The following is a 139718-nucleotide window of genomic DNA, read 5'->3' as shown; positions in this document are numbered from 1 at the left end:
TATATATATAGTCTTTTACTTTATTGATTTTATTTAGTAAGAGAAAAGAACATTTCAAGGATATTCTATCTCACTAAGATGCAGCGTTGGAAAATGTTTTACAAAACGAGCTCAACTAACCACATCCTGCCTGGTGTAAGGAGGAGTTAGGAGAATCGTCAGTGGTTTCTGAAATATTGAACAATCGTAGCAGCATAAGAAAGGAGGCACCAAACAATAAAGCAATAAAAATCCACATTAGATAGGTATTCCCTTTGAGAAATTACAATACATTTACAATTTTCTATCAAAACCGGTGAAATCTGCGTCACAATTTCACCCGATTCTGAGCACGGAGAGGAACAAAGCGGAGTGAAAACTCCAGCAACACTTGAAATAATGACTAATCAACTTTGCTGCTAATGGAGATTGTTACTAGGCATCCAAAGTGTTCAGTGGAGTCTTAACCTCACAAGACTTTAAGCTGTCATTTCAAGCTCCAAACGTGACCGGATTAAAACAATTCTGCAAAGAAGAGTGGGCCAAAACTCTCACACGGCGTCGATGACAAAGACTCACCGTCAGTTATCACAAACACTGGAACGGAAGCAGACGGCAGGTTTGTGATTACTTTCATTAGGTCCTGTTGGCTCACATTGCGTTATTCCCCTTAGCAATCAAAACATCCTTTGAGAACGACAATCTGTATTCAGTCACGTTATCTTTATTTATTTATTTTTTCTCCACAGTGAAATTAGGTTTGTCTGACATATTCAAGCGAGGGAAAATACGTTTTCACAGCGCTCTGTGACAGGACTTTCTCACAAACTAACACTTAAAACACGTGAAACTCATTGCTTCGTACAGAGCAGTGAGTCACACACGGTCGGGAAGGGAAGTCAACTATTTGATTCAATCTTAAATGTGTACAAGGCTAAATCTTTGACTTCTACTGAGATTTTTTTATTTTTATTTTCTTTCATACTTTCAGCTCAGTGTGGAAATACGGTTTAATTTGCCCAAGTTGCTGATAAAAGAACAACTCCTAATGAAAAAAAAAACAAAAAAACCTTTATATTATGCTCTTTGTGGATGTCGGCTTGCGCTGGTCTTTTAAGCGAGGTAAACTTGGAGCGCTAAAGGAACAGAATTTAATTATTTGATCTCCTGATGGGAAGGAAATACATAGGGAGACTGAAAACAAGGCAAGGTGAGGTTTATTGATGTATTCAGGACAGTTTCTTTGCGTCAGTGTAGCCCTCATGTTGACAGTTTAAGCACAGTGATACAAGCACTAGTTAGCAGTCGAGATGCTGACCCCAACAGTGAGACTCTTAGGCTGAAACTTCACACACAGGGTTCCAATGAAGTCTGAAAAAGTATGAAATGTATTTTCATAAGCCCATCCATCCACTGTGCACTTTTCCATTTGTTTTGCCGTCCTTCCTTCTGGTCAATCTTCCATAATTTTGACCTCTCGCTTTTCCGATTGTCCATTAATCTGTTTATCTTACCATCCATTCATTTACCTTACTGCCCATCCATCCATCCTGTTTTTTTTATGTCCATATTAAAACCGGGGATTCTGACACGAAATGCACAGGAACCCTGCATATAGAGAATTGTGTAGCAAAATAAAAAAAATAAAAAAGATTGTGTAATGATGATAAAAAGACCCGACATTGTTTTTTTTTTTAATCGCATACTCAAGTTTTTGAGACCAATATTTGGTATTTCTTCAAGTTACTGTTAAAAACAACATCTAGGGAGAAAAAAAAAAAGAAGAAGCGAGACAGATTCGGTGAAAAAGCCCATAAAATATGTAAAACACTGTGCATTTTGAATGAGTTCGTTCATGTATCTCCAGGAAATAAAGCACATCTTTGGTTCAATGGTCTTACATCAAGATGCACGGATATTGCAGTAGTACAAACTACAGACAAAGGCTTAGTTTCCTCTCTACTGCATGCATCCATTAAAAGTTGTTGGTTTAAAAAAAACCAAAAAAAAAACCGAGCCATTTGATATGTTTTGCTGGGTAAATCCATGCAGCTCATTTTTTCAATAACAACTCAATCAAAAAACAAAACGCTCGTTTTCGCCGGGAACTTACAGCCTTATTTACACGACGGCTGAAGACACTTTATGCGAATTAGCCGACATCACTCGCATGTAAAGACGTGCGTATGATTGATAAACAAACGTATTGCACTGGCTGCCATTACCATACATCTTCTGGGACTCAAGTAACAGAATAAAAACTTTACACTCCAAACCAGCACAAATGTGTCACTCGTCTCCCACGGCAGGACGGCTGATGAACACCCTCTTGTTTCACGATAGAAGCCACCCTAATTTAATTGTAAAGAGTTCCCCCCCCACACACACACACCTTTTAAAAGACGAGGACAAGTTTTTACTTGAATAAAAAGTGATGACGGTGATTCAGACCTGGAGGTGACAGAAAACAAAATCAAAGAGGGAGCCAGGGACAGAGCTTTAAAAGCATATAAACCGTCTGTCCATACAGTCAACCACTTCACTGCAGTGTGTGTGTGTGTGTGTGTCTAGATGCAGTATATAAAACCCAAGACTCATTATCGTTGAGAGGGCAGCTCAAGTGCCCTCAGGCTCATTTTAGCTCCTTTCTTATTTCTCTGCTAAACTAAACTCTCCAGTTTTGGACATTGTGCTCCGACAACAACGTATCTAATTGACGTCTTGAGCACAGTAAAGTGCCTTTCAAAAGTATTCGTGCCCAGCAAACATTTCTGTACTCTGTCATGTTAACTTACGACTACAATTTATTCAATTTATCACACAGATTTTAGATAACAGACCAACGCAGCGCCGAGGGTGATTTGGAAATGATTGTTAAAATCGCTTATATTATAAAAAATATGGAAAATGTGCTACGTACTTGATAAACTACAGATAGTTAATTATGTGATTCCGAAGGGAATTGGCTGTACCGCAATTTATTCAGGGGTATCAGAGTAAACAAAGTCTACACCGCAAAGACACAAAATCTGGCAAAGTATTTTTGGTCTAATTTTTAATGCAAGTATCTCAGAATCCTTGAAATGAGGTAAAACTATCTTACAACTTTTTTTTTTTTTGCGAGATATAAAAGCTTATTCTAAGTCAATAATTCCTTCCAGTGGCATATTATTTCACTTATGACGTTAGAAAAACGTCTTATCATAAGTGAAATAATCTTCCAGTGTAATTAATACAATTTTGTCAATATTGGGGAATTATTGATTTAAAACAAGCTTCAGTATCTTGCTGGAAAGTTGCTTGTAAGTTAATTGTGTCTCATATCAAGTGTACTAATACATTTGCACTAGAAACTAGAAGAGACTACAATACTAGTAAGATTTTGAGTTTTTGCAGACACACTTTTTTTCTGTCAAATGGCACCTTTGACTTTCTGCAAGAGGGTCTCCAGTCTGGAGGGGTTTTGCTCTCTCTGCATGGTTTGCATTTTCTCTTTTGTGCATAGGTGGATTCAATCCAGGTTCTCCAGCTTCCTCTCAGTCCAAAAACATGACTGTTAGGTCAAATGTCAACTGTCTGTCCTGAGAGTGACACACTCTCTCCCATCAGAGTTGGATGGATGAATGCTTCAATTTCCTTCTGATTCACAATTATATGCAAATTGCATTGATATGTCAAATTAAACCATGAAAAAACACATCGCAGTCGTCGCTGAGACAATGTGAAACAGTTCCGACAGCTACGGATACTTCTGAGAAACTAAAGCGGTGCTGCCTCGCAGAGCTTTTTTCTTTCGTTTTTTTTTTTGTTTTGTTTTTTTAAGTGCAGCAGCGTGTACATTCAGATCCCGTCTCCACCTCGATTTGTTTAGTCTGTGCCTCCCGGGGAGCGCGAGCTCTGCCTCGGAGTCTGAAGGCGGTGCTAAAACAGAGACGACCGGCGCGGCCGGCGTCTTACAGGAAGCCGAGGAGGCAGGTGACCTCACATCCTGCCCGAGATCTAGAAGAGACGTTTCTCGAGAAGAAACGGCACTCTGAGCGATCTCTAGCGATGCTGCACTCTAGTTCTGCTGAAGAGTGACGCCGACCTTCGCGGCGAGAGAACGAACGCGATAAGAACGACCCACGAGGAGACGTTACATTCATTAAAAACTTCAAGTGATTAAAATGTAATAAAGCGAAGCTTTCATTGGAGACGAACGTGTAAAAGAACAACAAAACGCTCCCCCCGATCAGACACTGGTAATGGCTGTAAATTGACCTCGTAAGGTCTGAAAAAAATGACGTCTCAACAGGCAGTTTCTGTGGAGTTACTCCGTCAGGCAGTAAAATACATCCAGGCAGCGCGATCAAGGAAATTCCCCCATGAATAGAGCCAAAACATCCGGCCACTGCAGGACGGCGTGGCCGTTGGTTCTACCTCCAAACGGGCCGTGAATCAGATGAGAGAAACATTGGCTTTTCTGCGCTATGGAAACCCTGAAACCATCCTCCCACCAATCGTTTTATCTGCTCATCAAACACAACCGAGATGTTTCCCCATGCAGTCTGCCTGTCTCAAGACTTCAAACATTTACAAAACGCCGCCACACTTCATCACAGAAGTAAAGTGGAGCTCGTCGGCTTTCCACTGAGCAGTCTTCACTTGACAGTTTGTGGATCTGAGTCGCTGCATCTGGCCAAACGCAGCCAATGCCTCCTCCAGCCCCCCCTCCCCTTGCAGCCTCCCTCCATCCCCACCTACTCCCTCCTGTTGCCATCAGGGCTTCTTGGCTGCGGTTTTGGCTTTCCCGTTGGGTCCTGTTTTGATCTGGGTCATCTCCACATCTGTCAGGGCGTCGGGGGGAAGGCTGGAGCGCATGCGTTCAACCGTCCTCTGGTAGGCTGCCCTCTCTTGCTCCAGGGAGCGAATCATGTGCTTCATTTTGCTCTCCCGAGAGAGGAAGCTCTCCACGCTCGTCTCCAGAGTCTGAATCTTCTGCCTTGCAGCCTGCAGGACAGAGAGAACGCATCTCAGTCAGGCGCTGTTGCAAAACGGACACTCAAATTTGAAAATCTTGAGGACTGTAAAACAAGACGTGCAATTTCGCACCGCAGCCCGGGAGGATAACGTCAGTAATCGGCGTAATGCATCTGAATGTGCATTTCATCCACGATCTTGAAATAACTTGTTGAGCTTTATAGGAGTCGAAAACCAAGTCCAAGTCCAAAACATTGACCCTCTAGTGATTTTCTCTCGCTACAATCAGACATGAGAGCGCCTGAAGAACTTTCAAACCTCTGTTAATATGAAGCTCATCAGGTGCGACTTTATCAGTCCTCCTCCACAGATTCACACTTCACTGAAATGATTGAAGTACGTGGAGAACATAACAGCTCTCAGGCCTTTTGTTTCTTCAACAGTCTCTCATTGCTGCTGTGTTTTCCACTGATGTATTAGTGCCATCTACAGGTAATCTGAGGCAATGACATTTTTGCAATTACACACAGCTTCTTTGAGATTGCACAAATTGGCATTATTTTTTTAACAAATTGTGACTCTTTGCAGAAGAATATATCCTCTCAACAGTATTCTGGTTTACCACTTAAACATGCGATGTTGCACTTTATTTTCCTTACTTGAAGTTTTTCCAGCAGATCCATGTTCTGTTTCTTCAGCTGCACGTTCGTCTTCTCTAATTTGTCGAGGCGCTCCGAGTCGTCGGGCGGCGGCCCGGCGTCCAACATCTCATCCTGCAGGACGTGGTACTCGACCTCATATGCGTGCAGCTGCTTGGAGATGTCCATCTCCATCACCTAGTGATCCAGAATGAGCTGCAGTGAGGTTGTTTGCACCAAAGCTTCAGACATATAAAGCCTGGAAATAAATTGTGTATTGCAATAGCCTTGCTTTGTTTGTAAAACATTTGATTTTTGCAGGGGGCTCTTTTCTATCAGTAGTCAGTCAAACTACTGATGGGTATCATGCTAGAAGGAAAGTATGCGGTTTCTATGTAGGCCAAAAATAAAAACATCTGCAATTGTTGAGCTATGTTGGGCTTTTGTTCTTTATACAGTCAAGACTTTTCAAGATTCTCTTGGAAAGCAATGACAGGTCCAACTGAAAATTTAAAAACGATCCATTTGGAGACGCAGCAGATGTGCTCTAGTCAAACGAAACCAAACCTGAACTTTCTGGCCTGGACCCAAAGTAAAGTGTTGGGGTGGCAGAATCACGCTGTGGGAATCATTTCAATTTAGTAAGACAAAAAATATTCCCCGTCTTGATCCACCAAAAAAAAAAAAAAAAATCTCAATAAAATTACACTGAAACTTGTGCAAGGGGTGTGAAAACCTTTACAAGGTTCTGCATAAAACACATGTAATTGCATGTATACTTTATTTTTTTTTAATATTCGTGTTCTGTGTTCAATTTTCACAAGTTGGCAAAACCAAATTAGATGCGAGAAAATTGTAGCATTACTTTTGCATCGATGCGCTGCATTGAATCCCTTTCGGTACCTTGGTAATGGTTTGCTCCATCTGTGCCTGTGTGAGCGTGGGGAGTGTCGTTTTCAGGTAGTCCACGATGCTCTCAAAGCTGTCGCACTCCACTATCTCCCTCTCATGGTTGCTCAGCAGACAGAGGGCCACTTTAAAGATCACCTCAGTACCCTGTACAAACACTAGATCTAACCACAAAAACAACACCAACAAAAAAAAAAAACAAAGAAGAAGCAGCATCAGAAACGTGTTAATGTAATCTCCAACACAAATGCCTCAGCAGATATAATTCTGCCGAGGCAATTTGGCTGCCATCAGAGACCCCAATGTTCTGGGCTTTACCAAAGATGCGGGACACGAAGCCGAGGGGGAACTGCGAGGCGAAGAGGGTGAGGAACCAAGGCGCAGCGTAGAGGCTTGGCCCGATCTCGTACTCCTCCAGGTGATTGTAAAGGTCCCGGTGGTAGTCGTGCAGCAGCCTGGAGAGCTGGTACATCTGAATCTGGAGCACCAGGGAGACAAAAAAAAAAAAAAGGCAACATCAGGTCAGAACAAACTGGTAGAACTGGATCTGGAAGAGACAAGGTTTCCAAAAGAAATCCAAGAATCAATGAAGGATTTTTTTCTTTTTTTTTTCTTCCTTTTTCCTCCCCCATTGAACCACAGCGCTGGTAAAGTGAAAGCAGTGTTGCTTAAAGGACTTGCTCAGACAAGGCCGTGCGTCTCATGAGCTGCAACAACTCTTTTTACAGTATGAGACAGCAAAAAGCAAAGACAGGAGAAGCAGAAGTTAGCTCGGGCTAAAATTAGACTCCAAGCTTTTACAATTTCCTCAAAGTAACAAAGAAGACAAGCGATACCTGAGCCTCCTCCCGAAGCGCAAAGGAAACAGCACAAATATGTGAGGAAACGTCTTTAAAGACCAAAACCGCTGCAGGGAGGGAAACGGCAGGCTTCTGCTCGGCTGAACGGTTACCTGGAGGAGATTAAACATTACCCCCCGCCCCCCTGTCGATGCTTCAACTATGGTGAGGTCAGCTGATGTTTAACTGGAGCTAACAGAGCAGGTGTGGTCTGACGGAGAGGTGGAGACACGCTGCTGCCAGCAAATCAAACCAATAAAAGGTGACAGGCAGATGACCGCTATAAAACGAACGGAGGAGCACACTGTGCATGGTTTTAAACAGGAAGTAGATGTGTTTGTTTTTTTTTTGTGTGTGTTTCTGTGCTTTCAAAACACATTCGCAAAAATGGACTCTGCACTTGTCACTCCCGTCAAAAGCAATTTAAATAAAAAAAAAAGGCAATAAAGACAAAAAGCATAAAACTGTAAGAAAATATTTAAAAATGGTATTTTCTTACACAAAGTCGACACGCATTTGGTTAAAATAAAACATCGACTCAGAAAGAATTCCTGCACATTCTCGACCTCGTGATGGCATTACATAAGAAAACGGAATGGTGCGTTTCATCATCTTGTCTTCAGGATCAGGCGCTGTAGTTCTTACAGTAAAACGTTTCAGTGTTTTATCCGTGGCATAATGCCTGAAATATTTAAACTATGGAGCAGGTCTGGACTGCTGGTGTGCAAACTCGGGTTCTGGGCTGTTCTGTTACGCCGCGATGCTGCTGGATGAGAGGATACGATGCTCTAAATGCGCATTATTCTTAGGAAATAAATTGAAGCCATGTGCATTTATTGGATAACAGTACTGGTTATAATGCAAACCACATTGTGCCTTTCCTCTTCTGCTTGGAGAATGCAGGACCAAGTGAAGAAGTAGTTAAATGTTTATTTGTTTACACAAAGAGTAATTTTCTCTCAGTCTCATAAAGACTGAAATGGTTCTGTCCCATTATTTTCTCAGCGTTTAATTTGTTTGTGAACAATGTTATGGAGAACTCAGCAGAGATTTTTTTTTTTTTAATGAACAATTTTCAATGCATAAAAATCTTAATGATTCTCTATTAATTATTGCAAACAGAGCTATTAGTTACTGGGGGAAAATTCTTTTGTTCAATGATACTATGAAACAGGGTTTTTTTTTTATTATTGTAATCAGTATCAGCAGCAGCCTTTATCGAGTATTTGTGACAAAATGCCCAAAGTGGCCAAAGAGCAAGCAGGAAGGTCAGCACAGGTTAGAACCTGAACCCTTTGGCGATGTTCACATCTTGGTTGTTCATCCATCATGACTCATCAGGCGCTCAGCCGTCTGACAAAACTGTCCCTGCAGTGGTTTGTAAAAGTATTCATACCATTAGAGCATTTCTTTTTACTTATTTTGCTTAGGGCCAGAACTTTAATGCGTTAATTTTGATTAATTAATTACATAGATTTTAACGTGTTAAAATTTTTTACTCATTTTTAAAAAATTTTTTTTTTAGTTTTAGTTTTACATATAAAAGTTCCAGCTGGAACCTTTATACTTGCGTTTCTGGTATGCCCTAAATGCGACGCACACGCGACATCCACAAACAAACCAAAAGACAGCGAAGTCGCGTGCCTTGGACCCCTCAGGGTTCATTTTTGCCTCAATAAATAGCCTGATGGGACTCTGGAAGAGGCTGTTGTTGTGTACGTTGTGCATAAAGGAGTCGGCCGGTAACCGGAGCTACTCAAGCCTGAAATGCCATCTAAATGCAAAACGTGTTGCTGCAGCACAGACGTACCCGGTGCTAATGTGAGTGTCCACAGGGCACATTTCTAAATAAGTTTTTTTTTTTTTTTTTTTTTCCAAAGAAGATCCCTGAATGCTGGATGGATATAATGGCGCTTTTGCCCAAATCTGATGGTTAAATAATACAAATAACAGATGAAAAGCAACAAATCTCTTTGATGTTCAGCTCCTACGTCTATTTATTCAATAACGTAGCCGCAAAAAAGGGTTTTTGAATTAAAGATGTTGCTTAATTTGTCAACATATGATCTTCAATCAAATTGTGATCAAGTAATTACAGACCTTGAAATTAACTCCATTAAAAATTATGACTAATTTTGTTGCAGTACAAACACAAGCTTTGATCAATTGTATTTATTATGTGAAAGACTAAAGCAAAATAGTGCATGGTTGAGAATAGTTGATGGTTTTCAAGACATTTGTTTTAATAGTAAAATAAAAATCCTAAACATGCAGACAATGCATATATATATATATATATATATATAAAACAAAACAAAAAACAAAAGAAAAACGCTGAAGTGCAAAAGTCTTCACCAGTTTTGATGTGAAAAATATTTCTGTGCACTCATGAGTTTGCTTTTGTTCGAGCGGCATGTCAAAGCAGCCGATCAGTGTGTGCGCGCTGACCTGCAGTGAAACCATGTCGGGTCGGTACTGCCGCCTGATGCCCAGGTCGTACATCAGGAACTTCAGCATGTCGAAAGCTTGCTCTTCCCTCATGTGGAGCAGCAACACTCCGGCCACAAAGCTGATGCCCTGGCAGTAGCCAACCTGCGGAGAAACAAATAGGAAAAGGACGCTTCGTAATGACTTTGAGGAGATTCTTTACTTTGAATGTTTCTGTGAGCGGAGCAAAAAGGATTACAGCGTGTACCTCTGTGTCCATCAGAGAGTACGCCTTCAGCAAATTGTAGAGGGAAAGTTGGCCCGCTCCAAGCTGGGCTGAGAAGTACTGGTGTGTGGGGAAGGTCCGGCCTGAGGAGGGAGTTGGATTTACAGCTATAAGCTTCTGTTATAAAAACAATGCTCCGTGTGAGAACTTCATTAACTATTCGCTGTTTGTAATTTTATGCACCACTCAGTAGTGGGACCACAGTTTCAGCTTTCCCATTAAATTTATTCTACATCGAAGCCCATTTTACCATGCACAGCTTGCAGACCTAATGTAGGAAGCGACTATTGTGTTTTTAATCTAACCAATCGAGGTAGTCACTAACAATATAAGTGGCTTTTACCCTTTGTTATAGATAATCCAAGGGACTGTATTGGCTGCTGCACCTTCCTGCAGGCGGCTGCTGGTTTTAGTGACGAGTGGCACAAAGAGCAGCTGAAACACTAGTCTTTAAATCTCACGGCGGCGAAGTTCAAGTACGAAGTTCATAAACTTTTAAATAAGCTGTATTATCAACAAATTAAAACAGAAAGTAGACGTGTACATTTTAGACAAGCACTTCAGAAAATTTGAGACAAATCCTGGAACCATCCGGACTGTGAGTCAAGTTGGAAAGAATTTAGTTTTTAATTTAAACCATGTGTTGGTGTATTCTATGGACTTTGAGAAAATAGTCATTTCTGCAACTGCAACTTTAAGTGTTCAGCTTAAGAAATGTAAGGGGCATTCAAATTCAGTTCAAATGTATTTAATTTAATTACTTAATTAAATTAAATACTCAAGAATTTAGCTCTGGAGCAGATTTGTATTTGTGTTTTAAATTCAACATATTAACTAAATCTCCACCCCGTGTGTAGAATAAAACATGTCTTTCTTCCTATAATTGTAGCAAAAAGAGAAGCATCAACTTCCACGTCCCTCCTTTGTTTTTAGGTGCTTTTGAAAGCTACACTACAACCGTCATCCGACTTCCTCACGTCTATTTCCTTTCTTCCTCACGCAAAGAAATGTTTGCGCAACTCATCGCAAGGAAAATCAGTCACAGTAAATTTCTAAACAAGACACACAGAAAGCTTTACTTCTGTTTCTTGTAGATTTTGAACTTAAAGGTGTCGCTTCTGCCTGCAGTGAGGGCACCGATGAGAATATTTCCGCTTTTTTGTCGTGTTCAATCCTAGTGGGGCCGTGCGGTTAAGCGGAGGTCACGTAACGGTGAGCATGCCCACCTAAGTCCACCAGAATGGCGTGCTGCTGTGCGGTGAGCTGCTTCAGCAGGTCGTAGTAGGGGGTGTCTGGAGCTTGCTGGCGCTGGGGCAGCCTGTGCTGCAGCCGATGCTGATGGGAAAGGAGCAACCAAACCTCCCCGCGTCTGCTCTTTGGAACTCCTGCAGAAAAACAAACAAATAAGTCAAGTATAAGGTAAGGTAACATTTAATAACGTCAGGCTTTTAAAGTGCACCCATGCACTTCCCTCTCACCCTGGCAGATGGCTCTGTATATGTCCTCCTTGTCCTGTGGGTTTGTGGTTCTGCCTGGAGCCGTTAGCTTTCTCTCCCAGAGCGCCTGAGCTTCCTTGGAGCAGGTACACACTTCCTGGTAGTTGAGCTTCATTTTGCGGATGTGCAGCTCATCTCGACTCGCTTCGGTTGAATTAGGAGGTACGAAAAACAGATAAGGGAACAAACTGAACATCGCTTCGCTGAAGAGGGCATAAAAAGGGACAGGCAAAAACCACCAGGAGATGATGCAGACCATCAGTCCTTTAGCTGAGATGGAAACACGGGACACAAAAGCCACAATAACACCAAATAGAAACCAGATTATTCTAAAGGTTTGATCGTAGTGATGAAGAGAACGGAAGGATAATTAAAAAAAAAAAAGTTGGTCACCCCCACCGCCAACCCCATGACATGCAGAAAAAAAGAAAAAAAAAAAGGAAAGATGAGTTGAATGACTCTTGCAGCTAGCCACTAGTATCATGCAAAACCTCTTCCCTGATCCCAGAGGCTTCTGTTATAATGCTTACCTTCTACAGAAAACAGTTTTGCACTGTAAGGTCCTCAGACCAGCAATGACGTCAAAATATCAGACAAACAAAAAGAGATGGGTTGGTGTTGGATTAAAGTGATTCGCTCTTTTCTTTGTGTGTGTATTTTGAGATGTGCATGCATCAAAATATTATGTTCAGACACTCATTGCTGCTGAGACCTAATTCTGCATACGTCTATTGAGAAGTGCAATCTAAGATGCCATTTATTTTTGATGAATGGCATCTTAGAGAGCTGGACTGCATCCTAAAAATAAAAAATTAAATTTTTTTTTTTATTGATCCTTTCGAATAATGTAGATTAACCGTCTTGTTCTTGGTGCTACATCAGCAGCAACTGCTTCCTTGAATTCAGAAATATTTTTCCACTGCGTCTCTGTTAAACCCTTATGAGTACAACAGGAACTGATCAATTGTAAAAACAAGGCGAGACTTTCAGCTGCTTCCAGTCACTGCCAAAAAATAAATTTAAAAAATACACAAACTAACCTGAATTTAGTCTTTTGCCTCAAGAGGCCATTCACTGCTGTGGCTGACTGAGATTTCCACAGAGTGTTTTGAAATAACTGCGTACATCTGTTAGATTTCTACACTATTTCACCATTTCTTAGACGTTTTACCTCGAGAGTGACATTTTCATGACCTACACGCTGCAAATCATCACAACTGTGATAAAGGTCTGAAACATCAGTCTGTGTACATAATGTGATTCACTCAGTAGACTGAGTTTGAATAAGTTAAGTTTTCAACAATATCTAAATTTATTGAATATTGTACATCTACTGTAAATCACGTTCAAGCTGGAGAGTTTGTTGACCCTTTTCCTCTTAGGATGCTGTTGTGCAAAGCAGGTCTGGATTTCAAGCACAACATCATGGCTCCTTGCTCACTATTGGCTAATTTCTCAGCTGCCTTGTGCTTGCTCTTTTTATATATATATACTTTAATCATGAAAAGTAATACAAGTATCAACTATGTTTTCAACTAAACATAGTTGAAAAGTTATTAAAGAATGATGATTTATGCTCTTTAAGCTATTCTGGTGAAATGAAACTTTTTATAAACCACGTTGCAGTTTTTACAAATTGAACTAGTGAGGAAAATAAAACACACACACACACACACAAGAGTGTAATTCCTGTTTCGGCAAGTATGAGGTCATCATAAGCACCGTGTGTCCTTCATGTGACCGGCAAAGAATGCGCTCCAGGCTTAAAATGCCACTCTTCGGTGCGGTGGAGAAGGGATTTATGCTCACCTTCCAGCCTCTGATTCTCCTTTTCCATGCGCAGCAGCAGGATCTGCTGGTGGATGGCAGTTTTCCAGAGAGCTCTGTAATCGGCTCCCGTCTTCTTGGGCTTCTTGTCGGCCGGCTGATCGGATGCCGGGGACAGAAGGCGCCTCAGAGGGTCCAGACCAGGGTCCGAGGCACGAGGAGACAGAGGCAGCAGCTCCGTGGCGTCAGAGCCGTCTGCAAAAAGTGTGTTAACACATGAACACGTGCTTAAAATTCACTTTGCTTTGCCATGTAACAATAAGTTTGATTTACTAGCAGTGTCGAGTCCACAGAGGGTTTTAGAGGATAGTGAGAGCAGTTCCACACAGCTGCTTTTAATTTAGGATTTGTTGTCTCGAGTGGTTCTCAGCTATTAAAAGCACCTGCTTTCACACACACACACAAAAAAATACTGACAAAAGTTTTTAACTTATTCCAAAACTGACAGAAAAAAATGGAGCATTTTGAAGTAAACGGGAATGTTTTCTGAACCGAGGGGATATTCAGAGTCAGAAACACGTAGACCAGATAGCAAATTAAAACCAGAAGGAGATGGATTTAATTGTTGCCTTGTCTCACTGATAAACAATAATGGATCTGCCTCTGACTGTGGTTCATTAGTCCAAAAAATGGCTGTGTAACCCTTTCAGTGACTTTGTTTCTTATCAGTGTTTCAAGTTCTTTAGTTTAGGGAAAGGTATGTTTCTTTTTGGGACGTTACAGTCTTCTTCGTGTTGCCAAACGGAGTCTATTTGGTTACAGGTCAGGTCTGCATGTGGCTAGAGAAACTGAAGGGGGGGAAAAAATTAACTCCTTGTAAGTATTTACTGCGTTAATGTGTAATCTTTTGCAAAGACGTCTGCTGTGGTTTATTTAACTGGAATTACTATTGCAGTCTTTAGAAGTTGTAGCATTTATTTATATTTCATTTCATATTGATTTACAAAAGGAAAATCTCACCGAGACACAAAACAAAATATTCTCAAAGTATTTTCTGTGCGCTACTCAGAGAACCGATATGCAACTGAGTGAAATGACAAAAACATATTTCAATAACTCTAGTAATAGTGCTGTATTTTTGGGCTATCAGCCAAACTGTACGCATATTATCAAAGTACCTTAGCTTAATAACTCTGTCATTACACTGACAACATTTGCACACGATATTCATGATACAACATTTTCCTGTCGGTACATTGGTATCTTTCATTAAAGCAAAGGACGCCGATTACATGTTGCACATAATGATTCCTTGCAGAACAGCTTAAAGGATCATGTTACCACACCTGTGTCCTGCATAGATGCAGATGGCTTGTTCATGGGTGACGCGACCCGCAGGAAGATCTTCTGTCTCCAGGAGACCCTGCGTGGGGTCAGAGGGAGACCTCCACTCAGAGAGTCATTGCTGCAGCTTGACAGCGTCCTTTTCCTGCCTTCTTCATTGCTACAAGAAAGAAAGAAAGGACAGATGTGTCAGAGACACCCGATAAAGGAGTCAGGTGTCACATTACACCAACTCTCTTCAACCCCTCTAATGATGGCAGACACAAACCAAACACAAGCACGATAGGAGAACTCGTCCAGCTTTTCCGGACAGTTCAGTTCATAAGCGGCGAAGGTGAACCTTCCCGAACAAAACAGCAGCCGCACACCGATTCCCCAGTGTCCGTGTTAATGAAGCAGCGGTAAACAGAAGAGACGTCGGCCACGGCCGAGGCGCATGCATTTCTGTTCTTTCTGAAAAAGAAGTTGATTGTCAGCGAAGGGGAAGAGGCCGGTGGTGAGAGTTTCTGAAAAACTTTACGTTCGCAACCTGTTCGCAGACATCCCAGCTGTAGAAATACAGTCCAGACAGTCTGACAGAAGTGGGTGATGGTAAACCTTCACGATGCTGGTTGCTAGAATATGTAAAAACTTTTATGAATCCATTTCTGTAAGACCATGGGCGGGGAGGGGAGAGGTCTGCGGCACAGCAAAGAGCGAAGGGGAAGGTCCTGCAAAGTGTGCGCTTGGTCAGCTGTTCGGACTAAGCCCACAGCTTTCCCAGAATGACGATTTTTGGAGAATGAATTCAAGGAGTGACAAAACATTCAAGATGACTAAAGCCTTTAATGGAACAGGTTAGATCTTAAACAGCAAAATGATTTCCAAAAATGTGAAAAAAAAAAGAATCAACAAAGAGAAATAATTATTTCCACCTCTTGCTGTTCGTCACAAAACGCTTGAGCAATCAGTAAGCATTGTCAGGACACAAAAACCTGCCTGAACATGTGAGCAATGGGAAACAGGAAGTGACCTTGGTTCAAGACTAATGTCACTGAACACAAACAATCCGGCTACTCCATGCATGCCCCAGTCACTCCTTAAAATTCCTCCCTTGACACATTTACTCTAATGCTTCTCTGTTGTTAACCCAAGCAGGGCGTCGTCAGAAAAAGCTTTGGCTGCTAAAAGGGTCAATCAAGAAAGAAAACCTCAGAGCGGATGAGTCATATTCAGCACATTCAAAACCCAAGGCTGAAACATCTGACCCCTAATCTGGGAGCGACGCAGTTCGAGAATTTAAAAAAGCTTGTCTTGATTCTTCGGATGCCACCTTGGAGTCCGGCTGCTCGGAGAACAAACAACACCTCACAGCGGCCCGCTGCGCTGCATCTCATTTATAATGGAAATGTTGACCTTTACTTTCTGTCACCCAGACATCTGAGGAGACAGAACCCACTTCTCAGACACACCGAGGTTTATCTGCTTTCACTGACGAACCAAACACGGTCACTGACTGGCCGAAGGTTACCGATGACAACCTTCCAAAATGAGGAAAAAAAAAAGAAGAAGAAAATTGCAAAGCTTTGTTAGGTTTTAAACTGTGCAGCATCTTGCAAAAAAAAAAAAAATAACTTCACATCTTGTTTTGTTAAAACCAAAAACTTCAATGTGTTTCATGGTACCGATGAACAACAAAGCGCTACACTGTTGTGAAGTGGAAGGAAGGTGGTGTGGTCGGTTTGAAATAGATTTTACAAATAAAAACCAGAAAAGTGTGATTTACTCTGCTACCTCTAAATAAAATCTAGCTGAAACTCTGCTTTAAAAATTCACCTGATTTATAAATGGAGTTCACCTGTATGCGATTTAAAGTTAGCATAAATACAAAAGCTCCTAGAGAACATCAAGGAACATTCAGCATCATTCAGCCTACAGTTCAGGGAGAAAGTGCTGGAAGAGTTAGATGCAGGTTTGGGTTTTAAAACAATACCCCGAGCTTTGAACACATCAGAGAGCAACCTTTTAAAGAGTTTACAGCACAACCGCAAACCTAAAATGGACGTGATGGACGTCCGCTTCCACTCACAGGCCCATCTGGTGATAGGACAAGTAGCAGTCATGTAATCCTCTAATCTGAGCTTTCTGGAAGAAAGTCACTGTTGAATGAAGCCTATGCAAAGACCAAAGGCAAACGGATAGAAGAAGGTGAGCTAGATGGATAAGAACAAAACTGAACTTTTGAACTAAGAAGTAAAACGCAATCACCATCGCCGTGGTGATACACTGGGAAGGTGTTACGTTGTGGGGATGCAGTGGCAGCGGGTCCATAGGGGGCGCTGCCCTCCCTGATGCAGAGGAGGGGCAGAATCTTAAAATGATCTATAAACATGATTAAAAAATTGTATTTTCCTTAATTTAAAGATTTATAGAACCTCATCACCAGCCGACTCTCGTTCATCAGTGAATTTTCCTGACGGATTCCTATCAGGTAAAGCTGGTGGAGACAATCCAAAATAACTTGCGGCCATATTTGCAGAGAAAGTATTAGACACAGGGAATGAACACAAATTAACTCCGTATCTCAGTTTCAACCCTTTTTACTAATGAAAGAGGGTTGAAAACAATTTATTGATTTCCTTCCATTTCTACAATAATGTGATGCTTTGTGTTAGTCTATCACAAAACTAAAACAAAAATCACAATAAAATACACTTTGTTTTAGCCTGGAAAAAAAAAAAAAAAGCTTTATTGGTACCGATATTTTTGCAAAGTACTGTCACGTCAGAAGAACGAAATGCAGTTAATGACGTTTGTTCGTCTCGGTGAAACACGCAGGAGTTTGCAGTGCAAAAAAGCTTTAGACGCACATGCAAATGAAACAGAAGGAGGATGTATCAATATCCCGCTCTAAACGGGAAGAAGGCCGGACTATCTGCAGAGCCGAGAGGAGGGTTAAAATAAAAAAAGAAAAAGGAAAAGAAAAGTCACAAAATCCGGGAAACGAGAACAATAAGTTTGTGTTTATGTTGAGGAGAAGTTGAAAAGAGACTGGATAGTAGAGCTGCGAGTTACAAAGATTCAGCCAAACACGGATTATGGCTACTGCCATCCCAGCAACAGGTCAGCTGTTCCCATCCCACAGAAGTCATGTCCTTCATCATCAGCTGTCTGTCTGTGCAAGGGAGGGGGGCGGGTGGTCGGAACCCCCTCCGCTCACCTCTTGAGGCTCCCACTGTCCGTCAGGGAGCCCAGCGAACCCTGGTAAAAGCTTTTCAGGAAAGTGGGAGTGGAGAAGGTGGAGGGGAGGCTGAAGGAGGACTCCCCCTCTGAAATGCTGCGAGTTCTGGACACGGCCACGTGACTGGGGAGGGCCCAGCGTGAAACGCCCACAAATAAAATCATAAAAAAAAAGAGAACAAACATTACATAAAGGAAAGGAAAACAGTGAGAAATGCATGTGGGTCCAAAACACTGACAGGAAACCTGTGGTGCTATTGTTTCAGAGGACAGCGGGGGGATGAGGGGAGCAGATTTTAGACTGATCAAAGTGCTGCAAATAGATTACATTGTGTGTGCAGGAATCAAAAGGTCAGCGGAATATTTTGTTAGTTTTAAAGTGATTAGGGAGATTAACTGTTAAAAAAAAAAATAAAAATCAACCAAATATCAAAGCTAATCACAGCAGCTCAAAAAAACTGCAAAATGTGCAAAAGATTAATTCCTAAATGTGCAAAAGAAATGCACAAAATGACCAACTGTTTCAGGTACTTTACCTGGCCTGCAGCAGCTCAGGGTTGACGGAGTGCTGCCTGCGGAGCGGCGCCTGTTTGGTCTGGTTGGCCGGCTGGCTCTCGAAGGAGATGCGCTTCCTCACCGGCGGGTGGCTGAAGGTGTGAGCACGCCGACGGAACTGCGGCCCGGATTCCAGCTCGTCGTCCGGGAAGGCGGGAGGCGAGCCTGGCGGGGAGTGACCGGGAGACTCCTCATCCTGCTGGGTGGGACAAAACGCAAGATGTTTGTATGCGTGTTTGCCGCGCTCAGGCTGCAGATGTACCAAAAGATATTCTGCATAGCACGACACAAACCCACAAAAAAAAAAGAAAAAAAAAAGTTGTTGGAAATGAAATCTGCACTCACCTATTTCCTCACGGTTAAACTGACTCCACGCTTAACTTCTCCACTCGCCACTATTGAACTCTGTGCCTCATGCCTGCTGCTACAACTCCCACATCTATTGTATTCTAATGGATGATGTCCTATGACTCGGAGCATCGCACGCGATTGGCGGGGAGGACCTCACTGGCAGCAAGTCAGCACCAAAACCCTCCAATCTGCTCCTGTCCTGCTGTCACAGACCTCCCCTCTTGACTCCTGTCACCGCGCTGGACACGCAGTGACATTTGTGCTGCCAGTTCCTATCTTTGAACACAAACCACTTCCATTTCGGTGCAGAGCAGAGCTGCACAATGAACTCGCCTTTAATGAGGCTGTAAACAGAGGCTCACTTCCGCGTCTCTCCATGTCATGATGAGGCTGAGCGGACAATGCGACAGACGGGTCTCGGCTGAAGTACAACTGGACATCCTGAGCGTCGTTTCCTGCTCGCTTTTACATCCCATCCTCGTGATGAGGCCCTCCGCAAAGCGCCTCGACGCAAACAGGTTTATCTGACCCCAGACAACGTTACTTGGGAAAGCATCTGTTTTGTCTTCTACTGGGTAATGTAGGACTTTTCTGAGGAACTGTGAATCTGACTGAAGTGTGCAAGGCAAAAAACAAAACAAAAAAAAAACAAAGAAATAAATAAATCTGCGGCGGCTCACAGATTCTGAGAAGGTAGAAGATATGCAGCAACGATAAAAGAGTGAATGGAGTCTGAATTTCCTCAAATCTTTACTGAATCTGACACGAAGAGTTTGAAGCAGGAGGCAATCTGGGTCATATCGGCAGATCTGAAGCGGAGGCTCTGCTGAGCTTCTGGAGATGTTGCCGAGAATTTTTCCGCAGATTTCTGAGAAACGTTCTCCCGCTGATGAACAAACTCCACCGGGGGGGAGTTTGTTCATCAGTCCGTCTGGCTGAGTTCAGCTGTTCATCCTGAACTCAGCCAGACGGACCAAATCCCCAAAACCACAAAGGCAGAATAAAGGTTTGCAGAGTAGTGCGGGTCTCTGCAGATTCATCTCAATTCATTAATTTATTCACTAATTCAATTCATAGAGGAAAACTTCTACATTACACAGATTCATTGCATATGTTCAGATATTTTACTGAACATATGCATTCAGTAAAATAACATATGAACATATGAACATATGCATTCAGTAAAATAACATATGAACATATGCATTCAGGTTTCCCCCCCTGAACGCAGCGACGGCTGTTTTGATTCCAATTAACCCGTTCTCGAATGGGTCACCTAAAAGTCGCTCCAAGGGCTGCAAATGGACACTCTTGTATGCAGACCCTTCAGGTTTTTCCCATGTTAACAAAAAAAAAAAGATCTGGAGTAGTGTGACCAAAGGCCTGCACCTATAAATAAAATCAGATTTGAACTACTTCAACACTTTAACATTATGTGCAACTAAAACGCATTTCAAATTTATGTCATGAATTCAAGAAAAAACAGTGACTCACTCACCTATGTTCTCTCCTTATATGTATCTGACCATCTAAATAACCTTAAATGATAATATAAATGATCAAAGCTTATATTATATTTATTCATCTATATATTATACTCATATTTTCTAATTTTAAGATGAACTTAATTAGGTCAGCAGTAATGATCCTGTATCTGTGTCTTGATCGAATCATGCTGAATGCTTTTTTCACAACCTCGACGCGAGTCGTAAAAGCTGCGGCGGGTGTGTGCTCAACGGTCAAAATCCTCTTAACTTCACGCTGACGGGCAAACGGGACTTCGTTTCATACTCGCTTCACATTCCGCACAACGGCAACAAAATGCGACCGCTTGTTACCAGCAGCTCGCCGACACCTCCGTAAACACATTCCGGCTCGGCCTCTCGGCCAGCTGCCCTTTAATCTTTAAAGCTCCTGGAAACAATGCGGAGCAAAATCACGTCTTCGAGTTTTGAGGAGCCAAGGAGAGAAAGCAAATCCATCACCCTGCTCTGATGCTCAAGGCAAAGCTGGAGTGTAAAAGGGTTTAATAAGTCAGAGGGTTAAAAAAAAAAAAAAGAAGTGGGAATTCCCAGAATCCCCTGATAGACGCTCTGGGAATTCTCATGTTTCTCTCTCAAGGACACTTACTCTTTCGAAACTGCTCATGCTTCCCATGCTTCCCAAGCGGCCCCGCATTCTGCTGGCACCCTGGTGACAGATATCAAGAGACAACGTGAAACACGGTGCGAAAAGATACAAGTGTTTGATAAAATAAACAATTAGGGTTTATGTGACATAACTGTTTTCTTTTTAACTCTTTAGGATACAACCGCTAAAAGAAAAAAAAGAAAAAATTGAAGAAATGCACAGTCGTAAGGAAAATCTGAAATGGGAAAATGCAAAGAGGGAGGATGTTTTCAGAGGTGATAGCATTCAGTGTGGTGGTTGAGCTAAGGTCTAAGAGATAATAACAGATGGCAGCAGAGACTCTCTGAATGCCTGGATCCCTTCACTTAAGGAATTATTGTGTTGTCTCACTGGCAGATATGGGTCAATCCAAATCCCTTTGGATGAGCGCGACATTCTGTGTCGCGCTCATCCAGCAACTGCCACAAAGACTGAGGCAGGTGGGGGACCAAAAAAAACAAAACAAAAAAAGAAACAAAAAAGGTGGCTACATCCAATCAGGTGGAGAGAAAATAAAGAAACAGAAGCAGAGCAAAAACTTGGAGAGAAAATATCTAACTAGGGGAAGGACTGAACTAAAATAAAAATAAAAAAATAATAAAAATTCTACTTATTCCTACCCTTGCAAATATGTTTTCCAGAGAGCTGGTGAGGGAGGTGCGGGCTTTATTCTTGAGAATATCGAGTTTGAATCGACTGCCGGTGGCTGAGCCGTCTCCTGCAGCCGTGCTGTTTGTTGCATTCTGCAGAACAGCAAGAAAATCATCATTAATTGACATGGGAACGGTGGCCATTTTAGGTTAGGAAAGCATCAGACGTGTAAAACTAAGAAGAAAATGTCAGTTGCCAAATTTAACATCCACTCTGTTTTTTTTTTCTCTAGTGTTTTACGCCAGCATTTCTAAAGATTAAGAACTTTACCGACTGAATTCAATTGAATTTTAGATTTTGAAACAGCAACTTTCCCCAAACATAAGGGAATGTCTGCAAATTTAAAAACTTACTGCTATTTTTACTTTAGCCACTCACATACTCACCCGACGATGAGCATTTAATGATGGCGGAGGGTTAGGATACTTGTCAACAGCGACATTAAAAGGTGTATGACTCGATGGTTGGTAAGAGGTTTCTGGGTTTCAAAGCCACACTAATGTTTCTCTTAATAACACCTGACAGACAGACAGAGCAGGCGTTCAGTTCTCTCCTCCCTCATCTGTTCCTGGAAGCTGTCAGTCACCTGTGTGGAACAGCTAAGAGTGGATTTACCCTGAACGTTTCCCTTTTGTTAAAAAAAAAAAAAACACCTAAAAATCAGCTGTGATAGCCACGAGTTAGATTTCCTGGAAAGTTTCCACTGCAGGGCCCTTTTTCTAGGAACCAGGAGTAGTTTTGCGGAGTCCGTATTATTCCTATCTGTTTCCGCTGCAGATAGGAATAACATCTGCAGATAAAACTAATTTTACCAGATAAAACTAAAATAATACCAGGAAGTAAACTTAGAAAAAGATGCCATGTAGGGAGACAGTGTTTTTCTCTCTCTTTTTTTCCATTTAGCAGGAAGATTTGTCCAGATGAAAGACAGTGCTAAACATTTAAAATTGGTAGATTATTTACAGCATTCTAATTTAGTCTTAACTCGTCAAAAGCTCATATTTTCGGTTAACTTTAGAAGTAATGTTAAAATTATCTGCATCTTTTTTCAGGAGTCAGTTGAGGAAAAGGGAACAATTTCTTTATTTTAAAAGTACAGAAATGTGGCAAAAAGAAAAACAATCCCAACGGATCGCTGACGGAAGCAACGTGCTAATGGTTAATGATTCTTTGGGACACATTTCTCAGGTTTACTTGTTAAGCTTCTGTGAATACTCAAAGCTTCCTCTGGCTCTGAAATGCTTTTAATACACTTTTAAAGTGTCAGTCCTGTGAAATCACTCTGTCTCTCAAATCTGATGAAACACAAAAGCTTGAATCTAAAAAAAAGAAGAAAAAAACCATTAAAAATAGATCACAGTTAGACCTTTTCAGTGGATTTTACAGTGATTCCCTAAATGAATTATAATGTGTCGTTGCTGCATTAGGATAATCAGTGAGAGATTTCTTTAAACATCCCAGTCTATATTTTCAAATCCTTGATCTCAGAGATAAACAACGCGCTTAAAGGTTTTTGTGTGCCAGTCATTGTACATCTGTGGATTTCATATTTTTGAACCCAAGAAAAAGTAAAGCAGAAAAATGATGCGTCTCCCATGGGACATTTTACAACCCCGTTTCACAACTCGTGATTTAAAGTCATTTTCTACAATGCACTTCAGGTCTACTGAAAAGTAAATATCATTATGTGACTCCAAGAAGTAATAATTTATCACACAAAATATTTTGTTTTTTTTAATGCAATAAAAAAAAATCAAGATTTAATTTTCCTGATTATCTCAATAATTTATCAAAAAACAAACTATACTTTATGAAGCTTTACGTCTGACTTTAGGTCTGACACACAAACCTTTGTTGTTGATAATGCTTCATAAGGTATCAAGAAGAGAGCTTGATTTGGAGTGTGTGCATCTAGTTTTGATATTTCTGGTTTTAATCCAGCATGCAGTTCAGCAAAAAAAAAAATTTAGGGCGATTTAAGATATTTTTTTTGTAAAAAATAAATTCAAAATACTTAAAAATACCATTTTTTTGTAAAAAATAAATTCAAAATACTTAAAAATACCACAAAGTGGATTACTCTGATAGACACTGATGCAAAAAGCACTTAAGGATGAAATGGGTTGTTAGCCACCGGGAACTTTTGGCAACTTGGGGGGGAAAAAAAACAAAAAACAAAAAAAAAAAAACGGATAATAATATTTAGTTGGGATTGTGGCTTTAGCACTCGTAACAGACTATGGTGGAGAAATATGACATAGACATGTTGTTAAAGTAGCAATTATACATAAAAACATACAATGCTATATAATAAACCACAACTTGTTAGACTGAAATTGACTGAAATGTTTGGTTTAGGGATAAAAGTTCTTTGATTAAATATATGTCATTTTTTTCCTGTGTTTTAATTTAGAAAAAAAACAGAAACGTGTATGATATAAATGCTAAATAATAAAGTTGTTCTCAAATATCACAGCTTACTGGACTCATTGAAAACCATTCAAGCACTCAGTCCACCTAAGTGAAGACCGGGCCTTCTTCGAATCATCAGTAACCTTGAACACAAAATGTTAGAAATTGCTAACAAGCATAAATGAGGGTAAAGTTCACTGGCTTAAATAAAACTCCCATAACAGTTTTCAGATCCTCTTCAGCGTGAAGCGCATACCTGAGGGGTTTCTCCGATGTGAAGATGCGATTTCTGTTTGCTTTCACAGAGCTGCCTTAGATACATAATCGCCAACTCATTCTCCTCTTGGTCAGACCCAGGCTTCAGTCTCTGGAGAAACACACACACACACCTTAAAAGACGACAACTAGGAGAAGGTGTGCTTTGAAGCTAGCAAAAGGAAGCTGTGAAACCCTGAACAGCTCTCAACCCAAAACCATTAATGTGTCACTTATGGCAACAGGAGAGAGAGAGAGAGTGCGCTTACTTGAACTCGCTCGAAAATCTCTGCCTGCTCATTATCGGTCAACAGGGAGAGATATTTTTGGATTGCTAGCTTCGCTCGGGGTGGATAAAGACCTGCGGAGAGAGAAAAAGGCGCTCTGAGGAACAGACTCATTGACGTACGGATCATCAGTACGAGTCGGGGACGCGTCGGGGTGACGGGGCGCGTGCTGCTCGGATCACGGGGGGTTTTGGGAGGGGGGGCTTACCCTCAATCCTCTCGCAGAGTTTGTGCAGGTCGTGCATGGGGCACGCTTCGCAGAGCTGCACCGGGGTCTTGTTGCTCTGCAGGGCTGCGGCGGTGGAGAAGGCCTGCTTCAGGGTCAGCATCACCTCGTCAACCTGATACATAAACAGAAACACAAGCTCTTCACCTCTTGCGCTCCGGTGTAATTTTCACTGACATCACCCCCCCGTGCAACTCACCAACGACTCGTTGGCGCACTGGAAGACGTAGCACACGTACTGACTGGGACCAGACTCCGACTGGTCCCGGCAGATGAATCCAAAATGATCGGTCTGCTTGACGCCCTGTTTGAAGACAGAGGCGAATAAGAAAAATCATTTTAGAAAAAAACAACAACTTCGAAATGTATGTTCTGAATAAGCTAAAAATCACTCAACTGCAGTACAGAGTGAAGCATAATGGTCCCATTTTATCAGTAAATTACCAAAACCACAAGGCAGTCCATTAGCTCGTAATAGCAGCCTCTTTCGACGTATTCAAACAGCTTTGCATATGAAAAAAGGGGCCACATTTCCACAGTATTTCACAGATAAAAAGTTAATTCATTGTCAGTTTAAATGACATACAAAAATTCATATTGTTCTGTGGCCTGGATCATCGTACTGCATTAAGTTACTCTGTTCAAAACCTGGAGGTGCAGCAAAAAAAAAAAAAAAAAAAAAATTGGCTTTCCAGTGTAAATAATGAGAGACAAAAAAAAAAATGAACCAACCTGACAGCAGGATGAGATATCTTTGAAGTTCTTTTCCAGCACCACTGTTTTACTGTCTGGACTAATAAGGTTCACTTCAAAACGCCCAACCTGTGCAAAACATGTAAATACAGATTCGTTTAAAGCACTTAAAGGTATTCACGCCCCCCGAACGCTGTTGATTCAAGCCCTAACTTCACTGTGTTCTATTGTGGTTTTGATTGCCCAACAGAAAAGCGTGGCGTGGAAGTTAACTGGACGGAAAACATTGCAACAACTGTTTTTGCCTTATGGCCCAGTGAGCTCATACTTTCTCTCCAAGTCTCTTGGGGTTATATCTGCCAGCTTGGCACATCCAGAATCATTTGTCTTTTGTAAAACAGCTCAAGCTCAATCAGGCTGAATGAAAAGTTTCCCTATTAATCCTATCACATGAATATACTTTGATGTGAATCACTCCATCGCAGCCCTGGCTGCATGTTTACAGTTGTGATCTCACTAGAGGGTGAACCTCTCCCCCAGTTTTTCTAATCTATTGCAGCCTCCAAATGGTTTTCTTCCAGGGTTGTTCTGTATTTAGCAACCTGCTAAAGAATCCACACATCATAATGCTGTCATCCCCATATTTCAAGAAGGGGCTGGCACCTCCAGAGTGACATGCAACGTTATTTTTGCCACCACACACACACACACACACATACACACACGTCATTCTGCATGCAATCTGAAGTACAAGTTTGCTTTAATCTGCCAATAGCCAGTCCCTCCAGAATGTTGCGATATTTTCCGTGATTACTGAGACCTAACATTAGTTGACTTTTACAAAACGTTGCAGTCAAAGTCGCTGATTTTTTTTTAAATCATAACATTGTCTTACACACAAAAAAAGTTGAAATTGCTGCTCATGGCCTTCCAAAAAAGAAATTATATTAATTAATGACACTGCACACCACTGTTTTGTGACTTATGTTTCTAAAAATGTTAAAACCCATGTAGCATTTTTCCTTCCACTTCACTTCTATGCAAACCTTTGTGCCGGTCTGTCGCATAAAAACTTATGTAAAACAACCTTCCAGGGGTATGAGTTCATTTTTCTGTTGGCTGATTATGGTTTTAAGGACATGAAAAAAGATCTCCAAATCAAAACATCACATGATGCTAAGTTGCTTGTTGATGGGCAGAAACACGCTCGTGCCGACTACAAATCAAGGCCAACGATGCAGCCGGCCAATGGGTTTTTCCAATAATTGACCGCTGTGTGGAGTATCATATTGAGCGCCGTGCTCTAGTTTTTAAAATTAGCCTCATGAGGAAATGGGCATGGCGTTTGAGGAACGGCAGCTGGCTTGCGCTGCAGCCCCACATGTTTTCAATAAAGAAAACATTCCTTTGAGTTTACACAGGAGCAGCGATTTCAGACGGGAGTTACGGCCTCCGACTCCAGCAGGAGCAGAAATGTTGCTGAGAACAGTGGCAAGTCTGTACGCTACACCTGCCTGGCGCGTGAGCGTGGAAATGATTTGGCGGTAGAGTGAGGCCGAGCAGCCTGAATGCAGAGAGATTCGATGACGAGACGCAGGCGGGCTCTAAGACAAATTCCAAGACACGCATCCGCAAAGAACGGACACTGCAAGCAACATACTTCTCTTTTTCTGTTTGTTTGTTTGTTTGTTTTGCAAAGATGCATTATTTTTTTACAGATCATTCAAATCAAAGCAACTTCTGTTCGATTTTTGTGTCCTTTACCTGGAACAGCATGGTGCGGTTCTTGTCGGAATCGGACGGCTGGACGTTGTTCGGCGCGCTGGCGTGTCTGCGACGCGTGGGACCCATGATGACTCCCTCCCCTGGCTTCCTCTGCAGGCTTCCAGCCAGGCTGCTGCAGCGCGTGCGAAACTCCTGAGGTTCCTCAAAGTCAGAGTCCTCCAAGATGCACTCGGGGAAGGATCCTCGCAGACTGCTCTGACTGGCACTGCTGGGCAGACATTTACCTGGACAAGATAAAGAAAAAACTTCCACTTGACATATTACTTAGATTAAGAAGAGGTTTTTCTTTAGCTTTTAGATATTACTCTTGGGCATTTTTTTTCTTTCTTGTTACAAAGAACGGCTTGATGTGCAACCAATCAGACAGGTTTCACTGTGTTTGAACACGTTTCTTTTCCGCTAGAGTATTTGTTTTAGCATGGGAACTTCTGGCCTTGATTTGACGATAAGTGCTCAGCAACTTTTTTTTTATTTTTTTTATGCGAACATCACTCAGACTGTGTAAGTACTGCGTTTTTAACTTGAGTACTTTATTAGATTCTCTTTATCAGTCCCATCTTCTGTTTCTTTAAAAGTGAAAATGAGTGGAGTGTTTTCGAACTCCACTGGTTAATTAACCAATTACTTCTGCGGCACAAAATGAGAGTAAGATCATCTAAACATACTGGCAGCAAACACTGTGGATCCTGAAAACATGAGATTACTCCACATCCTACACCATAAGGTAATTCTTGCCGATTGTTTATACATGTTCAGAATAAAACAAACTGACCAAACTGATGGTCTTAAAATCTCTTCCTGTGTTTATTTTTGTCCCAATTCGCTGCAGTTCTCCTCCCAAACAGCAAAAGCCACAACTGAAAAAGATAATGCCACTCCATATCAAAAACAGTCCCCACAGGAGTTCATCCTCAAATGTGAGCTTCATCTGCACAGATTGAATTTTACTGACACAAACATTTATTTGTTTACGTAACGAGATTTCAGCTCAAAACTAAAAACTGAAAAGCACCGGCATCACGTCGGCCTGCGGCTGTTAATTATAATGACTCACATGACGAGATACAAGTGGTAAACTAGATGGAAAATGTTCAGCATGATTAATCAGAGAAATTGTTTGAGATAAATGTATTTCCTAGCAGAAGTATAAAATGAATGTGTGCACATGAGCGCTAGAGCTTTTGGCGTCTTTGATTGAAAACACAGTGACTCTAATCTGAGTCTGAGTCTGACTGACTTCATGCTGCAGTGAAGTTACTGCCATCTCACAACTACCCTACAGAATCCCACTTCAAACCAATTTTGTGTTCTCTCTTAAACATGTGATTTGAAGGTTGTCAGTACTGAACTTTTAATTGTTTGTATTTTTTTCCCTTCACCTGTGATCAGGTCTTCTAGTCCTGGAGCTTCCGGTTCCTCCGTGGTTCTGCTAAGGGCAGTGGAAAGCGGGTCTCCATCTCCAGCGATGAGTAAATCCACGGGGATGGTTTCTATCGACCCTCGCTGACCGTTGAGAAGTCGCAGACGCTTACGTTCAGTCTCGTGTTGGCGAAATTTTTCCACGCAGTCATCAATGAGGGTCGACGAAGCTTTCTTGTGGCCCACAGTAACCTGGATTTTTAAATTGAAAAGATGAACAACTTTCACCCGAAGTACATGAAACATGAAAATGTACGTCTGTTTTGTTTTTTTGTTTGTTTGGGGGGTTTTTTTTCAGGGAACTACCTTGCCACAGTAAAGCACTTCAAACTTCTGGGAGTTGTAGAACGCCTCGTCGGCTTCCTGTTTGGGTTTGGCATCTTCCTTCAGAGCCGATTTGGAAACTTGACGAATGCTGCTGATTACCTCTGGGACCTGTGAGTAAATACAGTGGAATGAGAGCAGATAATAACTGAGGAGACCTTCAAAAATAAAATTAAAGTTCATAAAATCACAAGGAAATGGGAATAAAAATTGTGGTTGAAACATAAAAAATTCGAGAGACACAAATGTCTTTCCAACGCACTGCAAAAAGGTTTGAAAATGCAGTTAAACAAAGCCTAAAAAAATTGCTTTCGTTGGATGATCACTTGCATGAAAAATAGGGAAATTATATTCATATATTTTCTCTACTGAATAAAACACAAACCAAAGTCAATGTGAATCACTAAAACTATGTTTAGAAGACATTTCCTGACTTTATACATTATTCTGCATAACAAACACGACCCAACTTCATGTTTCACAATAAAAAAAAAATAAATAAAAATGCCAAGGCCTTGGTGGAAAGCAAGGCTCAAACAAACAGACTGAACTCCAAAAGAAATGTGCAAGGAGTCATGGAAAAATCAATACGTTACTGGACTGAAGACATAGGGCTGGAAGAAACCAGAGATCTGAAGGTGAGCCTGTTTGTGCAGCAGTGTGTTGGAGGAAGAGCCTGTGCTATCAATACACTCGGTGCAGCCTGGTAACATTCATACAGGAGAAAAAAACACCCAAAAACAATAGCCATACATTTTGCAAGAGAAATTCATAAGGAATGTCTGGAAATGTAAGAGACATTTGTTTTGCTTCATATGTATACAAGATCAAGAGAAAACTGACCAAATACAAAACGAATATACAATGTTGAGAGTTAAGACAGTGGATTCGTGTACTCTGTAAATGTATTACAACACATTAGTGGCGAGGCTAGTGGAAGAAGACGCATCACAGTGAAATGGAAAGAAAACAGGAAGAGGATGGTTGGGATTGAAACAAAAACATCCTGCAAAACATTTGACCGACTTCCTGTTAGGGCATCAAGAAATCCTGACAAGATTTCTTGTAATGTTCCTGCAAGGAAGGGAAAGGGAGTTTGTGCCTTACATCCGGCTGCAACTGTTAAAAAATTCGAAAGCTGATCCGTGCCAAGCTGGTGACAAGATATTGAAAGTGGGAAGAAAATTAAGGATGGAGGGACATGCTTGCTGAGTGATCTTCTCAAAAGAAATCTGTAATTATCTTTCTAGCGGACTGCAAAGCCGCGTTGTAATAATTCCTTGATGTCTTGTGAGGCCGAAGCCAATTTCCTGACATGGGTCATCAATGGTGGAAAAGAAAAAAAAAGCAGATACAAAATGAAAATGGCAACCTTTGGTCTGGCAGACCGGACAGCAGACACCTCTGTATCCGATCGATTCAAAGACCTCGCTTCAATCAAAGCAGCGCTGTCTCCGCAAACCCCGAGGGGAACATGACTGGACCATTTTAAGATTTTAAGAAAGTGATTCACTATGCATGAGTAAGATGACGCCAAAGCACCATTTGGGCTTATCAATTATTTATAACCTACCCAAAATAGAGTCTGTAAAGCAGCTTGTTCCAGGTAGAAGGAAAGCGACCAAGATAGAATTGGCTTTTCCCCTCCCCATTTAAAATCGGTTGAAGCGTAAGCCCTACAATAACTCATTGTCAAGCTGATTTAACTTTCACCCATTTCTGCCTGGATCTGTGGAACCATAACAGCAGTGTTGGGTGTGAGCAAGGACTGTCAACATAAATGCCAGCAGTGAAGCTCGGCTTTTATAGTCCAGGAGAAAAGCAAACATTACGTGAGCTGATGGATTGCGGGGTGAAATACTATGACCTCCCCACAGTCAGTCGTAATAATATGAGATCATTTACGCACTGATCCATGGTTTCTGCAGGCAAGCCAAGTTGGATTTCTTATAAAAATATGGGTTACCACTGGGCTGATACACAATATGCATGAAAAAAAAAATAGACACTTGGACTTTCTGTCTCCTAAACGTTTAAAAAAAATAAGTCCTTGTTAAAACTGGGAATAAAACAGTATCTATTTTCAAATGTATTTAAGATCCAGGATAATTAAGGAACTTGTATTTTTTTTTTAAGTTTTGTGTATATTTAAAGGGAGCCAAGGCTGCAACCTTCATGTCACAAAGAAAGACTAAACTGTTTCCTGTTCTGCAGATGTACTTCTCTATCTCAAGAATAGACATTCAATCAGCAGTTCAAAATGAGCAATAAAAGCTAACCAAACTAAAAAAAAATAAGAAGAAAAAAATAAAACATGGTTCTTTGCATATTTTACAACCGAGCTGCAAACATAAAACACTACATCATGCCATGCTTTATTCAATAAACACCAGGTCTAATTGCAGAACCAATGCATTCAATAGCTTGAAGGAGATCCTTTATTAACCATGACCTGAAATAATCCAATTTTCCAAGACTTTGTTTGTTCTCCATATTTCTCACTGTTGTTTCAGCTGGCGAAGGAGCATCAACATTTTCTCCAAACAAAGGCCATTTTTTTGTTTTTTTTTTTTCAGCTGGCGAAGGAGCATCAACATTTTCTCCAAACAAAGGCCATTTTTTTGTTTTTTTTTACAGAATTTTGTCAGACAGCGCTCATCTTTACTGCTGAAAATATGTTATGTTTTGAGTCCATGGACCCTGTCATGTTTACCAAGGTAATAGTCAAGGTTGGTTAACTCATTTCATTAACCCCAGCAAGCTTTCAAACACCACAGTTAGACATCAGTGGACATCTTTATGCGAAGGTCAATTCACCTCTCACTTTCAGCCACAGTTTCACATTTTTACAAGCAGAAGGCAACATAGAGCTCTCCATGTCTGCTCAATGAAAAAGTGCTGAATGGGGCTAAATATGTTTTCTGTTGCAGACTTGCTGCTGTGCTTGAGGCCATTGTTCTGTTTCAGTGAAACTTCAGCAGTTGCCTCACGTCTGACTCCCAAATAATTCAATCGACAGAGGAGTTTGTGGTTGATTCGATCACCAGAGGCAAAGACCTCTGGCTCTCTGGCTGCAAAACAAACCCAAATCCTCTGGTCTTCAGCTCCTTGTTTGACAGTTGGTAAAGGTGTCTGTGTTCACATAGTTTGTCTTGTTTTCAATACGTAGTGCTGATAGTGATGATCAAATGTCTTCAAGGGAAATTCTTCCAGAAATGTTTTGGTTTATCCAGAAAAGCAGCAGTGATTAAATTTCTAAGATGATTTGCACTTTCCAAATTATCTGGTGACAACATAATTCAGCCAAATTACTGTTTTTTTTGTTTGTTTTGTTTTGTTTTGTTTTGCTTTTTTATTGTAACATCTAAAACAGTATTCTAAACACTCCCGGTTTGAATTTGGTATTTTTAATGGATAATTCAACTAGGTGAAGTGTTTATGTTGGATAAGAGCTGGTCAGATTACTTTTTAACTCCTCTTTCCTGAATCCACAAAACTGAAGACTTTGTGTGAAATGTCAAAGGTTACCCAAGAAGACAAACTGGGCAGCCGAATTTAACAACATTCATGTCCCAACATAAAACAGAAAGGCCCTTATGTCACCTTAGCAGGAGGTGGAAGATTACAACATAATCCACAAAGATGGGTGTAAAACAAAGCCGTTTTTTTGTCATCAACTAATGTAGCTGTATAAATATTAGGAGTTAAATATTGCGACAGACAGCTATCGCCTTCATTTTCTAACCCTATGGAAACATTTATAGGAACAAAATGCACAACTAAATTCAGTTAAGAAAATTAGACAAAGAAACTACTTGTTCTGATCGATAGTGATTTAAAAATGGATAAAAGACTACTGTATTGGAATAATTTAAGTGACTAATGTCCAAATGAATCATCGTGTGTGCGTCAGTTATTGTCTCAATAAAAAACCGAACAGTAATTGTGAGAGTTGGCCCTTTTTAGCTATTTTGGTCTATTAATAAAAGTTTAACTGTTGTGAAAATCTGGGTTTTTAGCATGTCACAAAAACTGCTACAATGCCAAGCACTTTTTGATTCCGCTTCAGCATTCAGTATTGCCTCTGTTACAGTTAATCTGATTTACCTAAAATAAAGTTCAGTGATGACCCCACGACGACCTGCGTGGAGCGCTTCAGTCGGGCTTCAGAGTTCATCACAGCACTGAAGCAGCATTAGTGAAATCTACTAATAATATTTTCATGGTTTCAGATAATGGACTTGAGCTCTTTATGCCGATGATATTCCGATATTTTTATCCATAAATCCTAATGAATCCAAGTTTTTAGCATGTCACAAAAACTTGTGACATGCTAAAATGTCACAAGTTTTTGTGACATTTTATTTCACCTCCTGGAGAAATAAAAATCTGGATGAATTGTCATTCTTAAATATCAGCGGACAAAAAGCAGAAAACGGAGAGAGTTCAACAAAATTAATAAGGAGACATTATATTTCTCCATTTGTCGGTTCTCTGCTGAACTGTAATTATGTTTAGTGTTTGTGATTGAAGTCCCAGTTTTGACATTACAAAAACTTGCCACTTTAAGAGGGGTTTGCACACTTTTGACAGGCTCTGTATAAATTATTCTGATCTGACTTCACAACAGAATCGTTGCCATGCCCGTTAATGACTACAACACCTGAAAAGCGACACAAGCCGACGTAGGGTGATGCCCTTCTGAATCTTCACCTCTCAAACGGAGGCAGCATGCCCGGTTATAACAATCTGCTGCTCTCCACCTCTTAGTTTAAAGCAAAGGAGGTGGCGGAGTTCAACCTGTAATCAACAGTGAAATACGACTCGCCAATGCAGTGGCAAAACACATGAGTGTTTCTTATGCGCAACGGCACGTGGTACGGTTCAGATCCACCTGCGTTTTGTCTGGATATCACAGGAGAATACAGTTTCCTGTGGTCCCAGTCCACTTCAGATCGCAACGTAAAAAGCAGAGGAGCTTGTGGTTTATGGGATGGGCAGGCTCAAGTTCTCTATTGTTGGCTTAATAACAGGACCATGCTATTACAGGGTCAAAGTTAGATTTGTAACTGTGGCTTCGAGCTCCACACTACATCTCAGAGATTCTGAGGAGGTGAAAGGTTAAACTCAGTGGAATGTCCTACTCTGACTATGATGTTAATCTGAGAAAACTCTTAAAGAAACACACCTCAAATGTAATATTTTATGGTTGGACATAAACTCTTACTTTATACACGAGGGCTAAAGTTGAAATTCAAGTCAAACCTGATTTGACACGTGACCAGCCAAGTGTAGAGACAGAACGTGCTTTCACGCCATATCCGAATGTTTAACTTTTTCTTTACGCATGCAAAATCAGATTTGCAGTTTGCCACAGGCCGTGCAGGAGGCCTGGCCTCTCCCTATTTTATTTAACCTTTCCCTTCAATTTAATGCATGCAAGGACTCCCGACTCTGGCTTTACACAATGAGTTCCCATCATGTCCTCAGCTAAGAATAGATTTGGAAGCAGCTACCACTCTGTCAGCTAAAAGTCTGCAGCAATATTTCATTGTTTCTTTGAACTTTTCCGAGACAAACGGGAGCTTTCCGAAAGCACAAGAAGCTGGTTCTGAATAAACAGAGGATACACCTGGCAGATAATCGAATCAGTAACAATACAGTCACAGCAGGGCGTTGTGCGTGACGGTGGCATATGGGCAGAAAAACCCGACCATCACACGTAGTCCACCTTTCATATGTTGCACGCGGCCAGACCAGTTTTTGTTGCATAATAATAGTGACTGAGGGATGTTTACGACGACTCTCCAACTGTAGACTTCAGCTGAGAGGCCGCAAAGTACTTCTACTCTTATTTTAGAGCGCAAAACAGACTCTGTGCTCGGGCCCTCCAAATACCACTGGAAACATGATACAACACAGGCGCACTTGACATAAGCGCAAAACCCGAGCATATCCGTTTCTGAACATTATTTGTGAGTGTTTCCCCGGGTCACTGGGGAAACAAGACAAACACGAGCGAGTGTGAAGCTACAGAATGGGTTGCAGGCTGGGAAGGAATCGTATGTGCACATCCTGATGTTTAGATGTGCAAAAACAAATTGGCAAATTGCTCATTAAGCTTGTGATTTTTTCTAAAAATCCTTTTTACAGCTAATCTACAGCCAGGCAAAAACCCCAACATGCTGCTTGGGTGACTGAACCACACGGTGAGGCCTTCCAGCGCCGATAAGAGAGCAAGACGGCACATTGGTTTTTTAAAACACCAACTCCCACGTTCCTGGTTTTTGTAATGTTCTCAACATTTCAGTTTATTACTCAAGACTGGCATGCTGATCAGCATGTAAATGTGCTGACTCAATATTGTGCCTGTTCAGATTTCAGGAGAAATGTCTCATCTGCATCGATTGTGACAGCTCCAATTTGGAAAACACAAACTAACAACAAAGAGTTACTTTAAGAGAAGTGATGGGATGCTGACATCTGCAACAAATACCACATGCAGAGAGCTTCAATGTGTTTCATTGGGACTAAACACCAAACTGTCACATAACTGGGAATTATAAGGAAAATCATATGTAAAGTAAAAATTTGCAATTGTACAATTTGCATTGCTAAGATGTATTTCTACATCTTTGCAATGTAGTTCTGTTCAAATAATTAGCAATGGGTATAATTTAACATCAGCATAAATGCAAATAAAAACGGGTAAGAGACTCAAGGTAACTCTGGAGGAGTTATAGAGATTTACAGCTCAGGTGGGAGAATCTGTTGCCAGGACATGTTCTAGCTGTCCATCCCACAAACATGACCTTTAAGAAAGAGTGTCAAGAGAAAAGCAATTCCTTAATCAAGAAAGTCATAAAAATCCAGCTTGCAGGCAAACATTGCTGGAAGTCGTGTAGAAGGCAAGCAAATATGTGGAAGAAGCCACTCTGGTCAGATGACACCTAAATTAAACTTTTTGGCTGTACAAGCAAACCACTGAAGCAAACATCACACACCTCCTGTGAACTATGGTGGTGGGGACAAAAAAAAAATCTGGTTAGAGTTGATGGGAAGATGGAGGGAACTAGCTGCTGATTTGTCTCCTTGGAGAAAACAAATCAGAGGTCGCAGAGATTTCTTGATAGAAGTTCACCTAAATATTTTTTTCAAAAATCCTAGATACACAGCAAAAGCTACACTGGAATGGTTTAGAGCGAAGCTTATTTATGTGTCAGATTGACCCAAAAGTGCAGACAAAGTCAAAGTGCAGACCTAAATGCAGTCAAGACATTTAAAATGGCCTTTCAATGTATATGCTTTGAAAACTGACATTTTTCTTCCACCTTCTTATTATGCACTAGTTGGTCTACCACGTAACATTTCATTAAAACTCGAAATGCGGCAAAAAAAAAAACAAACAAACATCAAGGGATATGAATTCTTAAGTGCCACAATAAGCACTAACTTAACACCCAAAATACAGTTAAGCTTAAAAAAAACAGCTGACCTACAAGTGAGTTTTGCATCACATGAAGTCATCCCAAAATGAGAAGTGAGAGCTGTAATGTCTGAATTCTGTGCGTCTAGCAAAACAGTTTTATATGCATCACCATGCCCACACTGTTCTCAGACATATGTATTTTATTGCTCAATTACTATCAATTATTGATACAATGCTTCCCAGTTACTATCAATTGACATCAATAACCCAGAAGGAGTTGAAAAAACTATGCATCTCAGGATTGTGAAGGGTCACAGTGAGGATCTGTCAGCAAAAACAGTAGGAAGTTTATTAGGTTGCAATCTGATTTGTAGCAAATATATATATAGCTATCTAAAAGCACCTATGAAATGTAAAGAAAACGACAAAATACTGCAAGAATTGTTTTGTGTAAAAATGCAATCCAGGCAAATTCTTTAAAGAACTTTGTGTATGCACATTTATCTTATGTCACTTTATTTTGACTTTAATGAGATTCCTAAACAGAAAAAGGACAGTGAATGGATTAACTGCCAAATATTATCCCCTCCAACCAGTGGCCTAAATACTTAATAGTAAGATAAACAGGTCTGGAGTAAAGGCTAAAATAATACTGTGTTTATGTGAGATTATAAGGCAAAGTCTGTCGCTCCATGGTAATCCCCATTTCCTTGTCTTATGTTTGGAAAATTATGAATTATGAAAAAATATATATATTTTTAATAAACTCGACTTTTTAAGAGAGTAGAGTGTTTGACTGCAGATTACAGATAATAGCTGCTGTAAAAATTGACATATTACTTTTGGAAACACAAACTACACTTTATGCACTTTATCTTGTAATACCTAATCAGTCTACAGCCTCTACTATCATGTGCTGTTTCCGTTAAGTAAAGTACATTTGATCATCATTACAGTTATTTATCAGTACTTACCTGTAAATACTAACATTTTTTCCAAACATTTATATGATTATAATTTTCATTTGCACTTTTCAGAATTTCTGGAGACTTTTTTTTGTTGTTTGATGATGATTATGTTTCTGAAGGAGACACATGGGAAAAATTTAACTACAGGCAGACCTGGCCCAAGGCATAAGCAAACTAAGCCACGACTTAGTGATTGTTTTTAACCTCAGTCAATTAAACACCTGGAATATCCCCTCCCAGATTTCACCAGTTGTCTTGAACGCTAATAGCGGTGGCAATTCAGAATGAACTAGCTCATTGGTGTACACATAGATTAAATATTTATGTATTACTGGAACACAACATTGACTCGTGTCTAAATTAGTTCTACATATTAACATTAAAATCGGGTGTATTTAATCACCAAAGGATGAAAAAAATGGGGGTTGCACATGGAGTGGCTCGCCCAGGGCGTCATTCGTGCAAGGATCGCCACTGGCTTGTGTGCCTATACTTCAGCACGCCTACCTGGTTCGGGTCGCAGGCCTTGAAGACGTGACAGGACATCTCGGACTCCGGGTTGTCCGGCTGGCCCCGCAGCAGATAGGAAAAACAAGTGAGGTCATTGCTGTTGTGGATGAAGCGCGAGATCAGCTGAGCTTTGTGCTCGAAGATGAAGACCGACGAGTTGCTGCTGTTTGTGGGGACGCAGCGGACGAAGGGGGGGTTGAGCAGCAGCTGAACTTCTCTGGGCTGCATGACGGGGCCGCAGTCGCCCCTCTCGCTCCTCCTGCGGATCTCGGCCACCAGCCACGGCAGCATGGGCAGAGTGGTCCGCCTGTCCAGCGAGCACCAGCCGACGTAAGTCAGGGCGAAGCGCTTGTCCGTCCTGCTCTCCTTCTCCTCCTGGCTCTCCATGTCGACCCAGCAGACTCTTCCGTCCAAAACTAGCGAGACAGCGACGGGGAAACTAAAAACACTTTCCAAAAAAATATCCCCGATGGACCATTCCCTGCAAGCTCAGTGCACACGACGTCGGATTTACTTTGTAGCAATTTCCATGTTCACATCCACACTCTATGCTCTTGCAACAACAACGGGGCTCTGCTACGTGCACAACATGTGCTCGCTCAGCTGCAATTCTCCATGTTATCCAAATGTCAAAAGTGTATCCGATGCACTTTTTCTTTTTCTTTGTTTTTTTTGTTGTTTTTTTTACCTCGAGGGATTTAAAGTAATCGCATACGTGCAGTCTGATTCACTGCTCCACTCCTCTGCTGAGGTAAACAGCTAAAAGTTTTCTGCACTGTGTGCTGCACTTCGTTGAAGATTGCCTGCTAAAACGTGGCTTTGGATGGTTCCTGTGTAAACACAAGGCGTTTGGTAGAACTTGATTTTCTGACGCGCTGAACGTCCCTCCAGAGTGCACAGATCGTGGCGCGTTTACACCATCTAGATCCTGAAATCCTACAGCGCGCGGACTTGTGAGGTTGTTATCAGTGCCGTGCAGACGATCAATACATTGATGCTGGTAAATCGTCTTCAAGAACAGTCCCTTGATTGTGATCCTTTCTTCCCAAACGCCTTGGAGGCGGAGCGGCTGGGCGCGCTGAAGCGCCTCCCAGCCGTCCCATGTGCTGGGGAAGCGGGTGGGGGTATGGCAGACCGTTGTAACATATATTCAAAAGGACACCAAATTAACTTTTTTTAAGGTCAAATTAGGGCCACACTAACAAAATGTAATAATAATAATAATAATAATTAATAATAATAATGATATAGTCATAATATTACAAGAGTAATGTTGTACGAGAATAGTCATAACTGCTTTATTTTTTTGTAAAGTTATGACTTTTTTTCTCAAAATATGACTTTTTGCATTTAGTTTTTATTCTCGCGATATTGTGGCTTTATTCTCATGATATTGACTGTAATGTTGTGATATTATTTTCACAAAATATAACTTTATTCTTGTACAACTTCATTCTCGTAACAGAGTTTAGTCTCATTTTTTATTAGTATGGCCCTGACACACGGTCGAACAACGTCCTCCATATTTGCCAGTACCTCTTCAATTTGTAGTTCCTGATGTGTCGAGGTTGTTCTATTTGAGGTTTTGTTTGGTCCTCCAGGTTTCACTTTGGAAATGAACAGTCAGCTCTTTGGATGCTCTTGGAGTTCATTCAAGTTTGCTCTGGTCAAGGATGCTCTGGTCAAGTTTCGAGACTTGACCAGAACCCCTTAGTGTAAATTACCTTGAGAAATAATGAGATTTGGCTATATAACAGGCTTTACTGCCGAAAAATGATCAGATGTTACAAGCCATGTGTGCCATGCAAATAGAACAGATACAGCGCGACATTCACACCATTCAGCACTGGACACCTTAGCACACCTTAAGGATGCAACCAAGTGACGCAAAGATTGTTTTATTATTCTCTGCAATCTGTACTCTCCCTAAAGGCTAGTCTAATCAGTTTCAGTCTGTTTATGTATGCCTGGCGGCAGTCACACATAAACATGATTATGCAAGCTGAAAAAAAAAAAAAAAACCCACACAGAATCCATAACAATGCTCAGATGTTTGTAAGCTGGATGAATGCCCAGCCCTTCCCTTGACAACTGCATCGGTTCCACCTTGCTAGTCTGTGATGCTGTCCAGGTAGATGAAAGATTGTGCGTCCTCCAGAGGTCGTTATTAGAGTTGATCTTAAGGATTTTGGTGCTCTCCTTGTGGTCAATGAGTCCAGCCTATTCTGATGTGGCAGCCAATACATTTGTATTTACTTTTTGTATTCTCAAATAAACTGCTTCTCGTTATCGTTCCAAATACGTGGAAATACTCTGAAAATGCTGCTTGGTTGCTTACGACAGGATGTCCTTACATTTCTATTTAAATACAATATTTAAATTAAGTTTTAGATTTCAAATATAAAATCATATAGTATGATTAATATCATAATTCGAAAGTCTTGTTAAACGAGAAAATTTACGTTATCTGTCTTGCTTTCTTTTTTTTCCTTTTACATTTTAGATAGTTGAAATCTTTTTGGTGTTAAATTATAAAACACCTTGCCATAGAACCAAATGACAGGACGGAGCTCCGCCTTTTCTCTAACAGAACAGAAGCTGTTAAATGGAAAGCGTCTCCCATGGCAGTATGAGGAATGTTTGCAGCCCCTGTGGCACAGCTCCTCTGGGCTCCCGTTGGTTGTAATTCCTGAGGATAGTTTTTAATGAAAGCCGTGCTTAAGGCCTACGAGTATAGAGTATGAGCTTGTAAGCAGTAAACAGGTTTTCTGTTTACAAGCTACCCCTGCTGAATCATAGTATTACATAGCTGCTTTACGTAGCAGGAAGCTCCCATCTGCCAGACTACATAATTCCTAGAACTCCACCTTTCCCAAAATAGTACCTTTGCCATATATAACCTCATCAGTCAGCAAGTAGGGCCCTGCAGACTAGACACCCACCCACACTGAGCTCTCCTACTTATCTTAGCTATTACTTATCAAGCACTCCAAACCACTAAAAATCTTAGTTTGCATTTTATTGATATCTAGAAGAAATAATAAGGTTCCCTTTTTAGAATTTTAATAAAAATTAAAATAACATTGCTAGATGGGAACATAGCTTAAAAATAGTAAGTTATTAAAACAGAAGAGGCATTCTGCTCGAGTCTACACATTTCTGAGCTGGCAATAATATCCAGCACACATATATTCACATATAAACTTAAACTTTTATCAGTAAAATAAAAAAAGATACTACTGACTGTCTAGCTTCGAGCTAAACCAGAGTAAAGTTCAGAGAGGAACTTTACTCAATTAAAAATGATGAAGGGTTTTCTCAGCTCTGTTGGAGCTGCATAGATTAACGCTGCCACTACTGAGCTTTGAATGTCCAAATGTTTGGAAGATCTTACTACTCTGATTAAATATGGCTCCTAAGTATGATTTAAATATAGAACCGAACACTGAGCAATAGGTAAAATTAACTTTTTTTTTTTTTCCAATTTCAGCTAAGACAACAAAAAAGTTTAACTTCTCAAAGCAATGAATCCAAGATCAAATACAAATAAGATTTATATTTACGGAAGCAGAGCACAATTAAGATGATCCACTGATAGAGCAATAGGCCTGCAAGTTTAAAAGAATGTTAAAAATACAGTTTATTTGCATACATGAAAAAAATGGGAAAATTCTACATTTTTAATGCAGTACTCAAGCTCCAAACCTACATTAATAAAGTCAAAGAAAGTAAAATAATTCCAAGTAAACAGGCATAATGTTTTATATCACTAAATTGTTCAGGCCTCAGTGGGATATAACATAGCCTTCAAAAAATACAAATTACTTGTGTCTGCACACAATCCTGGACAATAAAGCTGATTCTGATTCTTAAGTGAGGAGAAAATTGTCCAAGTTTTGCAAACGCGGATGATCCAACCGATAAAAACAGAGACTATGTTTGCTTTCAAGCAGAATGAGGCATTTACTGTAAACAACCCTGAAAAGAAAAACACAGGGAACTGTGCTCTGTTCATTAACAACAAGGTGCAGGATAAAACAGGCACAATTTTTTATTTTTTTTTAAATATGAGCCTCAATCAGGAATAGACCTAAAAAAAACCTGGAATGGTGAGAAAGAGGGTAAAGCAGAAAACAAGGGAGAAAAATAATGATGCTTCACATGATCTGTGTCCACAACGACCAGCTGCTTAAGATATCCCGTCTTTATTGGCTGTGACCTGAGCACAGTGCAAGCTCCAAAGATTGAATGGTAAATGACGCATAATTGTATAGCACTTTACCTAATCCAGAAGACCACAAAACGCTTCACACAACATTCAGTCACTCTCTGGAGGTGGTGAGCTACGTGGTAGCTACAGAAGATGGCCGTGACGAATGGAGCAGGGATTTGAAACTGCGTCCTATCGGTTACAACCAAACTCCTACCTCCTGATCCATTGTCGCCTCAGTACAAAGGAAAGAAAAAAAAAACTGACATAAATCAATATTTGTGGTGCCAACTTGATTTAAACGTGAAAAAAATTCAAGGTGTCTGAATATGTTCACATCCACAGCTGTCAAGTCTCCCATTTTGGCCAAGACACTAGAGTTTTTATCCCCCTTTTCTGCCGTGCTCCCGTATTATTTTCCCTTAAATCAGTGGTCCCCAAACTATGGCCCGCGGGCCGGATCCACATTTGGTCTGAACAATACCAGAGAGCATTTAGATTTTTTTTTCATATACAGTATTTTCCGGACTATAAGCCGCTACTTTTCCCCTAAGCTGTGAACCTTGCAGCTTATAGCCCAGTGTGGCTTATATGAAGAGTTTTCTTCAACCACCAGGGGGCTCTTTAGCAGGAAGTGAATCATTGGAAGTCAAAATTGTAAATAAAAGAAGAAAGCTCCCATTAAAACGGAATTAGATTTTTAAGAATGTTGTTGATCAGTTAAATAGCACTGAGAGGGAAAAGAAGATTTTTAGCTTTTTTTAAATAATACTGGGATCATTATTAGAATTTGAGACATAGATATTAGGATCCAACAGATGGCAGTAGTGCAACAATAATGGATGCAAGCTGCTGTTGAAATCTAAAGAAGAATAATAAGAAAGCGCCCATTTTCATTTAGCACATGCTAGTAGCAGACACGAAGGATCAGCACTTTTACTGTTACAGTTACCGTTCGAAAACTACCGTAATCAGTTCTGTTAAATCTAAACTTGGCAACTTTTTCTTTTTCAACTGTAATAAATGTGATATTCAATTGACCTGATATGACTCAAATTTTGGGTGTCCGCCCCCCTCTGCTGCTGCTGCTACATCGTTGTGGAAAACCTGGACCGGCAGAGATATCTGCGGCTTACAGCCCGGCACGGCTTATAGTCCAGAAAATATTTATTTCATAAATAGGGTTATTTCCTGGATTTTTTCTGTGAAGAACCCAGAGAGGGTTATTTGATTGTGCTTTCTGGAAAACAATAATTTTTTTTACATTTAGGCACACCTGCAATTGTCACACTTTTTCTGTTACAAACTGACTTCGGCCCCCCACCAGAGAAGGGAAAAGTTATGTGGCCCTCACAGGAAAAAGTTTGGGGACCCCTGCCTTAAATCATAATACGCTCTTACGTCAGTCTGGCGACATTTCCCGTATGCTCAAGTCCAGAACTCGACAGGCATGTTCACATCACTGTGATGCAGGGATCACTGAGATGTGGCATACCTAAAGAATCCTTTGCCAAGTACCAACTCGGAAAATCTACCCACTTGGAAGAGTTTCTGAGGTCAGTCTAATTACATGGCATCACAGAGTCACATATATTGCAGAGACCACAAGTAACTCTCATAATTTTGTCAAGCGTCGACATCTTTGCCGCTTGATCAGTGAGCAAAAACTTGATAGGAAAGGTGCTCTGTAAAATTGGGTATTTTTGCTTTAGGTTGCCCAGGGCTCGGTCCATATTTATTCTAACTGATAAAAGTTTTTTGCCTTCTGTGATTTCCCCGTGCGGCAGCTGTTTGACACCTTTTGTGATGACAGGAACTACCAACTTTGCGCCACGCAGAGCAACGATATCTTCAATACTAAACCCTTTGTTTGCTAGAACAGCATCTCCTGGAGCAAGATTGTTCAGGTAGCCGCAGCTCTCCGTCACCAGCCGATCGGACGTACGGCCAGCCCATCCTTTGGATATAAAATTAATGAAACCTTGTGGCGTCACTGAAATTAAATACTTCATTGTATTGTGACTTTTGTAGTGTGAACTGTTTATGGTTTTGGTTTCAAGGTATGACGGTCCTTCTGTCAATACCTCAAAACAGTCCAGTATCGAAACACAATCGGGATACGTAGCTTTAAAAAGTTGGGGCATTGTACTTCTTACCTGATCTCGTTCTGGCCAAAATACAGTAGAAGGAACTAATTTGATATTTAAAAAGGTGATCACGTCAGAAAATGTTTTTGCAACTGTGCTGTAGTGAACTCTGAAAACATATGATAGATATAGCATACTGACATTAAGTCTTAGCTTCATTAATGTCAATAAGCATTTGTGAAACGGCGATAAGGCCGAGTTTGGTTTCCGTAAACAAGGCATGATCAAATCCATGACGGCCATTAATGAGACAAATGTCGGTAAACCTGTGTAAACCTTAGTTTTTTCATCATTATCTTTAAACGATTCCTCAGAGAGGTCCATGACCTTTAGCTGATCAGTCAGCAGTTCTTTGTCTGAAGTCAACTTTTGAACTGCGGATGACAAACTGTCAATATCTTCACCGCTCATGTTAGTCTGAACTTCCACTCCCGTTTCTTCTTCCTCCTCCCCACGCAGATCTGCTTGACCAACCTCTTCTTCATACAGGTCAACGTCATCTGCTGTCCCACTGTTTGGCCCAGTCCCAGAGAGATCCAGTAGTGCAGTTGCAGCACTTATTATTTCAGTCTGAAATGTAACACCAGCAGTTAGACATTTTTTATAACTTTATAGCGACGATTTTAAATCAAACTTTTATATCTGATGCATTTCCCGTACTTGATTAGATTTGGTGCGACTCTTCTTTGTAGGTTCCTCGCTGTCTCCTGCTTCTCTTTTTTTGGCTTTTCTTTCAGCAGTTGGGGTGTACGCAAAAATAGAGGGTACATAATCTGGAGACAGAGGGTTGTTGCTTTTTTGCCCTGCAAGTGATGGCAGGAATTAAGCATTTGTGGACACAATCAAAAGTACCGTCCAATCTACTCATTCTGTTAAAATACCACTAATCATTACTGGCAGGGTTTGAGTTTTTGCATGCCACAGACCTTAAGAATCTACTAGATCCCAATTGTTCATTTGTTGAAACCGGGTTTTCCTGCAGAGACATGTTTACCCACTACTTGTGGTTCTATGCATTTACAATGATGTATTAAGGGTGCATTCAAGCAAATCTATACTTGAATGCTCAATTAATTTCTCAATGAATTTCTACATTGAGCAAACTCCAAAATGCTTAAGTTCTTCAAACTTCTCAGCAAGAGATTTTTTTTTTCTCGAAATGCCATAAAATAAGATTCTTGGCCATTTCTAGGAGGTCTTAGAGTTGTTCAATGGTTTTAATAAATTATAAAAACACCACAGTTTTATGCGAGTCACTATTTTAAATGATGTAAATAGTAATAAATGAACCCACTGCTTAAAAATTTAACAAGGTCTTTATCTTAACCCCATTGGAAGCAAAATCTACAGTTTGGGGAAGTTATATTGCAAAGTTTGGGACAGTATTACTTTACACCTTACAAGTGCTTTTCTTTTTTCTCTCTAAAATTCTCAATATTTCTCTGTCTGCATCTCTCTGAGCTGTCAAATGAAACAGAGTTAGTGCTAAACAAAGTCGATTCATACAACAGCAATGACTAAATATTACCTAATCTCATGCTACTTTATGCTGTCTGACAACTGAGTCCCTCAACTTGGGTTGGTGAATGCTTCAAACTGAAAGTGAAGTCCACAGCTTGACCTACTTTTTGATTTGGCTGAGAAATTACTTATCTCTTTGGTGCACTTACAGACTATTTTGATATACAGACAAATTCCATACCTCTGATCCCAACACAAATGGACTAAAGTTAATGAAGGTGCATCTAAAGACAAATAGAACTTTTTTGGAAAATATTGCATTATCAGTAATTAACTTGAATATTTAAGAATGCTGCTGCAGAAGCGTGTCAGAATTAAAACACATGTGCTTTATGCGCTAATAAAAACCTGCAGAAATTTTAGTATAATAAATTGATATAATTTTACAGCATTTCAAAATGTGTAACGGGAGATTTTATTAAGTGTGAGTTTTGAACGTAGAACTGATCAATAATTCAAAGAAGTACTGCACAATATTGTACTGACATTTGATGGCAAGAACATTTGTTTAAATATTCCTATAAATGCCCTAGTGTACAAAGTGTATAACGTGAGGTTGCCGCCCATGAGCATAAAACGCGGTGCAAAGGCGCCATGGAGCGAGAGCAGTGCAGAACTGGTGAGGAGGCAACTAGACGGTGGAACCAGACTCGACACAACACCCGTAACCCGCGCGGTTAGTGAAAGCAATGTGTAGAGAAAATTATAAGTCAGCAAGTTAACTAAATCAATTCAGCAATATAACAATAATACACACATAGACTGGTATATTTACCCGAAATGAAATGTTTACTGCATATTCTGGAGTAGTCGGTGGGATTCCAGTTTCGGCGGCACACAGCTTGCACCCACAAAGTCCTCCTCTCTGGGTCTTTAGGAAAGCGGTAAAATGACAAATCTTTTCTGATTGACCGATTAGAGCAACCGACAGCGACACAACAAGCCATTTCGTCTTCCTAAGAGACTTGTTCTTTATCTTTCCGCGCGTGTTGTTAAACAACAGAAAAGGTATCCAAAGGATATCCAAAATGGCGACTCACGTCACGTGACTTGTGGAGTGATGACGTCTACGTTGACTTTTTCCGACTTTTAAATGCACCGTTAAAAGTCTTATTTAAAGCAATCCCAATACGAAAGCTTCTAATTTATTTCTTCCAAAATTAACTCTTTTGTTTTGCTTTGTTATTGGAATATATTAAAAAAGTCCGTCTATTATTGACAAACCTTTATAAGCACGTTTCCTAGTCGTTATTTTCGGTATGCTTTGTTAAATTTCTTTTCTTTTTTTTTTGTAATTTCTAACTCATTTTTATGGATCACAATATTTCACAAGTCCAAATATTAAATTGTTACACTTACAATTGTTTGAAATGAATGAAAAAAAATAAAAAATAAAAAATAAAAAACATGACTTCTTGTCTGAGTTAGTTACAGTTTTGTTTTTTCCACAACATGGAATATGAAGTAAATATATATTCTTCCATACCAGCTTCCCCAGTGCAGTGACTCAGGGTAACTTCTCTGTTATGGATGTTTGGGCACACAACAAATAATTTTAAAAACTAATTTGTTGTTTTTAAAATACTATGTGGTACCCACATCTAACAAGGACCATTTAAAACGTAAAGAAAATGTACAGGTTCATGTTTAACCATGAACCTACCAGAATTTCCCCACTATTGGACAATAATGGGTATTTCTATTCTATTACAAAATGAAGGCAGTTAAAACTATTTCCAAACAGGGAACTGTATTTATTTTTAAAGAGAAAAATGTGATGAAAAGCTGCAGATATTAGGAAAATGCAGTAGAATCCAAAAATACATGCAAAAACTAAATGGAACAACCACTTTATTATTTTAAAGTGCATCATGATTTATATACAGCATTTCAATGAAGGCATCAAAACTGACAGAAAAAGCAATCATAAAATGACGTAACAGTCTTTTAACCTCAACAGAAATACAAAAATGGATATTTATGGTCGAAGTGTGCAAATAAAAATATATTAGTCATAAATCGGTCTCATCATGGACACATAACAGATGTTGCAAATCTCCCGCGAAACTCAGCAATAGGATAAATTACGTAACCCTAAAAGCTGCCTTTTTCAGCTGTTCTTATCTTAAAGGGTTCCAAATGCATCACACAAGATCTCAGAGAGAGACAAGCTGAGAGCTGACATTTACAGCAAGTCACGTCGACATTTTAAGACACCTGGCAAGAAAGAAGAAAAAAAAACAAGGATGTCAAGCTGTTCCTTCTTTCACTTTTATATAAACTGGTATTAACTGCACACTTTGGCTTTTTTGCACATCATACAGTCTCCATAATCGCTGCCATCTCCTTGAACTGCTTGTGAAAATTCTGAAGAGTCAAAAGTAAAAAAAAAAAAAAAAAGAAGAAAATATCATCAGTGTCTGAATAATTCAGTCAGAATTAATATAGATCAAAGTCGATGTCGACTAACACCAACCTGGAACTGTGGAATTGTCATCTCGAAAGCCCTCTGGCAGATCTGTCCAGAGGGCTCGACGATCTTCAGCAGCAGAGACACGTACGGGGAGTTTAGAGACCGGCACGTGTCTGAACTCACCGCCATCCCCAGCTTCCACTGCATGTCCACAAGCTACAGCGTAAACACAAATCTATTCTGATTATCAGGACACACTTCGATACGTATTCACACCCCTTAGCTTCAGCTTGATCTCAAATTGTCTCGTTAAACCACATAGTTGTGTTTGTTTTATTTGGGGGTTTTACATGACAGACAAAGACGTGCTTGATTCTGAAAATGGAAGAAGTGATGCATGGTTGTCCAACTTCACTGACAGGCCAGGCAAGGTAAGAAATAATCAAAGAAGCAGCCAAGAGACCCTTAGTATATGTGAGGGAGCTCCAAAGATCCACAGCTTGGGTGGAACAATTTGTGGACACAACTGTTAGATACATACTCACAAATGTGGTAGTTTTACAAAATATTACCTCAAACATCCTGTAATTAAATTATATAACATGTTTACTGTTTGTGTTTGGATTATGACCAAATGTACAACTGTTCTTTAAATGGAAATGCTCTTAAGTTTGTGCGTACCTGACCGATGCTCAGCATGGACTGTACTTCCTGCTGAGCACGAACCGAGGCACCATGTTCGCTCCACAACGTGTGCAAGGTCTGAAGAGAAGCTTTGGACCATTTGTTGCTGCCTTCCTCCAGTTTGGACACAAGTTCGTCTGCAGAGAAGTTGTTCTTTCCAGCTGACCTGGAGATACAAACCACTGATGTTTCATCTGATAGCAGACTGATGTGCTCCTCTGTGTGTGATTTGACATTTTGATTTGCTAAATAAAGACCAGATTAGCACTCCACATCCAGTGAGAAAAACAAAACAAAACATGAATAACACTACCTGAATGTCAACAGAAGAAATCTGGTAATACCCTGGACAGCTTCATGATCGATTGTTACCCCGACCCTCTGAAGTCTCTGTTCAGATGATAAACATTTAAAGAAAATCAGGAAGCAACAACTGGGGAAAGGTAAAGGTAATTATTTATTTATATGGCACATTTTCAGCAACAAGGCAATATAAAGTGCTTTACAGGAATTAAAAGGAAATACAAACAAAATAACAAACCAAAGGAAAGAGCAAAAGAAGAAAAAGCTAATAATGTTGATCCGTAGTAAATAAACTAGATACTCCTATTCAGGCTTGGTAGATAAGTATAAGTAAGTATCTTCTGGTCTAATTCCTTTTCTTGTTTGGGAGAATAGGAGTCTAAGAAGTAGTTGCTAAGGTAGGTTTTTTTTCTGGATTCTAAGTTTGTTCTAATCCCTGTTCTGGGTTGCTAGATAAGTGTAAGTAAGTAAGTATCCTTTGGTCTTCTGGGATGCTAGATAAGGATAAGTATTCTCTGGACTTTCTAAGTGTGCTTTAAATTTGTAAAAGTAATGAGTACTCCACAGTTTCTAAGTAATAATAAAAACTAAATGTTTCTGTTCTGGAATATTTTTTTTCTGGATTCTAAGTTTGTTCTAATTCCTTTTCTGGGTTGCAATAATAGGAGTTTCTCAGCATCTAAATAGTGCGCACCCTACAGTTTCTAAAATATAAGCTAAAGAGTGACTAATAAACTAGAGTCCCTGGTTTCCAAGTTTGTTCCAATTCCTGTTCTGGGTTAAAAGTGAGCACTCCACAGTTTCTAACAAAATAAAATAAAAAAGAAGAAAGGACACATTAGGGCACATAGCAACATTCACATGAGTGGAAGAGGTTGTTTGAAAAAAAAAAAAAGAAATTTTGACTCACAAGAGCAATTTCAGCTGAATCTACTCCACTGGTTTGCCCTTGAAGATATGTCAGAATGTGCTGAGACTGTGAAGATTAAAAGATTTGCAGTTGAACCGTTCCAAAACCGCATCCTGAGTGGTTTGTGCAGAGGGCGGTTAACACACACACACACAAAAAATCAATATTACTCAACTCTGTTTACATCCTGCTGTTATCAAGGCAGACACATTATGAAGCAAATCGTACCAGACATGTTAGAGTCTCCTCGCTTTTACTCGCCGCATTTCAGAAGTTGCATGTGTGCCAGTAGATGTCAATGATACGATAAAGAAATTACAAGTATGCCGTTTCCCTTCACACCCAGAAATGATTAACTTATTAAGTTTTATATTACTTACTGTTTCAGTTAACAGATATGGGGGCAAGCTGCAGATTTTGTCTACAGCTCTGTTGATGCCTAAAATTACAAAAGAACAACTCCACATAAGGACAAATGCATTAATTATGACATAATTTACCACCTCTTCCTATTGCTACAAGTGTCAGAAATTCTTGCAATCTTTTAAATTTATCACTTTTTACATTTGGCTGCTTTTTTCTCTTTCTCTCCTTTTTCTTTTTTAGGTAAGTGTTCTAGTGTATCTATATCCCCATTGTTTTGTATCGATGAATGGCTGAAATCAAAAACAAAGTTGAGATCAAAGTGAGTGTTTCTATTCAGTCGGAAGAGAATAGCTTCTGTCATTTTATGATGAAACTTTACAACCGAGACCCTACAAGTCTGTCACTGTTCCTATTTATCTCAGTAGTGAAGTTCTGACCCTTTTATAGCTGTTTAGTACTCACCGTGTGATTCCTCTGCCGCTGGCATCGTTATTTGACAGCAAAATACAGTTTAAATTAAGAAGCTTTTAAAAGTCTAAACCTTTCTGTGTTTGTTTTCAAAGAGGTCCTGAAAACATAGCAAAATGCACACTGCTGCTTCCCAAATGATCCTTCTTGTATGTTTAACTACATTAAAAACTGCACAGCGCCATCTGCTGCACGGGAGTATCCATAGTTACGATACAGGAAAATCCGCAATAATTCGCTGAAAATGTTTTTACTCTGTTTCTCGTCGAAAACAGCGTAAACTTGGCATGTCCGGGTTGATGGTTTCACTTCAACCATGGGGCAGCTCAGTAAATTAGAATGTAATTGAAAAGCTATTTAACTCTACTCAATTCAAAAAAGTGAAACTAAGAGATTATCCTGTTAATTCTTTTCATTATGATTTACAGCTATTGAAAATAAAATATTAAATTTATCAGAGAATTACATATGACTAACAAAAAAAAGGTTTAGAATACAAAAAATGACATAGATCTACAGATCTGGGATGGGGGCCTGGTACAAGGTTTAGTACTAAAGAACGACTTCAGGGAACCAAGAAGCAAATCTCACTCAAGAATTTGTGGAGACTGTGTCTGAAGTCAGCACTTCAAGAGCCAGCACGCATTGACATAACTTGCATGTTTCCTACAACTGTCTCATCTTTGTGTAAGTCACTCCTGAATCAGATATTAAAAGCATCATACCTTGCCTAATTAGTAAAATCCTGGACTGTAGCAGTGGTCCATGTTTTTTTTCCCTTCAAATTAAAGTAATTAAAGTTTCTGTTATATTTGGAAATCAAGGTATAGTCAAAAGAAAGAGTGGACAGAAATACAGAAACCAGTGTGAAGTTTTCACATTATGATGATTTGGGTAGTGATAGCCATGGCATTGATGGTGTTGATACGCTTTTTAGTTTATCAAGTCTAAAGTTAGTGCAGTTTATCAAGTCATACAGTTTTGGAGCACTTAATGCTTCTCTCTGCCGACAAGGTCTATGGATTGGATTGGTCTTTAAAGCTTTAAAGCTGCCACTTTCAATATGGCGGCAGCGTTTACGTATGATGCTGCCTCTACTACTCAAAGCTTCTACACGGCACTTGAAAAAAAAAAAAGTACCCATCCCGTCTGGCAGCAAATGGGTATGAGCTACACACAGAAAGACATCCAATAAACTATCTTTTTTTTTTCAGGTATAATGTTAAAAACAATCGTGACTAATTAACTTGAATAATTTATGAAAAATAAGGCATAAAACCGAGGCATCTCTACAAACGAGCAACGCCCAAATTCTGGAATGATCCACCGTAAGGTTCAGAAAGGGGGTGGTAAAAGGAAATATCTTTAATTTTACTGGAATAGTAGCCATTAAATATCAAAAATATTAATATAAAATTAATATAAAGACCATAAAATATGAAAATTGCTCGTGAGAAATTCTGAATCTTCTTAAATAATGTGTTTGTTGTGAGCTAAAACAAGCGTACCACCCCCGTGACTCGCCTCCAGGTCAATGTGCAGTGATTAGACACGGAAGCGAATCGCAGCTGTCAAACAGACCTTTCTAAATCAGACTCAGCTCGCAGTTAGCAGCAACATATCAAACTACACCTAAAATGGACTCTCCACGCTGGCTGCCTCTGGAGTCCAATCCAGAAGTATGTACCCCATCGGCTATTTTCACAGCTGCAAGGTTTTATTCAAGCCATTCATTCTGAAGCATGTGAAAACTAGCTACTGTGCTGGCTAGCTATAAGAACAAAAGCTGAGCCCGGTGTAGGGGCTCTGCTAATAAATCATATGTATTTACCAATTTCTCTTTCTCTCTATTATTATTTTTTCAGGTCATGACCAAGGTAAGCTCTTTTTGGTTCTATTTAACGATAGTGCTGAAAATAAAGAGTTGCAAATAGTTTTCAAATGTGCAAGGCCCACGCCACAATGATGCTACATTTACAGTATTGTCATAAAACAATAAAAAATAAAAATAAAATCGCTGTTAATGCAGTTAAAAAAATACTGCAGTGGATACATGATGTCCAAACTTAGGAAAACATGTTTAAATAAATGAACTGTCAAAAACATTTCTGGTTCCACAACCTAAATATAATATGTCTACAAGCCCAGAAATATATCTTTTGGAGGTTGGGTGAGTGGGTTTTGTATTTTAAACCAGATTATGTCAGTGTATCTTATTGTGCATGCTAATTTACTCTGTTTGCATCTAGTTTGTCAGCTGTTTGGGCATGAAGCCATCTTGGCAGTTTGGGGACGTTTACGGGTTGGATCCAGAGCTTCTGAGCTTGGTACCAAGACCAGTGTGTGCAGTGCTGCTCCTCTTCCCTGTAACAGAGAAGGTTTGACATATTTATACAGTTATAAAACACATAGACGCTCTTGATTTTTAGATGTCTATAGTTTATGTGCCATTGATGAATGTTGAACAGAAATATTGATGATTGTTTACATGTTTCTTGTCTTTCTGCTGCTTTTCTCTTGCATCCAGTATGAGGCGTTTAAGCAAGAAGAGGAGGAGAGACTCAAAGGCCAGGGGCACGGAGTCTCCCCTGACGTATACTTTATCAAGCAAACTATTGGGAACGCCTGTGGAACGATCGGATTAATTCACGCAGTGGCTAACAACCAGGCTCACCTGCAGTTTGGTGAGTTTTAACTTCATGTGAATCACATTGGAAGGAAAAGTAAAACTGACCAAAAAACATGTGGATCTGTTCACATTTTGTTGCATTACAACATCAAACCTTAGTGCATTTAGAGCTGATTCAATGCAAAAACTAAACATTAAAAAACAATTTCCCATACTCTTCACATTGCCCTGATAGAATCAAAACAATGAGAGAAAATTATTAAAGAAATGTTATATTATCTGCTTCATTTTATCCTTCGCTCCATGTGTCCTTTCTTTCTTCCTTATGTAGTTATGTCTTTCCATTCATCCATTCTTCATACAAAGATACATACTTGGATCTTTTGTCCTCCTTTTTTTGTGCCCACTGTTTGTTCAATTCCTTCCTTCCTTCCTTCCTTCCTACTCTTCTGTTCCATCCTTCCTTCCATCAACCCTTACCTCCTTCTCCTTCCTTCTCTCCTTCCTTACTGTTTCTATTTTTTTTTCTTTTTTGGTCGTTGTCTTTAGTATTTTTCTCTCTTGCTTCTATTAATTTAACTTAAAGATTGAGAACTTCGGTAAGTTGCATCTGTAAAAATTTGGGATTTTTCCACAAATGTTTAGGAATCCTTACTTTAGTAATAAGTAGAATAGTTTAAATCTAATCTTGTATTTAAAAGCGAGTAGTCCTGTACCGTTTATATTTTGCTCCTCCTTCACAGAGGCCGACTCTCCCCTTAAGAAGTTCCTTGACCAAACGGCAAAAATGACCCCAGAGGAAAGGGCCACGTTTCTGGAAAAAGACGAGGTAGGACGAAGCTGAAGGGAGCATGGATGGACATTAATTGTAGAAACGAACCCGAAGGGACTTTAAGGGAGAAAAGTCAAATGACTCATGTAGTTCTTTTGTTCAATTGTTTTTCCCAGAGCATACGTGTCACACATGAATCTAGCGCACAGGAGGGGCAAACTGAGGTTTGGAATAACTTTAAGTTCATTTGTAAGATTAATTTGCACTGAATTTGACATGTACACAAATTAACCTCAATGAATTCATTTCTCGTCTGACGTAGGCCCCGAGTTTAGATGAAAAGGTCAATCTGCATTTTATAGCTTTTGTGAACGTCGGAGGACAGTTATACGAACTAGGTGAGTTCACAGCAGCATGTCGCAAATCTTAATTGCGGTTTGTCACATTACAGCGCCCTGTACAGGTACTAGCACGTTTGTATTAACAAATGTACAATAAAGTCATGTTTTTATTCAAGCTCAAGTTCACTTGTTTAGTTGGGGGGTATACCCCGGATACCCCAAATCATGGAGCCAAAGTTTGATACAGTAAAACTGATGCTTCAGTTCTTAACTTTTAAGTAGACCAGAGTTCCTAAGAGCTTTTTTGCAATAATCCTTAACCTCCTGGTTTCGTAGGGAACAAATATGAAGTTTCACAAACAGCCGATCAAAACGAGAAAGTAGGGGTGCACCAATAAATCAGCTCTGATTTTCCTTTGTTTTGAGACATTGGCTGATTTCCCAAAACAATCTTCTTTACCTCTGAAAAGGATCTGATAATCAGCCACTATTCCTTTCTGTTATGCTGTGAGAGCAGACTGGCAGACAGACCTGGCCACCAGGTCACGTCTGCAGGTGCTCTGTTAACAATAATCACCATACTGTTTACAACTCAGCAACTTTGTTGCTATATTTAGTAGACAAAAAAATCTATATTAGCCAAAATCGTAATTGGCAGATCAGGATTGTTAAAAGATTGTCGATCACCTAGAAAACTGCAATTGGTTCACCTCTACAGCAAAGACACGGTATTCAAGTAAGACTGGTGTTTATTGAAACAACTGAAGAAATAAGAAAATGTTCACTTCCCAAAATGTGTGTATATACATATATACACAGCCATGGTGATAATTAAAAGATTTAAAGCAACAGTTAATTTCATACATAGATGGACGGAAGCCTTTCCCTGTTGTCCACGGAAAAACTACAGAAGATACGCTCCTTGAGGTAAGATATTGCTAAACACAATTAAGATTATTACATAGAAAGTTCACTTTTAGTTTGTGTTATTTTGTATGATGCTGGACAGTGAGAGTTTCCTTTAAATCTGTTGGCAGTAAATGATTTGACTTGTGTGTTCCAGGACGCCGTAGAAGTGTGTAAGGTTTTCATGGCTCGTGACCCTCAGGAGGTCCGTTTCACCATCATCGCTCTGTCCAAAGACTCGTTCTGAGGAAGCTCCGTTTCCTTTTGTGTGTTTTTTTTTTTTTTGACCCCAGAAAGCAAAGAAAACATTACTGCCAAACATTCTGAAGTGCTGAATATATTATAAAACACAGTTGTTGTTTTTTTTTTCTCTCACAATGTTATTGCAAGCAAATCTCAAACTAAAAGAATACCAGGGATCGGAAATCTGCATCGCTGCCTTGGATTATAGATTTGCTTAATCTGAATGTTTGAGGCTCTTTTTGGGTGAACATTTAACTGCACTTATTCACTGTTTAATTTTATCGTGTTTGGGTTTGTTTTTGACAATTACTTCGATCGCATCATGGAGATGAGCTGTGGAGACGCATTTTAAGATGCTTTAATTTCATTCTCTCAAAACACTTAAAGGATGATGATGTTTCATGAATTAATGTGTTATGAACTGCTTTAACAAAGATGACTGTCGGAGGATAACAAACATCTAGTCTGAACATGCGGGTGAAAGGTGCCTACATTTTTGTAATTATGAGTTTGTCAAATAAAGGGCAAATTTAATAAGCACTCTTTTGGGGGTCCTTAGTGTTTGTCTTCAAGTTTACATATAGTTTCTACTAAAATTAGCTCCCACATTAAATTAGGTTTAATATAAAAACTCCAAAAACGTTGCTGTGGTTGTAAAAAAAAAATAAATAAATAAATAGAAAAAACTGCAAGAGCTGTTTTAAGTAGGTTTTATTTTTAGGTTTTGCTATTACAATATACCCATAAAATGATTCAACCCTCTGAATAGATTTATTCTAAGGAGCTTACATTTACAAATCAGGGTGTAGTCTCAGACATACCTGATGCTGCAGATCAAGATGCCTGTTTTAGAAATATGGCTTAGTCATGAGAATTATCTGAAAGACTTGAGGAAAAACTGTTGCACTGACAAAATGACACAAACGGACAACAAAGGCTATAAATGTTGATGATCGTAGAGATGTTAATAGGTTTTAAAGATAAAGGAATGTTGACTACGCCTCCAGGATGTGACAGAACTGTGACTAAAGTACAAGAGAAGTCTCCAACTGACTCACTTTGGTATGAATTAGCTTACAAGGTTATAAGATTATGTTCTGTGAATGCAGCAGTGTCTGTAGAGGAGGAGGATGTACTGTCATATAGTCAGATGAAGTCAAAATAAAACCTGATTTTAGTAGAGTTTTATTTTGCAGTGTTTGGAAGAAGGAGAATTGGTACAACCCCAAGAACACCATTCCAACCGTGAAGCATGGGGATGGCTCCATCGTGCTTTGAATGGTTGTTTTCTGCAAAGGGAACAGGGCGAGTGCATTGCGTACCCAGTCTTCAGACCTGGACCTATTAAAACTTTGTTGGATTGAGCTGAAACTCTGTGTTTCCCCAGCAACAACCCCGAATCCTAAGAGATCTGCAGAATATCTGTGTGGAGGAGTAAGCCAAAATTTATGCTGCAGTGTGTGCAAATCTGGTCAAGAAATACAGGAAACATCTGACCTGTCTAATTGGGAACAAAAGTTTCGTTACAAAATTATTTTCTGTTGTATGAAATACTTACTTCATGCAAAAAGAATTAACATTATTTTTATTCTGCCTCAGTTGAAGTGTACCTATATGTTGAAAATGGCAGACATGTAGGTTCTATGAAAGCGATAGGTTAGTATTTCAGATCATGTAATACTGACTTTCCTCCACTGAGTGGCGCTGTAACAGCGCACTTTTTTGGATCTCGACGGAGAGATCCGAACGCTGTCAGTTTTCCCAGGTGTTCAAACTTTTTTTTTTTTTTTTGGTATTTTCTTCGAGGTCCATCAGTCTACAGCTTTCACAACTTTATTTTCAACGATTTTTGCCTGAGAAGTCCATTCTTCTTCCTCCTCACTTGAGGAAGAGGAAACTTCCGCACGTCTTATCTTTTGCGCGTTTTGTGTTGAACCCCTCCACCCCCCCCTTCCCTGATGGTCTTTCTTGGGACGAAATCGGGCTTTCGTGTTTACCTGGAAGCCGCAGGGGCAGGGGTGGATACACCCCGGACCTTGCCTCTCAGCTGCCCCCTCCCTGCTACAGGTCTGCCGCTCTAAATGCCCTAAACTCTGCGAGCTGACGAAGTCGAGCACAGGAAGACTCCGAGGACTCTCTTGATCGGAGCTTTGAAGAAAAGAAGCGAACCACAGGTGTGTCGGATGAAAGGACAGGTAAAGCTGCTGCAGCGGCAGGGTGATGCAGACGGAATGTACTAACCTCTTGTTACACCTTGCATCCACCCTGCAGCAAAAGAACAATAGGAAACATTTTTGTGCTGAACAAGAGGTGTGATCACCAGGTCACCTGTGTTTCTGACTGTCCACGGGAAGACTTTTAAAGGCGATAGTTGCGCTTGCATCTCATAACCTGGAGTGATAAGCCTAAATGATGGAGTGGCGTGAGCAGTCATCCGTCAGCAGCGAGGAAGGATACTCGGAGGCGCAAAGATGGATCGAGGTAAGTCAAAGCTACCTGAGAACTGTTGTACCAAGGATATTCTAACACTAGACGCTTTTATGCTCCAATGTATTAGTGATACTATTCTGGAAAGCTCATTTGTTTCAGTAATTCTGCTCAAAAAGTCAAAGTAATTTATATTCATTATGATATATTTCATCCATTTACTTTTACTTTTTATTTTTTGACGATTTGGGTTTATAATTAATGGCAGCCACAAAAGTCATTGCACAAGATCGTGTTCTTTAACACAGAAATGACATATTATGACCTAGACATTTCTGAAGAAAACCACTGGTTTAACATGAACTATTTGGCAATGACAGTGAGCCCCAAAAGGTCATGACTGAAGAAGCTGCCTGTTAAGAGTCCTATATCCAAACATGCTAATGGAAAATGCAGTGGAAAAAAAAAGTGTGGTTAAAAAAAAGGTGCAGCTATGGAGTCAGGGCTTCAAGAGAACTTTGGGATACAACTGTTGCATTTGTTGTGTTAAGCCACTCTGGAGTCAGAGACAATAGCAGACGTGTCTTACCCTGGCTGGGGAGTAAAAGGACTGGACTGTTGGTCGACGGTCTTTCTCTCTCAGATGAAAGTAAAGTATGCATTTCAAGTGGAAATCAAGGTTCTAAAGTGTGGAGGAGGAAGAGTGGAGAGGCACCATACCCAAGTTGCATGAGGAGGTTCACTTTTAGTGATGGTTGTGTCAACCAGGCAATCTCTGTCTGTTGGTCCACTGCTTCCCTCTGCTGACAAGCTTTATGGCGATGATGAAACTTGTCATTGCCGTAAAGCGATGGCACTTTTCACCGGCCCGGCTTCCAAAACAACCAATAGTTCTTGTAATGACAATGGTCACAGCTCCTGATTGGCCAACAAATTCCCCTGACCTAAATCCCATAGAAAATCTTCAGGGTATTGGATGATAAGTGACACCAGACCCAACAATGTAGACAGCTTGACAGCTGCTGTTAAAGCAGCCAGTAGCATTGCAGCGTGCATTTTCACCTAACCTTGGGTTCACATTTAGCCAGAGGCACGCATATGGTGGAAACTGGCTTCTTGTAAAAAGTGTTTCAGTGTCTTTTGGTGAGATTTAATGTTAAAAATACGGAAATCTGAACATATCTACAGGTTCATGCCATTCCTTCTCAACTGGTGTACAATTTAACCAGTGAGATCAGCCTTGTTTCTGGAAAACAAAAATAGTTTCTCAGTGAACGGATGTCTTATCTTCTTAGAGAAAAGGTTACATTGTGTTGAACTCATTCATCGTTGCAGGACTGTTGTCTGCTTTTTATTTCTTTAGATCTTGTCAAAACCTGCTCCTCTGTTTTTAAGCTCCTGGGGCTTCAGGGCTCCAGTTTCAAGCAGAAAAAGATACAGAAGCATTAAGAAAAAGTGCAGCTTGTCCCAGTCGCCAAGATGTTAGCAAATAATTTGACATATTCTTGGTTCGTTTTGATCTCACACCTTTTTCATGTGAGAAATACTGATGGAAAAGTTCTTAAAGCAGTTGCACATCTTGGCAGGCAAATTGTTTAGGATCAATTCAAGAAATCAGCAACTGAAATAAAGAACAGCTAAGGTTTAGTATTTTTCATATTAGTTGATTAGTTGAACTGTTTGATCCAGCAAAACCTACTGTCCAATTTTTTTTTAGCTAACGTGCTTCTCTTAGCTTGTCAAGTGTATTTTTGAAGTGGTGTTCCCTTTGTAAGAGCCATGACTGTAGATGTTTATTGCAACTGCTAACATTTTGTGAAACAGACAGAATGTGCTATAGGGCAGCTGAACAGCAGTGTGTAGTAGGTGGATTTTTTTCCTTATGATTAGGAAAATGTCCATTCATTCCAGCACTTTCTTTGGGTGAAAATGGTGTTTAAACCATACAAATAGTAGGATAAAACATTTTTTTATTGTTTAAATCCTTGGAATACCTTAATAGGCGAAACATATTTGCCATTTCATTCAGTGAATACAATTTGACATATACCCTCTAAAATGCTAACAAATCTAAAATGCCACATTACGTAAAGTTTCCACCCAAACTCTCGCCATACTCTTTCTTCGGATCTAATTAGGGAGTCATCCCCCCCCCCATCATTTTGCGAATTCTCCTCCCAGCATGGCGGCACCGACACGAAGCTGCTGCATGACTGTAACTAAACAAATATTGTTCTAATTTCATGAAGGGGTGAATCTGAATGCTTTCAATGTGACATCAGCATCTCTCCCATTCACACACTGGCCCATTGTTGTGGCTCTGCCGGTGGGATCGGGGTGGGGGCCGCAGCGCTCAGCTGAAGGCTGCAGTACAAGAAGGTGAAGGTAAAGGCCATGGAGTTGCTGGATGAAAAGAATGTGAGAGAGGACTGGCACGGTGGAAATAAAAGAGCAACAACAACAAACCGTACTCTGGCACTAGAGGAGCTGTCACGCCCCCCTTCCCGAAGAGAAAGTTTTTTGTTGCTATTGGATTGTGCCTCTGAATGATTAACAAGCTGCTTGGCTTCACAGAGCTTTAAACCGAGGCATGTGTGCACTGCGAGGTTGGTGGTGGCGTTAAAAAAATGAGACTAAACGGTCCGGAGCCCGTCACATGGACACATTCCAGGATTTGCTGCCATGGCTGTGAACGTGGCCCCCTCTGAGGCAGTCGGCTGTCAGCGCAGGGCACGGGATCCTTCGACCACAGGGCCTGTTGGAATAATGGAAGCTCTTGTTAATTGAATAGAAAACCCTTCGAGTGTAACTGTTAGGACGACCCCGAACAAGTGGTGGTGTTTGAGCAACTTATGGGTCCGAAGAGCAAGCATAAGGCTGCTTGTAATGACAATTAGTGATAATAATGGTTTCCTTTCATTGAGATAGGTGTTCTCTACCTCTGTTTGTTGTTTATTTTTCAGGGTTTTTTTTTGTTTTTGTAAATACAAGCACTAAGATTGCCAAACTCCATTTTATGTTATACTTTGACCTGCTCATACCAATTTTAGCTTACTTAAATTTCTCTTTAAGAGCTGTAATTATTAGCATCCAAGCCTTCTAGTAGTGAGAGGTTGTTACTTGTTTACATAAGAAGAGGCAACAACACGCTGTGAGAATGAGAAATGATACTTGTAAAATAGAAAATTAATATTTTTCAAACCCAAGTAAAATATTTATGAAGTTGTCTTTATGTTTAAACTGGAGTTAGCATCTTATATTAGCTATTAGCAGGGCTAGCACAGCTAGCCTTACATAATCAACAGTCCCCATGTGTATTCTCTAGTATATATATGATTACTTTAACTCTTGAGACATCCTGGACAGACAGAGCTCAAAAGGATTAAATAAAGCAGTTTGCTGTACCCCTTTATCAGCTTTCCTGCCAGCATCTGAACGTCTTGCACTCTCACACTCTATTGGAACCTGAATCGCAGACACAATTTGTCTTGTTTTTGAAAATAAGATTTTTTTTTCCAACAGCTTCTTAAATCTGCATCCCTTTAAGGTATTGTATCACTCCACTGATACTAAAACTAACCTTTGAGTCTTATTCATTCTGCATTATAGTGAAAGGTGCTGCCGACAGCACGACCTGCTAGCTGATAAGGTACACTTCTCTGATCATTAGAGAAGATTAGATTTGTCTCTTTTTTGTGCAGGAGCACAATTCAAAACATTGAAAATGCAAAACACACAGTCTGGCATGTGGGTTTTATCAGTTTGTCAGGTCACAATCAGATTGTTCACTATGCTGATAAGAGTACTTTTCATTCAGTTTCTACATTTAGCAGTGACTTATTCTAATGCTTAGTACAATTTTAATATTAATAGGTTTTTAGATATAAGCAGCCCAAGTTTTAATACGTAACAAGCTTTATGGAAAAAAAAATTAGAAAAAAAAAACACACTGAGTACTGCAAGATCTTTAAAAAAATTGGAAACTTTTTTTTATGAATTCTAGAAAACCTTTATGCATGTTTAATAGACAATGTTGTGGAGCAGAACTGTTCTATTACAGGACCAAACCCGACGTTCTCATAAGTGTCATTAGAAAGAATTTTATACCTTGACATTTTAAAATGTATCTGTAAAGTCTGAAATTGCTTAGAAAAAAAAAAAAGCCAATGTCAAAAGAAATACTTCACAGATGAAGGGAAAATTGATTTCCCTCCGTCAGTGGATCCATCTATTGTCTTCTTTTGTTCCCAGTGGATGGGAGTTGAGCTGGCTGAGAAACGATATCTGATTTCCCATCTAAGGTAATGATCAAAACATTCCATGAGAAACAATGACAGCATAGAGTGGGCCCGTATAGCAATACATTACTATTAAAATAAACTCAAGTCAAAGAATATTAACCCAAAAGACAGTAGATAGTATTTGCAAAGTTGACTAAAAATCTCATGGCACACAAATCCCTTTGCAGCTGTAAGAAACAGCAGATCTTAAGGCAGGGTTTTAGTTTGTTTTACTCTCAAAAATGCTTTTATTCATCAAGAACAAAGTAGGTTTTCAAGAGCAATACAAGCTGGTGGATCTAGAATTCTGAGTTGTATAAATCAGAATGAAATTAAAGTTTCCTTCCTGTCCATATTATACAGGAAACGAGAGACCTACCCAAGCACCAGCGTTCTGCTTCTTAATGTTACAAGGACTTATTTTTATTGGCTGCTATTCCTAGATTTGGGAAAACAAAGGTAATACCAGATTTAACGGCATCCCGCTCGAGTCTTTCTGTCACTACCCACAAAAACTGATTGGAAAGGAAATTTACAGCTCTTCTGAAGCAATGTTTCCTGGACATTTTCCCCGAATAACTCACAAAATATGTTTTGAATGGCTCTGTTTTTGGAACAGAGTACTATCAATCAAAACATTAAGATCGCCAAGTTGATCCGTCTTGGTGGACTTTTTTTTTTTTCTTACTCTCTTTGAGGGAATTAAATTATTAATAACTTGGAGAGGAAACAACTCTTGCTCTCTGGAGCTGATGTTGCTTCATTGTTTACCACCACAGAAACGTTGAATCTAGACTGACCATTTATCACCCTGAATGATCCCTTTTTGACAGTTTGGACATGAAGTAATTAGGAATAACGTTCAGAATCATCAACGTGAAAACAGGCCCTTGCACAGGCAGCCAATCGCTTTGGTGTAGAAACAGTTGTAGCTACATTGTACCAGCGGTGACATTAATGGATTTCACAGCTGAAATTTTGTTTTCAATTCAAACCCCGAAGCGTGTGGAAAAATGTTCCCTCTGTTGACCCGTACTTTGTGCTCGAGACACAAAGAATGTCAGGAACAATTAGTGGTTGAGTGCTACATCAGTAACCAGATTGGCCTTGGTGTCCTGTATGAATAAACATGGACTCCTCAGACTGTTCATGAACTATCTGGGCTCCCCCCGTTTGGTTTGTTCCTGTAATAATTACTGTTCCTTGCAGAAGTGTTCATATCCCTTGAACTTTTTTTCCGCGTTGTCCTGTTACAACAACGAACTTTGTGTCAATCTATTATGTAAAATCCTTACAATCACAACAAAAAATAGCTTATCATTGTAAAGTGGATGGAAAAGAAGGCATTGTTTTCAAAATCCCTTAAAAAGCGAGACTCAACCTTTTCCCTGCATTTACGACTACAAGTCTTTCGGGGTGCGTGTATACCAACGTTGCCTATCTATTGAAGCAGGTTTTGGCCATAAATAATAAAGCAAAATAGCTCTAGCTCAGTCACATCATGATAGAAAGTTGACAGAGACTGACTGAGCCATTCCAACACATGGATAAGTTTCTGGTCGCTGACCTGGAACGTTTAGATGCAACTGGTCCAAAGTAGTTGAATGAAGTGGGTGAATTACTCACTCAGTCTGTATTCAAGACATTCAAGACATTCCTGCTTATGCCTAATTATTCGATTCAAGTATTTTGAGCAGATCATCCTCTCAAAACCCATGAGGACTGGAGTTTTGGACCCCCTAATTAAAAGAATCCAACTTCGGTCTCACCAGAGAGACAAATGCCTTCTTCCATCTAATCACTGTTCCCCATAAATGGTTTGTGTCACAATTCAAACTGAATTTCTCTAGGCTTTTTTCCAGCACATAACCAATTGTTTTCCTGTTGAGAAATTTGGCCACCTGAGCAACGGTGGGTTTCTTTTACAGTTCCCCCAAAGCTACTATGCGTTTCTTGACAAAGGACGGACAGAGGGAAGGATTTTATTTTTCCCCTTCACTACTGCGTAATACTTGGTGTTGGTCTGGCACATTAAAACCAAATAAAATGCATTAAAGTTGGTTATTTGGAACATAATAAAATGTGGGAAAAGACGCAGGCATATAAAAACTTTTGCGAGGCACAATTGTTTTGCTCGGGCCTCTGTCTTTACCCATGGCGAACCGGATCCATATTTCTGGAGCTCCTGTGTTTAGTTCTCTGATAAAACCAGAGCGCCCGTCTGCCGTTCCACATCAGACCTGTTGATCTTGATGGTTGATAATATCTCTCATAATAGTGGACCACACTGGCATTCTGTTACAGCACATCCAGCCTGGTGCCAGGGTGGTTCCCACACCTCATACCCTAATTGTCCTCTTTCAGTCAGATTAGCCGATGTCACTTTTGATTAGAAAATGTGAGGGGAGAGCAACATCAAAGTAACACGCTGTGGAAAGAGGATGAAAGATGTTATCGTTCACACTGAGCTGTTTCCTTCTCTATTGTTTATTTGCATGCAAGTGGATCCCAGTAACTTGCCAGCGCATCTGTGGAACAGCAGGGGTCAGGATTTCGTATGCTAAATGCACAGCCTGGCTGACTGCTGCCAGTTGCATAAGGTTGTTTTCACTCCTTATAAAATAATGGCAGCTCTCCCTGCTTCTCTCATCTTCCTGTTTGTCTGTTTTTTTTGGGGGGGGGCAGGTTTGTCCTGAGGAATTAGTTTGGATACTAATTTTGTGAATGGAAAAGAAAGAAGCAGACTGAGCTGAAATATTTCTTACCACGTAGCTCGATTCCGTCTTGCAAACGATACAGAAGTAGGCAGTGGAAATGTGTGAGAACTTTATTCTTGTTCATGTATCTTGGCATGGTCTAATTCTCTTGGAATGATAAGCATTCGAGGCCGCGGCCATCTCTGGTTACCCAGGGTGTGTTCTGAGGTGTAGCGCAAATTGTTTGAAAGTAATAATAGTCATGTTTAGTCGCCTTTAACTGTTTCACTTTTTCCTGTCTCGTCCATAATTATGTCCTGCACTTAACTTTGCAAGAGTTTGTTTCAAGCTTGCCTTAAAACATGGGCGTAATCCTTGATTGTAAATGCCGACAAGCCTGCTTATTTTTACAGTGTAATATAGAAGACCTCTTAAGAATATGCTTGAAACCTACTTTTTTTTTTTCGGCTCAAATTAAGGACATTTATTTCCTGATTTAAGTACATGGACTGTTGTTGCATTTTGCTTTGATCCTTTTTGAGCTTTCTTGCAGCACTTTGTTTTTAACACCTGGCAATTCTGGTTTAAAACAAAAAGAGAAATCATAAATCAAAACCTTTCTATTTCCAATTGACCGACAGGACGAAAGGTGTCACACCTGTGCGACACCCCGGACTCACCAAGCGAGGTAATCACAGGCCCACATCAGGTGGGAAAGTCTTTGCAGGTAAATGGAGGCATGAAGTGAACACATATAGTTTCTTCGACTAAGCAGTTACAGACTAAGAAATTATTTGTTAGAAGAAGAGCAAGAAGTTCTTCAATTTAAATCAGAAGCATCAGATCAGCCTGAGTTCCTCTGTCAGTGTTGTTTTAGAAAAGAACGAAAGCCTTCTTACCCTACCCCACACTTTATTTTCGCAACTTCACAGCATTGTGGGACACCGCCGAATCCACTTGCCTTCCCTGGCTGTATGTGTATTTTTTGCAATAACATGAACATCACGGGAAGCGTGGAAGATTGAATTTAGCTGTTAAACACATGTCAAGCCACTTTATAAGCATGGAGGAGTCAACAAGCAGCCAGAAGCTGCTTTTTAGAATGAGACGGCGCTGAACTCTGTCCGTCAGTCCGTCTGTCTGTCGTGGTGCACAGGACACTAATTAAAGACGTTTTAACACTTACTCTTCTACGAAAGGAAATATTGTGAAAATTGTTACCAAAAAAGATTGAATGTTGGTCCATATTTTTTCTGTGAATTAAAATTCCACCACTTCAAATGAGTGATATGAAACTTTAATGTTTCGATTAGCGGTGCGTCAGTTGGAGTTTTCTGGTCAATCAATGATCTTTAAAAAAAACCTTACCTGGTGATTCCAATTTTGGACGATATCGATTTTTTCCCCCAGATTTTTAACCACAAACGTGTCGATATGGTCTGATGTTTGTCAGAGTAGGTCAGGAGGGAGAGTGACTGATTTTCAGAACTTTGCAGGTACATAAGACAGATTTGATTTGTAAGTATTGGCCGATCCCAGATCTCCCAAAATTAAGTAAATCTGGTCCAATTTATCGATACACCCTACTTTTGAACGTTCACAACATATTTATGGACGTTATTTATGTAGATATGAATACTATCACTTTTTATTTATCAATTTATCCGCAAATTCAAACATTGTTTGAGTAGCACAGTGTTGTATTGAAAATATTGAGCAGGACTGCTGAGTAAATACAGTTTTTTTTGCCTCTTTTTATTTAAGAGATCCAGATTTAGACTTTATTAGACCAGGAAGCATTCCAACAAAACACTGCAGGAATCAGGGAGTGGCTAAAAATCATGCACTTTGTTGCAAAACATAGAAAAAAATAATTGGGCTTTTTTTTTCACATAAAAATGCTGCATGAGAGAGAAGTTGCACAGGAAATGTAGTAAATGCACGAATTGCTGTAGAAGTCCTGCACGTTTGCTTCAGTTGCTCCACTACATGTGTGCTTGTGTTTAAGGCTGCACGTCAGGGTGTGCATGCATGCAGGCATGCATGCAGTGTCCGTGTTTGCTTACATAATGGTTCCTGGTGTTTCTGCTGTGGCGGTTTGAGATCATGGGAAAAGCATGAGGCTGTAACACAGCCGCTGTGTTCCTTCAGTGTTCCAGCCTTGTGGCTTCTGCAGACTGACTCCAGTACAGCTTTAACACAGCCCGCACATTTCCCAGCAGCTTCCAGCATTAAAGTGAGAAGAAATCACCCACTTGGGAGCCCCCTACCCCCAACCCCCTGAGGAATACCTGGAGGACCTTACTTAACGTTGGCCCTCAGAGACAGTGTAGGAACTCAGAAGGAAATACCTCTGACTTCCTCTGCTACTGTTCTCAACATCCTACCTTTATTCTCCAACGCTCCCCACCCCTCATCACACTCTGGCCCCCCCAGGCCCCCACCTCCTCCTCCTCCTCCTCCTCCTCTCCTTACCCAATCCTTGCTGACTGTTTTTGCTCACTGTTCTTGTATTCTTGCTTCTTTTGTTTTTGTTTGTTTCTCTCTCCCCAGGCAGCAACCAAGAAAAAATTTGGGAACGGCGACTTCCGATCAGCCCTGGAGAATGGAGTTCTGCTGTGTGAGTAAGTACTCCTCTTTTCCCAGGCACCTCTATTAGGCCACTCATTCATAAGGAATCCCTCCGCTCTCCTCCACGTCTGCTCTCTTCCAACGTAAGTGCCGCTGATATTTCCCAGGCAGACCCCCTGCCAGGCCACTGTTTGTTTGTTAGCTTGCATAAACGGAGCCAGGGTTGTCCGGACGGAACAATGGAGGCAGTTATTTGTAGGTTATTTGATGCCATCATGATCAGACTTTCTCTCATGCCTTGCTGGTTAGGAGAGCGATGTCTTTCCAGTTGTGTTGCCTGTTGGACAGATGTTATGGATCTGTGGATTGGGCTGCGTGCCGTCCTCGCTGTAATGAGAAGCTGTGCAGTGGATGAAAACGTTTCAGTTTTGACCACAGGAAGGTTTCAAAGCATGCTGCTTTCTAATTTCCCCGAATGGATACGGGACGAGCCAACAAGTCAGTTTTAGGAGCCCATGTCTTTGTGACATTTGCTTTTTTTGCGTTAACTCAATAACTCTTCTCAGTCAGGACATTTGTAAGGCAGAGCACAATGAAGCAGCATGCATATGTGCAAATTGCTTAACGGACACTGCGATGCGATTTGCACATATCAGCATGAGGTTGATAATTAGCAGCAGCCCCTGCAGACTCGTCCAAACCTTTATCGGCAGCCGCTCGAAGGAGAAGAAGAAGAACCGCCTCGCTCTGCTGATTGGGGCCTGACTCTGACGAACAACTGTCTGCAGTTTTATTTTTTTGCGTTTCTTTTTCTTTTCAGTCATCAAGCTGTCTGTGTTTTCTCATCACGAGGAAGAGGAAGGCAGATTAAATCACCTTCACCTACAAACACAACCCTCCTGCTCCCATTGTGTTGCAGATATCCCAGTTTCTTGCTCACAAAGGAATGTCCAGTGTTGCTCTCACACAAGATTATATCCTACTCGGCCTTAAATGTGTGTCTTATCTCATGAAAATCCATTGTTTCGCTGTTAAATGACCAGCATGAACCCAAGTGCGACCCCCCACCCCCCAATCCCAACACCACACTCTTTCTTTAAGTCTATTGTCAGCCTATCCCATCCGCCTACAGCCAGAAAATCGCTTAATCTTATATGGAGTTCAGTTTCTTTAAAACAATGGCTTCTTTAGTTGCATGTTTTCAAAAATATTCCCACAACTTACTTTTTAAGTTCATTTCTGCAGTTGTTCCATCATAACTAGTCGTTGTGGAAGCTGTGCAAAACTATTTACCGTGCAATGACTATGATTAGCATTTTTTTGGAAAAAATAATATATATTTTGACTTGGGCCATTTTAATAGAAGACTTGAGAGCTAACATTTGTCATGAATTAAAGTAAATTGGTGCCTGGCTAAACATAGATATATGCCTTTTTTCAACTACGTTCTTTGTGCTTTACGGTTCCAACTGCTGTGTTATCCTGAAGACATCGCCTGATTGATTTATCTCCAAAGTAAACGCTGATACTCGATTGCTCTAATTGAATTAATATAAACTAAGTGCTATGGTTACACTTGGTTAAAATAAGATAATGTACAAAAATGTTTCAACTATCAGGAGTAGTCGCAGGTAAAACGGTTCAGAAAGAGAGTCAGCTCCCTCCTTTTGGTCTTTGGTGACGGTTGTCAACTAGAAGAAATGGGTTTTCACATTCTGGAAACTCATCCCAAGTGAATGACTTCCGAGGAATGTTGCTGTATTCTCTTCAGCCTTCTTATTATCTGCTCTCTCTTGGACTCTCACATGAATCACGGACATGTCCCAAAATGTTGTGGAAAATACCAATCCTTTTGAATAGCTCCTGTTGCGTCTCTGGTGTTTCTTTGGCCTCATTACTAAACACCTCATTGTTAGCAAAAATAGTTAACTCTGAGTCCTGGATGTGCTTATACGCAGTGGGTTCATTTGTCAGAAAACAATCAGACTCACAGGTTTCTGATCAGGAAGTCACTTCTTGATCTTCATGGAGCTTCAAACTAATTGTTGTCCTATTTCAATTAACAGCTAATTTCTCAGTGCATATCTCATAAATATCTTAACTGGATAATGTGTAAAGGCTGAGGTATGTTTGAGTTTCCCCCCCTTGATCTGTTAGATGTGCAACTCGATCTCATATGTGTGGAAGATGGATAATAACTGAAGTAAATTGTGCTGGAAACATAGTACAGATAAGACTGTGAAATATATTATCTGTGCTCAGATTCTGTGATTGTGAAAAACAATTTATGCTGCAGAGTAAAAAAAACCTTCTTAAACAGCCTTACTACAAAGGTTGTCACTGCAGGCAGTTGTTTTTATTTGATATCTTTTTGTTATATTGACTCTTACTCAATAACTTTCCTTCAAAGTGGTTTTAAACGGCACCACAAGTCCATTATCCTCTACCTAAAACCGTAGCTGTTTTCCGAGTTTAAATGTGGTTATTCAGGTTTGTTTTGAGGTTACTTCTGCAGTGGAGGGCATGTTTTTGGAAGCACAAGGGCTCATTTTTGTTTACACCATGGCGCGGCACCGGTGATTTACTAAACTGAAGCCAGGTGGCCACCATTAAACCAGGTCGTAAACACACAACACCACCAGGACTGTGCATCAAGTCCTGCTCATTCCTGCGTAGCTGGGGCAGCTTCGACAATGAGCGGGTGCTTTCACTTACCTTTTAATTTCCCCTGATGTTCTGTGTCTCTTTCCTCTGCTTACAGTCTGATAAACAAGATCAAGCCTGGCACCATCAAAAGGGTCAACAGGCTCCCTACTCCTATTGCTGGACTGGTAAGTCGTCTTCTGTTCTTGTTTAGTCTTGGACTGTGTTTTCAAATTATGCCAATATAGCCATCAGTGAAAGCGTTTCTAAGCTTTACACCACATCATTTTCTCACGTTTTTCCTCACGTTTGACGCTGCTGATGTTCGGCGCTGTGAGTTAAAGCAAAGGGAATAATGATGTTTGACAGGTCAAGGTAATTATATATGTGCTTCCTCATACTTGCCCAGTAAGTTTGGTGAATGAGGAGCTGCTTCAAAGGATGCAAATCGCTTACTTAACAATTATGTTACAATAATGTCAGACAGTCATTGTAAAGTGGGATTAAAAAAAGGAAATAGCCAGGTTGTGATTCATTCTGAAAATAGGTAATGATGAGTCTTTTTTATTTTGGCAACATCCAGACTCTTTAATGACAGGCAGAGATTAAAAGATGAAAAGGATAAGACCAAAAAAGCAACAATAGTCCTGGCTGGTATTCCATTTCTGGTTGGACAAAACATTTCCAAAACATTTGGGTTAGAATTAATTTCCTCTGGCAGAAATAAACAACTGCATCTATCCAAAGTCTAGATTTTGGTTGTTGCAGCCGTAATGAACAACTGAAATGCTGACTTTGCATCTTCTTCCTTCAGTAACAGCCTCCACACAGAAGAGGGTGGAAGTGCAACACAGATTGATTACTACAATCTGATTACTCCCAGTGCATGCACTGATCAGAATCAAATTTTTGAGTTTCCAACAGGTTGGCCAGTTTTCAGGACTTGGTCGGGCCTGTGGGTTCGATTACATCTTTTTTTTATTCACCACAGCTTCATTGAACAAGGCACTAAATCCCAAATTCAACTACATGCTGCAAAAATAATGTATGAATGCGTGTGCATTTGTGAGTGTGGATAGCTGCATGTCACTCCAGTGTATAGGTGTTTTAATTGGTCAGCACAGATTCAAAAGTACTATAGCTTAGTTTGTTTACCATTTAATCAAGTGCATCTCCAATGTAGTCCAATCAGGTTTTATGTCTTTCTTGAAAACTGGGTTTTTGAATGATGGAGCAGTTTGTCTTTTAAACTCTTTAAGATGCCAGTTATAAATCTTAACTGGAAGATGTGGCACATTGCACATCTTCCAGTTAAGGCTTTTGGGCCACTATGGCTCTCTGCAGATGGATGTTTTGGGAGTGCCTGCAAACAAGTTCTTGGGAAGTAGAGGCTTGAAAACCTACCTAATACCCATCCATGTGAAAGCTCTCTCTAGTGGGAGTAATTGAGTCCAGCTGTCTAGAGGAATTATAGACATCCCTCTCCAAAGCATTGTGTGTGTGTGTGTGCGTGTGCATGTGTGTGTCTCAGCATGTTCATGAGACAACGAACGTCGTCAGTAAAAACAGACTGTAAATCATAAACTGTCATATGTGTTTTGTGACAAAATCAACTTTCTTTTCTTTTTTTTTTTTTTTTTGCCATTTGCTGTGTTGACGTAAAGGCTGGGCACCTGCTGAGGTAATGGGTATGGCTCCATCGCGGCGCTTGTGTGGTATTTCCGAGGCTTGGACGCAAACCTGAAACCACCTGATCATAAATTCCCCCTTCCAAAGGCTTCTGGCTGGCCTGAGGCTATCCGTTACTGCCGGCCACATGGAGCGAGGCTGGATGCTCTCCCGACAAACATTACTCACTCTCACTCTGAGAGTTGTTGAGACTTTACTCCCTCAGCAGTAAAGTGGTCTTGCCATCTCCAGTCTTTAAAAATAGCAGGGAGTGTGAGGATGGGATAAAGTGTTAGGCGGTGTTTAAAGTAGAGAAACACCGATCGCTGACTTCCAGTCTTCATTCTTGTGAAGCTTTGATCTGTCGAGGCCAATTTTAGCTGAAATGCAGCACTGTATACAATGTTGACATAATGAGGGCTTCAGTTGGCCTTATTGTGGCATTTTCCTAAACAAGCATTCTCCCTTCATTCATAAAACTAGATCTACATCTGCAAAATGTCTTAATTCAAGCCAGAATATTCTTATACTTATGAGCCACCAGCTGGTGGTGATAATGTTTGCTCAAACAACAAAATTAAGGAGAATGCTCTGAACATACATGGCTAAAGCAGATAGCTAGGCTAAAGTTTAAATGCTACCACCCAAGAGAAAGTAGAACTTTTAACAATTTGTGTGATTTACGAAAGGCTGCCAACGTTTCCAAGTCCAAAACAGAAGTTAGAATTTCAAAAGGATAAAACAGAGCAGCTTAGCTTTAATATATGTTTAGCCTTTGTGGGATCTGTTAGCGTTAAATTCGGATCAATTCATCTCTTTGCCAAGTGGATGAAATGTCTTCACTGTGTTATGTGGCAGAAATACCCAATCAAAAGTGGAAAAGACAAGAAAAGGCAAACCATTTGTACAGTTCCCACTGGAAAATTGTGCTCTCCCTCTGCATTTAGTGGGTGGATTTGTCAGCTGTCGTCCTCCTCCAACCTCTTCCTCTTCTACACGTTTTGATTCCACTCATGTCCCCCACTACTCTTCTTACAGCTGACCAACAGGAAAAGGAATGTTTTTGGCTTTTTATTCCCTGCTCTGTCAGAGATTGGTTGTTACTTAAAACCAACCTGACAAAGAAGAGCTATTTGTAACTACGCCTCATTGCCACTTAAACGTGAACATTTGCCATCATCATCATCATCATCACCATATGTTGTTTTACTTTTGCTATCTGAAGGATTTTAAATGGTTTAAATTGATACCAGCTTAAAACTCTGGCAGAGCAAAATCCCAAGGAAGGAATGGGAATATTTAGCAATGCTGGCTCCCAACCTGGGTCTATTCTTTGGTTTTACTTGTGTCCAAGTGATTTTTTTTTTTTCCTGTCAGCACATTTCAGTACTCTGCAGGCTGTGGGTTTGGACCATCTCAGCCCCAGCACTGGGCCTGGTTCTACCCACCCAAAATACACAGTAATTGGTGTGGTACTGGATGTCCTCTGCATACACCAACCCCTTGGTGAGTTGAGGTACCAGAAGGAGGAGGCAAGCAGGCAGTTTCGATAGGCCCCAGGGTGTCTTTACACATGTAGATGTGTGTGTAATCAGCTGTGCAATGACAGGCATTTGACCATGCTTTGTTACTGTGTTTATGTTCTACGGGTGCATGTTATGACTGGATCGGACCGCTGGAACTGTCTGGCTCAATAAAGCCCTGTTTGAGGAGTGGCAGCATGTCAAGTATTCCAGTCTTCCAATCTCCTCTTACTTTCTTTTCCCAAGATTTGGAAGTGTGTAGCCTGATATTTTAAGCATAGTTTTTCGTGCTATGTTTGCTTCATAGGTCGTGCGAGGGTAATCTGAGAGTAATCCTCGTTCTTAACCCGACGAGCTACCCGAGGGACGTCAAGATGCACATTTAGGAATAAAATGCTAAGTCAGACGTCCTGTGAGGCAAATCTTTTTCTTCCTTGTTGTGAAGTGCTTGAATCAGGGTTTTTCCAGTGTCCATTAGATTACCCTTTTTCAGCAATGCACTGACGATAGGTAATGAAATATGAACTTCCACTGTTAAAAAAGTTTCTTTAAATAAGTTTCCTTTTTGCGTGCTTGTATTAATTACATTGGTGCACAAGTAACCAGCTGAACAAAAAGTGTTGGTAAACAGCCTGGCGGATGAGAGACTTTTGACCAGTTTTGATGTAAATTCTGTTGCACTTCAGTCGCACGGGGTTCAGCTTTACCTGTTTGAACCACGATTTGACTCCAGTGACCTCTGAGCCTTGACAGATGTCGCTGTAGGAAGCTGGGGTAAAACGCAAACAAGGACATCACCCTTCCTAATGACTTGAACTTCTTCTATTGTCAAGCGATAAGATTTGATTTTAAACATGTTAAAAAGAAATGGGAAACAAAACACAAAGATGCATATTTATGAATGTACTCAAACGTAATTCCAATAAGGTGCCTCCTTCCTTTTGTGGCGTCACAGGAGGCATATTGGTTTTTTGAGAGGGTAGGTTTTTATTTTATCTACTGACAAACGAAAAACCGGACCATGGTGATTACGAACTATGTAAAATGAGTTTGACTGATCTGATGGTTTGTGTGGTCCTTTTATATATAATTATTCATGATAATTATGTTGACTTTAAGGGTTTTGTCATTTTTCAGACAAATCCCCTTTTCAAATGTCTGCTATGCCAGAAAAATGACAGAAGCAAAGTTTAATCTGAAAAAAAAAAACAGTTTTCTTAAGTCTAGATGCTGCTTTTGATTTTGGTACCACTTGATTTTTTAAATAGGAGTCATCCAAGGCTGCATTCGAACACAATGGCTGAATTACAAGGAACAGGAAGAGCTGCAACCCATTGTCAATAAACACCCACAGATTGTTGGCAAGTCCATAAGGACAAAGGGAAGCAGTTAAGATCCTGTAATCAAGGAAGGACGGAAAGAAAAAAAAAACATTTTGCTTTCGAAACCACAGCAACTGGTTTCCTCATATTCCACATACTTGCATTGTCTGTAAAGATGGAGGCTGTGCAACACAGTCGTAAACATCCACCTGTCTTTAAATTTTCCTTGTTGCGTTTTCAATACTGTTGCGTTTGTGCTGGATTTCTATTGGTGTTTCTGTTGGTTTAATGTTTTGAGGTGTTGACGATACCGCTTGCCTTTGAAAGAGAATCAGGCCCCAACATCTCACATGCTCCACCATACCTGACCCTTTTAACTGGCAGTCAGATTGTAGCAATTGGCACGTTTAGGCAAATTACTGTAGCTATTTTTCAGACATCTGTCATTCTTAAATGTCGTGCTTTTCAAATTTCAAGGGTGACTAAGAAAAGAGCCGCTGTCATTTCCTGTTTATACCATTGTGAAGCAGGAAATCACATACTGCTAATTAGAAGTTACTCAACATGAATGAATTTTAAGTATAAATAAATAAAAAAAACTGCTATATTTATTCTACAGTAATTTGTAGAGGTGTGATTAAGTATTAGATCTGATATTAAAAAATAATAGAAAATATTTCTTTTTTTCATTACTGAACAAATAGATTTGTTAAGTTGCTTTTTATAACTGTTTACATTTGTATCTGTATTTAGTTAAGATATTAAAAAAAAACTAAACAGTAGATATTTTGACATCTTTTTTATCCAACATTTAATAAATATTAAGTTGTTTTTTGTTTGTTTCCATTTCCATCTTTGTGTTTACATTTAGATTTTATAATTGTCAATACATTCAGTTACCATATAAGGGATTTGTGGGGGTCATTTCGTTGACATAATCCAGTTTATTAACCAGCAATGTAATCACCTAAATGCTACGCTGGAGAGTTGCAGCGCTTTTGGAACCATAAATGGTTTAAAGCTGTGCTTCGCCGGCCCTTTCCTTGTAATTTAGCTGTCGTGTAGTTTTAGTTCAGTCGAGACTAATTATGCCTGTCTGCTGAGACATTTATCTCATGCTGTCAATACTGAAGGTGTAGAAAGGTGTGTAAACATTTTAAAGACAGTTAATGGAGTTAAACTTTCCAAATAGGTAGCTCACTGCCATGTGTCCTTTGTCATTTGTGGTTCACATACAGGCTGTACTCGGTGATGTTGTGTCATAAATTTAGGCTCAGTGAAATAAATGCACACTGGAGAGGCATGTAATGACAACAAACGATGGGTTTGGTAAGAGCCCGAGAAAATCGCTCAGCTTTTTGCTCTGACAACTTAAAGCTTTATAAATATTGCAAATGTTTTAATAGTTTTTGTTATTAAATTTTTAAAAAAAAGGTGAGAACATTTTAACAGTGTGTTCAGGGCGACAGTTTTCCCACCCGACTGATCCATCGCCCCTCAGTAAAATCCCCAGCTTGTTTCCTATTATTAATTAAGATGCATCTTAATGCATCTTAATTAAGGTATTAATTAAGATGCAGGTGTTGGGAGGTTAGATGCTTCTTTGACCAATTACTAATAAGCATGTTTGTCACATAAATATAGAACCACCCAGCCCTTAATTATGCCAGCCGATGAGATCACATCAAAACCCTTTTGAAGCAAAAAAAAACAACAAAAAAAACAAACAAACAAAACAAAACAAAAAAATCAGAATCCAGAAAAGCAATGGTGCTTTTGTACTGGAAGGTTTATTTTGAACTCGTGAGGTGTGAGCACATTTATAGCACAAGACGTCCTCCGGCTCACATCTGTGCAGCTCCTGCGCTCTCAGACATATCCTTTATGCAATGTGACTGACACGGTGTCGGAGGACAAACCGTCTCTTCCACTCCCACGTTTCCATGAATAGCTACGGGGAAATAGTTGTCCACCTCTGTCACCCGACCTCATGTTTCGTAGCAACTGAATGTCTACAAAATACTACTCAGGTATGTTTTGATTTAAAAAAAAAGGCTTGGCAGGGAGGACAGGGTGCAGTTTCTGGGTGTGAGAAGAAGAAGTAGCAGCAGAAGAAGGCCATGTGCTGCTGCTGCTGCGTGCGTCACTTTTGCACTTGCATGGCAGGTTGGGTGGGACTTGTACATGCCTCTGATGTCATTCTTCCTGCTTTGGTTTGGTCCCCACCCTAATCCATCCCACAGGTGGCTTCGCCTCTGTCACTCAGCTCCTGTCAAGCAACCCCCGCCTCCTCTTTCATCTGTCTCTCTCTCTCTCTTTTTCTCTCTCTCTCTGTGTGTGTGTGTGTGTGTGTGTGTGTTCTGCTCCGGGTCACTTCTTATTTGCTGCACTCACACGCTCCTCCCTGCAAGCCGCTGTTCCCTGTGGTGACCTGAACTTTGGAAGCAATCAGTTGTAGGCTGGTCCCTGTCAGGGAGTTGTTTTTTTATTTTTTTTATTTTTTTCTCCTCCCCCCACCCCGTACCGTTTTTTTTTTTTTTTTTTTGAGCGATTACTTTCTGCGTCTGAGCACAGGGGAACAGCAATCATACCTGCTTTGTTCTCTGTCCAGGACAACCTTAACGTCTTCCTCAAGGCCTGTGGGAAGCTTGGACTAAAGGAGGCACAGCTCTTTCACCCCGGGGATCTGCAAGACTTGTCCACCAGAGTGACAGTAAAGTAAGTTTTGATCTTGCAAACGCTGCTTTACACCCACTCACCTCAGGATAAACTTTACATTAAGAGAACCGTCTGTCACCGTACTCTTACCTTTCGCTTTAAAGTGCCATGAAGCGTGAGTTTCTTCACATAAAGTGTGATTCCGGCTGTACTTAGATGTTGCTTGTGCTTCTTTCAAATGGAATGGCGTCTCACATCGCTCACATCACTCAGAGGTGATGTGAGCGATGTTATAATTTAACTTAACAGTTTGATCAGACAACGTCTTGCTGGAGTTACACACTGGGCTTGTTAATTTTCCATTCCACGCATTGTTTTGTTTTCAGTTAGCCACCTGTCAGAGAGGCATGTCGACCAACCAGTTCAGTTTTGCTCCAACTCTCAGTCTGTCTGCTGAGATGGACTGTTTATACAGTATTTTGCTGTGCAAGCAAAAACCAAAACACTTGAACACTGTTCAAGACTCAAACGAGGTTAGAGTGTTCACATACAGCAACAAGCTGAGGGGATTCATCCAGAGTTAGTTGGTTTCCCTTCAGTTGGGTCCGGTGTACTTTCTGTCAAACAAGTTACACCTAACTTGGCCACATAATTGCGCCGTTTAATTTCACCTCGGGCGTTATCACCTTGAGAAAGTAGTTTCACTTCCTGGAGCGTTTTCTTTGCTTTGATTCCTTCCAAAGTGTCATCCTAATAAAACAATAAAGCATGCACAGTCGGCATGTGTGCAATTGTGTGTGCGTGCGCTTGTCACATAGGATGTACTGTTGGACTCCAAATAAGCAAATCTGTCTTCTGTTTTATTGAGACACACCCTCGGCCCACAGCAGATGACAATCTGTGTTCAGATGCAGCTCACTAAATGTCTAAATCAGGGCTGTAAATGTAACGATAGCCCTTTGATGCGCTGAGCGTTGCATAAGATTTTCGCAGGGTATTGGCCGTAAAGCACTCTCGATATGACAGCAGAAAATTACCTTCCTTTTAATGGCAGCCAGATGAAGCAAACCAATATATCAGTAGGCGAATGCGGATAGAGGAAAAAACATAAGCGGCCTCAAAGTTCAGTTCTTCTGCTTCTGTTGAGTGAGTGAGTTCCCCCTTGTTCTATTCTTAGCTCTTTGGGGGCTGGTGGGGGGGATCACTTTGACAAGCTGGATTGATTGGAATGGTGTCGGCGCTCACAGTGGACGAGCTTTTAATAGATTATCGGTACGTCCTGCTCCGGCGTACAGTCGTTCAGAGCACACCTGCGTTTGTTTGCATGTGGCATTTAAAGTCGGGTTGGGTTTTAGCTGCTCTTTCATACAGGAATGTGGACATTGTTGCTGCTGGAAAGCGTCACGTTTGGTAAATTAACCTGAAGCTGTTTGTGCTCTTTGTTATCGTTTTTTTTTTTTTTTTCCTCTTTCACTCTTTTGAGAGTGGCCATAGATGAGACTAAAGGTATAATTACGTCGCTGCAGTCAAAGGGACCCGGCGCACAAAGAGGTAACATGAGTCGAAAATGCCAAACAAGGCTGCAGACGTGCATCCAACGGCTTTATTGCTGTGCAGCTTATCGGAGTCTAGGCAAATTAACTCCAGAGTGAGAGAGAGAGAGAGAGAGAGAGAGAAAGTTGTCTCTATCAGCTGTCTGAATCCTGGTGTTTGTCCAGCCTCCACTCCCCTAAAGCCCAGCCTGACAGGTGCTTTGCTTAGCGCTGTTGGATTTTGTTTCCTACTGTTGTTATTCTGTTTGATTAGAGATCAAAGATTTTCTTTAATCTTTTTGATCTCAGAATATTTTGCTTTTCTCTTTCCTTTTTAAGATCATCTTTAGAGTGGGGGCAGGGGGGCGATGAGGATAATCAACACTGTTTGGCATTACTTTCTATAAACATCAGCCAGAATGTGTATTCACCAAAGAATGAAGATCATCAATGTATATATTTCCAAATTCAGCATAATAAATAGTAAGCTGAAGCTTAAAGCCTAAATCAATAAATTGGGATAATTTTAATACAATACATTTAGCCTTACTATTATCTATGCGATGAAGGAACCGCAGACATGTCTAAACATATGTAGAAAATAACACTTAGTGTTGTACTTCTGTATCTATTTTTTGCCTCCTCTGATATTATTTGAACAGATTATTGCTAAAAATAAAATAGCTAACTTTCACACTCGGTTTTTACATCCAGTTATCCCTCAGGTTTAGAGCTGAAAATGATGTCTGATGTTTGAGTTTGCGTTCAGTCAGACACAGTTGAGCTGAAAATCATGTCATTCCGGTCACATCTTGTACGATTGTAAGACTTAATTCCATCAGTCATTGTTACAGATGCAAACATTTAGATAGTTAATCAGATAAAAACAGGACTACAAAGCTTTGGTGTTTTGTTGACCAACCAGTTGGTTACTTTGTTAATTTAATTAATTTGTTTATTCCCAATCATGCAACTGCTTTAAATTAGAGTCGTTGCGGTGAAAAACAATCCTCATTGATTTTTCCGGTGATTGGTCTTCCATATCATCGCGGTGCGCTGCGAAGCTGGAGTCAGACATCGACTGACAACGTGTGCTGAGAACACAGTTCAGTTCACGCAACGTTCTTGTTACGACAGCCATAAACGCAGATTGAATATCTTCCCTGACCTTTGAGCTGTGAAGATGCTGTAGTATTCACCTTCCTGCTATGCTGCATTGCTTTGTGTTGTGCAACGTTTGTCCTGATAAAGACCTTTATCAATCAACAGCCCGGTCGGTATCAAAATTTTATTGCAGCTAAGCAAATTCTTGTGATTTAGCAACACCCTGATAAGAAGGGGTGACTGTGCCGGAGGATTCGGACCAATTAAAGATTGTCATAAAAAAAAAAATAAATAAAGAGCAAATGTAACGCCTTTGTTTAAAATTGTGACCAGACTGGATCCGATGCATCACAGGAGACTGTGATTCACCAAACCAGCGTTGCTACTTTTCGTCATCTCTGCAGGAAACTGCAGCGATCCAGATGAGTCATTGAATTTAAAGATATTTGGAGGAATTCGACACCACCCACTGCCTGTTGACTCGCAGATTTATTTTGGGAATTATGCTTCATAGGCTGCACAACTGAGACTAAAACCCTGGAGAAATGAAGAAGGAGCAGGATGTAGGGGGGACTGTACCTATACGTAATGCTGGCAAACATTGTCTCAGCTGGGAGGGTGTGAGGCCTGGCCTGTGGCTTTGCCTCAAATCTTGCCTATCTTTCTTCGCTCTATACTGAATAAAACCCACCAGCCAACCAGAAAGTGCTAAAAAGACACCACTTTGAGTAACTCCTGGTCGGCTTACTGGGACCTGGTCTCCTTGACGATGTTTTGTTGAAAAACTACAACATTTTTTATGAGCCATTAAAGTGTTTTTCATTCCAACAACCCGCGTTACAAAACCTTACAAGCATCAACATCATAAAGATGACCTAAGAGATCAACCAGCATAACTTTATTAAAGGTTCTCATCGATCAGAGTCGTGTAGCTGGTTAAAACTTGTTTTTGTTCCCCCAGCCTGTCAAATTTAGCTTCTCTTTGTCTTGGCCCAACAAAAAAAGTGTCTATTTTCATTAAAGAGAGTCTGAAATCTATCCACTCTATGCAGTCTGTACCAAAAAGTGCAAAGATAATGTTGCCACATTAACAAATGTGTACTTTTGCAAAATGACGACTAAAGAAATAGGAAGGTGAGAAGAGGGTCGCTGCAAAATCAGTACTTTTAGATGGAAATAAAATGTATTAAAGAATTAAATAAGGGGTTTGTAATTCTATCAAATAGCCAAAGTACTTCAGCCATGACCTTTAAATATGCCACATACTTATTTTGAAGCCTTAAGTTTGGTAGCTTGTAGCTGCTAGCTACAAGCTAGCAGCTACAAGCTTGTAGCTTGTAGCTGTAGCTGCTAGCTACAAGCTACCAAGCAAGCAGAAAAATGTCTCATTCTGAGAAAAAAATAACTTGATGTAGTGACTATTTGTCCCAAAACTTAAATTCAAAAATAAAAAAAATAAAAACTCAAAAGTGACCAAAACAAAGGTGAATCCAACTCAAATAGTCACCTGATGCACCGTGGATTCTGGTTTACGCAGCACAAAGGATCAAAAAGGTCAAAATATAGTTTTTTGGCTTTATTTCACATTTCAGGCAAAAAGGTTACAGGCTTCTGCTTCTGCTCCTATTCCTGTACCTGTTATCTGACTCACGATTAGAGACTGATGTGACTGACTCTATAGGCTGGTAAAAAACCTTGTGACCACCCACGTGCATAATAAGCTGCCCAAGAGACCCACCTATTTATACCGTGAAATACCCACATCCCAACCTGAAGTTAATTAACTAATTAAGTGAATTCCTAATCAAAGAACAAAAATTCTAATGATAAATCACCTGGGAAATAAACAAAAAAGAATAAACTAAACAATTTAAATTCTAAGATTTAACTAAAAAATGGGAAAATAGCTCCTACGCTTAAGAATCAAAATAATATGCAATCAAAGCTCATTTCTCATGTCTCACATATGAACTTCTTTGTGGGCATGGTTAATACATAAATTAGTCAGAAGTTACTTGATTTGTTTTTTCTTTTTGCTCCCTGTGAGTGACCAGAATGTCAATATTCCCCTCATACGTGTCTGTGTATGTCCCTTTCGTCCCCTATTTGAATTCAAGGCCATTAGAGGTGTATATAGTGGAATATATAGGTTGGATATGAGTTGGATTGTTATTTTTAATTGAATAAGAAACCCAGGCATCTGCTTATTGACCCCAGTGACTTAGAAAATCAACCCCCTGCAGAGAGGTCCAAAGTCTCGTTTTTTTCCACAGTTTGATTGAGCAAATTATTGACAAGGTGTGACTGCTGCTCTCCCAAACAACAAAAATAAAAGAAAACTACTTAAGATGGACAGGTACATCAAGGTTTATGTTGCCATTCAGGAATTTCAAGGGCATCTTTGACAGAACAGAGGAGAGGAGTGCCTATGCAATGTGGTTCCATTATGTAATGGCTTTGTTTGGCTGCAGACCAAACGTCCGCACTACCACAAAAGGACATTTTTTGCTTTTCCTCACAAAGTTTCACTCGCCACACAGAATGTATTTTAGGTGGACATACACTGTACCAAATGATTTAGCTGTGTAAAATTAGTAGCTAAGTTCGACTGCGTAGAAAGAACGAGAGTCACGCCTAGTTTGTTGGTACTGAGGGTGTGGCTCACTGTGCACTAATGGTGCGAAGACGACGTTTCACAAAACCATTAGGTTTCATGGTTTTATGTAAAAGGCACGGCCATCACTGTTTGTCCGGTTGTGTAACTGAACAAGGAGCAATGCCAGGCAACCTTTAAAGTTTCCTCGTCTGCCAGTTGTGACCCCCGGCTGTACCAGGCCCAACACAAGGGTTATGTTTGTGCTCTGTATGCCGGCTGGAGAGGGAAATGCCAGCCTCACCCTGCTCCTTGCCCACAGAGGCTGCTGTGTCTCAGATAAGCACGCCACAATGATGTCCAACACTGTCGCAACCACAGCTGATTCCACTAATTAAACTGAGAGCAACTTTCTTTTTAGCACTGCTGAGATTATCTTGGATTGTTGCTGTGACCCGCAGCAGAGTTTTATAAAGCGGAGAGAGAGGGAAAAAAAACAGATTTATTTCTTATTTGTGTGGTGAGACAGATGTTGAAAGAGTGAAAGATTTTCATTTCTAAGGTATGTGTTTTTTTTATTTTTTATTGGGAAGTAGCTTGCTTGTCTTTGTGACATTGATGAAGCTGAGCAGGTTTGCTGGTATGTTGCGGTTTACTCTACATAGTTTCAGGCCATGTAAAAAGGTTTCACATATTTTGCTCATCACTCGACTGTAGATCTTAACATGTCTTTTCACTCGCGTTGCAGCACAAGCGAAAATAGGAAATTGGAAAGAGAATTTTCTTTGCTCTCTGTTAGGAAACTCATTTGTCTAAAATTTGAATAGTAGCCCATGTTTCCTTACTTCCTTTTTTGCATTTTTTGTTTAATTTATGTGTTGGCGCAACTCACGTCCACTCCTCGTGAAAACGATTTAAAAGGCTTGTCAGATGTTGATTATTCAGCTTTTTATGTCTGGTTTTTGATGTTCTCTATTGTGTGGTGTCTCTCCACAGTAAAACCTTTTTCATGTCATGATGAATACTTCAGATATTACCAGAAATATTAAAAATGATCCATTATGTGTGTATGAATTTTAACAAATTTGTTTAAAAAAGAAAAACATCTAATAGCCCGCCACTTTATTAGGTATTACAAATAAAGATTCAACCAATCACATGGGAGCTGTTCAGCAAATTTAGGCGTCTCAGGATGGAGAAGATGACTTGCTGAAGTTCAAACCAAGCATCTGGTGTACCTAATAAAATGGAAAATGGGTGTAAGTGTGAACGTGTTGCTATTTTGTCACTTGGTCCTGTGTCAGAGGATGTGTTTTTTTTGTTTGTTTTTTTTTTTTAGTTGTACACTCTGTGCTGTTTTGTACCAGACTCCTGATGTGTTTTTTTCCCCCAGTGATTTTGCTTCATCATATGAGAGCTCAGCTGATTCTGACATCTATGTGCGAGTCCTGAGGCACTTTTAAAAAAAGAGATCTTTTTGTTTACTCCTCTCCTTTGCTGCTGCTATTCCCAATGTATGACCTTAAATCTCCTTTTATTTCCAAGTATAATACTTTGCAACTGTTTTTTTTTTTAAAAAAGAAAGCATTGTTTTATTCTTTCTTTGCCGTTTTTTTTTCTTTGCCTATAAATTTGTGCAAGGCCCAACTGAAAAAAAAAAAAAAAAAACCCCGTCCACTTCAGTTTTCACTTCTGGCAAATGACCTTGTTGGAAACTCCTCGTGTGAGATGACGCACACTGGTGGGAAAGGGGATCTGCCACCCATCCAGTGAAATGCCATAAGCGGTTGAACGTTGCAGTGCTGTAATCACAGCAGTTTAACTCACTTAAGAGGAAAGAGTTCCACGTAAATACACAACATTCACTTTTGACGTACAAACAAAGAGCTACATGCTCCATGGAGCGCATTAGTTAGCTGCAAACTCAACGACTTGACTGTATTTCTCTTTCCGACACAACACAGCTGTTTTGGGGGCTGGGGGACTGAACTTGACAGCCAACAGAGAAAGTTCCCAACGACCTGGCAGTTTGCTAGAGAGACGACCTCACCAAGTGTTGCTGGTACACACCCAGGATTTAGTCCAGGCAGCTGCTGTGATACTTAAATGCTTTTACCAGGAGGCAAAAAAAAAAAAACACTCTACATGAAAAGTCTTCATCCTCAAATGCAGATGAGTAAATATAGTTTCTTATAGTTTCATAGTTATAGTGAAGGTAAACCAAAGTTGTTGAACCTCCTAATGCTGGTAGTTTTAAATGCATATCTACTTTCCGGCTCACAAACTTATTAGAAACTTTACTACTGCACAAAGAAGAACTTGCAAAGAAAAATACATTTATGCAGACGCAGATGTTGGGCAGCAGTATGAAGGAAGAGATAAAACTAAAATAACACTGCCTCTTAACGACAAACCGGTGTTTGCCCTGCAGCTCAGCTTGCTGCTGCAGGAAGCTAGAAAAGTAGCAGTTTTGCCATGAATGATTGCTTTAGAAAAAATAAGCAAATGGCATTTTTAATGCTTTTGGATATCTGCTCTGTGCCAAATTTTTGAGTGTATTCATTAGTGCCTCTGTACATGTTGAGTTATTATTGGCTAATTTTATCAGCAAAGTTGAAGATTTGTTGGGCAGTGTGCTACCAGGGCTCACCATCAGACTAGGTTAGTGAGAAACTTTTAATAAGATTTTAATATTTCGTATATAAATATTTATGTCTGTACTTATAGCTGTGCTTTATCAATAATTCTATGGTAAATATTTGCACTTAGCTTCAGCAGAAATCCTTCTTGCAATTTCCAAAAGATTTAAACGTACTGATGACACTTATTGATGAATAACAACGGTAAGTGTGTTTGTATTCGTATCTCACTTCTCTTTGAGTGCAGAAAACAGACTTTCAGTTCTGTGATCTTTGTCTGCCATGTTGCCCTCTGCTCTGTTGTTGTCATGATTTGGCGGTTTTGTGATGGTGAGAACCAACGCAGGGAACCAGCTTGAGATGATGACGATGAAAAGTTTAATAAGAAAGTCAGGTTCAGGCAGCACGGCAAAAGGCTTAGCAACAGCTAAATACCGGTAGCAACTGAAAATACAAGACTGAAAACGAGAGCTGAGTCGACACAGGACTTATCAGTTCTACTGTGACGACGACTGACGGTGACACACAAACACACAAGGATCTGACAAAGAACAGAGACAACAGGTGGGCTTAAATACACAGGGAGTAATCAGGGGGACTAGACACACCTGGGAAGCAAAAAGGGAGCAGAAAGAGCAGAAAACACAGACTCACAGGGGAACAGAACTAAATAAACTCAGAAAAACTTAGAAATAAATACACAAAAAACTCAAATCCTCACAGTTGTTGAGTGAGATTTTGGCGTGTTTGGGATTATTATCCCCTGGTTACAGCACCGTGTTTGTTTTAAGAATTTGCTGGTGTTAAATTTGATCCTTTCTATTTGTTTGACGATAAATAACTCTCGTGCCACTAGCTGTAACACTACACCAAAACACCCTTGAGTGAAAATAGTTTTTCTCCTAAATGCTGCTGCTTTTTCTCAGCACATTCCTGCCACCATATTTTATCCATTTACCTACTTGATTTTTTTTTTTATTTATTTATTTTTACAATGAGGTGGAGATTGTTTATAGTTGGATTTTTGAAGGTGGCACTGTCACTTTGAATACTTTGTGTACTTTCTACTTTAAAGATCTTCAGCAGTGTTAGTGTGACAGCATATTTGTCTTAAATTCTTGTTTGAAAAAAATGACTGTTGTTTTTCTTAAACTCAATTCTTGGTTGTAAAACAAAAGATGCAGATAACTGAGAAAGTCGTATTCCCAAATGTGAATTTTTGAAATCCTAGTCATTAGGTTACAAAAGTCAGTCAATTACAAGGAAGCCTTCTCAGATCAGAAGTTGAATATTTGTTTGAAGCACTTACTGTAAACATTACTGCGATGATTCCAAAAACATTAATAATCAAGAAGTTGTTTTTTTTGGCAGGGCTTGAATCATGATAGTAAGCATTTGTCAGTCAGCACACTTGAGGGTGTTATTTGAATTTTACATCACTCTGTGATTATGGCCTCAAAGGCGCATAATTTTAGTCTGCTTATTAGCCATTATCAGCACAACCGCATTAAATCAGGAACATGTTGGATGCAGCAAAGACGGAAGGAAGGCTGTAAATCATTTCTCTCTTCAGTGGCGTATATACCGACACATCTGTCACCGTAAGTGACAGGTAGACACGAAACACACAAAGGTGAGAGTCATACAGGGCTTCCAGGATGACGCCGTCGGCTTTGTTTTTTGTCTCCACGGGAAGTCAGATTTTTCCCTCTTAGGTGATTTACTGACAGTCGGGCCAGACTGCTGAGTCACAGAAAGAGAGAAAAAGCTCAGCTAATTCTTCAGAGAGTTTGTTCTCTCACAGCAGGGCTGTGCTTTGTGTCACGTTTCCGGTTGTTAGTTTTATTCCCATAAAAATGACAATCAAGAATCTTTCTTTAATGTCAAACAAATGTTTTGAGCAACTTATTGTTAGTTCTACATGTTTGAAAGCTAAAAGAAAAAAAAAGAAAAAAGAAAAAATCAGTTTCTGCTGTGCTTTGATGTTGTTGTTTTTTTTCCATTTCAGAAATAATGTTTGTTTTTCTCTGTGCCTCTGTGTGTTGTTGTACGGAGGGCTGACAGAAGTCAGGATTGTGCTCTCAGCTTCCAGCTCTTTCACTGCCCAGCTGACATAAAGCTCACAGCGATGCCCTCTGTTCTTTTATTGTCATTTGCAGTTTTACACAAACATCTCTCCTTTCTGCTCTTTTCCCACACAGGCATCAAGAGACAAACAGGAGGCTGAAAAATGTGAGTTGTTTTCTCATAAACCATCTGCCGGTCTGTGATTTGTTAGGTAATTATAAAAAGGTAGAGCTTGATTTATTTCAGGTACGGTGCTGTCAGGGACTGTACCTGAAGTTATGGTTTCTAAAGCATATCACTCCTTGTTCATTTCTACTGTTATATTTGAAAAGTTTTACAAACGATAGAGGGGAACGCAGAATCGCTACTTGTTAATAATTAACTCTGTGGAAAATGCTGACCAATAGAGACAGAGTCTATTAATTAAATGGAGAGCCAAGTAAAACCGAATACTAACGGCAATGATCCTTATAGAGTCAATTACATAAATACAAACAATTACAATAGAATATAGAATTTAAATGCAGTTGTCATTTCCACAACAATAAGATTCAACTGCCTCTAATGACCACTTTACCTCGCCGCACAACTCGTACTACAACAATCAGCATAGATTTTTTAAGCTATAACTATAACATGCATGACAAGGGACAGATTGAAATGTAAGTAAATGGTAAACACTGTGTCTTATGGTGCACAATCTATATAAGAGCAGATAAAACAGGTGTGTGCTTAACAAGCATTTGATTTCTTCTGCTCGCTTTAGGATAAGACATAGTAGCAGTTCTATTTTTACATTTTGCACATTTTGTATTAAATATTACAACACTTTATGAGGATATTTTTGTTTCACCTGCCTACTTTCCTGTTTGGTAGCTGAAATTTTAGCTCATATGCTCACAGCTGTATTCATTCAAATAGCTGAAAGAACAAAAGGCAAAAGGAAGACATTTAAAAACAGATTTTTATCCACTCTTAGTGGACAAGTTAAGGTAGACGTGGACTGAACAGATTTCTGACCTCCAGTAAAGCTTTGACCTGAAGATAAGTGTTTTAGCTGATTCTCAGTCTCTGTTTATCAGTGTTCAAAGTATTTTTCCTAGACTTCCTGACTCAACGTATGATTGATTATTTGTTTGTAGCAGTGGTGAGCAGTCACTGCAAAATAAAAGTTTTGGTTGTTATTTTGAAAGACGAAAAACAAAATGATTAAAGAGCCATAAACGACTACCGTGGTTAGCATTTACCAACTGTAAACAAAAGCGTTTCTGTGTTCTCCCTAAAGAGTGTTGATCCTGATTTCAGCCTTCAACAAATCTGCTAAAAATTTTCAAATCCAACAAACAGCACGACAGACCATGCCTAAAGCTCAAAAGCATAAAAACAATCAACATTGCAGTATTTTGTCCGCGCCAACAAGCTAGCTTTGGTAGGGCTAACTTTGAGAATTATTTCTTCAGTCACAACATCCGCACTGAAGAGCGTGACCTGAAAGGGCTTAACGTTAGTCTTTACTGAAGGGAAAAATATTTTAATACTGACTAAACCGTTACTGCTCAGGCCTGGTCAAGCTGAAACGTTTGGTCACCAGCTAATTTTTTTTTTCTTTTTTTTCTCAGTGCGTCTGCAATTACAAGTTGCCAAAAAGAAAAAAAAAATTGTGAAGCGTTTTATGCATGCTTGCACAAGATATGAATGCTTCTTGTTTACCAAAATCTCTGGTATGCATTTGTGTTCCACAATACAAAAGAAAATCCAAAACAAGAAGAACATTAAAAACAAAATGAAATAAAGTGCAGCATACTAATATGAAAAGACAGCTCAGCAGGAGGTCTGATGGCTGTTATTATCACAGTTTTGCAGTAGGAAATTGAGCATAGCTCTATCTGAAAAAAAAAAAGTAAGAATGTGCATATTTAACAAACTGCAACAATTTCCCAGATCGTATATAAGCACAGAAACAGGACAATAGTGGAAACACTATAAAGATGTTTTATGAATCTGTTTTGATGGATGTTTGTCAAAACGTTTTGAGCTAAGTTTCTAAATGTCCCTATGTCAATTTTGTCTCTGTGTATTTTGAACTTGGGGTTTAACCTTTCATGTCGTTGAGAGCCACATTAATTGTAGGAGGCTGTTGATGTGTACTTATTTGTTGGTGAAATTGTATACTTTGCTGTACGGCTTTATGATGTGCTGTTTTCTAAACGAGCCTAGAAATCAGACCAGAACAATCACCTGCCTTAGCACAGCATAAATCATTCACCACTGAGGGCAAAAGTGCAGCAATTGCTTGATAAATATACATCTCTGGAAAAAATTAAGAGACCCCTGAACTGAACCCCATTGAAAACCTCATGGTTATAACACCAAACATTGATTTCTGAACTCTTCCTGAGTTAAAACGTTAGTATTGCTGTTTCTAAATGAATATGAAATTGTTTTCTTTGCATTATTTGAGGTCTGAAAGTATTTGACAATTTCTCATTTTCTGCAAATAGATACTAAAATTTTTACTTGGAATTTCAGAGACATGTTGTCAGCACTTCATGGAGCAAAAGAACAATGTTCGTTTTACTCAAACATATATATATATAAAGTAAAATCAGACAAGCTGAACATTTAAAGTGGTCTCTTCATTTTTTCCAGAGCTGTATATTCTCTGATGGTTATTAAATTTTGCCATTTTTTATTTACTGTCTGTTTTTTTGTTTGTTTTTTTTGTCTCCAGGTTTTAATCACCATTTACTGGCTGGGTAGAAGAGCTCAGAGTGATCCTTTCTATGATGGACCTTACCTAAATTTCAAGGCCTTCGAGGGATTATTGGGCACCGCACTATACAAGGTGAATTCCTTTTCGAAGGTGTAATTGTACCTCTGGGCTCTATGACCTGTTGAAGGCTTAGCTGTCAGCGTGTATTGAAATCCTCTTTTACAGTCACTGCTCAGTACATTTGTGAATCCTCCCTGGTATGTGGACTATGCGTGAGGACGGCCACAGACGGCCGAGGGAGCCCGCGCTCTGGTGGGCGGCGAAACCAGCATTGCGTTAAGTCATAAGTGACCTGATCCCTTGACTCAGCTATTTTCATCTTGTTTACAACGCGGCACACATAGTTCACATGTTAAAATAGCCACTTCTTTTCCTCAGAGAGGCATTCCGTCCCTCCCGTCCTGCCCGTGCCAGTGTTGAACTTGGCACCTTGTGTTTCGCGTGGATTTATGGCTTGTGTGTGAGCCCTCTGTAATCCACTTCACTCCAGGGATTTTTTGGTAATAGGAGTTGGTCAGGGCACATTTTGTACATTTAGCCACGTTAATCCAAGTTCAGTGGCTCTTGAGGTTTTGGCCAGGTTTTAATTTGTTGACCTCTATTGTCTGGCAGGATTTGGAAGATTACAGATCAGAAAACCGTCTTTCTCTTTAAATCGCTTGACACGTTTTGGCTTGTTCGGTGCCCTCGTGTTTAAAGAGGCTTTTATGTGTTTGTGTGCAGCGACGTTCTCGTCTTGTAGTAAACACAGTCATTAAGGGTGTGGGGATGAAGTTTGTTTTGACAGAGATGGCAGGAAGGAAGAAATGATGATGTTTTTCGATGCAGATTTCGCCATCCGTCACCCATTATAACTCATTGTATGTTTACAGTAACCACGTCAACACAGACTTTAAAATCTACCTGGGAGATCTCGCGCACCTCCGCCCCTTTACACACTCAAAGGAGCTAAATATTAGAACTGGCACAGTGTCATCCAGATGCGTTGCTGACTGTGTGCTTAGGCATAAAAAAGGTATTAAGCACCCACGTTATTTCTGCCAGTTTGCATACAATCATTATTGGTTGAAGTACTTCTGAGGCTTTTAATTCTTTATTGTTTGAATCTTTCTTTCTTTCCCTTTCTAGTTTGATATTTGACTACTCTTTCTATTTAATGAAGAGTTAATTTCAAGCAGATGGCTTCCTGCCACTCGCCCGGCTATTAAACAGGGCACGTTAGTTTTCAGGGCCTTTAGGTTAGCGCTTTGGAAAGAGACAGTCAATGTCAGCCTGATTTAGTCATTTGAGCCAGTTTAAATGTCGGTTTGCGGTCGTTTGTGTCACTGAGTTCGCACAGATCAATCTTTGTCTTCTCTGGCCATGAACCCTTTGTCCATGAGGGCAGCTTCCAATTTTAGTTGAGTTGGTACGTGTTGATTTTAATAGCAGTGGCTTCTTTCTCACTCGGTACCCTTTCGGTCAACGGGAAAACTTAACGTTAGTCCACTTTATCTGTTCCCACAACATTTTTGATGCATGTTTGGTGCCATAGTCCTATTTGAAGTCCACATTGGTACCAAGTTTTTGTTGTCTGGTTGATTTGAATTGAGGTTGAAGATTTCAGAGGTCTTTGCATGATGCTATGACCACCACACTTGACAGCTAACCCTAACCCTAACCCTATGCCAAAGGCCAAATACCTAAATTTGTCTCGTCTACCTGCAAAACTCCACAAAACACTTAGCTCGTCTGAACGGGAAGCTCTTGAAATGGTTCAAAATTTAAAGCAGATGAAATGGGGTTCACAACGGACAGTAACAGAGAAGCTAAATATTTTAACTGGCACCCTATTATCATCAAATGTGTGACCGACTGTGTGTGTTTGTGTGTGCATGAAAGGCTCTGCAGGAATCAAACAGCCAGAAGGGCTCCAGCGTTCGAGACAGCGGTTTTGGAGACAGTTGGTACTCTGAGCGAGAGGAGATCTATTCCCTGAGAGGAGGTGGAGGCGGAAGAGGCGGACACAGGAGGGACGACTCGTTGGACAGTTTGGACTCGCTGGGCTCGAGACCCCACAGCATCTCATCCGACGCCACTCTCAAAGGCAGCAGCGAGGGTACAGTAGACGATTCAAGCCGCTTTCCCTTGCCTTTTTGTGTCGTTCGTCCGCTAAATTGCCTGGGTTTTGCTTTTCAAATCTGTGTTTTACTCTAAATAGTAGTGAGTCACTGAGTCTCTAGATCCATACCTCTCAAACTGTGGTCCGAATACCACTTGCGGTACTCTGACTGTGAACTATTTATAAGTTAATTAGTAATAACATAGAGTGAATACACCCCAAACGGACAAAAATATGCTGTGACCACAGTGCTTTTTGCACTTTGATCTTTGTTTCAAGAAAGCAGTACTCACAGAGGAAGTGCAGTTGAGAATATTTAAAAATAAAAACTCTGAGAAAATGAACCACAAACAAGTGCTGGTGTCTATTTTCCTCTGGATGAAACCAGTAATAGTTACTGTTGTTCTCATTGACTGTTCATTGGCTACTGCAGCCCTTTGAACTGCCTTGTTGTTGAAATTGTGCTATGTGAATAAAATTACCTTGTCTTTCCTTACTGTTCACAATAGGCTGCAGTCCGATGGCAATGCATCCTTCAGCAATGTCTCCATTCAAGCACTAAAGAAAAATTTTGGGAATAGAGGTTTTTTGTTTTTTGTTTTGCTTGTTTTGCTACCAGACGTAAAAACAGAAAGTTTCTAACTGCAGCTTCAGCAATTATCGGCCATGTTGGATTTTTAGGTTAAATTGGTTTACCTCTTACCAAACTCTGTCTTTGACTGTTTAGATTTTCAATTCAGAGGGCATTTCTGTCTTGTTTCTTTGTTTGTGTTTGCTTGCTTCACTCTTCCTTTCTTACTCTTTTTCTCTCTTTCTCTCGTTTTTTGTTTTTTTTTTCTCTCTGTCTTTCTTGCTGCGGGTCTTGTACTGTTTTAAAAGGTTTGGATTAGGTGGAACTTGGAACACCTAATATTTCGTGAGGTAATATTTATTTTCTTAAAAGCTAAAGAACCGCTGGTCTAGACCTTCTTATCTTGTGTGTTTGCCTCAATATTTCAAATCCATTTCATCTGTCTGGACGTTCAAATATTTGTGAACTGGGAAGACCCGCCGTCTTGAAAAGCTGACTCCCATTTGTGAAAACAAACGTCTATTGCCATCTAGTGGTAGGCTTGTGGAAGTTCTTTTTTTTTTGTAGAATATCAAAGTACAAAACTTTGACACACTGATGTAAAACGGATTCTCTGGTAATGGACGTTTGTGCAACCCAGCAGTTCTTTTGTGTAACTGGGAGCAGTGAGACATTCCACAGCCTTCCACAGCAGCTTGTAAATGAAGAGGCCTCTGTTCCCCACCCTGCACCCCTCAGTTACTCCTACAAAGTCACTCCAAAACACACACACACACACAAACCTCACTCTTTTCTGGCTTTGTTTGTCTTCTTCTCTTTTCCCTCCTTCTGTTTCGCACCAGTTCTTGATCCTGTCCTGGTTCTCTGTCCAGGTTGTTGCAGCGACACCGAGGCAGACTCCATCTTCAGGATGGCTGACAACAAGAACAGCCTCAGCTACCGCAGGTCACTAGTCATCACGCCTAAAGCCAGCGCCCAGTTTAACCAGTTCCTGCCCACTAAGGACAAGCAGTCGGGCTACGTGCCGGCTCCGCTGAGGAAGAAACGGGCTGAGCGAAACGAGGACAGCCGGCGTAGCTGGGCCAGCTCCAGCTACGAAGAAGATGAAGCCACGCTCACCAGGTACATCGTTTTTTTCCACTTAAAGGTGCTGTTCCTTATTTAGTTCATGTTGGTGAAATATTTGGCTTGTTTAGTTGCCAAAAGTTCACAAAAGTGTGAGCATGGTTGCTTGTGTTTTTAATTTGTATGCTGTGGGATGACGATCTTAGTCAAGAAGGGATTTCCGCTCCTGGCTATGGCGGCAGCCATGTCACCCAGAGCGCCTTACCATCATCAGCTCAACCCCGCTGGGAATATGGTTCAGGGAGCGGAAGCGACACGGACCCAGACCGACCCGACCCCGATCTCGTCCTGGACGATCTGGCAAGCAGACGATTCCACAGTCCCTCCCCTGCTCCTCCCACCAACTTTGCCGTGCCCGTCAGCCCCTCAGCAAGGGGACGGGGGGTTTGGGGTAAAGGCGGCCCCTGGCCCAAGGTCACTGTTTCCCCCACTCAGCTATACGTGACCTGCGACAGGTCAGAGAACATGAAGATGCAGTGTGGATGTGCCTGTGTGATGAGAGATAAAAACCTAATGCTCATCTTCCTCTCAGTTCGCATGGTTTATTGCAGCCATGAGCAACAAAGTATTCTGCCTCTAACACAGCTTCAAACACTTCCGTTTGATGGAGTTTTTGGGGAGAGTGATTTACAGATTCAAGCTGCAGTAAAACCATGTTTGTTCTTTCTTAAAAAAAAAAATGTGGGCTTTGAGTTGGAATTTGATTTTTTTTTTTTTGTGGCATAGGACCTAAAATTGGTTTCTCAGTTTGCCTTGAGTTTGCTTGGGTTTCCTAATCCTTACATCATTTGGTTTGAGGCTGCTGTGCTTTTTTTTTTTTTTTTTTTTTTTTTTTTTTTTTTTTGCGTGGCTTTTGTGAGCTTGGTTCCTGCAACGAGTGATTTTTAATTTGGCACTTGTGGTTGGCTGTCTCCTTTGAGCAGCAGAAGCAGGAAAACGCAGTCCCTTGACCGCAGCCGCGTGAGGGTGGACCACCGGCGGGGCGTGTGCTCCGACAGCCTGTTCAGGTACACGTGCGATGATTCTGAAGAGGATGATGATGATGAGGTGGGCTATGCCGATCCTGTCCAGGATGATCTCTATGCCCGTAAGATAGGCGCCAAACCGCAGCGGGCGAGCAGCGTGTCTTATAACAAGTTCTTACCAAAGTTCTGGACGCCCGAAGAAGACGTTCATGTACAGAAGATCAAACTGGGCTCTCAGAGGAGGCCCTGGTACAAGGAGATGCAAGGCTTCAGGTGTGTGAGAGGGGGTGTGACGGTGTGTGTCGCATTACTGGGGACCAAAATGCAACAGGGGATCGTAACATTTTAGCTACACCTCGGCTTACCCAACGCTTTGCAAGAGCATTCATACTTCTTGAACTTTTTCCACATTTTGCCTGTATGACCGTAAACATTTAGTGTATATTAAAATAAAGATTGTGTGGTTGGGTTTACATTTGGCCCACTTTATTCTGATACACCTGAATAAAATCTAATTAAACCACCTAATCAGTACACAGCAGGGGTGTCATAACCAAACTGTGGGAAGAGCTGGTAGTGATAGAATGTGAAAACGGATAAAAACTGTTTTTGATTTGACTGATGAAATAATATTTAAGTACACAACTGTTATCTTGAAGGCTCTAAAGTCCAGAAGGCCACATGAGAACTTATGGTGGACCTGATTTGGCCCGCAGTTCTTGAGTTTGACACATATACCATTGAGTATGGTGCAGCGAACACGACAACCCAGAGTGCAGCATCTGTATTCCTCCCCTTGTTGCACCCAGTCTCCTCCTAACTCCAGCACCATCTCCACAGTGAAACATGGTGGTGGCAATATCATGCTGTGGGAATACTTTTCCGGTCAGAGTCGGCGTGACAAAAAGTGACAAAGTTCAAGGGGTATGACGACTTTAGCGAGGTGTAAGTCACATTGCTGTTTGTTTTCTTCTTGCTTAGTTTCCTTTAACTAACTGCATGCTAATATAAAAAATATTTTTAATTTATTTAACAGCGCATTTCTTTGCAGTACGACTTCCCAAACTCCTATGAGTCCTGCTTTTATCCTGCGATCGATCGGACGCCCTCTGCTCTGTTCTAACCTCCTCTGTCCCTCTCTCTTCCTGCTCTTCTTGGCTGTAGCCGTCAGCGGTCCGGCTCTTCGTCCGACGACTCAGAGGGCGGCATTGGTCCTTGGTTCTCCTCCGCTCCCCCTTCTTCTGCAACCTCCCCCTCTCGCTCCCACAAACACAAGACCCCGGCTCAAACCACCCTTGTTGTTGGGAAAAGGTCGATACAGCTGCACGACGGTGACGATGCGAGTTCGCTTTAAAGCATCGCATTTTAAATGAACACTACTCCATATGGGGCTGAACTGATTTAAGCTGCTTTCTAATCGACTAATAAAGTAGTTGAGCCGCTGGGGTTGCCTTAACGAGCTCTAACAAGGAGTTTGCTACCCCTTTTTTTGGAAATGAGCTGTATTTAAATTTATTACAGCTTCTACCCAGTTTTGCAATCAACTTGCATTGGTATTATTTCGCAGCTGTGTGCATTTACGAGTAACAACCTCATTTTATCAGCATCTGTTTGAATCAAATGTCCCCTTTCCACCTTTTCTTGCACCTCGATCCAGGTCCCATGCATGCGCTCATCATCTCTCTATCCTTTTCTCTCCTTCTGCTCACCCTGCAGTACTCATGTCCAAGCACACCCTCCCCCACAGCTCCCCAAGATAGAGCCCCCTATTTTAGAGATCCCTCCTCTGGTGTTTGCCCCCGTGGACCCCGCCTCAGGTCCCAGACTGGTCAAAGGCGAGAAGTGGCCTCTTCTGGGGCGCGAAGACCCCAGAGAGCCACCGGACCCCATTGACTATGAAAGCATTGACCCGGACTTGGAGAACGATGACATGTTCGCCAGGCGGACCCTGTCGTTTCAGTCCAACGCAGACCTGGCCGCGTTCAAGACTCGGCTCCCCGCCAAGCGCAGACTCCACTCATCTGAGCCGCAGCTCAATATCGTCACACGGCAACACCTTCGCGGAGACGCAGAGGGAGACGATTTTCCAGACATTGAGCGGGACGATGTCGTTTATCGCAGGGAGAAAACCCAGAGGCAGCGAGCGCTTTCGGGAGCCCCAGACAACTATGCCCCCATGCACGTCCCGGAGCCCTGGGCCCTCCCTGCTGATCTCAAAGCCAGACTCCTCTGCGCCCCCTGCCCTCTGACTCGGGAAGCGGCCGCGGCTGAGCAGGATCAAGCTAAGAATGAGCTCCAGCCAGAAAAGGATGACATGCTGGTTCGGAAGCTGCGAGATTGTTCCGATCAGAGTCAGCAGAGAGGCCCGTTGGCCGGTCGCACAACTCCCTCCGTGCCTTCCTCCTGTAGCAAAGGCGACCTGCAGAGGTGGCAGGCAATCAGGGAAGCCTCTCAGCTAAGATACAAGAGGAAGCTTTTATTGGAGAGACTAGTGGCTCTGAAGGTGTAGAAGCAGATGGATGTGAAACTTCTGATCCGTGTACCATTTACCGCCCCTGTGTCGGATGACACACGAGTCCTGATGGATGTGGAGACGGTCGGAGGTTGAACTTTTGTCCAGTCACGCTCTTGTTTAGAATGAAACGCTGCTTCTTCTTCTTTCTTTTTTTTCACTGGGTCACTTTAAAACATGTTGCTGTAAGCCACATAGAAGGAGATATACTGACATTTGCTGTATAAAAAGTCTATTTAGTTCTTGACATGTTCTGGTATCACGTTGTCACTGTTTGGTGGCTTTGAGTGAAAATACAGTCTGATGGCATTTACACGAGAAGGTTGAAACGAAAAGACAAAATAATCTAATTGGTTAAATTGCACCATATTATTGCTGTTGTAATTGCTATTGGTTATAATGCAATAATACGCTTTTTGCATTTTTCTTTTGACACATTGACATAAGCAAAAAATACAGTACTAAATACCAGCTACATTTAGCTAATTTTTTTCAAGTTAATAATAATTTGTGCTTATTGCCCAGAATAGTGTGTGTGTTTGTCGTTTGGCTCCTTATAGAGTAGCAGGAATGGATCTGACTTGCATCAGCTGTGTAATTAGTTTGGCAATCAACTCATAGGCAATAATGCAGTATTTTTCCAATAATTTAAGAAAGTTTTAGGTCCTTCAGGATAATTACATTTTGTCAATAATTAAGTTGATTTAGTTATTACTTTATTGTTGTAGCTCCAAGAAACAGTGCTTTTTATGCATTGTACGACTGTCCACTGCAGTGATCACGTTTAAAATGAGTTTTTAATTCTGAACCAAGGAGGTAATAACTTTTTGTTTTGTTACTGGCAATATAGCAGTTTATTATTGGATATTAAAAACTTTATTACATTATTGAAAAGGTATTTGTGTGACTAGCTTTATTATATTTGGAATGGCAAAAATGATCACTGTTTTTTGCTGTTATTTTGTTTTTGACAGTGAGCTGCTCATAGCTTACCTGTAGTTTTAAAATATCATAAGAGACTGACTTTGTGGCTTTTTGGGGCAGAAAATATTTACACTGACACAGATGTCTTGTTAGCGTAGTCCTCTTTCAGCCAGCTGACCAGCAGTGTGGAGTAATGGCATCTTGTTAAAAGGGTTTTAAACCAAAGCAATGATAATGATGGAATATTTTTTAAAACATTTGTCTTCCTTGCCCATGAGTAGTTTCAATTTTGTTTCCTCTTATATTGAGAATTAATATTTTATTTTTCTGAAAATGGTTGCGGTTCAGAGGTGCATGTTGTTTACCTTCAGCGTGAACTCCCCGGTTGTGCAGCAAACTTACTGCTCCTGCGTGTGTGGGTGTGGTTCATGAACAAAACCCCCCAAAACTTCTCCTTGACAGGAAAGGATTTCATGACAAAAAACTGGTCCCATACATTTTCATCTTTAGTTTGTTTTCTTGAAAGTCTGAATTTGCCTGTAAATTGTAAATCCATATATTTCTGCTCAATAAAATAAAAGAAACAACTTCATGACTTTGCTTTGGAACCAGTTGAATAACTCCCCGAGCCGTGAATCTGACCCCGAGTTCAGCTGAAAAGAGCATCACGCCAACATGTGAAACTCGAAGCGCAGCAGCAAGACAGGGCAGATGCAAACTACAGCAGCCCAGACTGCAACAAGTCAGGCAGTTTAATGTGCGCCAACAGGGGGTAAAGAAATCCCCCACCTCTCTGAAAGTGCATGTGACGTGTGCGCTCTCTTCGTGAGCAGAACTCAAAGTTTTCACCACAGGCTGGGGGTACAATGCACCCATTTAAGCTGAGTCAAGCTCATCTGGATTTACTTCGCTGCCATGTGTGAAGTTACGCTTGCATCATGGAGTCTGTGGACAGGATGTGTTGCTTAGAGGGAAATCCAAACACATCTCTATTAAGTAAGAAGCTCCATACAGTAGAGTCAGTTTTGGTTCTTGTATGAATGGAGCTTAGGAAGCTTTCTCCACTCCACTAAAGCCTTTTAAAATGCAGGAAATTATCTGAGATTATGGGGTGTGATTAAATATTCCATAGAGTTTTGCACAAAGCACACTGGCAAGCCTGTGTTTTTTTTGTTTTGTTTTGTTTTGTTTTGTTTTTTTCTCAGGGGAATGAGGGTTCATACAGAAAAAGCAATCCATTGCAATAGAAAACTTTCATAGGGCAGACTTGACAGATAAGTAATATTTTTTTACTTGGTGTTCCCATGCCTCTCTTTTTTTAATGCTTCCCTGGGCAACTGCCCATATAATTCATACTGTCAAGTCAGCTATTTCACTCTTTATCTTCTGCAGGCAGGCAGCTGCAAATTTTAGACTTTGGCAAGCGGAGTCATGTTTGTGTTTGGTTTAAATACAAATGAGTTTTAATAAGAGTCTCCACCTGGCCTCCAGCTCTTGACCGGAGTACTGTCAGTCTCACTGTGGGGGGAAAAAAGAAAAAAAAAAAACAGCCTACAGAAATGTGACTTTTGTTGTCTATGATTCTCTCCGGTTCCCCCAGACAGCAGGAAACGCAGGAAAGTTCTGATGGGTGAGTTGACGCGGGCGCCCAGAAATGTGGCATGTTTTGGATTTGCTCGGACCTCTGTCCAGTCGCACCCTGCCTCTTGATCTGCTGTTCTCACTGTTGTTTGCTGCTAACTTTTGACATGCAATATTAAACACAGGGGCGAGTCCAGGGTGGGAGGGTTGGGATTAAGGGCTGCAGAAAGCTCTTTCTTAAAATTACATAAAAAAAAAATATATATATATATATATATATATATATACCATGCTTTCAGAGAATGTACGGTCATGATTTGTCCCCTCAATCTGAGTATCCGGTCTTGGAGATCAGAACTCTATAATGACTCTGGGAAGAGTTACACCAGATTATATAGCTGGTAAAATAAATGTTGAACATGCATTTCACANTATATATATATATGAAAACTGCAGTGTGACCGTTATGACTGGTTAGAGGTCTGAAATCTTTGTGTGACATCTTTAAAGGGAGTTTTCTTTTGTCAACTGTGACCCTTTGGAGACTTTTGTTGCATGACGGTGGGGATGGCAGTCGTAAATTTTATTAACTTACTAATTTTTTATAACCTTTTTTTTTTTTTTTTTCCTGGCTGGTCTTTGTGGTGTGGATACTAACTCCCTAACATGAAAGTCTAACATGATTTCCAGTATTTGCAGATATGGCGGTATGGTAAGAGACGATGCATGCGTAAAATGTTTTTAGTTGAAACTTATGAAGTATGTTTTGTTTTTTTTTGGGTTTTTTTTTGTTTGAAGATTTAACAATTCAAAGAAGGTGACTCTTTTTTTTCTACTATTTTCTCCACTTTTATCGTCCCTCAGGAGCAAATCAACAAGCGACATCCAGGTGGACCCGTCAATCATCCGGCAGAATCGCTTGGAGGAGCTTCAGAAGTACCGAGAACAGATTAAAGAGAGCGAGGATAAGTGGCAGGATGTGAGTATGTTTGATATGGGCACTGGATTTTACTTAGGATTATCCAAGTGAAAGGGGTTTAAAACTGAAGTACAGTGAACTTCAGATTTTTTTTTATTATTATTATTTTCTTTAAATCACTTTCCTCCCATTTCCCTAATTACTAGCTTCAATAAAATACACTGAAGCTGGTAATTATAATGTGACAGAATGTGAAAAGGGCACTGTCTAGCACACGCCTGCGGCCATCTTTCCCATAAGTTTTCTGCATAATCAAGGCAGACAGGAAAGATGTTTGCTTCTGGCAGAGATAACGCTGAAGTGAAAGACGAGCGCATGATCTGTGAGATTAGACTCGCAGCTGCCGGCTGAAATCAGAGCCGTTTGGATTGAAGTCAAAGAGGCAGGAACTGGTTGGTGCGGTGCTGCCCTCTGGCTATTCACTGTTCTCATTGGCAAATGTCCCTGCTGGCAAGAACAACCCCAACAACAGATTCAATATGAAATATTGCTATGATGTAATAACGATGGGGAAGTTACAGAAAATTACTTCATTTTAATAAAAGAACAGCGTTTTCTTGAAATTGATGACAATTATGTACCTGTTTTGTCACTTACTTAATGAGTAATAAAACACCTATTACGTGACAGATGTCTTTATGTTCTCTCTGTTGTACCTGCCTGCTGTCTGATTGATGTCACTGCGAAGTAATGGAGTCCTGAAGCTACATTTAGGTCACACAGTCCCCAAACCACAGGGGAAGCGAGTCGGGAGGAGCTTCAGGCTCACAAATAGAACACCTTCAAATGGAGCCCTGTTTCTTTTTTTTTTTCCTGTTTCTCTCTTCTTTTTTTTTTTCTTCCCCAACTTCTCCATCACACCCCCTAGCTGTCCACGACAGTCTGTCGCTTTAATCCAAACCTCGAGCTTCGATGTGTTAAAGATGCGGCGCATTAGGTGAACTTGGATATCTTTTCTCCGCAGGACTTGAGCAAATGGAAAAACCGGCGCCGGAGCGTGAACTCTGACATAGTGAAGAAGAAGGAGGAGCGGGAAAAGATAGAGCAGATCACGTACGGCAGAGACGGCAGGTCCAAGTCCTTCAAGGAGATCCAAGGCGAGAGGTGAGCAAAAAAAGGGGGAGGGGGGGAGGGAAGCACACCTGATCAGTGTAGAGCATCAGGGTGGTTGTGGTGCTTAATGAGTTTGTTCTTCTTTTGCACCTTTTTACCCTCAGAGGAGGGATGCTTTACTAAGGTAATAAAGGGTAAAAATGTTATTCTGTGTTGTTGTAGAGAAACTGCACGGTTGTCTTCAGTGTGTAAATAAGAATCAGTTTATTATGCCTCATCTCTTTGCATCATACCCACCGCCTCATCTTTAATGTTGCACATTGCCCTCCCTTCCCACTCCCTACCCTCACCTTTCTCTTCCTCCCTTCCACCCGCAGAGAAACTAAAAAAAAGCACAGCATCGGCAGCCGCCTGTCGTCTCTCTCCTACTTGGATGACGACGACGACAACTTATTTGAGAAACCCGTGATTCGCGCGCCGACCCGATCGCTCCCACCCAGAAGCTACACCATCGATGCTCCCTCGTATTCCCCAGAACCCCCCAAGCCCTCTCCGAAAGCCGAGGACCCCCCGGTTGCTTCCCCACGCACTCGCAGACAGCCTTCGCCTCCCACTCCGCAGGAAACCGTGGATGGTCCTGCAGCCAGAAACTCCATCACCACCACCACCACCAGCAACCAGTCTCCAGCAGCTGCATCCTATCAGAAGAGTCCAGCGGAGGAACGCGAGGCCATAAAATACACAGAGAAGACTACGAGGGACGTAGCCCCCCGCTCCTCCTTCGCCTCCACCCAGAAGGAGCTCGAGCCAAGGTCCTCATTGTTGGGAGCGCCGACTGGGGTGGAGGCCCCCTCCTCCAGCTCTCCGGACAGACAACCACAGTCGAGCTCGATGGAACCCAAGCCTCCCGCCGTGTCTCGGGTTTCCGCCTCCCTCCCCAGGAGCTACCAGAGATCGGATAGCGCGCGGCTAACCTCGGTCGTCACTCCGAGGCCCTTTGGGACCCAGCCGTCCCGCATCTCCTCTCTTTCTAGAGCCCACACGGTAAGTGCAGCAAACCGTGTACCAGGCACACAGAGGTGCGTCTCAGTAAATGAGTACTGCGCCGAGTAGATTACCTGTTATGTAGATTCATTACACAAAGAGGGTTTAGTTCTGCTCATTTTGATGAGTCTGGCTTACAACTAATGAGGACACAAAATTGAGTTTCTCTGACAAATGTTCTTTTGCGTGTGAAAATAGGTTTTGGAAAAAGACGAATGTTTATAGTCATGCTGAGAGTAATTAATGAAAAGTTGAGTGGAAGAAAACAGCCTTGTGGTAATAGAAGTACAAGCAGCAGAGATAATAAAACAGCAAAACGCGCTCAGGGTACGCTAGGAAGGTGTAGGAGGCCGGACTCAACAACGTGGATGAGGTGAAGACGGTTATTAGACCTGTGATTCCTTCCCGCCTCAGCCATCGTAGCTCTGGCTTTAGCTCTAGCTATCTTCAACTTTGATCATCTAGAGCTACTGATCAACTCTTTATGTGTTAATCCTCGACAGACGGACGAATCCCACAAGGGTGTCAACGGCAACGTCGATGTTTCTAAGAAGGCGTCTGTGCCGAGCCGGTATCATCAGTACATGACCTCAGAGGACGAGGCTCAGTCCAGTTCTGCACACAGCAGCGATGACGAGGAAGAGGAAGAGGAAGAGGAAGAGGAGAGCACCGCAGCGAAGGGCCTGTCCTCGACTCAGAGCATCAGGTCTCTCCCGTCTCCTGTCAAGAGTGACGTCTCAGTCAGTCCTGCTCCTGGCAAAGAAACCAGCAAGGTACTGGGATTTCTTCTTCTGGTGATATCAGAAAAGGAAAACTCTGCTTCAGAATGATGGTGTTAACAAAGATGTATTTTTATTTTGTTCGTTTTATAATAAAAATTCAATGAAACTAAATTCAGTTTATCTTCAGTTTGTTTGCTGACTAAAATGGAGCAACAAACGATTATGTCAGAAGCTTTTCTGGCCAAATTAAAAAAATAAAAAATAAAGACATAATCTGAAAGATAGTCCATATTCTTATTAAACACCTGCTGTTGTGTGATTTCCAGGAGGATTTCTGTGAGATGCGAATCAGCCTGAACCAGAAACCCAACAGCAGCCGAGACTTTGGCTTCCAGGCTGCCTGGGACTCGACGGGAGCTCGGGTCACGTCCATCCAGCCAGGTGACCCAACACAGCTGAGCTCGAACCCGAACCTTTCACATGAAAAGTCACCCATGCAGTGTTTGCATGTTATTCACAGTAACACGTGGTAATACCGAACACTGGTGCTTTGGCTCCGTTTCATCTCACCTTTTAAGCGCTGCCTGTTAGCCGTTAGCAGGTTTTCGAGTCCACTGCAGTTGTGATGCCAGAACCTTATGTAGGGCAGCGTCTATATGGGTCAGATCTGCTGGGTCTGAGCCTCTCTTTTCTGCTGCAGCTCCCCACCAGCGCATGAACAGTAGGACGTGTATTTTAAGCTATACTGACATCTCGCATCAATTCATGAAGCCTGCCCCAAACTTTTCTTTATACAAACTTAATTCTGTTTATGCAGCTTTTTTAAGTTTTCACCTACATTATCTTGTTGTTGTTGTTGTTGTTGTTGTTGTTTTTTTCTGTTTAAAAGAATCACCTTTAGCGACGTACATGAGTTTGTTGCTGTTTGTTTGAAAGAAAAGAAAAGGCCTAATAACAGTAACAGATCTACATTTTTCCAGTTGGGCGGAAAAATGTCCGTGTTAGGAAATACTTGCTTTTACCAAAATTATTGTTCTGTTTTCGTCGGTTACATTTCTCTCAGTCATTTTTCAAAAACGGAAAAACAACATCCCATTTTGGTCATGACAACTCAGTCTGTCGCTAAACAGACAAATGTTTTAAAAATTTGAAACAACTGGGTAGGAGTTTATGTTGCCGCCACGCACGATGAAGAAAATCGTAATTGCGGTGAAAAGAAATCTGGGCAAAGAAAGGACAAGTCTCCATAGCAACCGTAAGATGCTATCCACAGCACCTGCTAACTGGGTGTTTGGGAGTGTCGGTAAAAGCCCACAATGTTCGACCATCACAAACAAAAATGTGGAGTTTGCTCATTTCTACTGGGTATTTTAACTGTGCGCTTTGCACCTGCTGTTCAGTTCTCGTAGTTGAAGATGCTTCTTTTGTTTACTGATGTTTGAAGCCCTAGACCAGAAGAACTGGAAAAGCTGGGACTGCTCTGATGTCGGTTCTAAAAACGTTCCTTCTTCTAATAAGCCCGTTCTCCCTGTAACTTTCAGGTAGCTCGGCCGAGATGTGCCAGCTGCAGGACGGGGACGAAGTGCTGACGGTGAACGGGCTCCAGGTGGCACAAATGAGTTACGAGCAGTGGAAGTCCAGCTTGGAGGAGGCCCTGCAGAAGGGCAGCCTGGTCATGGATGTGCGCCGTCACGGCCAGCACAGTGAGTCATCTCCGCTGTATGCGTGTGCATGTGTGCGTGTGTGTGTGTGTGTGTGTTTGTTTGTTTGACTGCTGTGAGAGCAAAGAGACTGAACACGAAGGAAAGGTTCAAGGGTTACTCTCCTGCACTGACAATGCTGCTTAATCTCTGGGCGTCGCTAAACAGTTTTGACACTTTAAATTGGTCCGTAAACTATTGTGAAGTCACCCATGAATGATATCATGACAGCTAAATGGCGAAGGACCTGTTGAGGGAGGGCTGGGTGTGTTCTCACCTCTGTGGTATATTTTCTCCCCCCTTCCCTCCCTTTTTTTTTAATTGGCTGGTTAAAAATGTTCATGTTCCATCTTTTGTTTCCTGGTCATTGTTCTTTTTGCTGTCCTTTTTTTTTAGTATCTATAAAACATTTCCCTTTGGAGAGTTAACCCTGTACTGTTTGTCTTTGCAGTCTTTCACTTATATCAGTGTCACCTCAGAACAGAACTAAACTACGCAGTCACTGAAACTAACATAAACGACTTGTCGAATAGTTTAGCAAAGCCAATTTATCTAGTAAAAGCCTATTAATAAATCAGTTTGAGTTTATGACCTCTTTGGGCTGCATGGCTGGGGAAGGTGGTTTCTCTGTCGCCCCCTGCTGTTCTCTACAATAACACCATAACGGCACCTCTTGGTCCCCTGCTTTATAGTGGTGGTGTGTGTGTGTGTACATTCTGCCTCCGGATGTCGGGGTTCACATTGACAGAGTCACGGACTCACATACACTTACATGCACAGATCTTGGGTTTATCTTCAAGCACACCATCTTTTTTTTTTTCTGCCATTGCATTTACTGCATGCAGACTGGGACAGAGATCAACCTTCCCTGCCATTTAAAAGCCATAAGACCATCAATCTGACCAGTACGGATCATCCGATACTTCTAGGTCCTCCTGAGACAAAGACCGCCAACTCCAGCCTGGATTTCACTTCCCGTACCGTCACAGAATCGGTGCTGGCTAAAGAGGCCCCCACTCTGGTGGTAAGTGTTGATATCCACTCGTTTGACGTGAATTTAAGCCGTTTTTATTCCAGTGTTATCTACGAATGCAGTGACCACAGTTTTGCTGCCAGTCTTCAATCTGGCAATTTGGCCAGTGCTAGCTTTAGCTGCAACCGATTTCTCTGTCATTACTATAATTAACCAAATTTTTAACATTTTCTCTAGCCTTCCAGCTGATTGGTCAGTCATGGTCAGGGTAGATGTCACATGACTGCAGACATAAATAAAGACAAAGTAAAATCGGTTTACATTTTAAGTTGTCTTTAGCATAAGAGTTAGCATTACTAACTATCAAATCTAGTCTCTGTGTGCATAGATTGCCAGTTTCCATATCCAGCATGTTTTGTTACAGAAGGCAAAAGCCTGAGAGGCTAAAACAAAGCAACTGTGATAATCTATTAAGTCTTATTGTTATCCGCTGAAATGCTTGCTCTCTCTGACTCTCTCGTAACCTAAATTTTGCCTCAATATGTTTTTTTTTAAATAACTTCTTACATTTCTGTCCTCACTGATTCTGAAAATGGCCAACAATGACCAATTTGTTAACACTTAGCTATGATGCGTTCATTGAATCGAAAGAAATATGATTTTTGAATTTCCAGCCAGCTGGTCACCTATCAGGATCAGTGGACCTGAAACTTGCTTAGCGTTTTCTGTGTTTTCCTGTTTTTTTTACTTCATTAAGTGATGCTTTAATGACCTTAAGCCTTTCTCTGCAGGATGTGGCTTCAAACAGAGTTAATGGGGACTTCCAAGACCAACCAGTGACCATGAGGAACAAAGGTAAAGAGCTGTGCTAAAAGTTGGAAAGGTTATGGAACTGATCTCTGAGATTATTTCTGACCATAGCAAAGACGTGGAAAATAAACAAACCTTAAACAGAGATGTCATTTATGACTGTGTGCTGGAAATAGAACGGACAAATTTGTTGGTAAACCTTGTAAAGATATGAAAAAAGCCTTTAAATAGGTTCACTTTTTCCACAAAGTCCTTCTACAAAAAGGTAGGAAAATGCTACCTTTAATTTGTGTGCTTTTATTCAGAGGGAAATAATCCCATTTTGATTAATAATTGTTTTTAACAAGGTTGCACAGTTATTGATGGCCTGGAATGTTATTTTTTTATGAATGTCCCTGTTGCCAGTTGCACAGTGCTGAGTTTTCAATAAGAAGGAGCTGACTGACAGACCTTTGACCCTTCCTGTTTACCCAGGCTTTCTTTCTAGACCATTTTAGAGTCTTGGGTCCTTTCTTAATGGATAAGATAAAAGGATTAGGACTGAGTCAGGTTTGATTTGGCCCTGTCATTCGGGTTGTTGTCCTGTAGAAAGACACGTTAGGAGTAAAGCTTCACTTTTCCAGCAGAAAACACCAAATTTTTTGCGTTCCCAGTGTTTGTCATCCTTTGAAACAGAAATAGGTGCACAGCATCATTTTATTTATGTTTCAATCTTAATTTCATTCCTTTTTAGGTGGCAATAATTGTGCTATCTGTAACTTTTTTTTAAATGCAGTTTGTTCAATTTTTTCCCCCACTGAATGAACACACCCAAACCAAAGGTTGAGTGTTTCCAGATTATTCAGTATGAAATTACCCTTTACATAGAGTACCAACAAATCTGTGTCCATCTGTAAGTGCACTCTTCTCAGGTTAAACTAATTTCTCTCTTCTGCTGTGTCTCACTTAACCCTGTTTTCCGTTTCTCACATAGAGTCAGAACCAATATCTTTGAAAAACTTAAAACGGAGATCAGAGTTTTTTGAACAAGGTAAAAGTCAAAGAGAAGAAGCGACTGAAAGGGATGAATGTGGTTCCTAATGCTGACTCTGACTTCTCTGCGTATCCAGATGGCCGATCTCTCTGTGCTTTTTATCTGTCTGAATTCCAAGTCGGAGCTGCATGTCTTCTTGTCCGTCTCAGACTTTCTTTCTGTTTATAAAAATGGGACCCTGTTCCCAAGGTTCCTTTTTTTTTAATTTTTATTTTTTTTCCCTTTTTCTTGTCTAGTGTCAAAGCTTAACCCTTGTGCTGTGCCCCTTCCCTCCCTCAGGTGGCTCAGGGCCCAGTGTCAGTGCGCTGGTCTTCCTCTGTGGTAAACAGGGTTCATTGTGTGCAGTTGAAGTCCTCACCCTTGCTCGGTACAACTTGGGATTTTGACATGAAACCTGAACAGCTTAATAATATTCTTGTCCAACTTGACGCCCTCTAAAACATAATTTAAAAAAAATGAACGTAAGCTACATTTTGAAGCAGTGTGTGCTGGTCCTAAAGCTCTGCAGCATGTCAGCATCCCAACATGCCAACCACAAAAGCACATCCCTTGAATCCTGTTGCATTTGTGGAATTGCACAGATTAGCGCATTGCTCCACTCTTCATGGAGTTTTAGGTATTCCTGACATGCACGTACCGAAGAGTCTGTCTGCCTTTCAGGCTGCCTGTCTGCTGCTGCTCCTCCTGTTGCTGCTGCTGTTGCTGCTGCTGCATGCATATCGCTGATTAAATCTTCTTTGATCATGTTTATTGATTTTCCTCTCAGAAATACTGAGGTGCAAATGTCAATAAGTTTGTGATCTGCCACGAAGAGACCAGATGAATCCTAATAAGTGGAAATTGACCTGTGGTTCCCTGAGGCTTGGTGAAAACATTAATGACAGTTTTGCTTTGAGTTTTCATTTTTAAAACACACATCAACACTTTTTTTAAAATTGAACTGGAACGCTAACGAGCCATTTTGCCTGGACGTATTCTCGGGCCTCAGGGTTAACTTGTCTGTTTACATGTGCTGCTGCGTCGCTCCGCCCGAGCATGCCTCTCGTACTGACTCAGTGTTATTTCGTTCCCAGGAGGATCGGAGTCTGCGATGCCAGATGTGAGTAGCGTCAGTGCGTCAGAGGGGAATCTTCTCTTATCTGTGTTGTGTTTATTCGATTGCCATGACAACACCTGTGAAAGCAGGCACTGTGAATCTGTGTCCATGAAGCCCAGGCACACTGTCCTCAACAATACAATTATGCGCCACTTTGTGTTGCTTTGTCTTATCAAACACAGTAGAATCTTTAAAATTTTCTGGTTGCAACACGAGAAGTTGTGAAAATGTTCAAGGCATGCGAATGCTTTTCCAACGTACTTAGAAGTGCATCTTAAAAAGTCAGTGCTAACAGCTGGAGCTGCCGTCCTGCGGTGCAGTGTGGTCCTAATAATCCCTCTGCGACTGCACTAGAAATGGGTCGCTGCCGCTCCTGATGGCACTCATTGCTGTAACATCTGATTGCTTTACGTTTCAGATTTCATTTGTTTCTGTTGCTGCAGAAAAAAAAAGCATCATGTCAACCAATTTTTTTTTACCTTTAAATGAATGAAATTCATGTTATTTTTTGGCTTTTGGAGATCAAACTTTTTTTTTTTTTTCACCGCCAAAATCGGCTCATTTTGTAGCACGGAGATTTAGCCTTTCAGGAAAGAGAAACAAGACTTCAAACACAGACAGACTTACAGAAATCAAAGTTTAAGAACCTACTTTCTGTTAGAGACACTTGAATTTTAATTTTCCAAGCTGGAAAAAAAAAAAAAAAAAACTGGTGAGCACCACCTGTTTTTAAGGTTAGATGTATAAAGTAGTGACTGTGTTACTTTTTTCTGGTGACCTCCAGATTCCTGTTCCTGCAATCACTCCAGCTTCCTCCAGCCGCTGGTCGTGGAACCCAGAAGAAGAGCGCAAGAGACAAGAGAAATGGCAGAAGGAACAAGAGCTCCTCCTACAGGTTTGTAGGAAAATCACAGTAAATAATCACCTTCATCAACTTTATTAAAGACACAAGTAGGTCCATATGAGAAAAAAAAATAATAATAACCAAAGTTATAAAGTTTATAACTTGGATTTTATTTAATTAGTATATTTTTATGTGTTAGTTTTCTTTGTTAAAATTAAAACTATGATGTTTCAGGTACTGATTGTAACTAAAAAAGAATCTTCAAATGAACAAAAAGCAAAAATTAAACTTAAATTATTAATATGATGTGTTGAAGACAAGAAAGCATTCAAGGACCCAGTAGTATGTGTTGTATATCCACGATAATTAGAGCCTCTCTGAAGCTAGAAGAGACACATTTTTTGAGAGAGGATTTCCTGATGAATCTCAGAGGGTTTCTTGTTTCAGTAGTCTTCACCGCCGTTTGATAAACGACCTGATTTCGAGATGAGCCGTGACTCATCCTGCCAAGGTTTAATAGGTTCTTCAGATCAGGATTCTCTGAACATGAGATATGGGTGACCTCCATATCCACAAGCCTCCCAGCAGGCTGTCTAAAAGTATTCACACCCCTGTTACGTTTTCACATTTTACAACCACAAACTCTGTGTATTTTGTGTGTCAGACCAACACAGAGTAGTTCATAAATGAGAAGTGGAAGGAAAAAAAATTTTTTTTTTTTTTTTTTTAATAAATAATAATCTGAAAATTTGGGGGTGCAAATGTATTCAAACCTATTTACTCTGATACTTCTAAATTAAATTACCTTCAGAAGTCACTAAAGTAGTGAGGAGAGTCCTTGTGTGGGGGCTCTAATCTCATTACAAGACAGCTCAGAGGTTTGTTACAGAGCATTAGCGAACAAACAGAAAAGACAAAGGATCAGATCAGAGTAACTTTCAAGAGGTTAAAGTCTAGGAATGAATATATGCATGAAGCATGCCTAAGTTTTCCCTTGTAATTGTCAGAAAATGTGAAAAAGTTCAAGAGATACAAGCATTTTTGCAAGATACGGTGCATTTCTGCATGCTGCTTAGACAAAAAAAAAAAAAAAAGTGTTTGGCATTATAAAACCGCTTTCTAACCATCAGGAAAAATACAAGCGTGATCAGGAGAAGCTGCAGGAGGAGTGGCTCAAGGCCCAGCAGGAAATTGTCACAAGCGTGGGCCACCAGCAGGTAATGAAAGTTATTTCAGTTCTCATGAGTTATGGACTGCTGCCTGAAATATTGTCTGGATTGTTCTAAAAGGGTGGCAATTAGTCATGAGTCACAGTGGAAATTTGTCTAAATGTATCCAAAAAGCTTTAGTGAACAGAAATCCTGTAATTATAAAACCATTACGTGGTCTCACAGTCTTGTATTTGACTTTTATAAAAGCAGAACAATTTCAGATAAAAGGATGTACCGAAAGCAAAGCGAGAACAAGGATTAATCATGTGGACGCTAGTAATATTGCTATTAAGTTTAGTCTTAAAAATATTATTATTGCTGTTTAATATTAGAGAATTTGTAGAGATTATTTAACAAGTGGCTCCTCCTGATGTCACAGCGAGGAATGAGGCTGCTGAAGGCCGTTGGGTCGTTTTGAATGTTTCTCCAGGTGAACAGCCACGGCGCCGGCCCACACTCGCCCCCGTCCTCTCTCCAACAGCCCACTCTGTGGGAAGACGAGGAGAGGCAGAGGAAGATGGAGCAGGAGCGCCAGCGGCAGGCGGAGGAGAAGAGGAGGAGGGAGGAGGAGGAGCGGGACCTGCAGCGACTCCAGGAGGAGAGGAAGAGGAGAGAGATGCAGGCGGAGGAGGAGAGGAAGAGGAGAGAGATGCAGGCGGAGGAGGAGAGGAAGAGGAGAGCGATGCAGGAGGAGGAGGAGAGGAAAAAGAGGGAGGTGGAGTTGAGAATGCAAAGGACGAGAGAGGAGGAGCTGAGAAAGAGGGAGGAGGAGCAAAGGAGGAGAGAGGAGGAGCGGAGGCAGCAGGAGGCGGTGGAGCAGCAGCGCCAGCAGAAAGTCTTCGACCAGCAGAGATGGTCAGTGCCGTGGTGCTGCTGCTTCTAACACACACACACACACACACACACACACACACACACACACACACACACACACACACACCCACACACACACACACACACACACACATCCTCGTGTCACTTGATGCGCTTTGTTCCCTGTGCATTAACATAGCTGCAACTAATGCGTTTGCTGTGCTTTACTCTCCTTCCCCCCGCCCCCCTGCTTCCATCATCATCCCACCTGTCTGCACACACGGCTGCTCACCAAAGGGCCGCTGTCTCCCACGACTTTGACAGTGCTCAGCCTCCGCTGTCCTTTATTGACAGGTCAGTGCTCCTGCTGCCATTAGCCCATCATCGCTGCTTTTACGATGCTTCATGTCGTGGCTGTTTGCTCCACAGGCTACTAACACCGGTTTAGGTTGATGTTTACATGAAGTATAACAGGATCCATCCACACCACGCAGCTTTTCTTCTGTCCATTTAGTCGTCCAAGCATCTGCACATACATCCGTATATCTGTTTATTCATCCATCAGTCAATCCGCCCACATATCTGGCCGTCTTTTCATCCATTCTTCTGTTCGCCCATCCAATCTCTTAGCAGTTCTTTATGCCGTTATTGTATTTAACAGTCAAAACTCTGTAGGAAAACTGTCCAAAAATGGACAGATCAGTCTGCAAATTTGAAAAACCCAGTTCTATGCAGAACTATAAACTACACAAATGAATGGGGATGTTTTAGTACAACTTTGACCATGTGGGCACTGGAGAAAAGACCCCTGAATTCAAACTTGTGCACCTGATTTTCGTTTCAAACAAATGCTATTTGTTAATTCCACCTTTAAAAAAATGGACCATTAAAAGCCTAAACTCAGCATAACATTTTTCTCTGTGATGTTTATGTAAAGTTCTAAATGTTTGTTTGTAATTGGGCTTCTTTTAATTGCAGCCAACTGAAAAGTGTTGCAGGTCGTACAAGTGGATATTCACCCAAATGGAGTTGAACTGGAGTTAGCTGCTACTTTCCAGTTCAGCTTCCTAAATATAAAAAAAAAGAGTTTGAATGAAGCTCTGCGATATAAAAATGCTAATAAAGTGTCTGCCGTCAGAAAACTAAACATAACGTTCAAACATTTGACATGTTTTACTGTGAAAAGAGTAGGAGAATTTATTGAGAAGAAGAAGAATTGTCAGTCTCCCATAGCTTTTTATTGATTATTGATCACTTTAAAGTTAATAATTTCTCACTAATTATAATATTAACCTTTTTGTTTGACAGGACAAAATCCCAGTCGTCTCCCCAGCTGGATGATGACGACAAGCCTCAGAGGAGAGGTCAGTTTGGCTCGTTTGTTTCTTCGTCGGGTTGTTTTCTGAACGGCTCCGCGCAGGGCTGTTGTTGCACAGCAGATGTGCGAGTGTGTGTGTGTGTGTGAGCCCTGTCCTGCTGAACGTAGGTTTGCTACGGCAGCCAGAGGACTTGTCTCTCAGGCTGCTGGAAGAGGAGTTGAGGATTGCACGTAGAAAGCGCCAAAGCCAGAAGGCTGCATCAGAGCTGGAATGGAGAAACTACCTCAGATACGCAGAGGCAGAGAGAGGTTGGCTTCGTTCTGGAAGCTCCACCGCCTCTGCTTTTTTTTTTTTCCTTAAATCAATCCCTCCCAGTGTCCTTCCATTACGATCAACTGATTTGTCGTTTCACCAAATCAAAACTTACAGCTGTTTGATTTGCATCGGACTGACTAAATGAGACGTTAATCAGCTGCCTTGCACTTAAAGTGACTCAATTACTGCACGTGTGACAGAACAGAAGCTTATTGATTGCAATAAAGTTACTTTCAGATCGGCACATGTTTTTTCACCCCTTCCTCCCCCCAAACATGACTGAAGTCTGATTTGAACAGCGCCTTGGAAAAGTTTTCATACCCCTTTAAAGACGTTTACGTTTTGTCACGTTTGAGCCACAATCCTCAGTGCTTTTAACAGGAGTTTTAAGAGAAAGTAAATCATAAGTGTGACGTGGAAGGAAATGATGCAATGATGCAAATAAACGGGTCAGGCCAGGAGAGTGTTAATCAGACAATCAGCTGCAAAGCTCATGAGGTAAATGAAGGTAAATACAGGACAAAAACAGATTAAATTCACATCCACATTCAGCTAAAACGGTCCAGATCAAAGCATATTTGTGTGTGAGAACGGCCCTGTCAAAGTCAACAAGACCTTTATCAAGCTGAAAATCATTGGAAGCGCTTTAACATTTTGTTATTTTATTTTTTTTACAGATGCTCTCCATCTAATTTAGCTGAGCTATTTCTTAAAGATGATTGAGCAAAACAAATTCAGTATCTGTGCAAAGTTGGTGGAGATATTCAGACCAAAAACATTGCAGTTGCGCAGAAAGGCAGTTCTGGCAAGTCGTTACACAGCAATAATAGAAATTAAAACAAGGTGTAATATTTTCTTTCCACTTCACAGCTATGCACCACTTTGTCTCTGTGAAAGACATTGAAGCTTTTGGTTGTAACATGACAAAATATAAAGACCTTCAAGGGGTATAAATGCTTTTGCCAAGCGTCTTTGGTGCGCATTATTGCAATATGTTAGATAATAAACTCATATTTATAAAAAGAATATGTAGTCTAATAAAAAGAACAAAAAAAACGCTCTTTTCACCCAGCATAATTACACTGTTTCTCTCTCCTCTCTGGGTGCAGCGATGGGAAGCTCAACTCCTGACGGGAAGAGTCAGCAGCCGCTGTCGCAGGCCGAGCTGGAGCGCCAGCAGATCCTGAATGAGATGAAGAAGAAGACGCCGCTGCTGACGGACAGCAGCTGGATCCGCCAGCGCGCCGCTGGAACGGCAGTCAGCAGGGACGGCGACGTGCCGCCTATGCGCAGGTAGACACCTCGTCCGTCCTGGTTGGTTGGTTCTGTACTTTTTTCTACTAACGGCCCCGGGTCCTGAAGCGGAAACGTCTAACCATCTGGCTGCCACACTGACACTGATTCGGCACGTTTTTTGTTAGAAAACCTGAAAGCGGCTGGTAGTCAGATGGTTTTTGCTTCTTCAACTAACATCCTTTAACGGAGGGGTTGTGTGGTGTGTGGGCTGGCTTTACAGAGGGGAATCTCTTGACAACTTGGACTCCTCCTACGACTCTCGGCGTTCATCCTGGACTCCCAGAAGCAGCTCTTTTGCCTCAAACTACTCTCGGCCGTATTCCGCCTACTCTGGCAGCTCTTCTTTTTACACCGGCGCGTCAGGGCCCCGCCGGCCAGGCTCCTCCACCCTGCCCCCCTCCTTCTCTACGGGCTCCCTCCGCGGTGGGGCAGGAACCTACCCGGCCCCTTGGTCCCGTACGTCCCCCTCCCCTTCCACTCCGTCACCGTCACCAATCACCTCTCCGGAGCCCGCACCTGACGCCTATCAGCAGCGGAACAGGTAAAAAAAAACAAACGCGCCGGTTTCCTAAGGCCCCCAGGAACCTGCCTCTACCTGACTTTGGGTTGTATGTGTTATACCTGTGAGGTGAGGAGTGGTTGCTAAGGGCATTCTGAATCTTTCTCCTTGATGTACTTCTGGTTATTTGCTAAGTCTGCATGGGGGAGCCAAGTGTCTTCTGGGTGAAGGTTTTATGGTTTGACTTATTTGGCTACGGTAAGTTGAACATTTGGAGGAGTCAAAAGTGAGGTTTTCTAATCTAAAAAAGTACAAAGTGAAGCATGTTGATGGCAGCATTATGCTGAGGTACAGTTGCATTCCACAAAGTGAACGTGACGTTTAAGAATGAGTTTCAAACCACAGACCTATCAGCTTCACCTCTAATCAACAGCTAGCTAATTAATACTTGAACGTAAATGCTAATAAGTGAAAATGAATTTCTGACCAGCACTGTAAAAGATGACCTTACAGATGACCTTCTTTAAAAAGATGGTTCTGGATCGACAGCCAGACAGTCAACAGGCCAGTCTTGGTCACATCTATTTATCGCATCGCTTATCATTTATTGTGATACAATTTGTCCAAGTTAAGAATTTAGATTCGTTCTTGTCACAATAAACTCCAATGAACGATGTTTAAAATCACCCAAAAATGTCCGTATTGTTGGGATCGGTATTTTCTCCACTGTTTGTTCAATGAACGTATCGATAAATACCAATACATTTTGAAATGCGACTAAATGCACTTAATGTGGGAACTATAGCGACACAAATCGCAGTTATTTATGTGACTATTTGGGATATGATTGTTGCGTCATGCAGTCACAGCCATGAAGTCGCCTAAAAAATTAGTAATAAATTCTTATCACTTCTATTGTTACCACAAAAAATCGTGATAAAACTTTAGGTCTGCATCGTCCGGCCCTCCTGAAAAGAATTATGCAGGAATTCAGTGTAAATGTATACCAGTGTGCTTTGTGTGTGTGCATGCAGTCACACATGCCTCGTCGCATGTGTGCTTCGGCTCTAACAATCACAGCTGTGGATTCTGTGACCCAGGTCAGTGAGTGGCAGGAAAACCTGCACGTTCTGTGACACCCCGCTGGGAAAGGGAGCAGCCATGATCATCGAGTCCCTGGGGCTCTGTTATCATTTGAGCTGTTTCAAGGTGAGAGCCGGGGACTCCTTTCGCCACGGCGGAGACCGTCGTCTGCACGCCTTTGTCTGCTGATCATCACAGACTAACTCGGTCGATCTGAACTCATTTTCCTAGTTCTACTAACTCAGGGGGGTTTCGGGGGAATTTCCTGATTTCTTCCCAGCAGCTCAAACTTTTTAGCTCTCTACTTATCCGGGGACTTTGACCTTCAATCAGATCTGATCTCCTGCACCCGTGTCGTTACTTTCTGTCGTGATGCATGTCCTGCGACTACTCCAATCATTTGTGTTTGAATGAATACGGCCTTCGGTCTGTCTGTCTGTCCTCATCACAGCCTCTGTGGCTCTCTTTACCTCTCCTCTCTCTCTCTAAACCCACACAGTGCATCGACTGCAAGTCCGACCTCGGAGGCTCGGAGGCCGGGGCCGAAGTCAGAATACGAAACAAGCAACTCTTCTGTAACACCTGCTACATGCGAGTCAAAAGTAAGAAATCGATCCGGCTCGTGCCACTTTCGTTTATCTTTTAAATTAAATTATGATGTTCCATTTTTGTTTTTTTTTGTTGTTTTTTTAGCTGGCCACCCAACATCCATGTGATGCAGGCGTGCTGCAGCAGATCGACGAGGAGACTACATGTGACAACAACCCATGAACTTTAAAGTGAAAGCCGTTGCAATAATAAGCCGGACCTCTGGTGTCTTTAATTGTACTGATGAGATAAAGATTTCAAAAGAAGTTATCTGCTTTTATCATGATCTCGTATGATGCATTATAACTGTACAAATGTTCTACTTTCCCTCTATATATTATATTATTTTATTTTATTTTTTTTATGTTTTAGCCATAAATCTGTCTCTGCGAGATTCCAGGAGAGTTTGCTTTTCCGACTCCATTTAGACAGATTTTGCAAACGTGGTGAGAGAAACCTGCAGGATCATGCTTCTTTTCTATGCGTGTCTGGTGGTATTAATTTGTCCATTAGGGGGAGCGGGGGGAGGTATGCTTTCCATGCGTATGTGGCTTTGTATTTGTAAGAGACAAAGGCAATAAAATTATTAGGATTCTCTGATGCATCGCGTTTGAAAATGACAGCCTGCTTTGACCGCACTTTTTATGCTAAGACTTCACGTCATTCTGTACTGAATTAAGGCAAATAATAACTCTGTAAATAAATGACTAAATCCTCAGCTTGGACGTGTCTGGGGTGTTTCGTTCTCTGCTTTCGAAAAGCATACGGGGCAAAAGTATTTACACCCTTTGACTTTTTTTTTTGTCATTTTGTCACTTTCCAATTACAGACGTCAGTGTATTTTATTCAGATTTTAAAGAGAACAGGAGGGGAAAAACTAAAAGGGAATTTGTACTCGACTCACTCCGAGTCAAAACAGACAAAAATGGATGTCACACTTTTTCATTTTTTGTTTGTAATCCCATTGACTTTTGCAACATGTAAAATGTGGAAAAGTTCTGAGGCTATTAATACTTTTCCGAGGTAATTTAGTGCAATGATATTTTAGAATATGATGCAAAGGTTTTCCATCCTCTGTTATCTGAAATCATTACTCTCATCCTCTTTTTTTTTTCCTGTCTGTTGCTCCCGTTCTGTGCTTCTCTGCAGAGCGACGCTCATAATGAAAGGAATCTCAATGAGCTCTTCTTTTTTTTTTCTTTGCTAAGGTTCAGAGGGCCGGCATGCTCTGAGTTTCCCAAAGCCAATTTGTCATGCATATTTTATTCAGTGCACATGCATTGCACTTGATTATACTTTGATAAGCTCTTCCCCCTCCCCCCCTCGCATATTCCTTTGTTCCTGCCTTTCCGCAGGTGTATTTTGTGGACGTCCATATTTAGTCTGCAGCTCCCAATTGGATTTACAACACAAGGTAAAAGACAGTGGAAATGAGCTCCATTCAGGCAATTTTATTTTGAGGAAATAGGTTAGACCGAGCATTGATTTCTCTGTATTCTCTGAGGTGAAGCACAAACAGTCCTTGGAGGCGGACGTCTTAAATTCTTGGATTCTTTTTTTAGATCTATCTTGGCGCTTCTATTGCAGAGAGATTTTAGTTTTGAAAGGAGCCAAGCACAGCTGAAATGCTGGCTGGGAAATCTAAAGTCATCCAAAATAGGTGTCCCATGTTTTTTTTTATTATTTTTTTTTGTATCTTTCTTTTAAAGCCAGAGCCAGCTTGTTACAGAGCAGAATCGAAGAGCGTGTGTTTGAACACAAAGGGAAGCAGGATGCTTCTCATTTAGGTGTACTTATTAAAAACCTTGCTCTCCTAACTGATCATCTTTGTCATTTTGATACTTTCACTCCCTTCATTTCAGTTTTTAAGGTTTAACTCCTATAGATCAATAACTTCACTCATTTCCTTGAAAATTGTCTTGCTTCATTATTTAGATTGGCCTTCAGGGGGCAGTGTAGGATAAGATTTTTATTTATTTTTTTTTCCACCAAAACAGACTGAATTGATATTTTAGCTGCAGCTGACTGACGGCTGCTGTTGGTTGCACCACATATGCAAATGCATGACATTTACATAACATATTTTCTGATACGAGCTAGCATAATTGAAACACAGCAAATCAAACAAACAGTTTAATCTACAGCAAACCAAAATATTATGCCGCTTCTAATTTGCAATATATTCTGACTTCAGCTGTCACTAGCTTAGACGTCGGGTCTTGGGTTTTGGTGTTTTCACAATTAAAAAGCACATTTTCGACACGGTGACAGACATGTAATCATCTTCCAGGTTGCACATCCTGCCCCAGCCGGAATGCCTCTCTGAATCAGGAGAAGCCATCATGCTAATTTACATGCAGCTTAAACTGATGCTATAATTAGACATTTAATTGCAGACACAGTCTCCAAAGACCTGTTGCTACAGCTCACTACATACATATCCTGCACCTCCAGTTGGCAACAGGGACTAAAGAAAATGCCCTTCCAGTAAATCTGTAAATACTCGGCGCATCAAGGAGGATCTTTCATTCTTGGCCTTTAGGTCTCACTGGAGAGGCTTTCGCATTAAGACGTGTGACAATTTTGCAAATTTCTTGAAAGTTTAAAAGACAAAACCACAAATTGTTGGAAATGTCAGCCTTTTTTATTTCATTGGGACAAAATTATCCAGGTCAAAACATACGATGTCAGAAGACATAATTATTACGAATGTTTTGTAGAAGAAAATGGTAACATTGAATTCAATGTAGGTGTGTGTGTATCAGATTATTATTACAAAAATACTACTACTTTTAGTAGTACGTCTGATGATGACAGTAATCTAAGTAATCTAGTATAATAATTCTATAAGAACAAATATAATACTTTAACAAGTAAGTAAATAACATTTCTATTAGTTCTTTATCCACACCCACAACAACATAAAACTGTCACATAAACTGTAATAATGTTGTTATAAAGCTAGTCCTTAAGGAACAAAGCTTATAATAGGATATAATAACCCATTTTCAACTGCAAATTTTAAAGCTTCAAATTTATCACTGAAAACTAAACATCGTTCATTTTTTTCTACTCTGTTGCGCAAATCCAGGAAGCTATTTGACCCACAAAATAGCAGTGATATAGAACAGTGGAGACAACAGCTGCTGATAAGCCAAGGTACGTGTAACGTACACACAAATGGTCTCAGTAAATCTTCTGGACATGGTTGTGCAAAACGTCCCACCGGTGTTCAGTCTGGGGAAATCGGCGGCCAAGTCAAGACCTCGAACATGTTGTGGTCCATGTTCTAATCTGGCTCTGGTCAAACTTGCTAAACTGTCCTCAGTCTAGTCTCTTGAACATTTTGTCCTCTACCAGAGTTACCCGCTTCAGCTTCCAGTATTCATGTGTTGCCTGAGCAGCTGCGCGTTTTAAGTATTAGCCATGCAAGCTCGATAACAATCAACAGAACTTTCTAGTCTGAGTAGGAAAAAGTCGTTTCTTTGCTAATTACCAACATATTATTAGTTCTCGTCTGCGAGCACGCACATATTTTTTCCAACTTTTATCAGGATTATTGATCTGTGACCTTTCGCGAAGCGAGGGAAGGATCAGCTTAGATCCCCACTTGTCTTCATTAAAAATGCTGCCTCTAATCCCCCACTCACAAAAGGGCAGAGCTCATTCAAAGGAGACTCGACCTTATAAAAGAGGTGTGTTTGTTTGCTTTTTTTTTTTCTTAATTTGTCAGTTCGGCTCAGCTTATTTATCCAGCACCCATTCCCAGCAATTATCATCTTGAAGAAACTTCACGAAACAAATTTATTCCCAGTTATAAAGAATCCTGTTCGGGCCTTCTTCGGTTCGTCTCCTTAAACCTATTCATACAGTCAAGTTCAAATCTGGTTACAAATTATATTGCAACATAATTATAGTCACTTGATGATTTGGGTACCTGATAAAAAGCCAATTGTCAATTGATCTTTGATCAGCGTGGAGCAATACCTCCTCAGCAAGCATGTGGCAACAGTGGAGAGGAACTACTTCCTGTTAAGAAGAAGAAAGTTCCAGCAGTACCAGGTCCCACATGAGCTGCCAGTTGTCATTACTATCTTGGTGTTAAAAGCACAGGAAGGAGACACACATACACACACACACACACACAAAAAAAAAACAAAAAAAAACACTGGACTAGGAGAACTTTCTACTAGGAAAAGACTCTGTATGTTTTATGTCAGCAGTAGTTCTTTCATTGCATGTTTGAAAATGCTGACATTTGCTTCCTTTTTTTAAAATGTACGTACACAAATTGTACTATAACTATAAATTGTACTACTTTTGCCTTGGTCGCCTTCAATAGCCATTTGCCAAATATCAAAAGAAAATACCATTAAATGTCCGGAGAAAGTTGGCTGTGGACGTTTGGCGAGCGTCTGGCAGAAGTCCCGAACAACGTTCACCTAATGTCCGCAGCTGAAGTCCTCCGGACGCCTAGCGGTGTTTCTTTTTGACGTTCGGAGAAGCAGACCTACGTTCACCAAAAATTCAAAGCAACGTTCAGGGGACGTAGGAAGGAAGTGCTCCGTCAATGGCACAAAAGCACTGAGTCATGACTCCTTTCTATGAAAATGTAAAACAAAAAAAGTCACACATAGTTCATGACGGCAGCACCACCATCGATGACTGACGCTAAACTGCTGAACTGTGAATCACTGGGCGAAGCGTACCCTCTGTGGAAAGAAAAAGGAAATGTGATTTTGAGCCCTTTACGTTTTCTACTTTGCGTATTCCAGCGGTCTGCCTGAAAACAGCCAAGAGAATAATTCATTTAAGTGAAGAAACGATAAAAGAAACTCCCTACTCACCCATCTTTGCTTCCCCCCCTGCAACCATGTTATAATCAGGAATAATAATGTGCCAGAATTTCTACTTGCGGCCTTAAAGAGCACTCTTTTTCTTCTTCCTCTTCTTTTCTCCCCTTTATGTCTTAAGCACTGTAAGGAACACCATTACCGGTGATAAGATGCCTTTGAGTTGCTTTTTGCAGTTGGCAGGCGGGAAGAGAGGAAGTGTTACATGGCTGTAAAATGATAAGCCTCCATGGTCCCAGCTGGGACACCCAGATATGTTTGAGACTGCTTTGTGCCTTGGGTGACAGGGGACCAAGTTTTCTATCCTGATATTAATTCATCCTGCCTCAGTACTACAGCAGAGCATGAGCTAGAATACAGATTCTTTGTTAAGTGTTTTCTGCTCTTTATTTGATGCTTTGACCAGGGACAAGGACTGGAAAAGGCCGATCACGTTGGTGTTTTGCAGTATGTTTTAAAGCAGTATGTGGATAGAAAGCCATGCCTACAGTGGTGGTTTGCTCCGACGCTAACCTTCTGCAGATTCCCAATCGTTTAACCGCACACAGTTCAAACGTGCCGATCGGGATTGAAGTTAATTGGAATATGTGCTGACAGATGATTCGCTGTGAAGTGTAATGCGAGCTGTGATTTAGCCAGGCACCAACAACCTCCAGCCCACTGCGTTTTTACACATCACCTGACAGACAACAGAGAAAATATCACATTACCTGCAGACTTTTTTTTCTTTCTTTTTTTTTTTTTCCCTGATTGCCTTTCCAAACTCACGTTTAAGATCCTGCGCAGCATCGCAGACATTTGCTTCCATTTCTACTGAAGAATTACATTTTTAAGATGCAAAATTCATGATTTCATTTAATTCCCCTGTTTTATGTTGATCGTCAACCGATTGGTCGGTTTATATCACTCTTTAGGTCCTGCTCGGTTCTGCATCACTCTATTTGCTCAAGTTTCTAAAATGCAAACTTCAAAATGTCACGAAAGTTAAGTGACTTTCAAAATATCTCTGCTTATCTAGAAATCTACCTTGAACAAACTCCTCTATTTGCATTATTCATCAAAAAAGTCTAAATTATTTGTCCAGTACATTTGATTTCACATAAATTATCCCCAGAATTAAGCACCACATTCGACCTCATGGTACATGGAAATCAGTACAGAGCTGCCTTCATTCAAATGAATGTTTGGCTGTACCAGACAGTTCTCCCTGAGATTTTTATTTTTTTAACTCACATTTCACAGTGAAAGCCGTAGTCTGCAAACAGGAGGAATCTCATTGTCAAAATATATCAGCCGTCTGGGAGAAAAAGAAGACAAGAATTGCTAAGGGAGTAGATACAACATAAAACACCGGAAACCGAGACAGCGTGAGTGCAAAGAATTGGACTTTCTTCCAAAACTGATAAAAAGACAAGAAGAGAACTTGTAAGGGAGGCTGTCAAGAGGCCTGTTGCAACATTAAAGAAGGCACAGATAATAATGTCAGATTCATGTGATAAAATCACCCATATTTTTCATGTGAGGAGTGAAAGACTGGAGCATTTTCTGACAAAATGTGACACAATCTGATGAATGACAGGTTAAGACTTTCAGCCGAAATCTCGAAATTAAATCGCAGCTAAACTCCTGCTGTGAGGAAGCTTCAGGTCTGTAGCTATGTTTGAATCTGTACCTAAAGTGTGTTTGACTTAGTTCTATTTTGAAGGTATTGAAATAAATTCAACCAAAGTGGGTCGACGTGCCTTTTGTTTAAGGCACGTCGACCAGTTTAAATAGTTAAACTGAATTATTTTAAAACGATAAATATTCTCGCCATTGTGCAAATTTTGTCTGACCTCCGATTTAGGCTTTTACGAGTTTCGATATGTAACATAAAATGAATTAGGAGGAGACAAAACCATGCATGTATCTCACTAATTAAACAGAGCAAACCTCAACTCACTTAATTACATAATAATAAGTCACAGACGGTCATTACAGGAACATAAAACAGAGGGAAAAGATGAATATGTCCCCAAAGATAAGACGAGCTCTTAACCTTTGCTTATTGATTCCCAGATGAATTACAAACTCCAATATGCCATCATGAAGTTGCATGTTTTTGTTTTGTTTTTTGGAGTTTTTTTTCATCTGTGTTAACCTTTTAAAACGAATGACGCAGGGGAAATTATCTTGCTGACTATGTTAAGTCAGACAAAGAGTGCGGGCATAACAGAAAAAGGTGAATTGTGCAGAACCCACTCGTAGGTGGAGAGATGACGAGTCGAGTCACAAACAGGCTGAGGTCAGGCGAGGGTCAAATGTCAGCTGTGCAAAACCTGACAAAAAAAAAAAAACAAAAAAAAAACGGAGAGCTGATGAATCCATTGAAGGGCAGAGTCACACTCTGTGAGCCTGAAGGGAGACATGGAAAGTGACTGTGCATGAGTGCTGCTCATTCTCACCTGAATGCAGTACTCCCAGGATCCAGTTTTGTGCCGCTCGCTCGCTCGCTCACTCGCTCGCTCGCTCGCTCTCCTTCCCTCTCTCTCTCTTTTTCTCTCCGGGAGTCACCATATGGCCAACGCAGTAATCCTCTTTCTAGCCTGAAGCCAGCCTGAGGCTGAAACAGCCTGGATAACTCGCACTGACTGGAGCCGCTTCGCTCTCTTTGTTTCAGAGAAGAATTTCAGAACTCAACGCACTGCAGTCAACCCCAACGTACACATCCGACGTCTTCCCTCGTTCGCTTTGCAACCCACGTTTTAGCATCAAGTGGTAAATTATTAAACAATTTAGCCCTACTGGGATCAATATCTCCTTGATCTCCTCCAAAAATAACATCTTTTTTTTATTATTTAGAAGTCATCCCAGCTGTGTAGGAACCTCTTTGGGTAATGTAGTGGTAAATATTTTACAGACAGTTGGTTTTATGGGGTGTGTGAGTGAAACGAATGCACCTGGTGATGTGTCACACAGTGGAGGCAGCATCATGCTGTGGGTATGCTGGACTTCCACCAGGGCAATGTTTACACAAAACACCTAAGATTAGAAGGGTGGGTTACATAGGCATGCCACACTTTTCAGATCCATTTCCAAAGCACTTTGGACACCACTTCCAATTCACAGTTATGAACTGCTTTGTGTTGACATCTCACTTAAAATACCAATAAAATAAGCTTACATATGTGGTACTAAGGCAAGAAAATGTGAAAAGGATAAAGAGATATGAATACTTTCTGTGTGTTTTTATATATATATATAAATATAAAAATGTTAAACAATGGTATATTAAACATGTAGGTCTTTTTTTTTCCCTGCATGTCCTTCCTCAAGGTTAAGCCTGTAGCTCAGCTGATAAATATAATTCACTGTTGGCAGGTAAAGTGTGAGATATTTTGTAGGAGGAAATAAAGGTTAAGTTAAAAATCTAAGAGTATATTTATAGTTTTTCAAAGATTTGACTCACAGGGCCTTACTGAGTAACTCCTAAGTGTGTAAGGAAGACCATCTTCCTTTTTTCTTGACTTTCTTGACTTGACCGTTCTTGCTGTTCCATGTCGGACTCTGTGGGAAGCTGGGGTTCTTTTTGGGGGGGTTCTACATTTCTTTGATGTTCTGCTGAAACCAGACCGATGACACATCAGAGCCAAGCGTTTTTTTTTTTTTACAAGACCGGCAAACAGTTTCCGAGCCGCAGACATCACTCACGCTGGCTTCATGTTCTCGACGGTGACTCAGACGCACACCATATAGTTTTATTTTAGCGCCACAATAAATATCTCTTCTTCTACTTTCCAAACCAAGACACGACGCCGGGCTGGGTTCTGAGTTTTCTGCTCACGCATTGATGCATTCGGTTTGTAGTTTCTTCCTATTTGATGCCCTTTCTAGTTTCTCTGACCTGTTGTTGCCCTCGTGGAACATTTTTTGTTGCTTTGCACATAGGGAAGAAACAAAACAAAACAAAACAAAACAAAAAGGATAATTTCTGACCTTGAGGGGGGGGGAAACACTCAACAGGAGAGAAAACAGTAATTTCTGTCTATTGAACTCTCTTTGTGGGTAAAAGCAAAGATCACTCTTCATCCTGTGCGCAGGTTCAGGATTTCAAAAGATCTCCTGAGTCACTCTCTCGTGCTGAATTTGCCGTTTTGCCCCGTCTTTATGTTTCTCCAAAGAACCTTACGACTGCGGAGTGAAAAGACACCTGAAACGATGCGCAAGCCAGCCAAGATAAGACCTGCCTATTGTTGCGAGTGCAGCGAGCAGACGGCGCCTCGTCTGAAAAAGCTCTGCTGTGGCTGTGGAGCTGTACGTCTGGGCTTTTGTCTGTAGTCCATTCAGCGTCATTATCTCTCTCGCAAAGATGTAATTACTGTATGGAGAGTAGCTTTCCAGAACCCATCATTTCCTGCTCTGTAAGCCTCTTGTTTTGTTCGGCCCGTACGTAACGGAGGTGCCGAGCCGTTGTCAATATATTGATATCAACAGTTTTCACGACTGTGATGCTGGAGGGAGATTCGTGCATGTAAAGATTGGGAATGGACTCAAATGACAAATTTGAAGATGAAATAACTCTGAGACTTTGATATTTGGGGAGAAAAAAAATGTCAGTGCTGCATACTTGAGAAAACCCTCAGGACTTGCTGTATTACATTTTTTTAAAGATATTTTGTGGACAGAGGTGAAGAGTTTATGTAGACCTAAAAAGTTGAACTTGCTCAGAGCTTTGCCCTAGAGTCCCAGGCATATGGGTCATCGGTACGCCTAGCTGCCGTTTTCTTCACCCTTGACTGAAGGCCCAGGAGGGAAAGGAAACTGGAGCTGGAACCGTACGCCCTTCAGGAATTCCTCACTAAATCACAGTTTGACAGCTTGTTTGTTTTGGATGATTGCTCGTGGTTAATATTAATCTTCTTAGAGGTCTCAGGAGAAAAGGAATATCAGTAATCTCTCTCTGGTGCAAATGCACACCCTTTCACACTCCTCTGGTGAAGGAAAGGCAAGAAGCAAAGATGCATTCTGCTTTTTGTTGCAATACTGTGTCTCGCAAAAGTACTCTAGTGCAGAATCTCAGTCATCCAGGATCCCAAGTGCTTAAAATGGAGGGAACAGGACTTCTTCTGATTCTCTCAGCCCAAAAAATACCCAAAAACTCAAGTAGCACTTCTTTCACATATTTTTTTTGTCCAAGTAAAAGTCAAATATGGTCATTCAAGAAATTACTCTGTGTAGCTGATCATAACATCTGATTTGATATTTTTTACAATGATGCCATCAGACTGATAGAAAATGATGTCATGAGTAAATTGTGTTTCAAAGACTAAGTTGAAAAAAAATGATCCAAAATACTAACCATAAAACACACTTTTGCACAATTTTTCTTCATTTAATGAAGTGAGTATTCAGGAATTATATTCAAGTGAGAGTAGCAATAAAAAGTAGTGTAGTAAAACTATTCCTAAAAGGTTTTTTTTTTCTTCTTCTGTAAAGTTACCCAAGTTAATGTAACTACTTTTTACCCACAATCTGCTCTCAACCAATATGCATCATCAGTTCTGAACATTGGTTGGACTGCCTGGAAAAGCCAGATACTCCCAGATACGTACTTCAGTTAAAAAAAGAAAAGACAATTATGTGGTAACCAGGCTGTACTTATCTATCCTAAGATCATTGTGTCGTATCTTATAAGATGAGTGTCAGAGGTATGAATGTGGCCTAGAAGGACATTGTCTTGTCTCACATTCATCTCTATTTAAGTCAACTTTACATATGCAAACAATGTTTTCTGGTGAATTCATGTTCTCAACATTAAGCTGCTGTGATTATACACAGGTGCAGATTTACTTCATGCAAGAATCTTTCCACAATTCTGTCCTCCAGATTCACTTGGATAGTGGAGAAACTGTGTGATGTCCTCAGACCACTCAGTCGTTTCCACTGTTCATCATTCAGCCCTGCAAGGCCTTCATTGGTCACAAAGCAAAGAGACAAGCCGAGCTTATTAAGAGTGTTTGGCTTGTTAACTTGCTAATGGCCTGGGTGTTTGCTCATGAAAGATATAGCTTGTGTCCATTTGTCTCCAAACTCAATTTCATGCCCTCCTGAACTGATTCTTTATGTCCTCAGAGGAGGAAGATATGAGGGTTTGTGCAGAGTAGCTCACAGCCCGGTTGCAAAAGCTGCAAGTTTTGTGCTGTTCATAATTAACACTTTCACTGATTTTGTTCATAATTAACAAAATCACTGCTAAGAGCTAAAAGTTTAGGGGGGAAACAAAATCACTGCTGAGGAGTTTAAGCCCTCAAATCTTTCGGTGCGTTTCTCCACTGTGTTGAAGTCATTTTCTTTGCCTCTTTACGTTGAAGCTTGAATGCGGCTCAACCGTGCCTGGTTATTTTTTAGAAACCATGAGTGTTCATTTCTTGTTGACTTCTTGTCTGCTTTGGGAGTTAAGTGGAGACAGATATGTCTCAGTGACATTTGAAATACCAGGAAGGTGTTTGTGGGTCGTATTACCCGAATCAAAATAAATAAATAAATTAGAGACTTTATATTTTATTTTAGGACTTCAAACTTAACAGAAGCAAACTTTTTTTTTTCCTGACAGATTGCTACTTGGTTTATAAGTCAGTTGGGTTTTTGTGTCATCTGATCTTTTTGTATGTAATAAAATTACAATTTGAATTGCTGCAGTGACTGTAATTCATGCAATGTGACACAAAACAATCAGATTTTAATTTGTAGCCCACTTTTGTTTCGTAAAATGTCTTTACTTGCTTAATTCTTGTGGGTCATGACCGGAATGATGCACGTCTCCAGTGGTAAGTGGACAATAGATGTGTTAAACCTTGACAGGCGGAAACACAGACACAACCACGTATGCACATGGTCAAACATTTAGAGAACGCTATTAACTAAACTTTATGTTTTTGTACAGTAAGGGGGGGGGATGCTCTTAGTGACACACTCTATAGTTACTATTAGATGCATAACGATAAAAAAACAAGACAAGACCAGACACATTTGAGTTCACAAGAATGACGCAGGACGAGATTTTAATAATACACTCAAAAAAAACTTTAAAAAACAAATTTATGCTTCAAAAAGCACTTTTATTGACTTTTTACACAGTTCCTTTACTTTGTGACTTTCTTTTTAAATTGAGCTTTAATTTAGCTTAATAAGTGATTGGTCACTAAGTTACTGATCAGTCTTGTACATATTGTGAATGGCAAAAAAAAAAATGAAAAGCAACTTGTGAGAAGGAATGTTTTTGATAAGACTTGAAATATTGAGAATATGTATTGTACATCATTTCTGAATAAGATGGCTGGGAAAACATTAAGTTGTTAACCATCTAATTATGCACACTTTGATCAGTCACCCTGCTCCACCCACATTCTTTATTTCAGGTAAATCTCTATATCGAGTTAACGGGATTAACCAGCCAAGGCCTTAATCTGGAAAACTGTTGACCAGGTTGTGTCCCTAATTTACCCTCCGTGTTATTTTAATTGCTGAATCTTTTCCACAAAGATGACTTATAATACAACATTTGTAATTGGATTAGTTTCAGAACGTTCTGTGTAAAAAAAAAAAAAAAAGTTAAATCAAATCCATCTCGTTCTTGGACATGAAATCTTGGATTACAGCAGGTAATCCAGTATCAGTAGTTTTCCTTAAATAAAACAGCGCAAATTCTCCTGCATGAGTGAAAGTAAAATGTTTTATGTTTTTTGTTCTCGTTAATCCTCTTTTGCCTCTCAGTAATCTCCTTCAGCTGGCCTGATTTCTGATTCCCTGGCAGCTGTTGACCCCCCATGATAGGGTTACATTTAACTATATAACAGATTATTTAAAAAGCTGATTGTTGGAAATTTTTCCTCTCTCTTTTTTTTTTTTTTCCAATCGCAGGTCTTGCCAAGCAGGCAGCTTTCTGCTGATTCACCAGCTGGATCGCAGCTGCAGCGGGCAGCATTTCCTACAAAACACCGCCCTCGATCTTCCTGACAAAAACACAGTGTAATCTAATAAGTAATCGATGCCTCTAATAAGCGGGCCCGTCAGGCATCAGTCTGTCCACAGAATGTCTTCTGTTGGGTCAATAGATCCAAAGGTGGACTGAGATTAGTTGGACTTAAGTGTGCAGGAGGAGATTTATTCTCTGTGAAGTCGGCGGCTTGCCTCCGTCCTGCACGCAGCTGGTGGAGCGCTGATAGGGAAACCTGTTACCCGCAGATAGAGCGCAGCTGAGGCATGAGGGTGCAGACATGTGTGCCCTTTGGTGAGAAAAAAAAAAAAGATAAGAAAAATATGTCAACCTGAATATATCCTCATGACGTGCGATTTTGTCACTCAGAAAAAAAAATGTTTTCTTTCTTCCTCAAAAACTGCCTGAGAAACTGTATCCATGTTGCCCCCCCAAAAAATAAAAAATGGCGACGCACCAACAATAACACGCCACAGCAGCTGCTCTCAAACGCTAATGAGTGTCCATCACATTTCTGCCCGCACTATTATTTGATCGTTACATCATTTATTAATTGTTCTTGCTCCTTAATGGCTTGAAAGGAGCGGAGCCAAGCCGACAGACATATTCCAGTCACCGGTCGTTGTAACCGTCACGTAAATCAACTTAAATATTACAGTGTGACCCAAAATAATAATAAAAAATAAAAATAAGGCACCACAATATACATCGTTGCACATTGCTCATCATAATCCTGTTGCTGCAGCAAGATTTGCTCCGTGGTGACTCACTCGCTCTAAATCCACCTCTGCATTTCAGCATCATATGTTGGGCCCTTCACTATACCACTCTGAATGCATATTTCATGGCTCAATGTGTGAAGAATGGAGAGTTTCTCAAGTAAAAAAAAAAAAAAGCTCCTTGTAGCTGCCAAAGGATGTAAGAAGAAATACATGTTTTCTCTTTCATTATAAAAACGTCTCTCTCGAATTAGGGATTTGCTGAGGTTTGCGCCACAGCACAGCTTAGAAACTTTCCTGCCACTCTAAATTGCAGAAACGTGGCTCGCGTGGAATTCAAAAGAGAGATTTTTCTTAAAAGCTGGATTTTGAGCTCAACATAATCGATTCAAAAGAAGGAAATTGCAGGTTGTCGCCGCAACTGCATTCGGAAGCAGAAGCCGGTAATTGTATTTCAGTAAATACAGTTGACATCCTCAACGATTTAAGCCAGCATTAATTGTGAGGGTTGCGCTGCTCATTGCATAGAGAAATCTCTCATAATTGGATATAAATGCAGTTTGAATGACCGGCTGCGAGTTGCTGTCAGCAGTGAAGGACTGCAGAAAGAACTAGTCCTCCAAGAGTTTCACCATTGATCAAAAACAAAGCTGCTACAGTGCCTTACCAGAAGGATCCCACCATGTTTTTACTCTGCAGCCACAAACTTGAAGGTATATTATTTGGACTTTGTGTAACAACACAGAATGACGCACAATTCTGCAGAGGAGATAATGTAGCCAAAGTGTCAAGGAAGGCAATAAGGAGACAGCATCAGCAGACGTTTCTCCTTGCTGGATTTTATTTTCCCCAACATCTTGGGATTATGACATCTTAACCTCCCAGTGGCCAAAATCTTACTGACTACAACACATAATTGGAGACACAGCTGCATTTCATTAGTCTGTACCATTAGAAAATAGGTCAAACCAAGCCACAAGTAAACAAACTCATGTTCACAACTAAATGATTTGCAAAAATCAAACATTTTATATAAAGGTTGCCTTAAAGAGAAAAAACAACGCAATACAGAAAAAAGAAGACCCTGCATGTGTTTTTACCAATGGATGCATTCAGTGACATCATACACTAATTTAAACAGGAAATGGCGGCCGGTCCCGCCCACACACTTGTCCTGACTGTATGGTAAGTGTAAAAGGAAACAAACAGAAGTAATTTGGAATAAATGCACTTTGTAACAGAAGAAACATTCAAATAAATGTAATGGTTCAGCAGTGTTAGCTCTACAAAACATAAGCATAGATGTAAACTGCAACATGAAGCCACCACAAACGAACCCGGGACGATAAAGTGAAGCAACAGGGTTTATGTTGAAGCATCGTGGCCAACAAAAGAAAGATGAAACGAGTTAGAAATGATGAGTGGTTTACATTTTAGAGCTTGAAGAAGTGTGCAGTCGGTTAATATTTCTTTTTCATCGTTGTTATTATTTTTAGGCTGGTGACGAAAACTGCCAAAATCCACGTGAGCGCCGTCTGTATCTGTTCAGCCGTTTTCCAGCGGATTTTTTCTGTGAGCTGTCAAAATATGTCGCCAGCCTTCAGCAGACATGTGAGTGCATGATTGGTGCTTCTGATCAAAGGCCAAAATTAGATCCCTCAAGGCTCAGCGGGATAAGTGGGGAATAACAAAGGCAAAAGAGGGGAAGAGAAGTCCAATGTTGGTGATGAGGAGGAGAACATGGTGTTAACATTGTTTTTTGTTTTTGTTTTTTTAAGTTTATTTGATAGGGACAGACACACATTGACATAGTCAAACTGAATAAAACAGCAGTCCCATGTTTGCATCATGGTGCAATAGCAACAGCTAATTCACGGCACTTGTACCTAGACTGACTGGTGGTTATAAAAATTGCCTGTCGATCAGGGTTGTGTTATTGATCTATTGAACCTGTAAACGGTGGCAGCGGACAGACATATTTGATTCCCAGTAGGGGTTAAAGGAGCAGAGGAGCCTGTGGTTGTTTTCGTCCTCCGCATCTATTTATGGTCCAAATATCGACACAAGGCAGAGAGCACTGGGTACTACTAGACGTATTTAGTATTAAATTAACAAAAGCCAATCAGAGGAGATCTGCTGTACTCTTTAATGTTTTACAGTAAAAATATCTAAATGGACGTGGTGAGGCAGAGGAGTGAAGTGTTTGCTTAAAAATAGTCCAACTGGCTTGGCAATGATTTCCAGAACAAACAAAAATGTAAGAATCAACCTGAGCTCTGTTTTATTTGTGTGGACAACTATTTTCAGTGAATAAAAAATCAACATCTGTTTCGCAGTACCTGTACAGTACTTACAGGAGTTTTATTAAATATAGTCCTAATGAAACAAAAGAACATTCTCAATCATTTTTGAGAATTAATCTACGCAAATGGCATTCTGTGAATATGGTCAAGTATTTAACCATATTTTCAATGAGCGACCGTTAAAGTCGATTACTACCAGAATTGCAAAGGCAAGAAATCAAATAAATTAAATGAGCCCGGCGGCATGAAGTACGTTAAAATGTCTCCAGTATCAACGCAACGCAATTCAAAGAAATTCAAGAACAGACAGGAAATAAAGTAAATGACTACTATTAATCTGGACAGGGGTTACAAAGCCACTTCTAAGCCTCTGGGACTCCAGGGAACTAAAGTGGGCATCTCAAGTAACTGCATAAGCAGAAGGAAAATTATTAGAAAAGCAGCAGCAAATCCACCTAAAAAAAGAATCCCAGAAAAAAGATCTTGATATTTTTTTGGAGCACTTTGGTGAAATTCTCTGATCTCTGATGTCGTGCCCTTAAGTAAACCATGTACAGTAAAGCTGTATTAAAATACTGCAACTAAACTTCTCAGCAGTGAGGTAAAAGACTCATTTAGACTTTCTGATGAGTTCTTAAAGGTAATTATTTTCACCCAGGTGGACACAACCAGCTTCAGAAGACCCAAGCTATTATCGGTTTTTATACATTCACCTATTTGCATCATAATTTTCTGTCTAATGTCACTCCAAATTATTTGCAGAAAATTTGCCTATTTGGGTTTCTTTTTTTTATTTGTCGTGAATTTTAAAAGTTTTTTAAAAAAAGCAACTTAGGAATCTGACAATCAGCCAATCCAGGAGTGGCCTTCATTTTCCTTGGTGCTGATTGGCTGTACGACCCTGAAAAGGAGCATGTAGTTTACGATAGATGTTTTAGACTAATCTAAAAACAAATAGCCGATTTCATCTATTTGTTGGCCATTGTGGTCCTTATCCAGCACGAACACCAAGGGGTCACCGTATCAAGTCTAGAGAGTGAATACTTTTTCACAAATGAATGAATGGCTTTTTTTCCCCCTGCAATAACTAAAATCCTTATTTGAAAGCTGCATTTCGTATTTACTCATCTGACATTAAAATGTCTGACAACAGAAAACACTGAAATATCAACTAAGCGGCAAAAGCAGAAGAAATCTGTAGTACTTTTTTACACTGCGGTATGTGTTCAAAGGACGTCAAGTCGGCTCATCGTTTGACTCCTGCTCTTCCACCCTTGTTAGTATTTTTAGCCAGCCGTGCATCAGGTGACCTTTACTCTTGGAGAAACCTCCTCCTCTGCTGTTATGTCACTTAAAGGTCATCTGTCTCAGAGAGTTCTGCGTTTCACGGTGAAAGAGGAATGTGCTCAGAGGAACTTTTCAGACCACCTGTCGCTCTGTCGTCATCAACCCGATGTGATGCATCAGCGTACAACAAATATTTACAGCTCGGCCAGCGCTTCGCCACGAACCTCGGGCTTGTGTTCGTAGATCTGATGCCGAGAAGAAAGCGTGAGAAGACGAGGGCTGAGTTATTAATCACATTTATAAGCAGAAAATATTTGAGCGTTTCTGTCAGCAGAGCAGCCTTTTGAGATAAAGAGCGATATCAAAACTGGCAAGGCTCCTCTTGGAGCTGTTAAATCTTTCATTTCAAATAGCATCTCATCTAATCTGCCGCTTGAACTCAGTCCAGCTGAAATGATGAAGGAGATGCTGTCTTATTGCACTCAACAATTTTAAAAGATTATAATCCTTGCAGTATTCTTACATCAACTTTTACTATGGAACATTTATCAAAGATTAATGGTACAAAGCTACAGACGTTTACCCGGGGGGGTAAGATGCAATCCTGACCAAACAGGCACTTGTTAACAGGAGAATTTGTAGCTGAATTAATGGCCTAGTAGGATGCCTAATGATTCTTCTGTGTAGTGTAACTCAAGCTTGTGAGAAAATACCAAGCATCGTTACATCTGCTTGGCCGATAACACTCTAAAAGTCTGATGTTACGACTTTTAGCACCTACTAATTAAAGCTATTGCGAAGAAATGTGAAATGAGCACCAAAAAAAAGCGACTAAAAATCATAAATTTGGAGATACAGTATGATCAGTATGATTATGGTTTGCTAAATTTATTATTTGTACCTGCTTAATGTTATTTTCATACCTATACATGATTTCTTGTGCAGCTGTAAAGCAGCAACAGTAACAAAAAGCTTTGCCTGGGAAGTTTGTGCAACGTTTACTGCAGTCTTCATGAACAAAGCAAGCTTGTGAGAAATGAGAGCTCTGGGCCTCATTGTGCTTTGTGTTTAACAACACTGCTGCTGGAACGCCGCAAAGATGCAGCATTTCCAACTTGAATGGGCAGTGGGATTTGTCGTCAAGTTTCTCTCGCCGCCGTATTGATGTCCTGCAGCAATTTCCCTCGCAAGGGATTTTTAGCCCGGTGTGTCTCTTGGCAGAAATCCTGCACAGCCACAGAGCTTCAGCATTAAAAAGGGGAAAATGCAGAATCTCAGTGTAATAATAACTGCATTTTTTGTTCAAATTTTTTTTGTTTTGTTTTAACAAACCTCAGCAATTCAGTAAAGATTGATGTAATTTTTCAGACTTTACATGAATGGGGAGAAAACGTACACTTCGCAATCGACATTTTTGAATTTGCAACAAAATTAGCTAAGCCGAGCCACATGGAGTTTATGGGATCCACTTTAGATTTATAGAAAAATACGTACCTCGTCCTTTTAATTTGAACTCTGCTTGTTAATTCATAACTTAAATTGCAAATATGTGATATTCTGCATATGTGATGAGCATAAATATCAACAAGTCACAGAAAAGGGAGATATTAAACATGTTAGCATTAGCTTAGCACTTCAGAACTGTTCAAACAGGGAAGAACGCTAGCCAAAAGAAGTACAATAGAACTGCAACAAAACTAAAGTTTTAACGCTTTGAAGTTTCCCTTTTTTTTTATTTACACTATTTCCTTTTTTCAGATTTTGTTGTGAATATGTGTCAGTTTCATTGAGGAAATGTCTCATCCATCCATCCCTCCATTTTTGTTTTGTTTCTTCTCTCCTTCCTTCCTTTCTTGACTTTTCGAGGAAGGACAAGTCGATGACGGAAAATATGAGTTGTTGCCTTGAAATGTGTCTTCAAGTGTGACTCCATTTATTGTCTTTTTTTATACAGTGTATGTAAACATCTGCTTTCAACAATAAATATATTAAAATGAATCAAAATATTTTACTTTAACATCCTGAAACTATTATGTAGGTTCAAAACCCACTTTCCCTTGCAACAGAGGGCCATATGTGACCTTTGATCTGATTACGAAACCAAAAGAAAAGTGAATAAGCTCTTAAGAAATCACATAACATGCATTAGAATATATCAGTAACCTTTCCATTCAAAACAACAACAAAAAATTAAATGTTATTTAAAAAACCCTCTGAGTCATCCAGGCAGATGTCATTCAACATGCCATGTTGTTTTGCTCCATGAATTTGAAAAATACCAAAGAACTGAGAGAAGATGCAGAACGTTGTTACAAAAGCATGAAGGACGGAAACACGTGAGCACATTTCGTTGAAGGATTAGGACAGCCGCTCTTGACATCAAAAGAAAATAGAAATTATCCTTTTTAATATCAAAATAACTCCACTGACGCTTGCCAGCGCCGAGAGTCTAAGCTTCCCCTGAAGGATGTAGCTTCAGCTGAGCAACATGCACGCGTCCTGCCAAACAGAAGCAACAAAAAAAAAAAAAATCTCTGCCTCTCTGCGTAAGAACAGCAACACTTTTTATTAAATGCTGGAAACACGACAAACTTGGATGTTCCCATCAGCTTCGTTGGTAGAGTATGTGTAAAAAAAAATAATAATAATTGATAAATACCCAAAGTTCTCGTTGAACTTGTTTGAAAACTAAAATATATCTGAAAATACATTCGACCTAGTTGTCTAATCAGGCTGGAAACAACTCCAGCAGAGGAAGCAGACATCTGTCAGAGGAGGAAAACAGATGTTAGAGTTTCACCATTTCATTTTTTTTTATTTCCTCCACTGTTCTGAACCAGAAATCCGTCAGAGCTCATGCACCAGCATCAATGTAAAGCACAGTCCGTGCTTTAATTGCATTGTGCTGAAATCAATACCCATTTAGTCTGGTGTGAATGTCAACAGTAGAAAAAAAAGCAAAACCTTAAAAGTACCCTAATTCACCTGTATGCTGCCAGTGGCGATTGATATCAACTTAGCATGTCTTACGTAATATCTGTAGAGGAATCCGTCTCTCGCTGTGGTGTTTGTTGAACTCCTAGATGGAGGATTGTCAGACTGCCAGTGTACAGATGAGTAATACAGCACATGGAGGATGAAATCACCTGTGAATCGTTGTGTACAGAACATTTTTTCCCCCCCACCAGTCATTGCTTTGAATCAGATATGACACACAGACTTTTTTTTGTTTTTTACTGTTTTATCTTTTCTCTTGTGTCGACTTCTTGAAGGTTCTGTTCTAGTTTGAAGCCTTGTTGCTCGGATCCTTCAGGTTCTCTCCCATTTTTTGGCTTTCATATTGGGCCGGCTAACAATAGCTTCTCTTGATTATTTTAAATATTGACAAAGATTACTTCTGGGTAACGAGAAAGGGAGGAGGAACTCGGTTTTGCTCGTTTGTTTAGCCCTAAAGTCTTGAAAGTATTTTATATTCTTGTGTGTTTACATTAGGAGCCCCTTGGAGAATGCCAGTGTGAGACTAATAAATGAAAACTGAATTATTTATTAGACTCAGGTTGAGCTGTGAATGATGGCTCGACAGCCCTGTTGTTGTTGTTGAACGCCCCTGCTAAAATGACGAGACTTCATTTCCAAACTTTTTCCTACATTTAATACAACACGTAACCTTTAATTTACAAAGGTGGATCAGAAAAGAACCAGAGTCATGTCAACATTTGAGTCAGAAACAGATTTATCCTTGTGCTGTTTTTATTTACTTATTTGTTTATTTACTTATTCATTATTTCTTTTACCACAGCCAATCCATTTGCATCTTCGTGTGGAAACATATCTCTAGAAATCTGCTCCACAAAAGTGGGGAAACTCAAACAAAACTGAGTAAATATTTGCTTTGACTGAAATAATAATACTTCTCCTTCTTTCTGTGAAAATGAAGTTCATTCAAGCCCTTTGAAGGGATCAGAGTAACACTGGTTGCCTCTCTTAGCTGAAATATTGGCAGTCGGCACTTAAAGGATCATTTTAAATCCATAAGTGACCCAAATATTTTCCTTTTTTTGTTTCTATTTGATCCATTTCATAAATAAAATAAAATAAAATAAAATACTTGGGCAATGTAACATTCAATGTAAGACTGTGTTTCTCCATCAGTGACAAAAAAGATGAGCTTTTTATATCAAGTAAAATAGTCTGGGCTTATTTGCATTTGCTCTGGTTTTGAGGGATTAGAATGACTTGTGCGATCTCAGAAAGCCAGTAAGGATTATAAAAAAAATAAACCATTTATTTTATTCAACCCTTTACTCACACAAAGCATGATTAGCTTAGATTACCTTTTCAGATAAGATATGAAGCTGTTTGCTTTCGAGAATACTGACAAATGCTGAACAGCTAGTGGATTTCTTTTATCTACAATGCTAGTGTAATAAGGAAATGACCAAACACTGTGCCAGCCGTACTGTGCCATGAAAAAAAAGTCAAACATTTTTTGATGCCCACTTTATGTATTCATTTTATGTTTTTGTCCATTTTCCTTTGTTTTTAGTTTAAAATGTCATCGGGGACGTTTCTGATGTGGCCCTTAATGGATTGGAAACGCCGTAAAAGAAACAAAATCCCTTCGTTTAGTTTAGGCACAAACACTAAGTATTAATTCCTCAGCTAAAGCGGTGCTGAAGTTTACTTTAAAATCTCTTTAAAGGACAAACTGGGCGATTTAAAGACCAGAAAAGAACAGGAGTCGTCTGCCTTTCGCAACAGAACAACAAGCATGTCTTCTTGCTCCGTTTCCGCTCACAAAGCTGTCAGCGGACTTACTCCTATAAAGACGCCTCAAGGTGTTTTATGCTTCTTCTCGAAACGCTTTCTGTCCACAGTGACTCAGGACATAAAAGTCTTACCTTATTTTTACTTCCTCGCCCTGCCATTCTGTCCCTCTGGGACAAAAGTCATCAATCGTCCAAAAGAAAGCTCAACTAGATCACAAACACGCATTCTGACGAAATTTAGCTTAAATTCTGAATTTGTTTTTAAAATGTGAATCACAAACACTTTGGACATTATAGGCCTTAAAACTTTCTGAACATTACACATTTTCTTTATTCTTTTCCCAAAGCA

The 139718-nt window shown here is 40.5% G+C and overlaps 6 protein-coding genes across 21 annotated transcripts; 3 read left to right on the top strand and 3 right to left on the bottom strand.

Annotated features, from left to right (window-relative positions):
* Positions 1-1179: 1179 nt before the first annotated feature.
* On the bottom strand, positions 1180-40190 carry tbc1d4 (TBC1 domain family, member 4). 4 transcript variants are annotated; one of them, XM_007547159.2, is made up of 23 exons: positions 37895-40190; positions 28973-29101; positions 28627-28858; positions 27227-27471; positions 25502-25591; positions 24969-25073; positions 24752-24884; positions 24526-24617; positions 24258-24368; positions 21559-21681; positions 20900-20959; positions 18400-18617; positions 17844-17987; positions 14647-14804; positions 13343-13555; positions 11516-11677; positions 11264-11422; positions 10020-10120; positions 9773-9916; positions 6804-6963; positions 6480-6649; positions 5598-5774; positions 1180-4968 (listed from the first exon to the last, which is right to left on the bottom strand). In XM_007547159.2, the coding sequence occupies exons 1-23, from the start codon at positions 38282-38284 to the stop codon at positions 4738-4740; spliced, it is 3747 nt and encodes a 1248-aa protein (XP_007547221.1). In that variant the 5' UTR covers positions 38285-40190; the 3' UTR covers positions 1180-4737. The 4 variants fall into 4 exon arrangements, with proteins under 4 accessions (XP_007547221.1, XP_007547223.1, XP_007547224.1 ...); XM_007547161.2 differs by having other exon boundaries at positions 18400-18614; XM_007547162.2 differs by lacking the exon at positions 17844-17987 and having other exon boundaries at positions 37895-40188.
* A 3280-nt stretch (positions 40191-43470) lies between these two features.
* On the bottom strand, positions 43471-46864 carry LOC103134739 (uncharacterized). The gene is made up of 3 exons (XM_007547157.2): positions 46551-46864; positions 44915-45057; positions 43471-44824 (listed from the first exon to the last, which is right to left on the bottom strand). The coding sequence occupies exons 1-3, from the start codon at positions 46720-46722 to the stop codon at positions 43670-43672; spliced, it is 1470 nt and encodes a 489-aa protein (XP_007547219.1). The 5' UTR covers positions 46723-46864; the 3' UTR covers positions 43471-43669.
* A 739-nt stretch (positions 46865-47603) lies between these two features.
* On the bottom strand, positions 47604-51154 carry commd6 (COMM domain containing 6). Its single transcript, XM_007547155.2, has 7 exons — positions 50914-51154; positions 50466-50524; positions 50086-50151; positions 49186-49262; positions 48870-49038; positions 48252-48404; positions 47604-48142 (listed from the first exon to the last, which is right to left on the bottom strand). Exons 1-7 carry the CDS (start codon positions 50936-50938, stop codon positions 48092-48094), a joined length of 600 nt encoding a protein of 199 aa, XP_007547217.1. The 5' UTR covers positions 50939-51154; the 3' UTR covers positions 47604-48091.
* A 1308-nt stretch (positions 51155-52462) lies between these two features.
* Positions 52463-56351, top strand: uchl3 (ubiquitin carboxyl-terminal esterase L3 (ubiquitin thiolesterase)). The gene is made up of 9 exons (XM_007547154.2): positions 52463-52598; positions 52785-52796; positions 53169-53297; positions 53447-53603; positions 54292-54377; positions 54497-54544; positions 54643-54718; positions 55530-55588; positions 55725-56351. Exons 1-9 carry the CDS (start codon positions 52557-52559, stop codon positions 55812-55814), a joined length of 699 nt encoding a protein of 232 aa, XP_007547216.1. The 5' UTR covers positions 52463-52556; the 3' UTR covers positions 55815-56351.
* A 1278-nt stretch (positions 56352-57629) lies between these two features.
* Positions 57630-118181, top strand: LOC103134851 (LIM domain only protein 7). Of its 13 annotated transcripts, none has more exons than XM_016668994.1 (30): positions 57631-58291; positions 67767-67837; positions 70546-70615; positions 77552-77658; positions 87668-87698; positions 90265-90378; positions 92188-92404; positions 93851-94100; positions 100105-100134; positions 100950-101064; positions 102029-102168; positions 102495-103161; positions 103665-103934; positions 104210-104324; positions 105425-105586; positions 106429-106607; positions 107348-107411; positions 108679-108720; positions 109473-109498; positions 110280-110390; positions 111470-111556; positions 111981-112405; positions 112661-112717; positions 113672-113727; positions 113850-113990; positions 115107-115290; positions 115514-115834; positions 116893-117001; positions 117375-117477; positions 117569-118181. In XM_016668994.1, the coding sequence occupies exons 1-30, from the start codon at positions 58220-58222 to the stop codon at positions 117589-117591; spliced, it is 4359 nt and encodes a 1452-aa protein (XP_016524480.1). In that variant the 5' UTR covers positions 57631-58219; the 3' UTR covers positions 117592-118181. The 13 variants fall into 13 exon arrangements, with proteins under 13 accessions (XP_016524489.1, XP_016524480.1, XP_016524481.1 ...); XM_016668993.1 differs by lacking the exon at positions 108679-108720 and adding an exon at positions 108340-108396 and having other exon boundaries at positions 57632-58291; XM_016669000.1 differs by lacking the exon at positions 108679-108720 and adding an exon at positions 108340-108396 and having other exon boundaries at positions 57633-58291; positions 106513-106607.
* Positions 96427-99097, top strand: LOC107835698 (LIM domain only protein 7-like). Its single transcript, XM_016669006.1, has one exon. It carries the CDS (start codon positions 96735-96737, stop codon positions 97575-97577), a length of 843 nt encoding a protein of 280 aa, XP_016524492.1. The 5' UTR covers positions 96427-96734; the 3' UTR covers positions 97578-99097.
* Positions 118182-139718: the final 21537 nt, after the last annotated feature.

Source organism: Poecilia formosa, unplaced genomic scaffold (assembly GCF_000485575.1).
Source record: "Poecilia formosa unplaced genomic scaffold, Poecilia_formosa-5.1.2 Scaffold19, whole genome shotgun sequence".
Classification (NCBI taxonomy): domain Eukaryota; kingdom Metazoa; phylum Chordata; class Actinopteri; order Cyprinodontiformes; family Poeciliidae; genus Poecilia; species Poecilia formosa.
Note: the sequence above shows the minus strand (reverse complement) of the source record. Positions and strands in the feature narration are given on the sequence as shown.

Excerpts from the sequence above, each read along its gene's own strand:
- tbc1d4 (XM_007547159.2), bottom strand. The coding sequence starts at position 38,284 with ATGGAGAGCCAGGAGGAGAAGGAGAGCAGGACGGACAAGCGCTTCGCC. Across the intron at positions 29,102-37,894 it reads AGGCCTGCGACCCGAACCAG|GTCCCAGAGGTAATCAGCAG; the intron begins GTAGGCGTGCTG and ends ATTTACTCACAG. Across the intron at positions 11,423-11,515 it reads ATACAGAGCCATCTGCCAGG|GAGTTCCAAAGAGCAGACGC; the intron begins GTGAGAGGGAAG and ends GTTTTTCTGCAG.
- LOC103134739 (XM_007547157.2), bottom strand. The coding sequence starts at position 46,722 with ATGGCTTGTTGTGTCGCTGTCGGTTGCTCTAATCGGTCAATCAGAAAA. Across the intron at positions 45,058-46,550 it reads CAGTAAACATTTCATTTCGG|GGCAAAAAAGCAACAACCCT; the intron begins GTAAATATACCA and ends CATCACTTGCAG. Across the intron at positions 44,825-44,914 it reads GTCGCACCAAATCTAATCAA|ACTGAAATAATAAGTGCTGC; the intron begins GTACGGGAAATG and ends GTTACATTTCAG.
- commd6 (XM_007547155.2), bottom strand. The coding sequence starts at position 50,938 with ATGCCAGCGGCAGAGGAATCACACG. Across the intron at positions 49,039-49,185 it reads TTTCTTCTGTTGACATTCAG|GTCAGCTGGAAAGAACAACT; the intron begins GTAGTGTTATTC and ends TTGTATCTCCAG. Across the intron at positions 48,405-48,869 it reads CCATGCTGAGCATCGGTCAG|CTTGTGGACATGCAGTGGAA; the intron begins GTACGCACAAAC and ends TTTACGCTGTAG.
- uchl3 (XM_007547154.2), top strand. The coding sequence starts at position 52,557 with ATGGACTCTCCACGCTGGCTGCCTCTGGAGTCCAATCCAGAA. Across the intron at positions 53,604-54,291 it reads CCAGGCTCACCTGCAGTTTG|AGGCCGACTCTCCCCTTAAG; the intron begins GTGAGTTTTAAC and ends CCTCCTTCACAG. Across the intron at positions 54,545-54,642 it reads CACAGGAGGGGCAAACTGAG|GCCCCGAGTTTAGATGAAAA; the intron begins GTTTGGAATAAC and ends CGTCTGACGTAG.
- LOC103134851 (XM_016668993.1), top strand. The coding sequence starts at position 58,220 with ATGATGGAGTGGCGTGAGCAGTCATCCGTCAGCAGCGAGGAAGGATAC. Across the intron at positions 103,935-104,209 it reads CTGGCAAAGAAACCAGCAAG|GAGGATTTCTGTGAGATGCG; the intron begins GTACTGGGATTT and ends TGTGATTTCCAG. Across the intron at positions 108,397-109,472 it reads ATCAGAGTTTTTTGAACAAG|GAGGATCGGAGTCTGCGATG; the intron begins GTAAAAGTCAAA and ends TTTCGTTCCCAG.
- LOC107835698 (XM_016669006.1), top strand. The coding sequence starts at position 96,735 with ATGCGCTCATCATCTCTCTATCCTTTTCTCTCCTTCTGCTCACCCTGC.